Source organism: Phacochoerus africanus, chromosome 3 (genome assembly GCF_016906955.1).
Source record: "Phacochoerus africanus isolate WHEZ1 chromosome 3, ROS_Pafr_v1, whole genome shotgun sequence".
NCBI classification, from domain to species: Eukaryota; Metazoa; Chordata; class Mammalia; order Artiodactyla; family Suidae; genus Phacochoerus; species Phacochoerus africanus.
The window spans coordinates 137884029-138005924 of record NC_062546.1 but is presented as its reverse complement, the minus strand read 5'-3'; the positions used below and the strand labels follow the sequence as shown (position 1 = coordinate 138005924).

General features: G+C 38.1%; 2 protein-coding genes and 1 non-coding gene across 5 annotated transcripts; 1 reads left to right on the top strand and 2 right to left on the bottom strand.

Moving 5' to 3' along the window:
* Positions 1-10389: 10389 nt before the first annotated feature.
* On the top strand, positions 10390-98365 carry TTC21B (tetratricopeptide repeat domain 21B). Of its 3 annotated transcripts, XM_047772786.1 has the most exons (29): positions 10390-10524; positions 14968-15097; positions 15188-15298; positions 18886-19052; positions 21639-21761; positions 27198-27355; positions 30997-31081; positions 32447-32545; positions 34699-34891; positions 35309-35406; positions 35707-35907; positions 39723-39852; positions 43563-43720; positions 45705-45926; positions 48112-48350; positions 49919-49991; positions 50946-51056; positions 51795-51933; positions 64361-64467; positions 67145-67333; positions 71162-71272; positions 72648-72729; positions 78921-79071; positions 79726-79887; positions 82006-82201; positions 88432-88656; positions 92529-92649; positions 96308-96375; positions 97819-98365. In XM_047772786.1, exons 1-29 carry the CDS (start codon positions 10504-10506, stop codon positions 97894-97896), a joined length of 3948 nt encoding a protein of 1315 aa, XP_047628742.1. In that variant the 5' UTR covers positions 10390-10503; the 3' UTR covers positions 97897-98365. The 3 variants fall into 3 exon arrangements, with proteins under 3 accessions (XP_047628742.1, XP_047628743.1, XP_047628744.1); XM_047772787.1 differs by lacking the exon at positions 67145-67333; XM_047772788.1 differs by lacking the exons at positions 10390-10524; positions 14968-15097; positions 15188-15298; positions 27198-27355 and having other exon boundaries at positions 18923-19052.
* Positions 20608-20961, bottom strand: LOC125123250 (60S ribosomal protein L10-like; the record flags this gene model as incomplete). Its single annotated transcript, XM_047772789.1, has 1 exon — positions 20608-20961. A coding segment is annotated over one exon (339 nt), but the record flags the coding sequence as incomplete, so codon positions are not given.
* On the bottom strand, positions 20983-21116 carry LOC125123789 (small nucleolar RNA SNORA70). Its single transcript, XR_007134167.1, has one exon. It is a non-coding gene; the product is annotated as a small nucleolar RNA SNORA70 (small nucleolar RNA).
* Positions 98366-121896: the final 23531 nt, after the last annotated feature.

Sequence of the window (121896 nt, the reverse complement as noted above, 5' to 3'; positions counted from 1 at the left end):
GTGTATGCCCAATATGGAGATTGCTGGATCATATGGTAGTTCTATATTTAGTTTTCTGACATAGCTCCATAATGTTTCCCATAGTAGTTGTACCAATTTACTTTCCCACCAACAGTGTAGGAGGCTTCTCTTTTCTCCACACTCTCTCCAGAATTTGTCATTTGTAGACTTATTAATGATAGCCATTCTGACTGGTGTGAGGTGTACCTCATTGTAGTTCTGATTTGCATTTGTCTAATCATTAGTGATGAGCATTTTTTCATGTGCCATCCATACGTCTTCTTTGGAAAAATATCTATTTAGGTCTTCTGCCCATTTCTCAATTGGTTTGTTTGTGTTATTGCTGCTGAGTAGCATGAGTTGTTTGTATATTTTGAAGATTAAGCCCTTGCTGGTTGCATCATTTGCAATTATTTTCTCCCATTCCATAGGTTGTCTTTTTGTTTTCGTTTTTTATGGTTTCCTTTGCTGTGCAAAAGCTTGTAATTTTGATTAGGTCCCATAGATTTATTTTTATCCAATCACTTGTGATGGAACATGATGGAAGATAATATGAGAAAAGGAATGTATGTATATGTATAACTGGGTCACTTTGCTGTACAGCAGAAATTGACAGAACATTGTAAATCAACTATTATAAAGCATTTTTTAAAATTAGGCTAAAATGAGAGGCATAAATGAGGACTCTTCAGGCAAACCAGGACATAGGATCACCTCGTATATTACATTTGTATGGCACTTAAACTGCCATGATGCAATGGTTTAGAGTATTTTTCTTCTTCTCAACACCCCTCTCCCTCCCCTTCTGCCACAAGAACACACACCAGAAAGGGTATGATTGGCAGAGACTGGCCTAAATTCATCTGTAGACTCTATAATACTTTGTACTGAGAAGGTGTTCACTAGATAGTTAGCAAATGAGAAAATTAATCTTTAGCATTACTCTAAATGTCTATTTTAAAAGAGTTATTTACCCCCAAAGATCTTTTCTCCATTTACTTATACCCTCTATCAGAGGGCAATCATTATACGCAAGACATAGAAAATAAAACATCACAAAAGTTACAAATGAAAATTTGTCTTGGTATGGTATAGTAATACTGGTTATATGTAATAAATATTTAAGTGTAAATATATTATATTTATAAAAGCAAATATACTACCTGTTACCTATAAAGAGATATAAATATGGGTATACATATAGTTACGTATATGCATAAATATTTCCAAGGTATAAGAGTCCAGGAGTTCCCTTCATGGCTCAGTGGTTGACGAATCTGACTAGGAACCATGAGGTTGCGGGTTTGATCCCTGGCCTTGCTCAGTGGGTTGAGGATTCGGCGTTGCCGTAAGCTGTGGTGTAGGTTGCAGACACAGCTCAGATCCTGCGTTGCTGTGGCTCTGGCGTAGGCTGGCAGCTACAGCTCCGATTAGACCCCTAGCCTGGGAACCTCCATATGCCGTGGCAGCAGCCCTAGAAAAGGCACAAAGACAAAAAAAAAAAAAAAAAAGAAGAGTCCATAAATTGATTTTTGACTCTTTAGAACTTAAGGATTATATAACACTCACCTTGTTCTCTTCTATGATGAAACTATTGAGCTGACCATTTAAAATGTATTCCTCTAAAAGGAATTAGAGCTTCTGGACCTTGTTTTCTCTTCAATATCACTTGGCCTGAATCTTTTCTGCATTATTAATGTTCATCATTCATCAAGGATGGTGAAGAAATGTCTTGTTCAGCAGTATTTCTTGCAGTCACAGAAAACACACGTTTCCAGAGGCAGATTGTGCATTTGATCAACCTCAGGCATATGCAGCCATCTGCCCTACCTCAGAAAAAATGGCTATTGAGTTATACTGACTGATAACCTCAAACAGGTACAATTTTAGAGCAAAATATAGTAACTATAATACTGTGATCCTATGAATATGTAAGGAAGTGGATAACAGGATTTATGAAGAATGCTTCAAATATGTAGACATATTTCTTTCAAATGCAGCAGAGGTTGTCCTAACTCTGTAATGATTTGCTAAAATAAAACTCATTAGGCAGTTAATTGCACAAAATGTAGTATGAGAACTTTATAATGCTGCTCCTCTTTCTCCACACCAAGATCTTTGCATTTCCATGGCAATAGTTAAAAATGTAGTTCCACCGCAAATTAAATCAAAATCACCAGACAAGAATCTTAAAATGTCTACTGAGTTGTATTGTTAGAATGAAGTAGGAGAAAGCTATAGTAATGGCCCCGGGGGTGCGGGGGGGGGGGAGGCTTATAATCAGTAAGTACGGGAAACCTTTAGTGGCTGGTAGCCTGGTAAGGTTCAAGGTCTTAAGGAACTCATCACTCATTGATTATATAACTTAATGCTCAAAGTCAGAATGTGAACATCACCAAGTAGCAACCAAAAACTTCCCAGTAATATGGGCTGAATAAAGAGAAAAAACCCAGCTAACCCTTCAGTTTATGTGATTTAGATTTACTAAAAGAAAATGAGTTCTAACATCAGGGACACGATTAGCTTATATAGACCTTTGTAATAATCTAGAGAAAAGCCCCCATTTTTCCTCTGCGAAAAATATCTCTGTGCTGGGACAAAGGATTTGATAAATGGATTTTAGCTGGCACTTTTGTGTGGAACAGTCTGAACAACTGGTGGTCATTTATTGATATAAACTACCAATACCAAGAGAGATCACAGAGGGAAAGATTAACTTATAGGCCAATAACTATTCTACTATTTTAAGGCCATGGAACCCTTTTGTCCCCCCAATGTCATCTTGAGATTCACATGAGGATTTAAAAAGTTATGATAGGGAATAGGACAAGTACCCAAAGGCCTTTGCAAATTCATTGAAGTTTGCTGTTGCTTTTTTGTTAAGCTGTAAAAATAATATATGCCTATTATTTAAGAAAAAAACCTATTAAAATGGATAAATAATAATGTCCCATGGCATGGCCCAGGGAACTATATCCAATCTCCTGGGATAGTCTGTGATGGAAAATAATATTTAAAAAAGAAGGTATATGTGTGTATGACTGAGTCACTTTGCTGTACAGCAGAAATTGTCACAGTATGGTAAATCACCTATAGTTTAATAAAAAGAAAATGACCAATTAAAAGAAAATGACCAATTAAAAGAAAATGTTAAAATAGTACAGAAAGGTATAAAGTATTTATCCCCCTCGCAGAACAGTTTCTTGAATAACTATGTAGGCATTGTTTTATATATATGCAAACTGGTTTTTCCAAGTCAAAAGTATCCACATTTTCCATTTTTATATTAGACAGTTAGATTAAGTATAGGTGCTTAAAGCAGGGTCCATCATAGGATACTTTTTAATTTTTCATCTCCCAACACATCTTCTAGGACAAATAGATCTACAACCATAACATCTGGAAGGGCAGGGACCATGCCTTTCCTACATAGACTAGAACAGTGCCTGCACGGCACTTTATTAAAAGTTGGATAAATGAATAAGCTACCAACTTGACTAGATATTGCAAATTGCACTGAAAATGTCCTTCACAATATCTTGAAATTTAGGACTAAACATATAAAGCCATGTAAGTCAAGTAAACTCCACATTAGTTTTCCAGCCTTTTAATACATTGTGTGGGCATGTATATTTTTTCATTATTTTTAAAGTGTGCTTGTAACTCAATCCCAAAACTCACATATGCAAGAAATTTCTACCTCTTCTTCTTTTAAATCTAATAAAATCCAAAGCCGAGCATCAGTCCTACTGGATTGCCAGGAAATTAATTCTCATTGTATATTATAACCTTTTCTCCTAGGACTCAGCCAGAATCCAAGAGACCTATGTGATGTTCAGAAAATGGGAAGTCCACTGTAGCCTCTGATGACGTCCTTATTGTCCAAACTAAAGTGGATCCTTTAGCAGATGCAAAGTAATCTATATAGGATAGATAAAAAACAAAGTAATCTATATAGGATAGATAAAAAACAAAGTCCTACTGTATAGCACAGGGAACTAGGGAACTGTATTAAATATCCTGTGATAAGCCATAATGGGAAAAAACATGAAAAAGAATACACACACACACACACACACACATATTCATTCTCTGGTGGTGAGTGTAGCTCAGTGTTCATTGAGCCGTTCACATTTCCTGTATGTTTGGAAAATTCTCAAAAATTTGTTGCAAAAAATATCCTGCCACAAATTAAGGCTATTTATAAACTGATGTGTTAGCAGAGAATCTGGAGGTGAGCTCCAGCTATTTTAATTCAGCTGATTCAGACAAGAGTTAAGGCTGATGGGGGAGGGGGAGGAGGGGCAGTGCTCAGAAAAACCAAATGGATGTGAAGAGAAAAACCTGAAGAGTTTGAGGTGAGAAAAAAAATCTCAGCTGCCAGGGGAAGCCTAAACTGCCTCCAGGCAATCCTCTGAGTGGGAGAGTTCTCTTCCCCAGTGAGATGGAGTTGGTGCCTTGGTGCCTTCAGGTGGAGGGAATGCCACGTGCATGCATCAGTGTGAGGTGATACTCTGTTGAGCTTCCGGCCTAATTTCTTACAGATAAAGAAGTCTGGCTGATGGAGTGAGAGGTATTTAGGGCAAGCACTTTGGAACCACGAGCTGGGAAGAGGCAATCCGCAGAGCAGAGGCGTCAGACAACGGCTCTTAACACACTGAAGCTGAAATGGATGCAGGGAGAGACCAAAGGAAAAAGCAGAGAAGGGAAGATGAGTGAGAAGAGTTGCCTTTAAACGGATCTGAAGAAGGTCACGCGACAGCGCGACATCCCCTTAACCGAGACTACTGGGCAGGCACCAAGTCGCTGTTCCCTCCATTATTTTTGCAAACTCAACCCTTGACATTCGCAGGTTTTTCATCTAAGGAGTGTTGTGACTGCTTGGAAACACAGCCGTAACAAAGTTTCCAAGAAGTAGGTACCTAGAAAGCCAAGGCCTCAGTCTTTTCAACCTTAAGATAGAAATTAGAACAGAGCTCTGGTTAGGTCACATCCAGAAATAACAGAATATCTAAAAAGATGTGAAGTGAATTTGATGTTGGGGAAGATTTTTCAGACGTGAACTTGGACCTAAGTGAGTAAAGTCTAAACCAGTGTGCTATTTACCTTAATATCACACCCACCAGAAGGGGCATGATCACTATTTTTTGCCCTTATTCTGTCAACCAGAAAAATATTCTTTAAAGGTGTAAAGACAGATGGCATCTCATTAAGATGTTCAGTATATTGAACTTGTAAACATTTTCATAATTCATTACTTCTATTTCAAAACACCAGACTCTTTTGAAATGTATTTTTCTATTTTCTCTCACCTACTTTTGCATAGATGAAATGTTAAGATGTAGTCAATAACACCAAGACAAAAAAAAAATAACTCCTGGTAAGTCTCTGCTATAGCATTTGAGTAGAAACATTCGATACATCGGATAGTTTGGGTGAGCAAGAAACACATTTTCTGTTATCAGGGGTTCTTAGCCATCACATGTCTGAGCTTCTCAGGTGTTTTTTCTTTCTTTTTTCCTTTTTTTGGTCTTTTTTAGGGCAGCACCCACTGCATATAGAAGTTCCCAAGCTAGGGTCAAATCAGAGCTGTAGTTGAGAACCTCCACTACAGCCACAGCAAGGTGGGATCCGAGCCATGTCTGCAACCTACACTACAGCTGGCAGCAATGCCAGATCTTTAATTCACTGAGCAGAGCCAGGGATGGAACCCAAGTCCTCATGGATACAAGTGGGATTTGTTACCACTGAGCCACAACAGGGACCTCCTCCTCAGGTATTTTTAAAGAAAAACAAAGTATCATTCAATAGTCTAAAAGAAGTTAATTGCAGAAATTGAGTTGAAGGATTCCCTGGACCCCAAGTGAGGTGAATTTCACTTCACTCTTGATATGTTAATCCCTAAAATTGGAGAGACCACTCAATTTAATCTGTTTATTGCACCTACTAAAACAGCTATTGAAGCTGTCACTACTTGTAATTTATTCATTTCCTCTTGTGACTACTTATTCAATGTCTATCTACCTTTACCAGACTTTAAACTCTCAGAGGAAAAGACAAGAATTTTATTCTGTGCCATCGGCACTCATTAAACATTTGGTGAATGAATGAACAAATGATAAAATAATACATTGTTAGAACTCAAATCACTTACTCAACTTTCTCTATAGTATCATTTAACAAAAGAAATATGAAAGATAAGTGACTGACAATTATGATCTTTTCCGGAACTTACTTCAATGAATAAAATTGGAGAATTGTAAAGGAATGTGTTATGACAACCATCTTATGTTTTGCATCAGCAGACATCGTGCTTCATACACAATTCAAAAGTACTGTACATTTGTACTGTGTTATTTGGAAAAGGGAAGAGCCCAGGATAGCATGTGGAAGGCTGGATCCTAATCTCAAAGGGGTACAAGGGCTTGGCCCCATAGTCAAACAGCTCATTAGGTAAGGAGTTTTCCTGTAAATGTGCTATGAACTTTTACAAGGTGCTTTTCAATTGTTGAAATATTTTTGCATAATCTCATTAGTCTATACACTAACAAAGCAAATATTACAATCCTGTTCCCATGACCCACAGCAAGTGTATAAACTAAAGCAGAGAAAAGTTAACTTGCCCAAAGTTGCAAAGTTATTAAAGGATAGAGCTAACTCAAATTCAGCTATTCTGACTTCAGTTAACTTCGAACATGGTGTCAACTCTGAGACTAAGCTATGCGCTAATTTATTTGGTTTTCATACATGTTTACTCCTATATTTTGGTTTCAACTTTATAGTAAAATAGTCTTAAGAAAAAAAGCAAACGCTTTATCTCTTCATGATTCTTAACTGCTCTGAAGGCTAGATTGAGAGTAGAAAACTGTGGGACTTTGGGTAGATTGTTTCATATATTTGGGTTTCATTTACTCCTTTGTAAAATGAAGAGACTGGACAATCATTTCTAAAGTTTTTCCCAGCTCCCAAATTTAATGCTGACATATATTTATGTTTTACTTTTTCATCTATTTTTATCTTTGTCTTCACTAGAACGACCTATTTTTATGAAGTGTTTTCCTTTAACTTCTTGAATTTATGATGAAATAATATAGATACAAGTGAACCAATGTAGGAATTGAGAAGAAAGCCAAACAGAGGCACAGTTGAAGGGCCCCAACAGTCCTATTAGATTTACCACATGCTTGTAGAACCAAGAGTGTGCTCTGTGTTTGGAGTAATGGCGAGAGTTCAAATAATTATAGGTTAAAGCTTTTTAGTGCCTATCATATACCTAATATGGCTGTGTTCATTAAATACTAACTCATTTAATCTTCTTAACAGCTTTCAGAGTTAATGGTCCCACTTTATAGCAGAAGCATGGAGAAGTTAAGTAATTTTTCCAAGTAAACAACTAGGGAATGGTGGTATCTGGATTTCATTGCAGATGGCCTAGGAGCAGGGCCCAAGCTGTCACCTACTTTACTGTATTGTGTAGCTTTAGGGTACTCCCCACTTAGTAGGGGAGATTAAACAAACCAAAAAAAAAAATGCACAACTATAATACAAGTGTTTTAAGTCTTATAAAGTACTATGTGTTTTATAGAAATTAATGGTTATAGAATATCTGTGTCAGGAACTTTTTGTCTGTTGTTAGATGTTTAGTTTCTTTAGTAAATACGGAAAAATAGGCTCAGGAAATTACCTTCCCAAGTCACAAAAATAATAGCATTCCAGGAATCCCACCTCAGGTCTGGGAGACCATATTCTTGCCACTATACCATGCACTCTCACACATCCAGTTATGATTCCTAAACACCTCACAGAGAATGCGATTTGAGATATAACTGTGAAAAAGAGCAGGTTTTTTTTTTGTTTGTTTGTTTTTGTTTGTTTGTTTGTTTTCAGATGAAAAAAGATCTCAGAGCAAAGTAGGGGAGAGCATTCCCAGAGGAAGGAATGAATGGTTGTCCCATTTGCCTAGAATAAAGGCTTTGTGAATGGAGGTGGAGGAGGTAAGGCTTGAAAGATAATGAAGAGTCTTAGATGGCAAATTCAAATGTTGGTCTGTTGGTCGGCAAAAGTGAGCTAGTAGAGATGCTTGAATAAAGGAACCCCTCCGTTTTTGAGGGAAGATAGAGTTTTTCTTGGCCTGAGATCCAAAGAAACCATTTACAGGAGGAACCAAGTTACCAGGAGTGTCAAAGCAAATTTTCCATGAAGGTTTTTTTTTTTTTTGTCTTTTTGCCTTTTCTAGGGCCGCTCTCCGCAGCACATGGAGCTTCCCAGGCTAGGGGTCTAATTGGAGCTGTAGCCGCCGAACTACACCAGAGCCACAGCGACGCCAGATCCGAGCCATGTCTGCGACCTCCAACCACAGCTCACGGCAACGCTGGATCCTTAACCCACTGAGCAAGGATGGAACCCACATCCTCATGGTTCCTAGTCGGATTCCTTAACCACTGCGCCACCACGGGAACTCCTCCACGAAGGTTTAATCCAAACATGCATGGAGTGCCAGACATGGTGTTTTGTGCTAAATAATTTAACTTTAGAACAAATTCAATGAAGGTAATTTTATAACGGGGTAAATAATATGGTCCAAGTGTGCAGCCTTCAAATGGTCTGATAGCCCACATTTAGACTTGAAAGATTTCAGTCGGAAAAGTGGCTTAATCATCTATTCTTTTAATTATGATCCTCAGATATTTTCTTTCAGGTAAACTCTTAAAACCAGAAGTATCAGGTTAAGCTTGTATACTTGGACTGTTGCAGAAACCACAAAAAACTGTGGCAATGGAAGGAGACAAACAGCACTCAGAGATAGGGAAAAGCAAGGTTTATTCAGCACTGGTGCGGGCTCAGAGCTCAGAGGAGTCACCTCCAGAGTCTGAGCACCAGGTCTTTGTTCTCAGTAACTTTTATACACTACAAGGTCTTGATTTTCCCATGTAAGCATCCCGGACCTCCCCCCACCCCCATCCCCAAGCAGACAGTGTTCCTCCCTAAGAAACTGAGCAAGCAAGGTTACAGAAGCAGAACTGATAAGCAATGCTGGGGGTACATGATTAGCAGGGCTGCTGGCTTGGACAGAGGGCACACAGTTGTTACATTATTACAAGAAGGGTGGTATAGTGAGGAGCATAGCTGGAAAGGCTTGCAGCTGCCTTCTTAGCCAAGGGGGGGGGGGGTTGTTCTTTAGTTAAAACTCCATTTCAGGACAAGCACCTTGGTTTGTAGTATTCTGTGTTGCATATCAAGTGTAACATTAATCCACAGGCTTTGAAAATGAGACCAGCAGGCATTACCAGTTGCTTATCACCACAAACATTTAGCTTGACTATGAATGATGGAAACAAACAAAAAACCCAATCTTCATGAAAAAAATACATTCCTCTTTGAGTAGAATGCTCTTCTAAGGGAAAGCGGTGAGAAATATTGCTGAGCATTAAAGTCTGTGTTAGTAGTCATCCTTTCCTTCAAGGTTGTTATTACCTAAACTGCTGCCATGAAAAAAGGTTAATGTTTGTTGATGGCTTAACAAACTTCAAGTCTGATTAAGCGACTACGAATAATATCAACCAAAGTAAGATAATTAGAACTAGGATTGGAATTTGGAATCTATGTAAAAGATTCTACAAAGATCAAACTTTAAATCGTATTTTTAAAATGTCTTTAAGCAGAACTAGGAAATCTCAGTTCATTATACGTTAATTTAATTCACTAAAATAACTGAAGAAATCTAAGCAACTGAAGGTTACCTGATCAATATAAACACAAACTTTTGTAAAGGGATTAATTTCATTCTTAGTTTAAAATTAGCAGTATTTTTAAAAACTGAAAAAATATGTTTACTTAATTTGTTCCTCCCATTATCCGGGGTGGGGGGAAAAAGGACTAATTTAATGTGCATTTAAACAACAAACATGGGATTGCAGCAATGCCTGCAAAGATTGGCCCAAGAAGCTTCTCTCTTTCTGTTAAGAACGCGTGATTTTTCTGCGCCACCTTGTGGCCAAATACAATACTACATGTGAAAGGTAAAGGCTTTTCTCTTGAGAGGGTCAGGCTATCAAACAGCCGCATTGCGGGAACCTGTCTTTACACAAACGTGTAGAAAATGGTGCCTTCCTTTGTAGACTGTCATGGGAAACACTTGTACTTTTTCTATTTCCTTCGTTCTTTAATTCCTTACCCTCGGGCCCGCCCACCCGCGGTCCGCCGAAGGTCATTTCCCTGTTTGACCTCCCCTTCCATCCCCAACATCCGATCCGGCCTCAACCCCTTCCACCTCCTCTGCGCTCCTCTGGGTCCCCGCCCCCGCCGGGACCCCGCAATCCCTGCAGCGAGGGCCCGCCCCCTCGCGCCGGCAGCCATTGGCGGCGCGACCCCGCCCCCCCCGCCTCTCCCTCCGCGTCCGGAGCGGGTTTGGGCCTGGGCGCCGCGGCTCTGAACTCCGGTCTTCTTTGCTGGGTAGTGCCGGGCGCTCGCCCAGGAGTCCTGCGGCCAGGCCTCGGGGAAGCCATGGACTCGCAGGGGCTGCAGGTGAGCGGGCAGGACCTGACCGTGTGTTGCTGTAGGGGTGGCGAGGGGTTGGGGGGCTGGGGGAGCGCGCGGGCCGACTTGGCCAGGCCGTTGTTACCCTGCGGCGTATGCAGCCCAGATTGGCGATCGGAGCCCCGGCCCGGGGCGCAGGCCTGTAACCTGGATCACCTGCTTCCGTCCGCCCCGCCTTGTAATCCTTAGGTCGGGGTCAGTCTTCCCTGCGCGCTTGTTTCCGAATTGTCGTTACTGTGTTTGTCCCAGCCTCCCACCCTGTTCATTGTGTTTGCTTTTACTTTTGTACCCTGTTGGTTCGGAAGAGTTGGTCAACATTTGACTCAAAATCCCCCTCCCGGGTGCGGATTTTCTAGGATTTACAGCAGACTAGTGCCTCCCCTACCCCCCACCCCTGTGAGAAGGTAAAAGGAGCACGGAAACAGTATATGAAGTCAATTAAAGACAGAGGCTTGAAAATAGAGGAGTCTTTACTTTAGGGAGACGGTCTTCTCTATTTGTTTATCAATGATTCATCCATTCAGCAAATATTTAACGACTTTCCACTTAAGAAATGATGATTTGAAAGCAATTAAGGACATGAGATTTAAAAATGAAAGTTACGTTTTAGGATGATCTCCTTTATTTAGTCACTGTTTCCCTTGTTCAGCCCTGATGGAGGGCTCACTGCGTGTCTACTGGAGCTGGAGATCATGACGAACAGAATGGAATAGTCCCTGTCTTCACAGATTTTTTTTTTTAATTTCCCTTTATTTTATTTATTTATTTATTTGTCTTTTTGCTATTTCTTGGGCCGCTCCCACGGCATATGGAGGTTCCCAGGCTAGGGGTCGAATCGGAGCTGTAGCCACTGGCCTACGCCAGAGCCCCAGCAACGTGGGATCCGAGCGGCGTCTGCAACCTACACCACAGCTCACGGCAACGCCGGATCGTTAACCCACTGAGCAAGGGCAGGGACCGAACCCGCAACCTCATGGTTCCTAGTCAGATTCGTTAACCACTGCGCCACGACGGGAACTCCTCTTCACAGATTTTATAGCCTGATGCTGGAGACAACCTTAATTGAATTAATTTAACAAATGTTTACTGATTATTGAATGCCTCCTGTGTGCCTGGCACTATTCTAAGTCCTGAAAGTAATAAACCCTGCCGTAACAAAGCTAAGAAAAACCCTCCCAAATCTTTCTACATTTGAGTAGGAGGAGTCAGTCAGTGAAAAGGTAAATAAAACGTGCACCATATTAGTGGGTGATGAGCAGATGGAGGACAACTTGGCAGTAGTGGAGAGTGCTGGAGTGACTTTTGCTTTTTTGCCTGAAGTTTTACATCATCTTCCTGTGAAGACATCCCTCAACCCCTTAAGGATTTTCATCCCCTCAAATAATATGCTTTGTACTGCCTGCCATACAAATTAAATAACCTTTTTTTTTTTTTTTTTTGCTTTTTAGTGCCGCACTTGAGGCACATGGAAGTTCCCAGGCTAGGGGTACAATTGGAGCTGCTGCAGCTGCCGGCCTACACGACAGCCACAGCAACACTAGATCCTTAACAGATTGAGCAAGGCCAGGGATCGAATCTGCATCCTCGTGGTTACTAGTCCGGTTTGTTACCATTGAGCCACAGTGGGAACTCCCCCAAATGAACTTTTTTAACAAAGACTTTCATGCTATAAGCTATTATTTAGCTCCTCATCACTTAGACTAGAAAATCAAGTCACTATGAGGTCCTTCTTGACCCTCGCTTTCTCGCCAATCTCATCATCCAGTAATCTCTTTTCTACTTAAAACTCTAGGACAGGAAATGGCAAACTTTCTCTGTAAGGGGCCGGTTAGTACATATTCAGGCTTTATGGGCCATAGAGTCTCTGTGGCATCGAATCTGCCATCGTTGCATGAAAGCAGCCATAGACAGTACTAAAGCAATTGAGTGTGGCTGTGTTCCAATAAAACTTAACTTAGACAAGGGAGTTTGAATTTCATGTAACTTCCACATGTTATACTTTTCTTCTTTTGCTTGTTTGGTTTTGTCCTCAACTGCTTGAACATGTACCAACTGTTCTTGACTTGCTGGCCATATCAAAACAGTCTGGCAGGCCAGACATGGCCCACAGGCCATAGTGCACCCATCTCTTCTCTAGTGAACAGGATGACTGAGTCCTCTCTACCCGCACCCCAGCCCCTGTCTCATTGCTCATTTCTTACCTCTGTGTTGTTGCAGTTTCTGAATCATGAAAGAGGAATAGGAAGAGTCTGTATGTGTGGGGAGCAGGAGCAGGAGTTTGCAAAGCGAGTCAGTTCTGAAGTCCTCCCCAAGAATCTTTTCCTTAATTTTACTCTTCCACCCTCCCACACCCCAACTTCGTTCCCTTACATTCCAAAGGCAATTGATAAGTTCTTTCCTGGCATTTACTTTGTTATATTTCAAATGGTCTTTAGATTTCTAGTCTCAGTTGAAAATTTTAAGCTTTTCTGGGACAGCATCCATATCTCACTCCCCTTCATATTCACAGCACCTAGCCCAGTGCCTGGCACTCAGAGGCAGGCAGTGAATGTTTGTTGGACCAAATAGCCTAGCCTGATCCAAGGCAGTGGTAACAGGTGCAGGAGTATGAAGTAGACTAGAGAAACAGAAGGACCTCCTGACTGGTTAGACTTAGGGTGACTGACTATGCAAACAGGTAGAGAGGACTCCTGACTGGTGTCTGGCTTGGGTGGCTGGGCAAATGGAAATAAGAGTTGGAGCTGTGATGAGAGGTCTTGAACAGATATATGGTTTTTATGTCCTCAACATATGGGGTTTGGAGAAACATTCCCCCGCCCAGGAGTTTTGCAGTATAATGTCTTAATTAATCCTCACAATGACCTATGAATGATCTAACAGCATTTTACAAATGAGCAAACTGAGGTGCTGTAAGATGAACCAGAAACTTGAAACCGGGTCTTTTCACCGTAAAAATCCATGTCTTTTTTTGGTAATACCATCCCACTGCCTTTCTGGAGAGTTAGAGGTGCTTAGTGCTACTAAATGCTGGAGAGATGTCAAGTAAGATGATATTAAAAGTGTCCTTAGTTGTGGCAAACTAAGAGGTCACTTGGAGCCTTAGGGAAGGGGCTCTGGTGGAAAGCTACACTTTACTGAGGTGTGGGGATTGGAATTGGTGTCTGGGTCACGAGCTGAAGTGGCTGCGAAGAGACTGGAGAACAGTAACCACAGGAGGGAAGCAGAGTGAAGGTTAACAGAGGACATTTGCCTAAATGTTCTAAAGAAGCCCATGGACTACAGCCCTCCAGAAACAATAGGCTGTAAAAAGGAGCTGTCACGATACTCATTTTAATACTGTCAGCCCATGCTTCATTTGTATTTCTTACTCCCGCTGACCAGAGGTAACTGTGGAATGGCCCCGATTCGTTCATGGAGATGAATCAGTTCTGTCACGGTGATGAGGGAAACAGTTTCCCTGTTTGAGTAGGTTAGCAACTAAGCTTTCGATATGATCCAGAGAAAAAATGGTGTAAAGCCTAGATCCAATTAATCAGAACTTCATGTCTCCTGTTTTCTCCCTCATGTAGAAATAATACAATTTTGAAAAAAGCCTAAAGATAGTGATGTCCATTAAGAAAGATCATTTGGGGAGTTCCCTTGTGGCTCAGGCTCAGTGGAAACAATCTGGCTAGTGTCCATGAGGATGCAGGTTCAATCCCTGGCTTTGCTCATTGGGTTAAGGATCTGGCGTTGACATGAGCTGTGGTATAGATCGCAGATGCGGCTTGGATCTGGTGTGGCTGTGGCTGTCGCATAGGCTAGCAGCTACAGCTCTGATTCGACCCCCTTTCCTGGGAACCTTCATATGCTGCAGATGCAGCCCTAAAAAGACAAAAAAAAAAAAAGATCATTTGTTTTTACTCACAATTATTTGTTAAAGAACCCACAAAACAAGATAATCTTTGACAATAGAATTCTGGGTGTAATTGGTGATACTTTGTGATGCTATAAAAATAGAAGCAAAGTTTTTTTTTTTTTTTTTTTTTTAAGGAAATCTAGTATGGCAATGGAAGCCTCTTGTCTTTTTTATTATTATTATTTTATCCCTGCTTTTTTAAAAAAAAAATTATTCCGGCTTTTCTCCCATTTTCCAAAACTTTGAAGAAATTGTGGGCAAGGAAAGAAATACAGGTAAAAACAGCCTAACATCAGTATTGTTAAGAAATGGTTAAAAAAAAGATTGAAATTATTAGAAAACATTGAGTTATGTCAATAATTTTGTATTCATTGTGTTCTTTAGTATTATTTGCTAGCCTTTAACAATATTTTAAGGAACTTGGAAGAAAAAATATATTATCTGAGCTTTAGATTATTCAAGATCTTGGGTTATATCTGCTCCTTAGAGTATTTCAGAATGTCTTTTAACATTTGGTCTTTATTTCCTTTTAGACTTTGATTAATTACTATTGTCAAGAAAGATATTTCCACCAAGTGTTACTTGTTGCCAGTGAAGGAATTAAGAGATATGGCAATGACCCAGTCTTCAGGTTTTACCATGCCTATGGTACATTAATGGAAGGTATGTGCTAATTATTAAACATGTCTCATAAGTTTTAAATTCTTATTTTGCACCAAGAACAATTTTTCACTTTGTAATTTTGATTTTTAGGTAAAACTCAAGAAGCACTTCGAGAATTTGAGGCTATTAAAAATAAACAAGATGTATCACTCTGTTCTCTAATTGCACTGATAAATGCTCATAAAAGGAGTCCCAATCCAGGTAGAGTTTTTAAGTACAATGCTTAGACAGTTTTTCCAACTTGACTCATTTTAGTTTTTCTCAGTTACCTTAACATTCAGTCTGATCATGCTGTATTATATACTCTCTGTAGATACTGTTTATATCCAGACAAGATTGTAAGTTTATCAAGCACAAGAAGTGTGGGTCTGGAGTTCCTGTCGTGGCACAGTGGAAACAAATCTAATAACCATGAGGTTGTGTGATCAATCCCTGGCCTCTCTCAGTGGGTTAAGGCACCAGCATTGCTGTGAGCTGTGGTGTAGGTGGCAGTTGTGGCTCACATCACGCATTGCTGTGGCTGTGGTATAGGCCGGAAACTGCAATTCCGATTAGACCCTTAGCCTGGAAACCTCCATACGCGAGTGCGGCCCTAAAATGCAAAAAAAAAAAAAAAAAATCTGGGTCTGATATTGCCTTCATATTCCTTATGTCCTATGAGGTTTCATTAGTATGTGGGGATCATTTAAATGAACATAAAGATGAATGTATTTTAGCAGTGGTTAAATAAACAAAAGGACAGTTCAAAAGATGTATATCCATAAATTACCCTGTAACAGCTAACTTTACAACTTAGTGGATACATGCAGTTTCTCTCTTCTACTGTGTCTTAAGCATCTTGAAAGCCCTTACATCCCTGAGAGGGGCTAGCTCTTTAGGAGCTTGGCAGTAAATTTTTATCAGTAGTAGGTCAGAACTATGATTAGATTATAGAAGGAACTTTAAACCAGCAATGAAAACTGTGTGAACAGCCTTAACATATAGTGTATCTTAATGGCTAAGGCAGAAAAACATTAGAATTACAGGTAATAAAAAGGAAATAGCAGGAGTTCCAAGGTAGCTCACTAGGTTAAGGATTCTGTGTTATGATTGCTGTATCTCTGGGTATAGCTATGGTGTGGGTTTGATTCCTGGGCTGAGGACTTCTGCATGCCACAGTAGTGGCCAAAAAAAAAAAAAAAAAAGGAAGGAAGAAAAGAAATAGTTTTATATTCATCCACATATATCAGGAACAGCTAATAGCATAATAAATATTCACTTTGTTTCAAATAATTAGGCAATTACCAAATGCCACAGATTTTTTTTTTAATATTAGAAAACAGTTTTTTTTGCTAAGCAAAGTATCACTTACCTCCTTTACTCACATATTCTTACACAAATCAATAAAAAGTTATTTGAAACAATATGTTTAGCTCGTAAACAAATTCAATGACTAGATGCTTACTTTCCACAAGGGACTAGTTAGAGAATATAGTTAGAGGATACTAAAGAATTGTAAGAAGTGATCTGTGACATCAAGTGTATAATCTAGTTGGGAAAGACAACATAAGACCCACCAAGATTAATTATAATGTTACTATTGAATAAAATGATATGAAATAAAACAAATGAATCCATGATTAATTGAAAGTGGCATGAACTCTTCATAGTAGGCTGAGAAAACTTTGTAGAACTGGGGACTTAATCTTTTCGTAGAGGGCAGCTAGGATTTGAGTACAAAGCCTGCTTGTCGGACAGGAGGAATACATGGAAATGGTTCCAAATTAGACTTCTCCCTGGAGCCCCTTTCTCTATGCTCCAGCAGGAGTATGTTTAGCTAGAATAGAGAGTGTGCATGGGAGAGCTGAATTCAGTATTAAAAAAAAAATTTATACAAAATATTTTCTTCCTCGAATCAAATTTTCCTTTATTGTTTTTCCCAGGAGTACTGGTTCTGTTGGAAAATATGATTTCCGGGATGCTAAAGAGAAAGCAGCAGAAGTATAGTTTAGAGACACCCAAGTACTCACTCTGCTTTCTTCCACAGATGATGTTGAGTGAGCGTGAGCCCAGGAGAGGCCCACATGTGTGTCAGTCTTGCCTAGAAAGGGCCTAGGTTGTTCTTATGCATTCTTCCTGAATGCTGATAGAAGCCCTGATTATAAAAGGGTTGTGATACACTAAGAACTTGAATATCTGGCAAGAGCTGGCTTTGTGCAGATGGTGTCACAGCGAACTGATGCCCCTCTAGGGACTTGATGGAAATCTGGGCAGGAAGGTGCAAGGCCTCCTCCTGCCCTGATAAGTTCTGCTTCTGTATCAGGACTCTTTAATGTAAACTTCTGAAGGTGGTCTAGTGGGTGTGGGTGTGGGGAGCGTGGGGCAGAAGGGATCTCTTGCTAAGCCATCTCTAGCCCTCCAGAATACAGTTTTATTTCCTCAACTCATAAAGTTGCACCTTGGAAATTCCACATTTAAATTTAAATTTGTATTGTTAGGGGTAAAAGGAAGAGTCACATAACTCTTCCTTGGTCACCATTTCCAGAAAGGTGGTCCTTTTGGAAATCTCAGCCCTCAATTTGGGCATTTCTTCTTCCTGTTACCTACCTGATCCGCATTCCCATTCAGATGTCTGATTGACATTCGTGTCCTAAACATGTAGGTAACAAAGCTCTAGAAATAGACTATCTTTTTAAGGGAGCAGTGAAATAGTATTATTAAACTATGTCAGTAGCAGCAATTATATTGCCTTTCACAGGCCTGCAACAGCAGCCTAGCATGTTTAAATATTTTAGAATTGGATTAGGAAGTAGGATAATTTTATTACTAGTCCTGGATTTGCCCCTAATGATTGTCTTGTTTTAGAATCATTGCTAACTTTTTCAAGTCTTATTTTTTTAAAAAAATAAGTGCATCTGTAACCTTTATGTCTTGAGAATGACATCAGCTATAGAACTCTAGTGTGGACACAGTGGTCATTGGCCACATGTGGCTGCGGAGAACCTGAAATGTATCTCTTTGAGGACAGGAATTTGAAATTTTTTTTTTGTCTTTTTTGCTATTTCTTGGGCCACTCCCGCACGGCATATGGAGGTTCCCATGCTAGGGGTCTAATCGGAGCTGTAGCCACCGGCCTACGCCAGAGCCACAGCAACGCAGGATCCAAGCCGCGTCTGCAACCCACACCACAGCTCACAGCAACGCCAGATCGTTAACCCACTGAGCAAGGGCAGGGACTGAACCCGCAACCTCATGGTTCCTAGTCGGATTCGTTAACCACTGCGCTACAACGGGAACTCCAGGAATTTGAAATTTAACTCTAATTAATTTAAGTTTAAAACTGATACTTGATTTGGTTATTAGCAAAATTATGTTTAGAATGAATGTATGATTCTCCTTTTTCCAAAATAAATTTTATGAAATCTATTTTCAAATGTTCTGAAGAAAATTTAGCATCTTAATTGAGATGTGCTTTGTGTGAAATACATACCAGATTTTAAAGATTTAGTAAGAAAAAAAAGGAAAGTATCTTCTTAATAATTTTTACATTAATGATGTATTGAAATGAAAGTTAGGATATATTGTGTTAATTAAATGTATTATTAAAGTCAATTATACTTGTTTCTTTTTACTTCCTATGTGGTTAGTAGGAAATTTAAAATTACATGTGTGGCTTGCATTTTATTTCTCTTAGTGCTGCCCTAGAGAGAAAGACTATGTTCTCTCTGTTCAGTTAATCATCTGACCTATTATAAACTCTTGATTAGAATTTAATTTTCATGTAATTTTTTTTTTTTTTCCTCTCCCAGATAGAGAAGCTATTTTGGAATCAGATGCCAGGTTGAAGGAGCAACGTAAAGGAGCTGGACTGAAAGCCTTGTATCATGCAGGCTTATTTTTGTGGCACATTGGTCATCATGATAAGGCGAGAGAATATATTGATCGAATGATCAAAATGTCAAATGGTAGTAAAGAGGTAGCTGGTTTTCTAATTTTCTTATTTTGTAAAGTTGCGGTTCTCTAAGATTTTTGTGTTAGTGCTATTTATTGGCTTTTGACAAGTTCCCTCCCTCCCTGGTTGCTTCCCTCTCTTCTTCCTTTTCTTCTTCTTTCCCTCCCATTTTGCTTATTGAACTGCTCTAGAGACATGGCACCATTATTTGCACTGTTAATAGAAAGACAAGAAATACATAGATAGGGCCTTCATGAGTGGATCATCTAGCAGTGTTCTAGAGCACACACCTAGTTAATACTGTGAGAAAATTGACAAATGGAATGTGAGTGTGATTAAATGTGCAAGAAAATAATAGTTAACATTTGTTGCCCATTTACTTTGTGTCAGGCACTATTTTAAGTGCTGAAAGAGAGAGCACGTCTGTAAATATTAGCAGAATGAAGAAGAATGTCTTGAAGGAAATTGCACTTGGGCTTAGAACCAGAAAGATGGATATAGTTTCCATAGGCAAAGATTATGGAAAAGAGAAGTTGATATTCCCAAGGTGGGAAATAATAGATGGAAATGAGAAAAACAAGGAGATTTGTTGGTTCTGGGTACAGTGAGAACCTCACATTCACTGATGGGAATACAAGGTACAGAGAAGAAGATGGTGGAACCAAAGCTTGGAGAAGCAGATTAGGACAAATTGAAGGATCTTGATGGCTAGGTACAAATATTTGTTTCTAATTTCATGTGCATTGAGGGTCAGTGAATATTTTTAGATGTCAGTGATATTATTAAAGTGCAAACTCAGAAAATTAATTTAGCAAAGGTTTACAGGATGAACTGACCTAAGGAGAAACCAGAACACAGGCTCCAAGAGGTAGTACTTCCCAGCAGAAGGTTTTAAGGAAATACTGCACAGTGCGTAGAAATTGGAGAATTATCAAATACAAGACTTTCAACTTAGGATAAATAGTAGGGGAAAGATATTGAGGTGACAGATATCAAGCATGTCTCTCTGAGGTTTGAAGCCTGGACAATTCTGAGACCAGTTAACATGAATAGAAAATACCTTGGAATGAGAAGGTAATCTTGGGGGGAGGTAATGCTTTTGGTTTAAGACATGCTACATTTCAAGCTTTGGTGGAACAGTGAGTTGGAGACAGTGGATGAGATTTTGGAAAAAGAAAATATTAGAAGAGGTATTAGGCTAAAAATATAGATTGGGAATCTTAGTTGAAATGATTTAAATAAGGATGATCTAATGAATAGAAGTAGTGTTGCTTAAGTATGCTTACCTGTCTTTTCAGGTGAAATACAGCGAAGTAAATACGATCTTAGTTAAAGATTTAGAAGGTTAATTAACCTATAAATTTTTTGACAAGGAAAGATTTCATAATTTTTAATTTGTCATTAAAAGGAAAATACTCATTGTGTATCCATCTTCTTTCTAATCCTATCAACCTTACAACCCATTGGCTCACTAACATTTCTGAAGGTAAACATTCATAGCTTCTTCATTTCTATTTTTTTTTGTTTTTTTTTGTTTGACAGGAAAGTAGGATTTATTGTTCAGCGTTGAGGAAGGGACGCGCTGCCAAGGCTCTCATGAGTGCAGGGCCCGCCGTTTGTCCAGAGGGCCGCAATTAGGGATGTATTTGACCCCGCAGCCATCGGGGATAAGCCTCTTTTCTGCCACCATGTTTTCAAATTCATCTGCGTTGAACTTAGTGAATCCCCACTTCTTAGAGATGTGGATCTTCTGGCGGCCAGGGAACTTGAACTTGGCCCTGTGCAGGGCCTCAATCACATGCTCCTTGTTCTGCAGCTTGGTGCGGATGGACATGATGACTTGGCCAATGTGGACGTGGGCCACCGTGCCCTGGGGCCTTCCAAAGGCACCACGCATGCCTGTCTGGAGCCTGCATTGGGGACAACATGCCAGTCATGAATGCCCACTGGAAAGGGCTGTCTCCAAGGTCCCTTAGGGCAGCCTATAAGGCAACAGGCTGCATACACTACCGAGGAGGCTGCTGTTTGCAGCCATTGCACACCGGGCCCCCATGGGGAAAAGAGCATGGTTGGCTTAATTGGCTGCAAAGCTTCTTCATTTCTTATTTGCTGAGATCATTTTATCCTTTCATTTGAAATTCAGCGGTCTAGTCAGAGATGAGGGAGATGGTTGCCAAATTTTCTTAATTTTTAATGTGAAGCAAGGCACTTCCGTTTTTCCATCTTAGTTCATTTTGGTCTGTTTCCTCCAAAAGAGGTAGCAAATTGTTATTTATATATTGAATTACATGTTTAACAATTATTAGTAGTGACTTTTTAGCAAAGCCTCAGATTAAAATATTGTTTACTTAATACTGATGGAATATTAGTCAAGCTTCTTAATATTGACTACAGTAGTAATCTTAAAAGCTGAAATTCATAGTAGTTCCTAAGACTAGACCGGCAAATGTTTGAAAGTGATCTTATTGCACAGAGTTTTATTTTTCATAACATTATTTGGTAGAATGACTCATTACAAGTAAAAATGATGCTACGTTTACCTCCTTCATCAACATTTATTTCTTTCATTTCCGAAAAATGGAAGTATGCTTAGAATTATTCATTTTACAGGGACAGATTTTGAGAGGATGGCTTGATATTACAAGAGGAAAAGACTCTTATACTAAAAAAGCACTAAGATATTTTGAAGAGGGATTACAAGATGGAAATAATGTTTTTGCTCTTCTGGGTAAGGTAAGTTGAAGTTAGGTTAATAAAATGATACTTTAAAATTTGTAATGTATCTAAAACCCAGCAAAACTAACCAGCTCAAAAAGATAGTTTTTATGTTACTTTTTCAACTCTCAACTGTAGGAGGGACTTGCATTTGTATAGGACTATGAACAGAAAACTAGGGGAAGTATTCCTTGCCAAGTTCCTGAATCCTGGATCAGTTTTAGTTGCTTTTGTTGTTGATGTTGCTGGAGGTGGTGGTTCCTATATTATTTACTCACCAGACGTCTACATCTATGGTGTGTCCAAATATGTGAGGCATCACTTGACATACTAGGGACACCCTGAGCAGAATAAAATCTCTTGCTTTTATGGAGTTTATGTTCTTTTGGTGGAGACAGACGTCAGTAAACAAAGTCAATTACATAGGATATTAGGAGGTGATAAGTGCAGTGGAAAAATAAATCAAGGAGAGAGGAAAAAATACAGCTAGATAAGAACTTTTAATTTTAAATGATGTGGTCAGAAAAAGTGACATTTAAACACAGACATATAGGAGGTGAAAGTTAAAGCCCTGTGGGCACCTGAGGAGAACATTACAAATAGACAAGATGAGAGTTGAAATACTTGAGGCATGCTCAAGGCTTTGCTAGGAGTCTTGGAGACTAAAGCGGAATGAGGGAAGGGGAGAGGAGGTGAGGGCTAGAGGGAGAGGAGATGAGTGTCTGGGCAGGTGGGAATGGGAATGGGGACGTGGACAAGGAGAGGCCACCTGATTCTGTAAAGACTTTGGCTTTTGCTTTGAACCAGATGGATGGACAGCAGGGGAAACAGAAATGACATGGTCTGACTTATACTGGGTGAGGTGATCAAGTGGCATTGTCATTAGAAGTCATCGGTAGGTGGAAGTTTCTTATTTGGACCCTTTCTTCAGTCCTACTGATGCCTTCTAAATGGCTTAAATTAAAAAAAAAATATTTCAACAAAAGAAATTAAATTCATATTAGAAAAATAGTCTCTTAAATTAGCAATAATTTGGGGAGATAAAAAAAGAAAAAGAAGGTTATTAGTACCTTGGACATTGTGAATTTCTGTGGATAGTGAACTTGTTCAGATATTCACCACCAGTGCAAATAGTACCTGTGCTGGTTGACCTCGGGTTTTACCTAATGGCACTTCTAGAGGTTATGGGCATTTAGTAAGTTTTTAAAAAAGTTTTTCTTGATCATGTCTCCTTCTCTATTCCTTAAAGAAAAGCTAGTTGATAATCTTCTAGGATAGGGCTATTTCAAGTGTTAACATAAGCAGCTTAGGAGGGATTTACCTTTTTCCTTCAATACTCAGGGTTGGTTTAAATTCTTTTTCTGATAAAACCCATTCCATTTATGTATTTATTTCTTACTTTATTCAGTAAGAGGCTTGCATTAGCTGAATTCCAACTAGTAATGATATGGACCAAATATATAGCAAATTTAATTTCCTTTAATATGGTATTATGCTGCATTCATGTTTATGTGAGGTGTTCTAAGGAAGTATTAGATGTGGTCTTTTAGCATGAGTTTAGTATTTTATGTTGCCAGCTATTTAGGCAGATTCCAAAGGCATATGGATTTTTTAAAATTATCTGCAGTAATGTTTCTGCCATTATTGTGAACTGTTGAGAAATTTAAATAATTTATTTTTACATAGTGGCATTTTTGGATGGTTCTCATACTTTAATTATATGGGAGTATCATTTCAAGCTGACCACAAGGATGTACTGCAGTTTACTGTACATCAGTTGAGGCTGGATGCTTATTTTGAATGGAGGTATTCCAGGACTAAATTTATTCCTAAAGGAGATTGAGAAGCAAATTTTTAAAAATCTGACATATGGTTATTGAACATAGTATTAGAAGTCCTAGCCACAGCAATCAGACAAACAAAAGAAATAAAAGGCATCCAAATAGGAAGAGAAGAGGTAAAACTGTCACTATATGCAGAAGACATGATACTATATATGGAAAACCCTAAGGACTCAACCCAAAAACTGCTTGAACTGATCGACAAATTCAGCAGAGTAGCAGGATATAAGATTAACTTTCAGAAATCAGTTGCATTTCTGTATACTAACAATGAAACTTTAGAAAAGGAATACCTTTTAAAATTTCACCCCAAAAAAATCAAATGCCTGGAAATACACCTGACCAAAGAGGTGAGAAATTTATATGCTGAGAACTATAAAACATTAATTAAGGAAATTAAAGAAGAGTAAAGAAATGGAAATATATTCCATGCTCTGAGTTGGAAAAATTAATATTGTAAAAATGGCCATACTACCCAAAGTAATCTACAGATTCAATGCAATCCCTATCAAATTACCCATAACATTTTTCACAGAACTAGAACAAACAGTGCAAAAATTTACATGGAACCTCAAAAGACACCAAATTGCCAAAGCAGTCTTGAGGAAAAAAAAACCAAGCAGGAGGCATAACTCTCCCAGACTTCAGGCAATATTACAAAGCCACAGTAATCAAGACAGTGGTATTGGTACCAAAACAGACATACAGACCAATGGAACAGAAGAGAGAACCCAAAAATAAACCCAGACACCTCCAGTCAGTTAATCTTCGACAAAGGAGAAGAGAATATAAAATAGGAAAAAAGTCTTTTTAGCAAGTAGTGCTGGGAAAACTGGACAGCTGCATGCAAAATAATGAGACTAGAACATACCCTCATACCATGCACAAAAATAAACTCAAAATGGCTTAAAGCCTTAAATGTAAGACAAGACACCGTCAAACTCCTGGAAGAGAACATAGGCAAAACGTTCTCTGACATCAACCTTACAAATGTTTTCTCACGTCAGTCTCCCAAAGCAACAGAAATAAAAGCAAAAATAAACCAAGGGGACCTAATCAAACTGACAGGCTTTTTGCACAGCAAAGGAAACCAAAAAGAAAACAAAAAGACAACTTAAAGAATGGGAGAAAATAGTTTCAAACGATGCAAGTGACAAGGGCTTAGTCTCTAAAATACACAAACAATTTACACAACTCAACAGCAAAAAAGCCAACAACCCAATGGGAAAATGGGCAAAAGACCTGAACTGACATTTCTACAAAGAAGACACACAGGTGGCCGACAAGCACATGAAAAATGCTCAGCATCACTGACTGTTAGAGAAATGCAAATCAAAACTACCATGAGATACCACCTCACAGCAGTCAGAATGGCCATCATTAATAATTCCACAAATAACAAATGCTGGAGGGGGTGTGGAGAAAAGGGAACCCTCCTGCACTGTTGGTGGGAATGTAAGCTGGTACAACCACTATGGAGAACAGTTTGGAGATACCTTAGAAAACTATGCATAGAACTACCATATGACCCAGCAATCCCACTCTTGGGCATCTATCCGGACAAAACTCTACTTAAAAGAGACACATGCACCCGCATGTTCACTGCAGCACCGTTAACAATAGCCAAGACATAGAAACAACCTAAATGTCCATCGACAGAGAATTGGATTAGGAAGATGTGGTATATGTACACAATGGAATACTACTCAGCCATAAAAAGGAATAAAATTATGCCATTTGCAACAACATGGGTTGAACTAGAGACTCTCATACTGAGTGAAGTAAGTCAGAAAAAGACAAATACCATATGATTTCACTTATAACTGGAATCCAATATACAGCACAAATGAACATTTCCACAGAAAAGAAAATCATGGACTTGGAGAATAGACTCATGGTTGCCGAGGGGGAGGGGGAGGGGGAGGAAGTGGGATGGATTGGGAACTTGGGGTTAATAGATGCAGACTACTGCCTTTGGAATGGATAAGCAATGAGATCCTGCTATGTAGCACTGGGAACTGTATCTAGTCACTTATAATGAAGCATGATAATGTGAGAAAAAAGAATCTATACATACATGTGTAACTGGGTCACCATGCTGTACAGTAGAAAATTGACAGAACACTGTAAACCAGCTGTAATGAAAAAAAATTAAAATAATTATATATAAAAAAATAAAAAATAAAATGAATATCTTTGTCAAAAAAATCTGACATATGACAAATATCCCATCATCTGTTCTTAAAGTGCTAACTATATAGTATTATATTTTCTGACTATGAAAGTAGTACATGGATATTATAAAAAATTTTCAGAATGTATGATATTTGAATTAAAAATTAATTTCACCATTGGAGATCACTAAATAGCTAAATAAACAATCATTGTAAATGATATCCCTTCATGTCAATAAATTTACATAATGATTTTTAATGGCCACCTAAAATTTTATTAACTAAATATGGTATAATTTATTCCTATGTGGAATTATTCTAATTTTTCCTATTATAAATAATTCTGACAAATACATGCTTCTTTTTGGTCTTATCAATTATTGCCTTATGAAAATTACTAGAAGTGGGAGTTTCTCTTGTGGCTCAGCGGTAAAGGAACCAATTACTATCCATGAGGTTGTGGATTCAATCCCTGGCCCCACTCAGTGGGTTAAGGATCCAGTGTGTTTCCATGAGCTGTGGTGTAGGTCAGACATGACTTGAATCTGGCATTGCTGTGGCTGTGGCGTAGGCTGGCAGCTGCAGTCCAATTTCGACCTCTAGCCTGGGAGCTTCCATATGCTTTGGGTGCCACCCTAAAAAGACAAAATTAAAAAAAAAAAAATAACGAAGTGAAAATGTGATAGTTTTGAACTTTGTTTTGCTTATTCTTTAAAACTTTATCTTTAACCTGAAAGTAATTTTTTAAAAAAATATACAAAATCTCTTAGTATTAGATGCTACTTGCAAATATCCTGGAAATATTTTATATATTAAAAAGTAGTTTTTCTGTTGTAAGTAGAAAATTCTTTATTTTATGAAGTTTCTAAAAATATTTTAAAATTTTTATGTAATTATATTCTCAGCTACTTAAAAGTGGATTTTAAAACAAGATCACTTAAAATATTTTTATTCTGTGATGTTTTAAAATTTTGTTTTAATAGGAGTTCCCGTCGTGGCTCAGTGGTTAATGAATCCAACTAGGAACCATGAGGTTGTGGGTTCGATCCCTGGCCTTGGTCAGTGGGTTAAGGATCCGGCGTTGCTGTGAACTGTGGTGTAGGTCTCAGACACAGCTTGGATCCCTCGTTGCTGTGGTTCTGGTGAAGGCCAGCGGCTACAGCTCCGATTAGACCCCTAGTCTGGGAACCTCCATATGCTGCGGGTGCAGCCCTAGAAAAGACAAAAAAATAAAATAAAATAAAATGAAATTTTGTTTTGATAAAAACTTGTTTTCCTGATTATAAAAGTGATAACTATTCCTTACAGAAAAGTCAGAAAACAGAAATATAGAAAATGTTAAACACTAGTATTCTGCCTATTCCAGGATAACTGCTGTGAAAACCTTAGCATTTGCGATCACAGTTTTGATGTCACTTTTTTCTCTTTTCTCCCATTAGGCACAATGCCTTGAAATGCGCCAGAATTATTCAGGTGCTCTGGAGACTGTGAACCAGATAATCATGAACTTTCCAAGTTTCCTTCCTGCCTTTATAAAGAAAATGAAACTACAACTAGCCTTGAAAGATTGGGACCAGGTGGTTGAGACAGCACAGAGGTTAGGTCAAAAAGGATGATATAAGTATCATGGGATCTGGTTATAATTTCAAGAAAAAAGAAGGAGTTCCCGTTGTGGCGCAGTGGTTAACGAATCCGACTAGGAACCATGAGGTTGCGGGTTCGGTCCCTGCCCTTGCTCAGTGGGTTAACGATCTGGCGTTGCCGTGAGCTGTGGTGTAGGTTGCAGACAGGGCTCGGATCCCGCGTTGCTGTGGCTCTGGCGTAGGCCGGCAGCTACAGCTCCGATTAGACCCCTAGTCTGGGAACCTCCATATGCCGTGCGGGAGTGGCCCTAGAAATAGCAAAAAGTCAAAAAAATAAAAAAAAGAAAAAAGAAAAAAAATCTATGTGTATTTTTTGGCCACACTCAAAGCATGTGGAAGTTCCTGGGCTAGGGTGGAACCTGAGCCATAGCAGTGACCTGAGCCACAGCCGCTACAACACCAGATTGTTAACCTGCCACAGGATGGTTAACTTTTGAGCCACCAGGAAACCACTGGGGATGTTAGTTCGATCCCTGGCCTTGATTTTTTGCGTCGAGGATCCAGCATTGCCTTAAGCTGAGATATAAGTTGCAGACATGGCCCAGATCTCTGTTGCTGTGGCTGTGGTGTGGCTATAGCTCCAATTGAATCCCTAACCTGGACACCCCTATTTGCCACAAGTGGGCCCTCAAAAGCAAAAAAAAAAGAAAAAAGCAATCAGAAAAACCTGAATATATTGATTTACATAAACATCTGAGTAGCTATTCAAAGATAGACATTTTATTTTATTTTTTATTATTTTTTTAATTTATTTTTCTGCTGTACAGCATGGGGGCCAAGATACACTTACATGTATACATTTTTTTTCCACCCTTTGTTCTGTTACAATATAAGTATCTAGATATAGTTCTCAATGCTACTCAGCAGGATCTCATTGTAAATCCATTCCAAATTGTATCCGATAACCCCAAGCTCCTGATCCCTCCTACTCCCTCCCTCTCCCCCCAGGTGGCCACAAGTCTATTTTCCAGGTCCATGATTTTCTTTTCTGTGGAAATGTTCATTTGTGCTGTATATTGGATTCCAGTTATAAGTGAAATCATATGGTATTTGTCTTTGTCTTTCTGATTTATTTCACTCAGTATGAGTCTCTAGTTCCACCCATGTTGCTATAAATGGTATTATGTCGTTCTTTTTTATGGCTGAGTAGTATTCCATTGTGTACATATACCACATCTTCCTAATCCAATTCTCTGTCGATGGACATTTAGGTTGTTTCTATGTCTTGGCTATTGTTAACGGTGCTGCAGTGAACATGCGGGTGCATGTGTCTCTTTTAAGTAGAGTTTTGTCCGGATAGATGCCCAAGAGTGGGATTGCTGGGTCATATGGTAGTTCTATGCATAGTTTTCTAAGGTATCTCCAAACTGTTCTCCATAGTGGTTGTACCAGCTTACATTCCCACCAACAGTGCAGGAGGGTTCCCTTTTCTCCACACCCCCTCCAGCATTTGTTATTTGTGGAATTATTAATGATGGCCATTCTGACTGCTGTGAGGTGGTATCTCATGGTAGTTTTGATTTGCATTTCTCTAACAGTCAGTGATGCTGAGCATTTTTCATGTGCTTGTCGGCCACCTGTGTGTCTTCTTTGTAGAAATGTCAGTTCAGGTCTTTTGCCCATTTTCCCATTGGGTTGTTGGCTTTTTTGCTGTTGAGTTGTGTAAATTGTTTGTGTATTTTAGAGACTAAGCCCTTGTCACTTGCATCGTTTGAAACTATTTTCTCCCATTCTTTAAGTTGTCTTTTTGTTTTCTTTTTGGTTTCCTTTGCTGTGCAAAAAGCCTGTCAGTTTGATTAGGTCCCCTTGGTTTATTTTTGCTCAAAGATAGACATTTTGTATGCGAACAGACTGATGTAATAAGCAGAACAAGTAAGAAATTACATAGTATGTTAGGAAGTTATAAGTGCAATGGAGAAAAAATAAAGACAGAAATAGGGAGTGGAGGAGGGGCTTTGATTTAATGGGCTGGTCTGGAAAGGCCTCTGAGAAGATGGCTTTTGAACAGAGGGAGCCAGCCATGCAGAGTGCGGTCTCCACCTCAGGTGTACACATTTGACATTTTGATAAACACTCCCAAATTGTTAATTATACTTATTTATATTCTCAACAATAGTCTATTGAATGCCCCTGTCCCTGCCCTCACCAATTCTGGCTATTATCCATGTGGGGTTTTTTTTAAGACAATTTGGTAGAATAAGGATGGTACCTTATTTTTTTCATTTCCTTGATCATGTTGAGATTGAGCATCTTTATGCTAAAAGCTGTTTTATCCCTGTGTACTTACTGGTCCTTTTTTTCTTTTTGACTGGATCTGTTCTTTCCTGTACTTCTGAAGGATTTTGATATCTGTTAAGGGAAGTTTTCCACTTTGGTTTTTTTTTTTTTTTTGATAGTTTTCTTGGCTCTTCTTTTGCAGCTCTCAGAATAACTTATGTTAAAAAAAAACTTATAAGATATTGGGTTGAATTGCATTAAATCTGTAGATTATTTGGGGAGATTTTTTTGACCCTAAATGAGTATTGCCATTAGGGAGCAATGGATGTGCAGCAAAACCCCACAAATCTCGGGGCACCTGATAATTATAATATGCATTCGTTTCTCATTTCAGTGTGGGTCATCTAGGGTCACTGATCTAGACCAGATTGGCTGGGGCTTTTCTTCAAGGTTCAGCTGGGAGGGCATGACACCTCATTGCAGTTTGAACTCTGGTCTGCTCTAAGCGTGTTCTTTACTGGGCTCAGGCCAGAGAGCACTGGCTACCTAGAGGAAGCCCATCTCATAGTCATTGCAGAGATGCAGAGGACAGGCGGAAGTATGCTATTTCTCTAAAGCCAGCGTGGCCCACTACCATTCTTGTTCACATCCCAGGGGCCAAGAAGGATGTCCAAGTCTGTAGTCAGCGGTCCATGAAGTACAAGTTAGCATTTGTAGGGGGAACTGCTCAGTTTCATGGCAGAAAGCATGTATGTACTCAGGGAGAATGAAAAACTGGCTGTAATAATTCAGTATGGCACAGTGCATGATGAGAAACCTAATGTGTTGCCACATTTGTTCAGTTCCTTTTTTGAATACCCTTGAGTAAAGTTTTATATGAATTTCTGTAACTTTTGCATATTTCTTACTAAGTTTGTTTTTTGTTCCTATCAAAAAAAGGATTTTTAAATAATATTTTAAAATTTGTTTTTATTACATTGGAATCTATTTTAATGTTGTGAATTACTTTAATATTTAAATATTCAACCCATCTTTACATTCCTGAATTCTTTTAATAAATCCGTATAGTCAAGGTGAATTATTCCTTTATATTAGCTGTTGGGTATGGTTAACTAGTACTATATTCAGGTTGCTACTGGATTTAATGAGAGTGGTAAAATCTTTTGCTATCTTTCTTAAACATATTAAAAATAAGGTCAAGAGATTCTTTTGGGTTTAAATAATGAGACTGATATTTTTCATAAAGGAAATGTTATTTTACTAATTAATATTACTTATTTAGACAGTGGAATGGTCTAGACCAGAAAACCAGCATTTCAAGCCATCAAATTAAAAAATACATAAGTTTATTTCAGCATTAACTGAATTTTTTTTGCAGGTTATTGCTTCAAGATAATCAGAATGTGGAAGCACTAAGAATGCTGGCCCTTTACCATTTGTGTAGGGAGGGGGATATAGAGAAAGTAAGTTGTGTTATTTATGGTGACTGTATTAAATGTATATTTCATTACATACACATGTGTGTGCATGCAAATTAGAGCCTTGAAGTGCTCTTTTAGAATGTATGTCATGGTAATTTTTAGTTGATTTCTAGAAATATACCTTAACAAAGAGGCGGGCTTCTTAAATCACCTAGTAAAGCAAAAACAGTATATAATTAAAATTCCCCTGGAAAACTTGTAAAATTATTAATTACAGCATATGCAGTTTCTTTGTAAAACTCGTGTGCAGTAATGTACATGATTAATGTAACATGTGATACTGGGTGTGAAAGAGAACATATACAAAATATAATTCATAGTGTTTTTGCAATTTTATATTGAGTTTGCATAAATTAAATGAATTTAGGATGAAATCCAATTGGACCTTATAAGGCATGTGTTTTTCTAGTAATGCACACATTGACTGTATAGTGAATTATGGAATGCCAGAATCCAGTCTGAAATAAATAGTATCATAACAAGTATTAGATATAGACTGGTATTTATCTTGGTTAAATTGGTTAATGTGATGGTACCGAGTAAATACTTAGGAAAATACTGGAAGAATCTTAGAAGGAGTAACTCTTCTTTAAATTTTCCAGGCATTGAAATTATTTATGCTAAGTATTGTAATGGTTTTTCTATTCTAGAGAATATTTTATTTTATTTTTGTCTTTTTAGGACTGCACCTGCGACATATGGAAGTTCCCAGGCTAGGGGTTGAATCGGAGCTGTAGCCACTGGCCTGCGCCACAGCCACAGCAACATGGGATCTGAGCCATGTCTGTGACCTACACCACAACTCATGCCAACGCTAGATCCTTAACCCACTGAACAAGGCTAGGAATCAAACCGGCATCCTCATGGATGTCAGTCAGATTCGTTTCCGCTGATCTACAATGGGAACTCTTATGTTCTAGAGAATATTTTGAATATAAACCAGGCTACACAGGCAGTTTAGGAACTATCTCATATAATATTAATGCTTGTAAATATGTTATCATTCAAATCTCATGTGAATCATGAATTAATTATTGGAGAGGGAACTTGGCAAGTATAGTTAATTGAATACTCTGGGTATCTTTACTCACCTAAAGGTTTCACCATTCAATAACAACTATTAAAGAAACATTTTAAAATGCGATTATTTATTTATAATTATTGCACTTTTTATAAAAGGACTTTTTATACCTCTTGCAACATAAAAGATTTCATTGGAAGAGGGGAAATTTATAAAAGCAAAGATATTTAAAATATTAATCAAAATATTTATTAGTGTACATGTCATGTATTACGTTCTTTTGTTCTTATTTTACTCTAATATTAAACTGGATACTTTTGCTTTAGGCTGCCACCAAGCTGGAAAACTTAGGAAATGCACTGGATGCCATGGAACCACAGAATGCTCAGCTTTTTTATAAGATCACAGTAGCCTTCAGCAGAACTGTAAGAGTGCCAACAGAAGTCTGTTATTTGTAGCTGGAAATATAAAATAAGTCACAAAGGTTGAAGCACCAAAGCATGACCTTGATTGAAAATGTGATATGTCTATAAATATGCGATACATTCTTAAGAAAGGTAGATCAGAGGAGATAGTTTCCAACTATCAGAAGCCTTCATGGACGAAGTGGCACTTGTGGATCCTTTAAGCATAAGGAAGTGCCTTGCAGACAAAGGAAGTGGGAAGTGGTTTATTTTAACCAGAGTGTAGGAGTTATGACTCAGATTGTTCTTTGTGTTTTTGAAGCTATTTATTTTAATGTGGGTAATAGAATATTTTTGATGAGGGAAATGGTTGCTATTTTTTATTTATTTATTTATTTATTTAGGGCTGCACTCGTGGCATATGGAACTTCCCAAGTTAGGGGTTGAATTGGAGCTGTAGCTGCTGGCCTACACCACAGCACAGCAATGCCAGATCCTTAGCCCACTGAGCAGGGCTGGGAATCAAACCATTCTCACGGATACTAGTCAGGCTCATTACTGCTGAGCCATGATGAGAATGCTTCCTTTTTTTTTTTAATAATAGTAAAGAAATGATTTTATTATGCACACTAAATAAAAAGAAGGTACTCAAGACTGGAATAGAGAGGGTGTTCCAGTCATGGCTCAGTGGTTGTGAACCTGACTAGGATCATGAGGACATGGGTTCCATCCCTGGCCTTGCTCAGTGAGTCAAGGATCCGTCATCACCGTTACCGTGAGCCGTGAGCCGTGTAGGTTGCAGATGTTGTTCACATCCCACATTGTTGTGGCATAGGCTGGCAGCTGCAGCTCTGATTTGACTTGTAGCCTGGGAACTTCCATATACTGCAGGTGTGGCCCTAAAAAGACCAAAAAAAAAAAAAAGAATGGAATAAATATAACAGAATCTTAAAATTGTACAAGAAATGAGAGGATTAAAAGTTAGCTAAATTAGAAAAAATAAAAATAAGGAAAAAGCCACACAAAGTAAGTAAAATAAATTTGAAAGAAAATAATCAAGGATATTAATTGTTAAGTGACATGAATAGTCTGAATTTGTTTATTTAAATACAAAGATTGTCAGATCATGTGAAATTTAGAATAACTGCCCCTCTACCCCCCATTATAAAAATTTGAATTAAGGAGGTATTTATCTTTTTTATTTACCTACTTTCAGACATATGGTTTTTATTAGTTGACAACAAATCAGTTTAGTAACAACTCCTAAAAGTTGTTGTGTTCAAGGGTTATTATACATATTCTAACAGCATTATCATTTCTTGAAATATTTTTGAAGGTTTTTTTTTTTTTTTTTTAAGAGGATTCTAAGGCATGCTTCTCACTGGTGATACACTTGTCTTTAGAGGTAAAGAAGATACTTATCCTGGTTTTTGATTCAATAATACACAAACACACACATCTATGTATATTTTATATATATGTTTTATGCTATACATATATATTTACACAAACTCACTAATATATATATAAAAACTTAAAGGAATGATTGTCTTTTCCGAATTGTAAGACAATCATGAGGCAGTTGAAAAAAGCTCTAAAAATATGCTTGTGAAACATCATTAAAAGCAGTATACTTTTTAAGATGGCTGGTTTTTTGTTTTGTTTTGGGTTTTTTTGACTTTTTAGGGTCGTACCCACACATACAGAAGTTCCCAGTCTAGGGATTGAATCAGCGCTCCAGCTACTGGCCACAGCTACAGCCATAGCAATGCCACATCCAAGCCACATCTGTGACCTACACCACAGTGCCCGGCTATGCCTGATCCTTTAACCCTTTGAGCAAGGCCAGGGATCAAACCCACATCCTCCTCATGGATTTCAGTTGGATTTGTTTTCACTGAGCCAGGACAGGAATTCCCAGCTTTTTTTTTTTTTTTTTAAAGCACTACTTAAATTAGGATATTTAAGTTCTAATAGCATATAAACTCTTGCTTGCTGCATTGTCTAGATAGTAAACAGAGCAGTTTTATTTTTCTTTGGTTATAAAATTATTTTGTTCTACATTTTGCTTCTGTGAAGTACAAATAATGTGTATGTATACACACACACATAAAACTAATTCTCCCATCTGAGTAGAAGTCTTTGGTCTAACTTAATTCTTTTTTTCTTTTTAGTGTGGACGTAGTCAACTCATTCTTCAGAAAACTCAAACATTAGTAGAAAGAGCTTTTAATTTAACTCCTCAGGAATCAGAATTTGCTACAGAACTTGGATACCACCTGGTTTTACAAGGAAAAGTTAAAGAGGCATTGAAGTGGTATAATGCTTCCTTAACACTAGGAGAAAACAATGTCTCTGCACTAATCGGTATGACAGCTTTCTATGAGTATTCCTCATACAGATGCAATAATAGTTGCTTTTAATCTCTGCCTTTGAGAAAAGACGTGTTTTGCCATTTTCTAAAATTAACCTTTTCTCCACTGTTTACAACAGAAGAAAATCATGTACCTTGAAAAATAAAACTTTTACTTCTTAAATAATATCTTGAGAGAATAGATTTTTATGAGATAATTCCCATAAATTATGAATTCCTTAGTAACTGATTTTATATGACTACAAAGCTATTCACTTTGTTTTCTTTCACTCTTTTTCTTCTTCCTGTTTTTTTTTTTAATCTAAAACTTCAAGGTATTATGGCCAAAAAAGCCTTATTTAATATTGTTTGTGAAGTGTACATGCCTGAAATGATGTGGACTTTGACTGCTTTTGTTCATTTGGTTTTAGGATGCATTCAGTGTCAGTTGATAGAAGGACAGTTACAGGAGGCAGAGCATCAGCTAGAATTCCTTAGGGAAATTCAGCAGTCTATTGGAAAACCAGCGGTATAGTATTTTATTTTATCAGATGGTAGATCCTAGGTGCTCTTTATAAAATGTGAAATTTTAAATGTCTTAATATTTAGTAATGGTCTTAGAGTACTAAGGTACACTAATTTTATATGTAATTCACTTATTAATTTACCTCCATGTAAAATTAGACTTTATTCTTCCACAAGATTCTAAAAATCCATTCAAGTTAATAAAGTTTGAACAAATATTTCACATAAATAACACTTCATATACATTTGAAGTCATTGCCTTATAACTGAATGGGGTCATTTATGAAAACTACTTACTTTTCAGGAATTAACCTATTTACATGCAATTCTCGCTATGAAGAAAAATAAACGACAAGAAGAAGTTATTAATCTGTTAAATGATGCCCTGGATACTCATTTTTCACATTTAGAAGATTTACCCCTTGGCATACAGTATTTTGAGAAGTTAAATCCCGATTTCTTGCTAGAAATTATTACAGACTATTTGAATTTCTGTCCAATGCAGGTAAGTGATTCTGGGACTTAGTTTCAAGGATGCAGCTACATGATGTTTCATAATATGTGCCAATAAATTGTGTTCCACATATTAGACTATAATCAGCATCTTAAAATGAAAGTGTTTGTATCTGTATTAAGTGAAATAATTTCAATCAAAATATTTGTAGTAATGACTGCTATCTACTAATAAGTATATTGGTTTACAAATACTCATTTGTAATTCATAAAATCTTATAGTCTTGAATTTAAGCTATCATTTAATTCAGTTGCTTATGTTGTATTTGAATCTCCTCCATAACTTCTTCAATTAAGTGCTCACCCCATCGCACTCAAAGATGGAGTTCTTATTATATGACTGATTGTTAGACTATATGTCCTATGTTAAGTCAGTCTGTTTTGGAGTTCCTGTCATGACTCAGTGGTTAATGAATCCGACTAGGAACCATGAGGTTGCGGGTTCGATCCCTGGCCTTGCTCAGTGGGTTAAGGATCCAGCATTGCTGTGAGCTGTGTGTAGGTCGCAGATGCAGCTCAGATCCTGAGTTGCTGTGGCTGTGGCGTAGGCCGGTGGCTATAGCTCCGATTAGCCCCCTAGCCTAGGAACCTCCACATTCTGTGGGAGCGGCCCTAGAAAAGGCAAAAAGACCAAAAAAAAAAAAAAGAAAAGAAAAAGTCTGCTGTGTGCTTAAAAAAAAAAAACTCACCCATTTACTGTTCTTCCTTATCTCTCTGGAATGACCTGGAGCAAGTCCAATACTTAGTCTAGGCAAGGATCATTCCTCATTCATAAAATAGACCTTCAGATTTTGGAAATTAGTTTTGATGTAACTCTAAACAATTCCAGGTTCTCAACCATTCATTTGTTATATGACATAGTTTTAGAACCCTGGTTATGAGCCTGAGGCTATTCTTTATTTTGTCGGTGCCTCATTGAGGTCACTCTTCCAAATATGGATTTGTCCTGCAAGACTTAGATTAATTCTGGATGTTCATCCAGCTTTTTGTGAATCACACTACATCATCGAACCCTGTTGAATGAACTGTTAACTAAAATCCTTAGATATGTTATTCACTCCAACTTTGGACCCAAGTGTAGGATTCCACATTTAACCCTAGGTGGGACATCTCCTCAGAGTTGTTTTCTCCTCAGCTTTATCCCGTGACTCCAGATTACTGTATTCTTTTGGATCCTGATCATCATCTAGTTTATGTGGATTTTTCTTGTCAAATATCTGCCTTATCTAGCACCCAGGTAGAACTGAGAAGGGAACCCTGTATTGGATTACCAGGGAGTTCATTCCGAGTTGATGTAGATCCACTAGTCAACACTCTTTTATTATGGACAGGAAGCAGATGACTTTATTATGCACAACTCACAATTCAACACAGTGATAGCATGATGGGTGCTGTCAAATACTTCACTCCTAAAAGCCTAGTTATTAGCATTCTCCCTGATTTACAGCCCCACTAAAAAGGAAATGAGAATAATGACCTTTCCTCACAGAGCCTATGCTGCCTTTCATTGATTATCATGTCCGTTTCAAGACTTTAATAATCTATTTTTTCCAACTAACCCCTCTGGAATCACACCTGGCGTTGATCTCAGTCTTAGTCTGAGATACTCATGCAGTATTTAAAATTCATCAACAAAGGCTTGTAGGTACCCAGCACACTATTCAAAGCTGGGGAAATAGTGGCATAAAGACAAACTACAACCCTTGCCTTCTTGAAGCATGAATACTAGCAGGAAGAGACATTATCAATCATATACTGTTAGAACATCACAGAAGAAAATAACAGGGCGGAGAGAGGGGATAGTAATTTTAGATAAGGTGGGCTGGCTAGGCCTCATGAGATGGTAACATTTGAAAAAATGTGAAGGTCATGTGGAAATATGGTAGAGAGTGTTTTAGGCAAATGGAGTGTTATGTTGGTGGCCCAGAGGGACACAAGGAGATGAGTGTGGCCAGGACAGAGTGAGGAGGTGGGGAGCATTCACCATGAGGTCACAGCACAGAAGACCTGTTGTAACTTCTCTGGCTTCAGTTCTGAGAACAGTTGGGAGCCTCTGCAGCACTTCCAGCATGATCTAGTTCAACATTTTAGCAGGATTGTGCTGGCACCTGTGCTGAGACTATATTGTACAAGGAGCGAGAAATAATGTCTTAAGTGGTGGTTGGGTCCTTGGTCCACAGACATCTTATTTTTCCACTATGTAACCTTTAATCAGCATGATACAATCTAATTAGCGTTTATAATTCCCCATTTATATTTCAGGGGGAAATATCAGAAAGGCAGACTTGTTTCTCTCTCCAGCTCTGTTCCTACTTCTTTGGCCCTTTTATGTATGGAGTTTTTTAAAAATCAGACAGATGCTGTCTTAGAGATTTGCCATATAGGTCCTAGGTTTTTTCCTATTATTCAGTCTAAAATTACAGTAAAAATGATCGTTGTTTTCCATAAGCAATTCTTAGCAAGTGGTGAAGAACATTATCAGAACCTCACCCTATTGCCTATGCATTCTTTTTTTTCATTTTTAAAAAATTTTATTGAAGTATAGTTGATTTATAATGTTCTGTTAATTTCTACTATACAGCAAAGTGATTGTTATACATATACACATATCCATTCCTTGTCAGATTATTTTTCCATATAGGATATCACAGAATATTGACTAGAGTTCTCTGTGTTATATACTTTATTTTCAGTTACAGTGAAAACATAAATATTTTTAAGAATATGCTCTCTATAAAAGAGGCAAAACTAAATGTGAAACTACTATAGAATAATAAGACAAAGAATGCTGAATTTTACTACATAGGTTATACGTGCTCTAGACATTTCAAGAAGTTGGAGTATTCTAGGCACCAGTGTACTCTGAAAATCCTTCTAAGCACACATTTTTTGGTGCCTCAATGTAGTGAGAAGATGTCACACTTTCTTGTTAGTAACAATGGCTTCTTGTAGGAGTGTTTGTCAGTAAGAGGCTGTACTCCGGTTAGGAGTCTGTATGTGTGGAGTGTAAGGTTGAGGGGATGGGATAAAGGAAAGAATAAGGTAAGTAAGTAAGCCAAAGCCAGGAGAGTGAATATTGGATACTTAAACTGTAATAATCACATTTTTAAGTTGTGAGTGGATAACCACTGGAAAAAGATTGGTAGACAGCCATTAAAAGAGTAGAACGTGCTCTACTACTGCTTTAGTTAGTGTATTTATTTGCTATGAATAAAAAGAGCAAAAAGTTTGAGTGCCTACAGCATGCCAGGTGGAAAAAAGTGGGGAATATGAAGGTTTGAGACTTTTGGTATCATATACATTAGTGTGTTCTACCTTCAGATTGTACTACAATGACAAAACCTGAATTTTCTAAAATCTGACCTTAAAATATTCTAGAAGGTGGTACAAGTTATTGAATTGAATAAATCAGAGGGCAGGTTGAAAGTTGGAACTGCCATTGCCTTGGCTGTCAGTTCCAGCAAGAAACTACCTCTCATTATCTACTCCTTTGAATAGATATAGTTCCTTAGTGAAGCTTTGGAACAGATATGGTCCTTTCACATAATATCAAATGAGTAATTGTATAATAATTTCACAATTATTTTGCTGAGCAAAAGCTATTATTTATATAGTTTGTTCATAAATCCCAGGGAGATAAATTAGTATTAGTCTGGTCATAGTAAAGATAAGGGGCAGTAAATTGAATAAGAAAAATTTTAGAAAAATATGTGGGTTTTGCCTTTCACTTTGTAATTAATATGTGTTTATTTTTAGCTGAATAGTGTTATAAATTTATAAAATTATCTACTGATTTGCTTTATTTAGCCTGCAAGTCCTGGGAAGCCTCTTTCTCCATTTCTCAGACGTTGTACCTCAGTCCTGGAGACTATAGTAAGAACTGTACCAGGTCTTCTGCAAGCTGTCTTCCTAATAGCAAAAGTGAAATATCTGTCAGGTAAGATATACATTAAAAGCTTAAAATTACCTTTATATATTCTGATGTTGATAAGAACAGATATGAACAAACTAAACACGCCACATATATAGAGGAGTCACATATAATCCACATTCTCCATGTGCACAGAGAAGTAATTTTTATCCAAAATAAAACACATGACTTTCTTTACTATTTAATTCTTAAAATTACTGTAAACTCTTGTGGGTCAAGTGAATTTCTGGGAAAATACAGTTCTACCGCTTAAAAGTCCATCATGTGGTAGTAGGGCCTGACAAGAAGAGTATATAGTCTTTAATCTTTCCTTTGAAGCGATCATAATCCATAATTGTTGACTCATTGGCATAACCAAATGTGATATTTGCCAGGTTTCAGGCCCTTAAGAAATTTATTGATTAATTCCTATTTAGTTTCTTGCTGTGCAGAGCTTAAAAAAAAGATCTTAGTTATAACCTTAGCTTTTTAGGACACACACAAACATATATGACTATCATGTGGTATTTATGCATGTACTTTTGCTGGCTGAATGCTATGCAGAGTAAATTATTTTGTAATGTCCTAGAGGGCGGAAGCCAGCTTAAAGATATTCATTCTTGCGTACAGTTACTTCTTATACATAATGGAAAGAATTGAGTGACTTTACCAGTTTTTTGGTTCTTGGTTTTAACTGTTAAAAAAAAAAGATCTCAAAAGCTTGTTTCACTTCAAAAGTAAATACTGTAGTTGTAAGAAGTGACTCTGTAATACCTTCTTTTGATTGAGTTCTATTGAGCCACACGAGATTTCTACATTCTGCCCACTTGGAATGGGTGTCACCTACTAGGTCTAGGTGGTCAAACTGGGACTTGGAGTCCTGTGACTACTTTATTAAACACTATTTATTTTCAATTTTGATATAAATCAGTCTCAGTATAGTAATACTTAATTGCCCAAGTCTCTAGGAATGAAAGTCTTGTATATAACCCCATTTAAAAAAATAGAAGCCTGAAATAATGTGAAACAGTGTTGGCACCTGTCTAAATAGCAGTATTCTTGCTAAATTGCCAACTGCAGTGACTTTTGGCACCAACTACCTGGAGTGGACCAAACTTCACAGGTTAGGGGCACAGTGCTGCATCTGTCTGCCCTCACATTAGCCAGCAGCCACAAGGTGAGGGATTGCCAGGGCCACCTGCACTTGTGGCTACAAATTTAGGGTTCCTATTCAGGAAAGTACTGTATTTAGGATTAGAGTGTTATGATAGCAAAGGATATTAATCTGGACCAGCAAAAGGAGGAGATGCGGAGGGTGAGCTCTGGGAGGGTCCCAAATGTGAAGCTTCCATTGTCCTCTCCCTGTGGAGTCAGGACATAATCAACTTTCCAACACTGACGCCTGACTACAGCTGTAGGACATTAGCAACCAGGGAAGCTCACCCAAGATTCAGTATCCAGAGTTTATTAGGGTTTTATTACATAAGCATGGATTGAATCTTTGCCATGTGATCGAACTCAATCTCTAGATCCCATCGTGCAAGTCAAGCTGGTATATGTGTGGCTCAAAGCCCCACTCCTCTAATCACAGGATTGCTTCCTGGCATAGCCCAGACCCCATCCTGAGTCACGTCAGCAGCATAAACTGTCAGGGCCCACTGTGAGTAACAAAGACATTGCTGTTGCTTGGGAAATTCTGAGCTCTAGAAACTGTCTCCCTGGAACCTGGGATACAGGCCAAATTCTTTTTTTTTTTTTTTTTTTTGCAGTCAGATTCTTTATTGCACAAGATCCTGACAAAGGCACAGCTGCAGGACAGAAATTTCTTTCATTTTTTTTTTTGTCTTTTTTTTTGCTATTTCTTGGGCCGCTCCTGCGGCATATGGAGGTTCCCAGGCTAGGGGTCTAATCAGAGCTGTAGCTGCCGGCCTACGCCAGAGCCACAGCAACGCAGGATCCGAGCCGTGTCTGCAACCTACACCACAGCTCACGGCAAGGCCGGATCGTTAACCCACTGAGCAAGGGCAGGGACTGAACCCGCAACCTCATGGTTCCTAGTCGGATTCGTTAACCAATGCGCCACCATGGGAACTCCTCTTTCATTTTTAAACCCAAGAGAAGTTGGGCTGTTCTTAGATAAGAATGTGATGTGATCTTTGTTTATATGGGCCTGTTTTTCACACCGATGATAACCCATTTCTCCATTTTTAAATACTTAGTGACCTTCTGAAGTTAACCAGACATACTCTTCCCCATGACCTTTAAAAGGAACAAAAAAGATTACCATCTCAATTATTCATACTGTCTTCACTTTTTCTTCAGTCTCTTATTTGCAACCTAAATTCTTTTCTATGTACTTGCCCGTTAGTAATAACCTCTTTTTTTCAAATTATCTCCTTAATCCTCTTCCTTCCTAAAAGAACATGGGGTAGTAATTTGTATGCAAATTTATTATGTTTAACTTTCCCATTTCCTTTTTTGTCTGCACAGTTCTGAGTGTTGGATTGCAGTACAATGAACTGAAAATGAACAATGAAAAAGCATGTTTATTATGCTTGATGGCTAATTGACAAATTTTGACACTGTAGTTAATAAGTTACTGTGCTGCATTAGACAAATTTTTGTTCATTAATCCTCTCTAAGAAAAGTGTTTTCTGTTTAAACGGATTTCTGTTAAAAGAAGGTTGAGCCTGTGGGAACTGAAGGCCTGACTGTAAGCTTTATTTTACCTGTTGAGGTGTCAGGTAATGTTATGGAGAGTAACTGAGCAAATGATAATTTAGCATCTTCCCCCCCAGCCCCATTCTCCTAGCAGAGTTACATAGGGAACTGGCCTAGCTATACCTGCTTAAGGCCAGTTTATGAGATGGCTAAATGCAAATCAGTGTGGGTTACAGCATGAGAAACTTCTAGCATCTGGAGTCTATGCTGCTATTTCTCTGAAGAGCCTTCTCCTACATTATCTGTAAGCCCAAGGTAGATTCTAATATTCTGTTCTCTTTAATCTTAATCATTTCCTCCTATTTTAAGACTCACACATGTACTTAAAAACCTATAATAGAATACAGTCTGCAAAAATACTGAGTTGCTAATGATTTACACCTGAAACTAACATAAGATTGTAAATCAACTATACTTCAATTAAAAAAAAAAAAGACAACTCCCAGGTATATAGTGGGTGTGTTTCCAAAACATTTGATATTTCAATTAGTATTTAAAGGCATTTTAAATCTGTAACCCACGTTTCTAAACCTCTGGAATATATCCTTATATCTTTTTTGTTATTTTATGTATGGTAGTAAAATTTGTGGCCAAGAATGATTACTAGACTAAATATTCTTTGTTGATATTGCACTATAACATTCTAGCTATTTAAGTTTCTGTGTTTTACATAACTTATTTTAATGAAATTGTAAATTAAAATTTTTTTTTTGCCCAGGAAAATAAAGGTACATTTATAGGGCTCTTAGTAACTGCGGTGATTGGATTCTGATCATTTCACATGGTTTTCTTGATTTGCTCCTTGTGGCCAAGGAGTGGCCTGACTTTAGGGGTATTCTTTCATGCAAACTAAAAAGCAGCTGACCAGTGCAGATAGAGGTTAAACTGTGACCTTATGAATTGAGTTCTTTAAGTTCAAACACCAGAACTATCCATAAACTAAATACTTTTTCTCCTTCTTCTCTCGAATTTCTGTCTCTTAGTTGAATTAAAACAGTGCTTCGTTTCCTCATTAGGTGATATTGAAGCGGCTTATAATAACCTGCAGCATTGCCTAGAGCGCAGTCCTTCTTATGCAGATGCTCACCTCCTGATGGCTCAGGTTTATTTGTCTCAGGAAAAATTCAAATTGTGTTCTCAGGCTCTTGAACTTTGTCTGAGCTATGATTTTAAGGTAAGTGTTCCAGGCTCAAGTAGTTAAAAGATATATCACCCTCCTTGAACCTTTAGCAAATGTTTACATATTCAATTATTTTGCATTTTAGTCTGTAATATTTTGCAAATAAATAAATTTTTTAATGGAAAATATTTTGAACTCATGAGCAGTAGGAGAAAAAATAGAGGCAACTGTGGTAAAGAACGATAGAGACTTGGTAACAAAAGACCCGGAATTAGTGTCTGGTCTTTTCACTAATATCTCTCTGAACCTCAGTTTTCTTTTCTATAAAGCCAATATAATAATACCCTACAATTATAGTGAACATTAAATGCAATAATGAAGTATGTAAAGATAACTGTATCCTTAGAGCATTATGCCAAATATTTTTATGTTTAAGGATTTTATTTTATTGCTTGTTTCTATATTGGACCTTGGTTTTTAATAACTTTTTAAGGTACATCATCAAAGAATGCCTGGTCACTTTGAAAGCTGGTATTTGGTTTGAGGTTAGAAACATGACATTTCTATCCATGATATTCACTGTGAACATGCAATATCCCTGAGTCTTATGGAAAATCCCAGGTTTGGGTGCTTCCTCAGCAACCCGGGGTCATAGAGGAGCTCCTCAGACTTTCGCTTTGGTTGGCAGTGTCTTAGACCCTGTGATGTGAGAACCCTTTAGTGCACTGGGGAATTCAGGTTCCACGCATGGTTTGCAGAAGATAATGCCTGCTTCTTAGGATGATAGTTCTCATGATTGGTGGTGCACTGTGACCCCGGTGCCAGTGCCCCACCCTGTGAATCAAAATCTTTGGGAGAAGAACACAAGGTCCAAAGGTAAATGCAATGCCTCTCTGGGGCTCAGGTCCCAGGCTTAGAAGGACTGTAGCCATTAGATGGCTGCCATATCACCTTATTCTGGACCATCTTCTTTTGTCTTCTCTTTGACTCCTTTCTCATTAATTCTATCATTCTTTTTTCTTTTTCTTTTTAAGGCCAGCTGCAGCATATGGAAGTTCCCAGGCTAAGGAAGAATTGGAGCTGCAGCTGCCAGCCTACACCACAGTTATAGCAATGCCAGATCCGAGCCACATCTGTGACCCACACTGCAGCTCGCAGCAGTGCAGGATCCTTAACTCATCAAGCAAGGCCAGGGATTGAGCCCACATCCTCGTGGATACTAATCAGGTTCTTAACCCACTGAGTTACAACAAAAACTCCCCATTTTGTCGTTCTGTTTTTCTGTATATGCTGTCGATAGCTAAAATAAACAGAGACTTCATTAATATGTATTTTGGAGTAGTATCAAAGGATGAAATCAAGGTTTAATTAAGATGTTGAAAGCTTTAATCTTCAAAATTGAAAAGAAAGGAGTTCCCATTGTGGCCCAGCAGGTTAAGAACCCAACTAGTGTCCGTAAGGATACAAGTTCAGTCCCTGGTCTTGTTCAGTGAATTAAAGATCTGGTGTTGCCATGAGCTATGGTATAAGTTGCAGATGCAGCTTGCATTCCACAATGCTGTGGCTGTGACATGGGCCAGCAGCTGCAGCTCCAATTCGACCCTAGCTTGGGAACTTCCTTATGCCGCAGGTGCAGCCCTAAAAAGGAAAAAAGAGAAGAAACTGTGTTTGTAGAAATCTGATAACTTTATATTAGTACTAGAAACTTCAGATAAATTCATTTCCTGAAAATTAAAATAATTACTGAGAATACATTTGCTAGCCTTATAAACTTTTTTGTACCATTTCTCTTCTTTCATGGTCAAAGCACTAATCAGTGTGTCAACTACGGGGACACTAGGTAGTGGCAGGTTACCTGAATTCTGGTTTAATTCTGATTTAAGTGATCAGAATGTAAGAGGACAACATAGACCTCAATGCATACAATCAGTGTAGACTGTCCTCAAAGATGCTATTATTTTAATGTTTGATGTATGGTAAATTATGTATTTATTGTTGTTAGCATTTCAAGAATGTATTTGTGAATTTTTTTTTTCAGGTGAGAGAATATCCTTTATATCACTTGATAAAAGCTCAGTCACAAAAGAAAATGGGAGAAATAATAGAAGCAATTAAAACTCTGCGTATGGCAATGAATTTACCAGGGATGAGAACTGGTGCTTCCTCAAAATCAAAATGCACAAAAACTGAAGTTGATGCAAGCCATCGTTTATCAATCTTTCTTGAGTTGGTAGAGGTTCACCGCTTAAATGGAGAACAGGTACATTAAGTTTAATTCAATGGCTCAGTTATGAACTTTGGTATTTAAGTATATGTAGTATTAGGAAAAGAAAAAGCTAAAGTTATTCCCATGGCCACATGATAAAGTTTAGAAAATTTATTTCTCATCACTTGGCACCCCTAATGTTAGATGTAGTTTGCACCTGGATGACTTTATGTGTCAGTGTACTTACATTGGCTACCATGAAATGTAATAATAAATATATCTGTAATGTTATAATAAGATGTACCATGCTATGTATTTATGTATTAATATAATGCGTATAAGGAGTTCCCACCATGGCACAGCAGAAATGAATCCAACTAGGAACCATGAGGTTGCGGGTTCAATCCATGGCCTTGCCCAGTGGGTTAAGGATCCGGCATTGCTGTGACCTGTGGTGTAGGTTGCAGACAGGGCTTGGATCTGGCGTTGCTGTTGCTCTGGCGTAGGCCGGTGGCTACAGCTCTGATTAGACCCCTATAGCCTGGGAACCTCCATATGCCGCAGGTGCAGCCCTAGAAAAGACAAAAAGACAAAAAAATATATATCTGTATATAATGCGTATAATAATATAATGTATAATTACCTTGCCTATCATGAAAGGTAGTAATAGGACATGAAAGGTAAACTCATAGAACAAATATAAAATCAAATACTTAAAATACAGTTTTTCCCACTGTGGCACAGTGGGTTAAGAATCTGACTGCAGTGGCTCAGGTTGCTGCATAGGCGTGGGTTCAGTCCTTGCAATGGTGCAGTGGGTTAAAGGATTTGACACTGTTGCGGCTACAGCTTGGATTGCTCCCTGGTTGGGAAACTTTCATGTGCCATTAGTGTGGCCATTAAAAAAAAAAATTAATAAAATAAAAGAATAAACATAGAGGAGTTCCCATTGTGGCTCAGTGGGTTAAGAATCCAACATAGTGCCTGTGAGGCTATGGGTTAGATCCTTGGCCTGGCTCACTGGGTTAAGGATTTGGCATTGCTGCAGGCTGCAGCATAGGTCACAGGTGTGGCTCAGATCTGGTGCTGCCATAGGTCACAGCTGCAGATCCGATTTGACCCCTAGCCCAGGAACTGCCATATGCCACAGAAAAAAAATAAAATAAAAAATAAAGATAAATCATTAAAATAAAATAATTTAAAAAAGAATAATACAGATAGAAAACAAGCATGTAATTCTGAGAGAAGGAACCTTGTAGAAGGAATTTAACATCATTTATATCTGTTTTTTAGGTTACAGGAGTTGCTAACCAGTTATTTTCATATTTTACATTTTACTGGGAATTAAGGCTATGTCTGTGATGGAGGATAATGTGAGGAAAAGAATACATATGTATTTGTATTTCTGGGTCACTTTACAGCAGAAATTGACAGAACATTGTAAATTAACTATAATAGAAAAAATGAAAATATAAAAAATAAATAAGGCTATGTCTAGATACTTGCCAAATCTCAAAGAATTTCTATTTCACTGATAAGTTGATTCAGTTCTACCATAGATAGTTGATTCTAAGATGCATTTTTTTCACATTTTAACATTTCTTAAATCAGAATGTCTCAGAATCTCTAAAGTTGAGATGAATGAAAACAAACATTTTAGATTGGTTGAGGTACAGATTTGGAAATCAGGAAATATATTCACCTGAGGTAATCACAGGAACTAATCTGCTATGTAATGAAGAGCTGTGGAGCACAGAAAGTGACTGTGGACTGGATCCCACCAATGATGCACTAATGAACATGGCTACGAGTCAGGCTGCCTGAGTTAGAATTCTGGTTCTATCATTTGCTAACCTCTTAGCTCTCTGTGTCTCATTTTCCTTACTACAAGGCTAGGGTTAATAATAGTAACCTTAGGGGGTTTTGTGAAAGTTAAATGGGTTAATACAGCACTGGGTGCAAAGTAAATGTTTATTAAATTACAGTAGCAGCAACACTTGTGTAGTGAATGCTGTTGTGGTAGTTTTGAGAAGACTTTTCAGCTAACAAATATTTACAATGTCATCTGAATTTAGTCTCTGTATTTAGTTTTAAGTATTTGTATTTTTAATAAAAATATCAATATTTCATGAATGTCATAACTGGGCTATATCATGTGTTCATTCTCTACTAGTAGAAAATCTTCATTTCTAATGTAACTTGTTGAATTTTGGATGTTATTTTAATTTTGTCTTTACAGCATGAGGCGGCCAAAGTTTTACAGGATGCCATCCATGAATTTTCTGGGACATCTGAAGAGCTGCGTGTTACTATTGCTAACGCAGACCTAGCTTTAGCTCAAGGAGATGTGGAGCGGGCTTTAAGCATGCTTCGGAATGTCACTGTGGAACAGCCTTATTTCATAGAGGCTAAAGAAAAAATGGCAGATATCTATCTGAAGCACAGAAAAGAGAAAATGTTATATATCACTTGTTATAGGTGAGTGGTTCTTTCAACTCATTGTGTTTTGATATATTTCTCTCCTAAAATTAATCCCCAAGTTTTTCTTTTAACTGCATTTCAGATACTGTACAGATCCTTCCCTTAATGTGTTCCTGCCTCATTCTACTACCACCAACCACAATCACTCTAACCAAGTCTCGTTCTCCCTAAAACAGAAATCCGAGTAATTATGATTATCTCAGCCCGTGGCTGACTCTTGCTGCTCAACTCCTCCCTCATCAGATGTTATTTTTGGACCTGAATCTTCCTGTTTGGGAATCTTCCTGTTTGTGTGTATTCTAATAGCTTAAAAGCATTATGTAATGTAAGAGTTCAGGGGCTCAACAGTCATATTTAATGTTCAACATTGTAGTTATAACAGAAGAAAATTACAGCTTAGTACACACTGCACTAAGGTGTGCGTTACAGAAATGACAGGAGTTTTAAAAGTGTCGTACACTGAGGCCCTTAGGAGTTACTGGGATATACAACAGACCTACACAAATGTGTACAGATATACACATATACACAGATATGTCTGCGTTCACACATCATACACAGACATGCTCATATCCTGGCAGGCACAGGTTGCTCTCACTTGTCTCCTCAAAGCAAAAGATAAAGATACAAGCACACACTCCATGTGAGTGAAAATTTTTTCATTCTTGAAAACATAGTAAAATATTATGAATTAAGTCGTATTTGTTCATCTGTATTTTGTAAATATCAAAGCCCAGAAAGCTGCTGAGATTCTTTGTAGGTGTGAAGTGATTCAAAGAAACTGAGCAGCACCTCCAGTAATAGATGGATGGACTGGAGTTCCTCGATAATATTTTCTGTGATGTTTCTAAGAGGTCAGCACTATTGTCTGTGATGATATAAAAAAGTTTTTAAATGGGGTTGATGTGTTTGGATACACTATAGTAGTTTTAAGCATAGGCTTTTGTTTCAAGTAGATGTCACAAATTAGCTATAGTAAACTCTTAGCATCATCTATAAAATTGTAATAATTTTCTCATAGAGTTTTTGGACCAATTAAATGAGATATTATATATTAAAGACAGCATCATATTATTATTTCAGCAACTTCGGTATTTTGACTTTTAATAGTCTATGTTTTGCAGTTAAAATGTAATCAGCAAATATTGAAGTGGAAGATTTTATATTTTTTAAGGTACCTCATTGCATTATATGACTTAGCCATGAATATTGGGGTTCAAGATGCATAGGAGGACAATAAGTGTTTATCACTTCAGAATTAAAGAGAGCAAAACATATATATATTTCTGGATGATGAATGTTTATGTTTACTGTGTACCTGTATATACTCTTACTGGCACTTCAGAAAATGGAGAGATATAATAAAAAAAAATGGTTGACCTAGCATAAACAATCTGGGTGTGGGTGGGTTTTTTTTTTTTTTTTTTTTAATGTGACACTATTGGATATGAAGAAGGTACTCTGGAGACTGTTAGTTAATTGAAATAAAGTTTATCTTTTATTTAATTGGTGTAGAAGAAGAAATTTATATTCAGTGTACTAAGTAGAGTTGGTCTGATTTCCAGAGAAATTGCTGAAAGGATGCCCAGCCCTCGTTCTTTTCTTCTCCTTGGTGATGCATACATGAATATTCAAGAGGTAAAGTTTCTGATTCTACTGCGCTTAGATTTAAAAACTGAAAAAAAAAGACTCTTCTTTATGATTTGTATAACATTCTATTGAAAGGAATTTGTTTTTTTTTTTCTTCCAATATATTTATCGAGATATACGTGACATACAGCACTCTATAAGTTTTAAGGTGTACAGCATAATGATTTACGTAATCATGAAATGATTAGCATAGTACGTTTAGTGACTATCCACCATCCTACATGGCTACGAAATTAAAGAACTAGAAAAACATATTTTTATTTGTGATGAGAACTCTCAGGATTTACTCTTTCAACAGCTTTCTCATATGTACAGCAGGGTTATTTGTATTGGTCATGCTGTACTTACATCCCTAAAACTTATTTTATAACCGGAAGTTTGTCCCTTTTAACCACCATCATCCAATTCCTCTCCCCTTGTTTTAATAATGTTTACTTAATATTTGAATATCCAGTCATCACATTAAAAAGGAGACAACCATTTCAATTAAAAAGTTACAGTTGTTTTAAATTGAGATCCAAGTATTCAGCACTATCATTTAAAGTAGAGATGATACCAGAAGTAAGGTCAGAGTCATTAAAAGGATGAAGGGAGCTACTGGCTAAGATGGTGTTCTCTTCAAAGGGAAGCAATCCTCTGACCCTCTGGTTCCAGCTTTTATAGTGACCGCCACATGAAAAGTCAAGAAGCTGTCTCATAGTTCTCATGTGACTATGTATGAAGACGTGGGTATAGGTGACATGGGTGGGATTATACTAACAAGTTATACTTGCACTAGTGAGTCACCTCTTTGAAATAGTTAAGGCTTCTAGACTTAATATGTGTCCTTTTAGTCTTGTTAAGTATTCCAAATGTAGAGTTCAATTGTAGAAATGTTCCCATTGAATGCGAGCCAGCTAATCTGTTATTTTATTGTTTATTTTTTCTATCTGCCAACATTAGCCCGAAGAAGCCATAGTAGCTTATGAGCAAGCATTAAACCAGAACCCAAAGGATGGGACCTTGGCAAGCAAAATTGGGAAAGCGCTTGTCAAAACTCACAACTATTCAAAGGTAAATACTTTAAATTTTGAAATATGTTGGATCAAATTTGCAAACACTGTTCTACCCGCAACCTCATCATTCCTGGTCAGATTCATTAACCACTGAGCCATGACGGGAACTCCCCATTTGTATCTTAATGGTTGTAAACTCCAGATTTGTCTCTACAAACTGAAATTTGAATTAAAGACTTTCTCAGTGTTTCAGATTCTTCTTTGCTGCATTTTGCAAAGACTGAACCCTAAAGTTCAGGTTTCATTTTACACCAAAATTCTGCCACCAAAGAAATGATAAACTTACTATTGTTTACATCTCTTTCATGATATGACAGAGCATGGTAGATGTACTTTCTCTTGAACCAGATTTGTAAGCCATATGCTTTGAGGGTTTTTTTTTTAAATTGTTTTCTAGTAAGGATAATGGATTTTCCTTTAGTTCTTATAATCCTTGTCCTGTTCCTTGTAACTATAGAACAAAAATACAACAGCTAGCAAAGTATTTACATTCAATAAAGTTCACTAACTTCTGGAATAAAACTCGTAAAGATTTTTGACCAAATACTTTTCTTTAACTACTTGTCACAAGAAATACTAGCCCTTGCATGACATTTGATTCTATAAGAAAAATGGCTTCCTAACCTAGAGTGCAAGTATGTGCATAAGCTGCTTTAAGTCATAATGTATAGCAGTATCTCTGCTTGAATGCCACTCTCATTGCCTCTTTTCCCTAACTGAAATGGATTTTGTTTAGGCAATCACTTATTATGAAGCTGCTCTGAAGAGTGGACAGCAGAATTATCTTTGCTATGACCTGGCTGAGCTCTTACTAAAATTGAAATTGTATGACAAAGCAGAAAAAGTTCTTCAGCATGCTCTAGCTCATGAACCTGGTATGAAAATTTTTCTGATTTGAAAAAATATACTTGAGACATCTTTTTTATTTTTATATTATAGTAATATGAATTTGTATCCTCAGTATGTGAGGTTGGTTGTTACATTTATCAGAATGTCACTTTACTAAAATAAGATACTTAAAAATCTAAAAACAGATTTATGAAATAGTTAATTAATTGGGTTAAGAAAAGTACTTTCCTAAGTGACATAAAGGATATTTCCTTTACCTGTTTAAATACCAGATGTATTTGCAATTTAAACGTCTTTAATGTTTTTAGAGGTTTTTTTTTTTTTTAAATCAGCACAATTAAAGAATATAATGTGCAAGTCTTCAGTTTCTCCTGTGAATTTTACTTGCCCTGTTATTAAACCTCCCTAGAAGTAACCATTTCTTTATTTTAGTATATATTTCTTATATATTTATGTATATATCTAAATGTTATCTGCATATTATTTTTTAATCTTTTTCCATTATGGTTTATTACAGGATGTTGAATATAGTTCTCTCTACTATACAGTAGGATCTTGTTGTTTATCCCCTCTGTGTATAATAGCTTACATCTGCTAACCCCAACCTCCTCCCCCTTGGCAACCACAAGTCTGTTTTGGTCTCACAGAGAGGTTCATTTGTGTCATATTCTAGATTCCACATGTAAGTGATATCATATGGTATTATGTCTTTCTCTTTCTTACTTCACTTAGTATGATAATCTCTAGTTGTATCTATGTTGCTGTGAATGCCATTATTTCACTTTTTTATGGCTGAGTAGTATTTCATTGCTTATCTGTACATTTTCTTTTTTTTTTTTTTATTTTCCCACTGTACAGCAAGGGAGTCAGGTTATCCTTACATGTATACATTACAATTATATTTTTCCCCCAGCCTTTCTTCTGTTGCAACATGAGTATCTAGACAAAGTTCTCAATGCTATTCAGCAGGATCTCCTTGTAAATCTATTCTAAGTTGTGTCTGATAAGCCCAAGCTCCCGATCCCTCCCACTCCCTCCCCCTCCCATCAGGCAGCCACAAGTCTCTTCTCCAAGTCCATGATTTTCTTTTCTGAGGAGATGTTCATTTGTGCTGGATATTAGATTCCAGTTATAAGTGATATCATAAGGTATTTGTCTTTGTCTTTCTGATTTATTTCACTCAGGATGAGATTCTCTAGTTCCATCCATGTTGCTGCAAATGGCAGTCTTTTTTATGGCTGAGTAGTATTCCATTGTGTATATATACCACATCTTCCTAATCCACTCATCTGTTGATGGACATTTGGCTTGTTTCCATGTCCTGGCTATTGTGAATAGTGCTGCAATGAACATGCGGGTGCACGTGTCTCTTTTAAGTAGAGTTTTGTCCGGATTAGATGCCCAAGAGTGGGATTGCGGGGTCATATGGAAGTTCTATGTATAGATTTCTAAGGTATCTCCAAACTGTTCTCCATAGTGGCTGTACCAGTTTACATTCCCACCAACCGTGCACGAGGGTTCCCTTTTCTCCACACCCCCCTCCAGCAATTGTTCTTTGTGGATTTATGAATGATGGCCATTCTGACTGCTGTGAGGTGGTATCTCGTGGTAGTTTTGATTTGCATTTCTCTTATAATCAGCGATGTTGAGCATTTTTTCATGTGTTTGCTGGCCATCTGTATATCGTCTTTGGAGAACAGTCTATTCAGGTCTTTTGCCCATTTTTCCATTGATTGATTGGCTTTTTTGCTGTTGGGTTGTATAAGTTGTTTATATATTCTAGAGATTAAGCCCTTGTCAGTTGCATCATTTGAAATTATTTTATCCCATTCTATAAGTTGTCTTTTTGTTTTCTTTTGGGTTTCCTTTGCTGTGCAAAAGCTTTTCATTTTGATGAGGTCCCATGGGTTTATTTTTGCTCTAACTTCTATTGCTTTGGGAGACTGACCTGAGAAAATATTCATGACGTTGATGTCGGAGAGTGTTTTGCCTATGTTTTCTTCTAGGAGTTTGATGGTGTCCTGTCGTATACTTAAGTCTTTCAGCCATTTTGAGTTTATTTTTGTGCATGGTGTGAGGGTGTGTTCTAGTTTCATTGCTTTGCATGCAGCTGTCCAGGTTTCCCAGCAATGCTTGCTGAATAGACTTTCTTTTTCCCATTTGATGTTCTTGCCTCCCTTGTCAAAGATTAATTGACCATAGGTGTCAGGGTTTATTTCCGGGTTCTCTATTCTGTTCCATTGGTCTGTCTGTCTGTTTTGATACCAGTCCCACACTGTTTTGATGACTGTGGCTTTGCAGTATTTCTTGAAGTCTGGGAGAGTTATGCCTCCTGCTTGGTTTTTGTTTCTCAGGATTGCTTTGGCGATTCTGGGTCTTTCGTTGTTCCATATAAATGTTTGGATTGTTTGTTCTAGTTCTGTGAAAAATGTCATGGGTAATTTGATAGGGATTGCATTGAATCTGTAGATTGCTTTGGGTAGTATGGCCATTTTGACAATATTGATTTTCCCAATCCAGGAACGTGGAATATCTTTCCATTTCTTTACATCTTCTTTGATTTCTTTGATGAAAGTTTTATAGTTCTCGGCATATAGGTCCTTTACCTCCTTGGTCAGGTGTATTCCGAGGTATTTGATTTTGTGAGGTGCAATTTTAAAAGGTATTATATTTTTGTATTCCATTTCTAATATTTCATTGCTGGCATACAGAAATGCAACTGACTTCTGAATGTTAATCTTATATCCTGCTACTTTGCTGAATTTATGAATCAGTTCAAGTAGTTTTGGGGTTGAGTCCTTCGGGTTTTCTATGTATAGTATCATGTCATCTGCATACAGTGACAGTTTGATCTCTTCTCTTCCTATATGGATGCCTTTTATTTCTTTGGTTTGTCTAATTGCTGTGGCTAGGACTTCCAAAACTATGTTGAAGAGCAGTGGTGAGAGTGGGCATCCCTGTCTTGTTCCAGATTGGAGTGAGAAGGCTTTCAGTTTTTCCCCATTGAGTATTAGATTTGCTGTGGGTTTCTCATAAATGGCTTTGATTATATTCAGGAATGTTCTCTCTATACCCAGTTTGGCGAGGGTCTTGATCATGAATGGATGTTGTCCTTTGTCAAATGCTTTTTCTGCGTCTATTGAGATGATCATATGATTTTTGACTTTTTTTTTGTTAATGTGGTGTATGATGCTGATTGATTTGCATATGTTGAACCATCCTTGTGAACCTGGGATGAACCCAACCTGGTCATGGTGTATAATTTTTTTGGCATGTTGTTGGATTCGGTTGGCTAAGATTTTGTTGAGAATTTTTGCATCTATATTCATCAATGATATTGGGCGATAGTTTTCTTTTTTGGTGGTATCTCTGTCTGGTTTTGGAATGAGGGTGGTGGTGGCATCATAGAATGTCTTTGGGAGTATTCCTTCTTCTTCAACCTTTTGAAAGAGTTTAAGGAGGATGGGCACCAATTCCTCTTTATATGTTTGATAAAATTCACCTGTGAAGCCATCTGGTCCTGGACTTTTATTTGTAGGGAGTGATTTTATGACCTCTTCAATTTCATTTCTAGTGATCGGTCTGTTCAGTTGGTCTGTTTCTACTTGATTCAGTTTTGGCAGGCTGTAAGATTCTAGAAAATTGTCCATTTCTTCCAGATTGTCAAACTTGTTGCCGTATAGTTGTTCATAGTCTTCTCTTATGGTTTTTTGTATTTCTGCTGTATCCGTTGTGATTTCTCCTTTTTCATTTATAATTTTGGTTATTTGGGTTCTCTCTCTCCTCTTTTTAGTGAGTCTGGCCAGGGGTTTGTCAATTTTGTTGGCCTTTTCAAAGAACCAGCTCTTGGTTTTATTAATTTTCTCTATTGTTTTTTGAGTCTCTATTTTATTGATTTCTTCTTTTATCTTTATAATTTCCTTCCTTCTGCTGACTTTAGGCCTTTTTTGTTCTTCTTTTTCTAATTCATTTAGGTGGAGGGTTAAGTTGTCCATTTGGGATCTTTCTTCTTTTTTGAGAAAGGCCTGTATTGCTATAAATTTCCCTCTGAGCACTGCTTTCGCAGCATCCCATAGATTTTGAGAGGTTGTGTCTTCATTATCATTTGTTTCAAGGTAGTTTTTAATTTCCTTCTTGATTTCCTCATTGACCCATCGGTTTTTTAGTAGCATGTTGTTTAGTCTCCATGCAGTAGGTTTTTTCTCTTTCCTTTTCCCATGGTTGGTTTCTAATTTCATGGCATTGTGGTCAGAGAAGATACTTGAGATAATTTCTATGCTCCTAAATTTATTGAGATTAGCTTTGTGTCCCAATATGTGGTCGATTCTTGAGAATGTTCCATGAGCTTTTGAGAAGAATGTGTATTCTGCTTTTTTTGGATGTAGTGTCCTGAAGATATCAATGAAGTCTAACTTTTCTATTGTTTCCTTTAGGATCTCTGTTGCTTGATTGGTTTTCTGTCTAGAGGATCTGTCCATTGATGTGAGGGGGGTATTAAGGTCTCCTACTATGATTGTATTCTCATCAATATCTCCCTTTATGTCTGTTCATATTTGTTGTATGTATCTGGGTGCTCCTGTATTTGGGGCATATATGTTGACGATAGTAACATCCTCTCCTTGGATGGATCCCTTAATCATTAAGGAGTGTCCTTCTTTGTCTTTCTTTATGTCTTTTGTTTTAAAGTCTATTTTGTCTGATATGAGTGTTGCGACTCCTGCTTTTCTGTCATGTCTATTGGCGTGAAATATTTTTCCCCACCCTTTCACTTTCAATCTATATGTATCTTTTGTCCTAAGGTGAGTTTCTTGTAGGCAGGATATTGAAGGTTTTTGCCTTTTTATCCACTCAGCCACTCTGTGTCTTTTGATTGGGGCATTCAGTCCATTGACATTTAAGGTGATAATTGATAGATGATTATTTATTGCCATTTGAACCTCGTGTTCCAGTTGATTCTATGGTTCTCCATTCTTCCTTTTTTTTTTTTTTTTTGTTTGGATGGTCTCCTGTTATTATCTGCTTGAGTGTATTTTTTTTTTTTAATTTTTGCAAATGCAGTATTTGGTTTTGGCTTGTGGTTGCCCTGTTTTTTAAGTATGCTAACCCCTTCCCATAATTGTGTGTTTTAGCCTGATGGTCCTGTAAGTTCAAACACTTCATTACTATATTAAAATTAAGATGAGAAACATACAAACCAACAAACAAAAAGGGTTATTTATTTCCTAACATCCCTTGCCCACATTTTATGGTTTTGATGACTCTTTTTTATTTTTTTCTTTTTAATTTTATTTTGTTTGAAGCATGTTCATGATTAAATCTGTATGCTGGCTTATTTGAGTGACTGCTCGCTGATTGCGGTTTCCTCAGTCCTAGTTCTTCCTCTTCTTCTTCTTTTTTTTTTTTCCTTTTCTTTTTTCTTCCCTTTCCTTCCTTTCTTTTTGGTTTAGAGAAGCCCTTTCAATATTTCCTTTAACCTGGGTTTTGTGTTGCTGTATTCTTTAAGTTTTTGTTTGTTGGAAAAAATTTTTATTTCCCCTTCTATTTTAAATGATATTCTTGCTGGATAGAGTATTCTAGGTTGCATATTTTTTTCCTTTGAGCACTTTATTTATTTTTTTTATTGATTTTTTTTTTTTTTAGTATTTTTTAATCTCTATTTCCTCTCTGATCTTTTTGTTGTTGTTGTTGTTGTTGTTGTTGTTGCTATTTCTTGGGCCGCTCCTGCGGCATATGGAGGTTCCCAGGCTAGGGGTTGAATCGGAGCTGCAGCCACCGGCGTACGCCAGAGCCACAGCAACGTGGGATCCGAGCCGCGTCTGCAACCTACACCACAGCTCACGGCAACACCGGATCGTTAACCCACTGAGCAAGGGCAGGGACCGAACCCGCAACCTCATGGTTCCTAGTCAGATTTGTTAACTACTGCGCCACAATGGGAACTCCTCCTTTGAGCACTTTAAATATCTCTTGCCATTCCCTCCTGGCCTGTAGTGTTTCTGTAGAGAAGTCAGCTGATATTCTTCTGGGGGTTGCCTTGTAGGTAACATTCTGTTTTTCTCTTGCTGCCTTTAGGATCCTCTCTTTATCACTAACTTTTGCCATTTTTATTATGATGTGTCTTGGTGTGGGTCTATTTGGGTTCAGTTTGTTTGGGGCCCTCTGTGCTTCTTGTATCTTGAACCCAGTATCCTTTAGATTTGGGAAGTTTCCAGCGATAATTTCTTCAAATATATTTTCCATCCCCTTATCTTTTTCTACTCCTTCTGGAATTCCTATTATGCGTAGATGGGTCCGCTTTATATTATCCCATAGGTCTCTTATATTGCTTTCCAGTTTTTTGATTCGGTTTTCTGTCTGTTGACCGGATTGAGTGATTTCCATTCTTCTATCTTCCATATCACTGATTCGTTCTTCTGCATTATTCATTCTGGTTTTTACTGCCCTTAGTTCCGTTTGCATCTCTGCAAATGAATGTTCTAGTTTTTCTTGGCTCCTCCTTATATTTTCTAGTTCCTTTCTGAGGATATCTGCATTACTGTTCATATCTTCTCTTAATTCCTTCAGTATTTTCACTAGTTCTCTTTTGAACTCCAGGTCTGTCAGACTGCAGAGATCTGTTTCCTTGTTGACTGTTTTAGGTGAGTTCTCCTGTTGGTTTGACTGGGGGTGGTTTCTCAGCTTCTTCATCTTGCTTGTTGTTTTCTTTCTCCTGAGGGAGTTGTACTCTCCGTTATCGGGCAGTGTTTGCCTTGTCACTGCCGTGGAATATTTCCTGAGGGCTGGCATTGTTGGTCAATCTTTTTTGAGGCAGTGTGGCTTTTCTGGAGTGTTGATGGGGCTAACAGTGTTTCTTTGAAGCAAAGGAGGACTTCCTGAGGGCAGACAGGACTGGGTGGTCCACACCACGATGGTAGCAGATTTCCCTTGGTCATGCAGAGCTTGCTCTGATGTTTTTAGGCTGTGGGGTTCTTGCAGGGGGTTGGTGGTGTTGGGCAGCTGTTCCTCAGGAGTGCAGCATCCCCTGGGGGCTGGAGCAGCTATCTGCGTCACTGAGAACCTAAGAGGCTCTTCCCTAGGGCAACCCAACTCAGGAGGACGTCCTGCGAATGTAGGCGGATCTTTTCACAGTCTGGCCAAGCTTGTTGCAGCTTTTCTGGGCTGCAGGGGCTCCTCCAGGGGGCTGGTGGTGCTGAGAAGCTATTCCGCGGGGGTGGGGCACCCCATAGGGGCTTGGGCAGGTAGCAGGGCCTTTGGAAACCCAAGAGGCTCCTCCGCAGGGCAGCCTGACTCAGAAAAACTGTCCAAGAATTAGGCAGATCTATTCACGGCCTGGCTAGGCTTGTTCTAGCTTTTCTGGGCTGCAGGCCTTTTCTCGGGGGCTGGTGGTGTTTGGTGCTGCTCTGGGGAAGTGTAGCCCCTCCAAAGGGCAAGCAGGCCTGTGCAGGGACAGCCCCTGTGGTGGTAGGCTTCAGGCAATTGTTGAGGCCAGCCCTCCTGGATGGCAGGCAGCCCCAGGTTCGGCGAGAGCGTAGGGGGTGGTGGGTGTACCACATTTTCTTTATCCATTCCCCTGTCAGTGGACATTTAGGTTGTTTCCATGTCTTGGCTATTCTAAATAGTGCTGCTGTGAACATAGGGATGCATATATCTTTTTGAATTATAGTTTTATCTGGATATATTCCTAGGAGTGAGATTGCTGGATCATGTGGTAGTTCTATTTTTAGTTTTCTGAGGAACTTCCATACTGTTTTCCATAGTGATTGCACCACTTGCATTCCCACCAACAGTGTAGGAGGGTTCCTCTTTCCCACACCCTCTCCAGAATTTGTTATTTGGAGACTTATATAATGATGGCCATGCTGACCAGTGTGAGGTGGCACCTCACTGTCACTTTGATTTGCATTTCTCTATTAGTGATGTTCAGTATCTTTTCATGTGCCTGTTGGCCATTTGTATATCTTCTTTGGAAAAGTATTTATTTAGGTCTTCTGCTCACTTTTCAATTGTGTTGTCTTTTTGTTGTTGAGTTGTATGAGTTGTTTGTATACCTTGGAGATTATGCCTTGTCAGTTGCATTGTTGGCAGCTATTTTCTCCCATTCCTTAGGCTGTCTTTTTTTTTTCTTTTTTTTATGGTTTCCTTTGTTTTACAAAAGCTGTAAGTTTGATTAGATCCTATTTGTTTATTTTTATTTTTATTTCGGTTGCTTTGGGAGACTGATATAAGAAAACATTGGTACAGTTTATATCAGAGAATGTTTTGCCTATGTTTTCTTCGAGGAGTTTTATGGTGTCATGGTTTATGTTTAAGTCTTTAAGCCAGTTTGAGTTTATTTTTGTGTATGGTGTGAGAATGTGTACCAACTTCATTGATCTACATGGAGCTGTTCAGCTTTCCCAACACCACTCACTGAAGAGACCTCTTTCTCCCATTGTATATTCTTGCCTCCTTTGTTGAAGATTGTAAGTGTATGAGTTTATTTCTGGGCTCTCTATTCTATTCCATTGATCCATGTCTTTTTTTAAACCAATGCCATGCTGTTTTGATTACTGTAGCTTTGCAGTATTGTTTCAAGACTGGGAGGACCATGCGTCCTGCTTTGTTCTTTTTTTTCAGGATTGCTTTGGCAATTCTGGGTCTTTTGTGGTTCATATACATTTTAGGATTATTGGTTTTAGTTCTGTGAAAAATGTCATGGGTAATTTGATAGGGATTGCATTAAATCTTTAGATTGCTTTGGGTAGTATGGCCATTTTGACAATATTCTTCTGATCCAAGAGCATGGGATGTCTTTCCATTTATTTAAATCATCTTGGGTTTCTTTGATTAATGTTTTATTCTTCTCAATATATAAGTCTTTCATCTCCTTGGCCAGGTTTATTACTTAAGAATTTTATTTTTGGAGGTATAATTTTAAACTTTTTTTTTTTTTTTTACTCTCCCTCTCTGCTGTTTCGTTGTTAGTATGAAGAATTGCACCTGATGATTAACATTAACAATATGTTGATCTTGTATTCTGTTAACTTGCTGAATTCATTTATCAGTTCTAGTAGTTTTTGTATGGAGTCCTTAGGTTTTCTATATATAGTATCATATCATCTGAATATAGCAACAGTTTTACCTCTTTCCTTCCAGTTTGGATACCTTTTCTTTTTCTTGTCAGATTGCTGTGGCTAGGACTTCCAAGCATATTGTTTTTAAATGTATCATTCTTACAGTCTTTTTCACATAGACTATGTTGCAGATATGGTTTGAGGTCAATACATACATGTCATTCTATTGAACAGACTCACAACATTTTATAACTTCATAAGTTATCTAACTTTTTCCCAATTTGTTTTCCATTCTTTTGCTATTATAAACCATGTTAAAATGAGTATCTTTGTATCTCATTCTTTGGTGTATACTTGCTTATATTTTGTAAAAGCACAATAAGTTACAGGTATGTGCACTTAAAATTTAATTGTATACTTTCAAATTGCCTTCTTATAAATTCATACAAATTTACTTGTTATGTACTTCTTAATAAAATCTAGTGCTTGCTCATTGCAAAACTTTAAAGATTATAGAAGTAAATGAAAGCTGTGTCCCTCTCCCACTTTGCAAAGAAATCCACATCCTGATCCATCACTCTGCCCGTCTTTGTGTGTGTCTCTCACACACAATTAACATAATACTTTTTTCAACCAAGTTCCTATTTTAAAAGATAAATCAATTTAGTAATTATTAAATTACAATTAGATATGGTTTACCTTTTCTAAATATTTTATATTGATATAATAAACTCTTTTTTAAATTTTATGTTGGAGGAGTTCCCGTTGTGGTGCAGTGGAAACGAATCCAACTAGGAACCATGAAGTTACGGGTTCGATCCCTAGCCTCGCTCAGTGGGTTAAGGATCTGGTGTTGCCGTGAGCTGTGGTGTAGGTTGCAGACACGGCTAGGATCTGGTGTTGCTGTGGCTCTGGTGTAGGCCACAGCAACAGCTCAGATTCGACCCCTAGCCTGGGAACCTCCGTATGCCATGGGTGTGGCCCTAAAAAAGTAAATAAATAAATTTTATGTTGGAATATAGTTGTTTTACAATGTTGCATTATTTCAGGTGTGCAGCAAAGTGATTCAGTTACAAGTATATCCATTCTTTTTCAGATTCTTTGACCCTGTAGGTTATTATAGAATATTGTGTAGAATTCCCTTTGCTATATATTAGATCCTCATTGATTATCTATTTTCTATATAGCAGTGTATATATGTTAGTCCCAAACTCTCCTCTTTACCTTTTCCATCAAAAAGGGGTCATATTATACTTAGAGGTCTGCAGTATGCACTTTTTCACTTAAAATAACTTCTCTCCATGTTGACAAATGTAGCACTTTTTAATTTTTTCAGCATAGGCTGTGTATTTTACTGTATGTCGATATCAATTTATTTGAAGAATCCCCTATTGATACACATTTATACAGAAGAAAAGTTGGAAACCTTACAGAGATAGAATCTTTGTTTGTGTACCACTGTGTACTGCTTAGAGTTGAATCTTGCTCCATTGTTCTTAAGGGTAAAAATGTCCCAACATTGTATAGTATTAATTATAGAGAAAAAGCCTTTTAATTTGCATTTCTTTGATGATTGATAAAGTTAGGTTTTATTTTATATCTATAGATCTTATTTTCACTAGGAACTTTTCATTCCTACTCATTGTCTTTAATGAAAAATAGGTAAAGGATTAATCTATTATTAATTATTCAGTGTTAATGTTCACGTTAGTTTCTGAGGCAAATACAATTATCTCCATTTTTAAATTAGCAATCTAATACTCAATTTTCTTGACATTTCCAGGTTCTCCTAGCTGATAAATTGTAGCACCCATGTTCTAATAAACATCTTTAACTTGTCTGAAACTGCATTCCTGATCTGCCTCCCACATCTGTCTCAGTGCAGCCTTCTTTATCTCAGTAATGTCATCTTTCTTTTCAGTTGCGAAGATCCAAAATACTCACCCTTGTCTTTGCTCGTAGGAAATCCTCTTGATTCTACCTTCCGGAGGTGTTCAGAATCCTCCTCTGTCTCTCATTATTTCCAGTGCTGTCACCCTGTCCAAGCTGCATCATCTCTTAGGTGGATTACAGCAGTTGCCTCCACTGGTCTCCCTGTTTCCATCCACAACCCCACACCCTGACACAGCCTTTCCCAACCCAGCAGCAGAATTGGACCGTTTAAACAACAAAGTCCAATCATGCCTGCCCAAGCTCACCCTTGCCTCCCATTTCAGAGTTAACCAAAGTCTTATAAGGACTTAAATGGCCCTTCCCACCTCTTTGCCGATTTCCTCTGACCTCTCCACCCTCCTCTCACCATTGTCATAACCTCACTGGTGTTCCTTGTACCATCCTAGAGCTTTTCTTACTTGTAAAATAGCAGTAACAAAACCTACCTCTCAGGTTGAGGTTTTAAAGAAATAATGTATGTAAACCACTTCAAACAGAGTATGGAACAGACCATGCACTCCATAAAAAGTGGAAGAAACATCTTTTTGTTAATTATCTAGGGTTCTTTTATTACTCTTAGATTACAAAGTAATAATACCAAATATTTAAATAGCACTGTGCACAAGACTTTATTTTAACTGCTTTGCATATGTTAACTTATTTAATAATTTGCTAACTTTTAAGTTTTACCACCATGCTGAGTGAGATAGGTACAATTATTTTCCCTATTTTACAGATGAAAGGGAGGCACAGAATGGATAAGTACACTGTTCAACTAGTACCTTGTTAGCTAGTAAATGATAAAGTTTAAATTTAAAACCAGACAAGTCAGTGTTCTTATTAACTGTAACTGTATTGCTTATTAATGTCTATTATTTATTTTATTTTTTAATGTCTATTATTTAAAAAATAACATTTACCTTCTTAACTGCATGTATCAACTACCCTGTCTTGTTTTTTGATTCAGTATACAACATACAAAAATTCTTATACACCTAAGAATGAAAATTGAAATTCTTATCCGTGTTGTTATATTGTGATCTCCATATGTCTAAGAAAAGCCTCTAGTTTTTATCTAGTTCTTTCATTTTTCTTCTAGCCAGTTTTTATGCTAAATCTTTTTTTTTTCCAATTGGCCATTTTTCAGTTAATTTACTGGACATTTTAAAACTTTATTCACAGTTTTTCAAAATCAAAGTTTAAAAACCTGTAGAGAAATGTAAACATTTTAATTTTTATAATGATTTTTATTTTTTCCATTATAGCTGGTTTACAGTGTTCTGTCAGTTTTCTACTGTACAGTGAGGTGACCCAGTGACACATGCATGTATACATTCTTTTTTAGATCCTGCTATATAGCACTGGGAACTATAACTAGTCACTTATGATGGAGCATGATAATGTGAGATAAACATTTATTTTAAATGAGGTTTTTTTTTTTTTCTTAATACTTTTTATTTTTTCATAGTAAATGAACTTTCAGCTCTCATGGAGGATGGACGTTCTCAAGTTCTTCTAGCAAAAGTTTATAGTAAAGTGAACAGACCTGGTGATGCAGTCACTTCGTTACAACAGGTAAACAAACAGCTTTGTTTGGGAGGGTTAAAAGTTGGAAATGGCCACCAGCTGTCACAGGAAATAAGTCAGATAGAAATAATACTTGAATGTCAATGGATCGTACTGTTTAAATATATTATTGCTAATTATTATAAAAATTATGGAAGGTTGATATTCTTAATCCTATTTTATAGCTAAGGAAGCTTGGTTTAATGACTTGTATAAAGTCATAGGACTAGTGTCATAGGATTTGAATTTACTTTTTTTCTTCCACTTTTTTGTCCACTTTAATTTCTCTTAATATTTTTTGGTTTTTAATGTAGAAGTTTTACATATCCTTAGATGCATTTAAGTAGCTGATGTGTTTTGATGATTTTTCAGTTTTCGGTTTGCTGCAATTTTATCTAATGCACTCTCTGCATCTATCAAGACGGTTTTAAATTTTCTCCAATTTTTTGTCAATATAGTGTATTGATTTTTCAAATGATAAACCACTCATATTCCTAAATAAATGTCACTTTGTTACAATTTTTTTTAAAAAGATATTTCTAGAATTTAAAGATATTTCCTAATATTTTGCCCAGGATTTGTGCGTATATATTCATGAGAAGGATTGTTTCTAACACATGCTATTTCTTTAATGTTTAGAAAAATTCACTATTAACACCCTATGGAGTTCCTATCATGGCTCAGAAGTTAGCGAACCTGACTAGCATCCATGAGGATGCGGTTCCATCCCTGGCCTTGCTCAGTGGGCTAAGGATCCGGCGTTGCCATGAGCTGTGGTGTAGGCTGGCAGCTACAACTCCGACTAGACCCCTAGCCTGGGAACCTCCATATGCTGCGGGTGTGGCCCTAAAAAGACAAAAGAAAAAAAGACATGTACTGATGAAGATCAGTATTAATATCTTATCCTTAATTATTGTTAGTGTTTTACCCCTATTTTCTGTATCACATAAGAGAATTACACCTAACCTGAGGTTAGCTACCATTAGCCACAAGGAAAGTGTAATTTTTGTAATTTAGACTTTCAAAACATTTTAGAAGTGAATTTGGCTTATTTCACTCCATTATGAATATCATTAAATTCCACCTACCTTGGCTGCATGAGCCCCTGTGTTACATATGCAGACATGTGGAATAACACTAACAAAAAGAACAAACAATATACTATGGCTAGACAATGCCAACAAACCAAAATCAAATTCACATTGCATTTATATGTGATAGCACAAGGATTATTCATCTTTCATAAAATTTGAAGAACCATAGCATTCTGATCTCTAAAAAGATACATCTTTTTAAGGTACAATTAAAACAATTGAATTTCAATATTACAATACAATTCAAATATAATTTGAATAGAAACTTATAAATGCTATCAAAGTTTTTGATATTTTAAATTTAAATAAACAAATGTATACATACTTCTATACTTGAACATGCATTAATATAACCAAAATAAAAATTTTATGAAACACTATTAACCTTTACCACATGCTATATACATTTCATATTTTCTAATCTTTTATTTCCAAAAGAATGCTTATCATGATGCCCTAGGTTAAAATTATGACCTGTGCTTTGAAAAATAATCAGCTTTAGACCATCTTCATCAAATACCAGTTGTTAACCAACATTTCGACAGGAGTCCCCAGAAGGGCTCCCCGTGTATAGCATAATGTGTGGCAGATGGTGGGCATTTACTGTTCATTAAATGAATGCATGAATGCATGAGTAAATGATTTAGCTCAAAGGTAAATTTTATTGTGAAGACCTAACACATAAGAGTTCTCTCTCACTCGTTAAAGGAAGGTTTCAGTCTTTCAGAAACCAGATTCATGGGTGGAAAGGCTGATAGTCTTCATTTTAGCAAACTACTCTGCCTTCTTACCCTGAGGAAGAAGGTATCTGCTTCCCTTAGGGGTGTATATGCTTTGTGAAGGACCAGATGTACACACCATCAGTGGACTAGCCATTTCCCTATTGTTAGACATTTGGATTGCTTCCAGTTATTTTGTTTTTGTATTGTTGGGATTTTTTTGTTTGTTTTTATAGCCAATAACAGTTTTTTTTTTCCTTGATAATAAATAACATGTTTCCTTTTTTCCTAAGTGATGTCCTTAGTACCTTCTCAAGAATGGAACAGCTAAATTTGATAGCCTGGTTAGTTTTATGGCATTAGCATGTTTTACTAGGGTGTTCCCCACAAAGACTAGACTGATTTATATGCCATTGGCAATATATGGATGCACTTAATACCTGAAACCTGGCAATATTTAATTCAATAACTTTTAGATACTATTTTATTAATTTAATTAACAGTTGAAATTTTCATTTATTTAATTAGAGCTTCTAGATAAATTTCTAGATGCTAGAATATAAATATAAATATTTGTTTCATGGTTGCATTTCCCCCTTAGTGAGCTTCCTGTACGTCCCTATAACAGTGGGAAAAGACCTTGTACTTTTATAGTACTTGAGTTGCAAAGATAAGTGCATTCTGGCTCATTTGCAAACAAGTACATTTTTAAGACTTCAATTAAGACGTTTTCTTTGGATCGAGCTTTGTTAGATTGAGGGCCAGTAATGCTTAAATAACTGTGTAAAATTATGCTACTTGTGAGTTATTAAGAACTGCTTAATTTCTTTTCTGTTTTTTTTAAAATTCCTTTTTATCCTTTTATTTTTCGAGGCTCGAGAATTACAAGCTCGGGTACTAAAACGTGTTCAGATGGAACAGCCAGACGCAGTTCCTGCACAGAAACATTTAGCAGCTGAAATTTGTGCAGAGATTGCAAAACATTCTGTTGCTCAGCGAGACTATGAAAAAGCAATTAAGTTTTATAGAGAGGCTCTTGTTCATTGTGAAACAGATAATAAGGTCAGTACCTTTATAAATTTTAAATAACTTGTATTCCAGATGTCATCTAATTTCCCCAAATATAAACTTCTTACCAGCTTATTTGTAAAGATCTGAAAAGAAATGCAAGATAAAATAGTTTTTAGAAATTCTTCAAAATACATCATGCCTTAAATTAATAATGCCAGAGTCTAAAAATTATTATGGGTTTGTCACATATGTCCTTTATTATGTCAAGATAGGTTTCCTCTGTGCCCACTTTCATAAATGGTGTTGTTAGCATAAATGGGTGTTGAATTTCATCAAAAGCTTTTTCTGCATTTTTTGAGATAATCATGTGGTTTTTATCCTTCAGTTTGTTAATGTGGCATATCACACTGACTGATGTGCAGATATTGAAAAATCCTTGCATCCTTGGGATAAATGCCACTTGGTCATGGTGTATGATCCTTTTAATGTACTGTTGGATTTGGTTTGCTGGCATTTTGTTGAGGACTTTTATATCTATGTTCAACAGTGGTACGGATCTGTAATTTTCTTTTTTTATGTTATCTTTGACTGGTTTTGGTGTCAGGGTGCTGGTGGCCTCATAGAATGAGTTTGGGAGTGTTCCTTCTTCTGCAATTTTTAGAAATAGTTTCAGAAGGATAGCACTTCAAATAATAAGCTTTTAGTTACATTGATCTTTTCTGTTTTTTTTCTTCACCTTTATTTCATTTATTTCTACTTTGACCTTTATGATTTCTTTCCTTCTACTTACTTTGCGTTTTGTTTGTTCTTCTTTCTCTGGTTGCTTTAGTTGTAAGGTTATATTGTTTATTTGAGATTTTTCTTGTTTCCTCAGCTAAGCTTGTATTGCTATAAACTTCCGTATTAGATCTGCTTTTTCTGTGTCCCATAGGTTTTGGATTGTCATGGTTTCATTGTCATTTGTCCCTAGGTATTTTTTGATTTCCCTTTGATTTCTTTAATGATTAATTGGTTGTTTAGTGACATATTTTTAGCCTCCACATGTTTGTATTTTTTTCTTGTAGTTGACTTCTAGTCTCATAGCACTGTGGTCGGAAGAGAAGCTTGATATGATTTCAGTTTTCTTAAATTTACTAAGGCTTGCTTTGTGGCCCAGCATGTGATCTGTCCTGGAGAAGTTCCCTGTGAGCTTGAGAATTTGAGAAAAAAGTGTATTCTATGGCTTTCTGATGAAATGTTCCATAATATCAATCGGTCTAATTTGTGACATACTATGCATCTAAAAAAGCGTCTGGTCTAATATGTCATTTAAGGCCTGTGTTTTTTCTTTTTTTTTTTTTTTTTGCTTTTTAGGGCTGCACCCGTGACATATGGAGGCTCCCAGGCTAGGGGTCTAATCAGAGCTGTAGCTGCTGGCCTACACCACAGCCATAGCAACTCAGGATCCAAGCCACATCTGCAGTCTACACCACAGCTCACGGCAATGCCAGATCCTTAACCCACTGAGCAAGGCCAGGGTTTGAACCCACAACTTCATGGTTACTAGTTGGATTCATTTCTACTGTGCCATGACAGGCCTGTGTTTTCTAGTTGATTTTCTGTCTGGATGATCTGTCATCCCTTGATGTTATGTGGTGTTAAAGTCCCCCACTATTATTGTGTTACTATAACAGACATTTCTCCAAAAAAGACATACAAGATGACCAACAGGTCTATAAAAAGATGCTCAGCATTGCTAATTATTAGAGAAATGCAGATCAGAACTATAATAAGGTATCAACTCACACCAGTCAAAATGGCCATCATCAAGAAAATCAACAAATAGTAGATGCTGGAGAGGGTGTGGAGAAGAGGGAAGCCTCCTACACTGTTGGTGGGAATGTAAGCTGGTCCAGCCACTATGGAGAACAATATGGAGGTTCCGTAAAAAACTACAAACAGAACTACCACATGATCAAGCAGTCCCATTCCTGGGCATCTATCTGGAGAAAACCATAACTTGAAAAGGTACATGCACCCCATTCATTGCAGCACTGTTTACAATAGGCAAATCGTGGGAGCAACCTAAATGTCCATCAACAAATGAGTGGCTAAAGAAGGTATGGTATATACATACAGTGGAATATTAGCCATAAAATAGAATAAAATAATGCCATTGGTAGCATCATGGATGGACCTAGAAATTATCTAGTGAAGTTAGAGAAAGACAAATATCATATATCACTTATATGTGAAATCTAAAAAATGATACAAATGAACTTATTTACAAAACAGAAACAGGCTCACAGACTTCGAAAACAGACTTACAGTTATCAAAGGAGAACAGCGGGGGGAATAAATTAGGAGTTTGGGATTAACATTTAGTAGTTTGGGATATAAATGTACTATATGTAAAATAGATAACAAGAACCTACTATAGAGCATAGGAAAGTATACTCAGTATTCTGTAATCACCTATAAGGGAAAAGAATCTGAAAAAGAATGGTTATTTGGATATGTATAATTGAATCACTCTGCTGTATACCTGAAACTAACACAACATTGTAAATAAACTATACTCCAATATAAAATAAAAATTAAAGTAAAATGAAATTATGGAACAAGTGATATAAAGTAAATCTGCAAGCTTTTTTTTTAATATTCATCTGTGTTTTAATAATCACTTTAAAACAATTTCACAGTCTCAGGTAACTGAATGTAGATGAGTCAATTCAGGTTATTAAACAGCTTTTGTACACTTCTAAATTTCAATTGCTATTTGGTGTTAGATGTATAAAAATCACTAGATTAAACCTCTTAGGTGACACAGCATGAAAATAAATGTAAAAATAATATCAGTGTAGAAAATTTACATACATGGCCAGTTATGTAAACTGTTACACTCAGATCTTGATAGATGATTTTTTTAAAATAGTCTAATAAATGGCAAAATACTTAAATAAGTGATATAGAATAAAAGATACCCATATTTTAGAGTTTAAAGTTTAAGATTGAACTTTTTGAAATTAATACAGCTCTTTCAGATGTAAGGCAAAGATAACCTTTATTAAGACATAACTGAACAGTACCGTGTTCAGTGGTGGCTAAAGGGGTTGGAATCATAGTAGTAAATCTGGAGCACACCTTAGAGACAATTTGATTCAAGGTGTTTTTTTTTTTTTTTTTTAGCAAATGGTAAGACAGATTTAGAGAGGTAGAGGGACTTGGTCATCAAGGGCTAGAATTTTTTTTTTGGTATATGGAAGTTCCTGGGACAGGGATTGAAGCTGCATCTGTGGCAACACTGCATCCTTTAACCCACTTCACCGGGCCAGGGATGGAACCCATACCTCTGTAGTGACCTGAGCTGCTGCAGTCAGATTCTTTTTTCTTTTTTGGGGGGGAGCCACACCCACAGCATATGGAGGTTCCCAGGCTAGGGGTCCAATTGGAGCTGTAGTCGCTGGCCTATGCCACAGCAATGCCAGATCCAAGCTGCATCTGAGACCCACACCACAGCTCACGGCAACGCCGGACCCTTAACACATTGAGCAAGGCCAGGGATCAAACCTGCATCCTCATGGATGCTAGTCACTTGTTTCCACTGTGCCACAGCAGGAACTCCTTGGACTAGCAACTTACCTCCAGATTTAAGACCAGTGTTCTTTTTACAATGCTTTTTTGTCTCTCTCTACTTTTCAAATAAGTTACGGCCTGTTCCCTGACACTCTAGGATAAGAGAAACTACAGGTGAGCAAACCTATAGTTTTCTTGCCTGTCATGCTTGGCATTTTCAGTGTATTCACTTTTGGTCAAATATAGTTTAATCCATGCCTAGACATTTTCCTAATTCACTTTTTATTCCAAACAGTTTCTGACTGAGCTTGCCCTTCTCTATAGATAATGCTGGAGCTGGCGAGATTATACCTAGCACAGGACGACCCTGAAGCCTGTCTGCGGCACTGTGCCCTGCTCCTCCAGAGTGACCGGGACAATGAAGCCGCCACCATGGTTAGTCCAGGAGACCTCAGTGCTGCTAAGGCGGTTGGGTTTTATATATATTCCATATGGATGTTTCAAATTTTACCTGATAAAACTAATAGTAGATGAGAGGCCTGGCTTATGTTGGCTTTTGGAAGAAATAATAATTTTTTTTTTTTTTTTAAAGCCAGTAAGGGAATTTATTGTTTCTCATAGCTGGGAATCACAGGAGGTGGATCCATTTTCAAAAATAATTGGACATAGGTTTCCACATTTTTTAAAATTATTAGTACCTTTTACCAGTAAAGACCAAGACTTCTAAGAATGGAGAATCTAGGTCAGTTCTTTACTTGCCCTTGTGGGCCTAGTTAATTTGTCTTTATAACTAAGAGGATTCTTGGTCAGGAAGAGTTCATGTGGTTAAGCTATAATTTGCTAAAAACTAACTTTTAAGTATTTACTCAAATATGCCTTTAACAGTTTCAGTGGGACTTTTAGACTTAGAAAAAAATCTTGATGTATCATTCTAAGATGGTGTGTTTTAGAGTTGTTTTCTTTCTCACTTTTACTTGGGTTGAGGTTTTAACTTTTCAGACAGCTACGTAGGTGACAGTTTGTAAGGTTCATTTAGTAATTTTTACAAATGAGTCACTATAACTGAAAAGAAATATAAGAAGTCTCCCTTTTAAAATACATAATAAGAAAATCTCAGTATGTCTTGGTCATTTTTTTTTAACTGTTTTTCTTTTTATTTATTTTATTTATTTATTTACTTTTTTGTCTTTTTGCTATTTCTTTGGGCCGCTCCCGAGGCATATGGAGGTTCCCAGGCTAGGGGTCGAATCAGAGCTGTAGCCACCAGCCTACACCTGAGCCACAGCAACTCGGGATCCGAGCCGCGTCTGCAACCTACACCACAGCTCACGGCAACGCCAGATCATCAACCCACTGAGCAAGGACAGGGACCGAACCCGCAACCTCATGGTTCCTAGCCGGATTCGTTAACCACTGTACCACGATGGGAACTCCCTTGGTCATTTTAAATTCCTTTGAAATACTTAAGATTTAATAGTGTTTGGGGTTGGGTTTGCTGTTTTGTTTTTTTTTTTAATCTTGTTATTTTTGCCAAGTTCAGTGAGGCGTCTTCTTCAAATTTCTGTTTTAAAATAATTACTTGAAACATACTTTCTGCTAAAAATACAGTTTTGTGAAGAGAGTGATCTGTTTCATATCCTAGATTATCTTCTGTTACACTGATCTCAGTGCTAATCTGCTTAAGGTGTAGTTGAATTTTAAATGGCTCATATTTTTCATATGTGTTTTTCATAGTGATAAACCCTGTTAGGAAGAATATGCTTTGTAAAACACATGGCAATATTTTTAGAACCGACTTTTACCTTTATAGATGGTGGCAGATATCATGTTCAGAAAACAGGACTATGAACAAGCCGTGTTTCATTTACAGCAGCTTTTAGAACGAAAACCAGGTAAATATCCACTGATTATATTTTCTAATGTAATCAACTCCCTTTCTCCTCTGGCTATTATGCTCCTTGGAAAAAACCCAACCTTCGTTGAATCCAGCAGTCTGCCTATTTCACAGCTGCCCTTGAGCAGGTGAAATGGTTATAAGAGGCAACATCATTGACTGGTCTCACTTTAAATTATTACTGCCGACTCCAAGTGGACCCTCAGGTGCTGCCTGGTAATCCTAGTGTATTTCTCTAATGAACTCACTCACTCCATCTACCTTCTACACTTTCTCCTCGTTCCTCAAACCTCTGACACTCTCCCCCTTTCTTGTCCTCAGCTAGAAACCTTGCCTCCCACATCACTAAGAAACCATGAGCATGTGGAAGAGAAAGTCTCCATCTTCCTATCTCCAGGTCTGCCCAGTCCCCAGCCACTGTCTTCCCCACATCTGCCACTCCACCTGTGCGCCCTGAATGCCTCCTCTCCCCTCCTGTTCTGTGTCCTAACACCATCATTTTCTTCCTAGTCAGCACACAGATATGCTGTGACATCTCCCTGCTTTAAAGACAACGGTCAGTAAAAACCAGCTCTTAATTCTCCAGTTACTCTCCCCTTCTAAATATCACTCCATTCCTCCATTTCCTTTATAGCAAATTTCCTCTAAGGAATTTCTGTCTGTGCTGTCTTCCCTGCCTCCCTGACTCCTGCACCCCTGGGAGGCCGCTTCTGCAGGGTGGCCAGTGACCTTCATGCTGCCAGATCTAGGCCTAATTCTCAGTTCTCTGCTTACCTGGCCTGCCATTGTACTTAGCACAGCTTAACCCCCTTCTTCAGGGAAGACTTCCTTCACTTGTCTTCTGGGATACTGGACTTAGCTGGTTTTCCATATTCCAGCTGACTGCTGTATTTCACTCTCCTTTGTTAGATCCATCTTCTCTTCATCACCTTTAGATGTGAGGATGTTGTATTTGTATACCTCAGTTCTAAAACCTTTTCTCCTTTTTTTATACCTTCACCCCCTAGGTGACTTCATCCAGGCTTTCTGTCCTATGTCCAGTCCTGACTCCACTGCCTATTTGCAAGAGGTGCTCCAGTTTAACCTGTCCAAAATAGAACAGTGGATCATTTTCTTCCCTCCAAGTCTTTTTTTTCCTCCTGTCAGTAAATGGCATTACCATTTATCCATTTTCTCAGGTTCCAAACCTTCTGGCTACCATTGTCTCATCTTTTTCTCATATACCACATCCAATCTGTCAGCACATCCCTGTTAGCTCTACCTTCCATTAGTCCTGTCACTTTCATCTCCTCTACTGCTGCCACCATGGTGTCAGCAGCCTCATTTCTCACATAATATTGCAGTATTCTCATAACTCATCTACTTCTACTCACTGTCTCCAAAGAATTTAGAAATGCTTTCAGCTGAAAGTAACAGAGACCCTCCTATCCCAGATTCTAGTGGCCTACATAATTATGGCTTTTATTTTTCTCTTTTATAAAAGAAATTTAAAAGTAGGTTGTGCCAGGAAAGGCCCAGAGGCTCTGCAGTATCATCAGGAGTTCTTCTACTTTCATTAGATACTGTGTCCAAGATGACTACTTCAGCTCTCGGCGTTAATGTTCCTGTATGGGGAAGGTGGGGGTGGAGGTGGGCCAAAGGGCATTGAGGAGGAAGGAACACTCCCATACTCATTCTTTGAGGCCCCCTCATCCTGATACCAAAACCATCGAAGATACCATAAAAAAAGATTACAGACTAATATCACTGATGAACATAGACATATTGTCCAACAAAATACTAGCAAACCAAATCTAACAATTCATTAAAAAGGATCATATGCCATGATCCAGTAGGATTTATCCCAGGGATGCAAGGAGTTTTCAATATCCGCAAATCAGCCGGTGTGATATACCACATTAACAAATTAAAGAATAAAAACCGGAGTTCTCGTCTGGCGCAGTGGTTAACGAATCCGACTAGGAACCATGAGGTTGCGGGTTCAGTCCCTGGCCTTGCTCAGTGGGTTGAGGGATCTGGCGTTGCCGTGAGCTGTGGTGTGGGTTGCAGACCGCGCTCGATCCCGCGTTGCTGTGGCTGTGGTGTAGGCCGGCGGCTACAGCTCCGATTAGACCCCTAGCCTGGGAACCTCCATATGCCACGGGAGCGGCCCTAGAAAAGGCAAAAAAAATAAAATAAAGAATAAAAACCATGTGATCCTCTCAATAGATGCAGAAAAAGCTTTTGATAAAATTCAAATCCATTTATGATAAAAACTCTCCAGAAAGTGGGCACAGAGGGAACCTACCCTAACATAATAAAAGCCGTATATCACAGACCTACAGCTAACATCATACTCAATGATGAAGAGCTGAAAGCATTTCCTCTAAGATGAGGAAAAAGGCAAGAATGCCCACTTTTGCCACTTTCATTCAACATAGTTTTGGAAGTCCTAGCTAGGGCAGTCAGAAGAAAATAAATAAAGGGAAACCAAATTGGAAAGAAGTAGTAAAACTGTCACCATTTGTAGATGACATACTGTACGTAGAAAATCCTAAAGATGCTACTAGAAAACTGTTGACTTCATCAATGAATTCGGTAAAGCTACAGGATACAAAATTAATACACAGACAACTCTTGCACTTCCATACACTAACAATGAAAGGTCAGAAAGAGAAATTAAGGAAACAATCCCATTTACCATTACATCAAAAAGAATAAAGTACCTAGGAATAAACCTACCTAAGGAGGCAAAAGACTGGTACTATAAAACTATAAGACAGTGATGAAAGAAATCAAAAATGACAGAGATGGTTAAACCAAAAGACAAGTTAATGTAATTTAATCTATCAGTGGTAATTATAACATCATAATTACTAATAATGGATACATTTCAGTAATATTGTAAGGTGATAATTATTCAAGAAACTGGCCTCCAAGATTGAATTTAGACAATATCAGCAATATCTTATATCATATACATCAACAATATCATGTAAAAAAATGGGGAGTTCCCATCATGGCTCAGTGGTTAACAAACCTGACTAGCCTCGCTCAGTGGGTTAAGGATCCAGCATTGCCATGAACTGTGATGTAGGTCGCAGACGTGGCTTGGATCCCTCTTTGCTGTCATAAGCCGGCAACTATAGCTCCATTTGGACCCCTAGCCCGGAACCACCATATGTGGGCGTAGCCCTAAAAAGACAAAAGACAAAAAATAAAAATAAAAAAATAAAAAATTGGGAACCAGAAATTTCAACCTTACTTCCTTCCTAATCCAGTATAGCTTTTAGATTCTGTGCCTTTTTTATAGGACAGACTAGTTCCTTAACAAAATATTTGAAGTTATAGATATTACTGTTAACATTTGTAGGTTTTCTCTTTTTTTTTTTTTTTGCTTTTTTAGGGCCGCACTTGTGGCATATGTAAGTACCATAGGCTAGGGGTCAATCAGAGCTACAGCTGCCAGGCTACACCACAGCCACAGCAATGTGGGATCCATGCTGTGTCTGTGGCCTACACCATAGTTCATGGCAGTGCCCCATCCCCAACTCACTGAAATCCAAGGCCAGGGATCAAACCCGCATCCTCATGGATACTTGATAGATTCATTTCCAATGTGCCACGACGGGAACTCCAACACTTGTACCTTTTAAAGTTCTTTTGTACTTTTTTTTGGTTTCCATGGCACTCTGAAGGTCAATATCATAATCCTGTTTTAAGAACGCAGGTGATCCTAGTCTCAGAGAATTTGGGCAGTTTTCTTGGATTTGTATAGCTAAAAGGACAAGGCCAGTATTTGAATTCTCTTTCTGAAACCAGATTCATATCATGCTCTTCTTTTCAGTGATGCCAAAAGGCAGAGAGAACAAAATTTCAAAACCCAAAATCCTAGGTCAAGAAAGGCAATGATGATATCATCAACCTGGATTATTTTGGCATCATGTAATAGAATAGCTGCAAAGCCTACAGAGGTTTTTTTTTGTGTGTGTGTGATATTTTCATTTTGCTAAAACATACATAAAATTTGTCACTTTAGCCTTTCTTAAGTGTATATAGTTCAATGGAATTAAGTGCATTCACATTGTTGTATAATCATCACCATGATCCAGCTCAATAACTTTTTCATCATTCCAAACTGAAAATTCAGTACAATAACTCCCTATTTCCTGCTTCCCCCCAGCAGTCTCTGGCAACCACCATCTACTTTCTGCCTCTATGAATTTGCTTCCTTTAAATGCCTTAGATAAGTGGAATCACACAGTACTTGTCCTTTTGTGTCTGGCTTATTGCACTTTATATAATATCTTCAAGGGTTATCCATGTTGTAGCATGTCAGAATTTCCTTCCTTTTAAAGTTGAATGAAATTCCATTATATGTATATACCATATTTTACTTATCTATTTGTCCAATGATGGACATTTGGGTTGTTTCCACCTTTTGGCTACTGTGAACAATGCTGCTGTGAACACCAGTGTGCAAATACTTGATTGAGTCCCTGCTTTGATTTCTTGGGAATATATACCCAGAAATGCAAATGCTGGATTATATGTTGTCTTCTCTTTTATTAGAAAATAGAACCAAAGATAAGTTGCTTTTAGAAGCTTTTGTTTGTGTGTATGTTTTAATTCAAAACATATCAAAGTGATCAGAACAGCTTAAACAAGGACTTTTACAAATTCCCTTCTATGAACCTAGTGCTGAAACTTGTGACCCCAAATACCTAAAACATACAACTAGAGAAGAATAAAATGTGAGCAGTAAATGTAATAGATTGCTATAAATACCACTAAAGGAGTTCCCGTCGTGGCACAGAGGAAATGAATCCGACTAGGAACCATGAGGTGAGGTTGCAGGTTCAATCCCTGGCCTCGCTCAGTGAGTTAAGGATCCGGCATTGCTGTGAGCTCTGGTGTAGGTTGCAGATGCGGCTCAGATCTGGCATTGCTATGACTGTGGTGTAGGCCAGCAGCTACAGCTCCAATTAGACCCCTAGCCTGGGACCCTCCATATGCCGCGGTTGCGGCCCTAAAAAAAAAAAAACAAAAACGAAAACACTAAAATGATTTTGAAGGTCATTTAATGTCAATTGGGAAATGTTAACTGTATAATGTTGAATCAAAATTAGAATCCCATGGAGTTCCCATCGTGGTGCAGTGGTTAACGAATCCAACTAGGAACCATGAGGTTATGGGTTTGATCCCTAGCCTTGCTCAGTGGGTTAAGGATCCGGCATTGCCGCGAGCTGTGGTGTAGGTCGCAGGTGTGGCTCGGATCCCACATTGCTGTGGCTCTGGAATAGGCCAGCGGCTATAGCTCCGATTAGACCCCTAGCCTGGGAACCTCCATATGCCTCGGGAAGTGGCCCTTGAAAAGGCAAAACAAACAAAGAAACAAAACAAAATCAGAATCCCAAGTGTTACTCCAACTTTGTATATATGTAAGCAACACATTTCTTTGTTAAATACTTACAGATTGATTTTTTTCACTATAATGTATGAAAGGAGATGTACCAAAATGTGGTAATCTCTAGTTGGTAGGAATAAGAGTGATTTTTCTTCCTCCTTTATATTTTTCTGTATTTTTCCCAAATTTTCAAAAGTGTCCATGCATTATTTTTACAATCTTAAAAAGTGTATATTAAAATGATTCTCAAAATGTAGTATCTTAGTGATGAGAAAGAACTGAATAGAACTGGGAGAAGAAGCCTTTCTAGGAGCCTGCCAAGAAATTATACCTGAGACCAAATAACAAAATTAATTATTTTTCCTCGAAAGAAGATAAAATAGGATTAACATATTGGGACTTAGATGTTAAGGTTATAGTATGGTAGCTGGTACCTATTGTGTTAGGTACATATACACATTAAGGCAAATCTGGAGTAAAGTTCCTAATTGCCTACCCTAAATATTATCATCAAGATGTACTGTTCTTACCCTCTTCCCAGCTGACATAGGAAAGGAGTTCTCAGAGATAGATTTGCCACATGCATCAGATTGATCCTCTTAAATTTTACATTTAAGAGTTTGAATTATGCAGAGGCTGATTCTAGACGGCTCTTTAGCTACCTGTAACACTAAGGCGCTCCTTCACTTCTATTTAAATTGTACTTCATCTGAAGCAAACTATACCTTAATGAAGAAGCATTATAACTATCAAAACAAATGCTATAAAATATTGTCTATAACTGAAATGTTCTTTGTTCCTAGATAATTATAAGACATTATCTCGTTTAATTGACCTCCTGAGAAGATGTGGAAAACTTGAGGATGTTCCAAGATTTTTCTCAATGGCTGAGAAACATAACTCCAGAGCAAAACTGGAGCCAGGGTATCAGTATTGTAAAGGACTATATCTCTGGTATATTTATTGGCAAAATTTTTTTCTCATTGTTGACTAAAGTAGAATACACTTTTCTTTGAATTAAAAAATGTCTACATTTTAGGAGTTCCCGTCGTGGCACAGTGGTTAACGAATCTGACTAGGAACCATGAGGTTGCAGGTTCGATCCCTGGCCTTGCTCAGTGGGTTAAAGGATCCGGCGTTGCCGTGAGCTGTGGTGTAGGTTGCAGACTCGGCTAGGATCCTACATTGCTGTGGCTCTGGCTAGTCTGGTGGCTACAGCTCCGATTGGACCCCTAGCCTGGGAACCTCCACATGCCCTGGGAGCGGCCCTAGATAAAGCAAAACAAAACAAAACAAAACAAAAACCTCCACATGCCCTGGGAGCGGCCCTAGATAAAGCAAAACAAAACAAAACAAAACAAAACAAAAACCTCCACATGCCCTGGGAGCGGCCCTAGATAAAAGCAAAACCAAAAAATAAATAAATGAATAAATAAATAATGTCTACATTTTAAAATATGGTAGTAGTTTTATTTACTAAATAATAAACAAAAAGTTTGCAGTCAGTGATTGAAATAAGTCATTTTTTTTTTAATACCTAACAAGGTATAGTGGAGAATATTTACTAAATAAGCCTTTTTTTTTTTTTTTCTTTAAACACCTAACAAGGTATACTGGAGAACCAAATGATGCCCTTCGACATTTTAATAAAGCTCGGAAAGACTGTGACTGGGGTCAAAACGCCCTTTATAATATGATAGAAATCTGTTTAAATCCAGATAATGAAACTGTTGGAGGTGAAGTATTTGAAAATCTGGATAGAGACCTGGGGTGAGTAGTATTTGACAAGTCACGCTTTTGTTTTGAAATACTTGTTAGGGATAATAAACAAGAAGGATATCTTGTAAAAGAGAACTAAATTCCAGGATAGCACAAATGACAGTTCAGTGAATAAATCCTAGCTAGAATAACTGTCCTCTGAAACAAGCATGAAATGCTTTAGAAGGTTTCCTTAATCAGAATAGACACATTATTGAAGACATTCCCCTAGTTACTCTGTAGAAAATTGCATGAATTGTAGAGCACGATTACTTTGGCAGAAATTGTCCACATAGTAACTCCTTAACAAATAAATGGTAGCTATCTGCCAAACCCTGTGCTATAGCACAGGGTTTGGCTTTATATGTACTGCCTTCTTTATTCTCTATAACAGTACCGTGAAATAAGCTCAGAGTTAACTTGTCTAATGTGAAGGAGTTAGAAAATGATGGAGGCAAGATGTAGACTTTAGTCCTGCCTGACCTCAAAGCTCCTGCCATTGGCCACCTTGGTGCACCACTCCTACATGGTTACATATCTGTCAGCCTGTGTTTGTTGCTTGTCCTTTGCTCAGAATTGGGGAAGGCAGGCTAGGGGTGTATAGGGATGTAAAGGGAATAGAAGAGGTAATTCCTGCCTCAAGAGCATGCAGTTTACCTTTTAGGCCAGACAACATCTGAAACTGTTCAGTCTCCCACAAAACAGAAATGGGTTAAATCAATATTTAAGTGGTTCAGGAATTCATAGAAATCATAGCAGTGCAAAGCAGTCAAAGGGAGATGCCTAGAGGAGTGGGAGAAGTTGGAATCCGTCACTGAAATCTCTCAGCAATCAGGTTCTAAGGCTTGGATTATAAAGACCATTAAAAGATTTAGAGCAGGGAAGAGGCATGTTTATTTTTTGTTTTAGAAAGGTTAAGGTTACATACTTGTATGCAATTATAGGCTGTCCCCATGGAAATCTTCTGCAAGTAGTTAAAAAAACCAAACTCAGACTATAAAACTCAGAAGAGAAGGGTCACAGCTGGATGCACAGATTTGGGAGACAGGTACTCAGAGTGGGTAACTGGAACCCCATGAATGGCCTCGTTTTGAGTAGAACGTGGTAGCAGAAGTCTGAGAACTAAAGTTTGGGCTTGCTAACATTTAAGGGAACTGGAGGAGGAAGGGGGTCAGGAAAGGCCAGTCACTTTAGTGGAAAGAGAATGAAAACTGGGTAACATTACAGAAGCAAAAGGAGGGGAGCTTGTAAGAAGGTTACCAACAGTGTAAACTGTTTTAGAGACGATAAAAACCTGAGAAGGTCAATCGTTTTAGTGATAGGCTTTGAGAATTTAATTCTATTTCATTAATTGATTTATTTATACATTATATCCACGTGTGGGTATGTGTATAAGAACACTGCCATTCCACATTCAATTTGTTATTGCACTTGAAATTTATAACCTTTTGACAAATACAGAATTTCTTTTCTGAGAGTCTGATAGGCAACTGGGTAGGAAAAAATTAAGTGTATTTTATATGTCCAGCAAACTTAAATTCAAGTCCCAGGTTCAACATTTATTATCTCTGTGACCTTTGACAAATTACCTGTTGGAGCCTCAGTTTTCACATATATAAAATAGATTCAACATGACCAAATGAAATAATAAAATAATACAGTGCTTGGCACATACTAAGTGCTTTAACAAGGTTAGTTACTTTCTGCTCCTTTTTAAAAATTAATTTTTAAAAATTGAAGTATAGTTGATTTACAATATTTTATAGTCTCCCTTCTTGCATTTTCTGTGTAGATACACTGCATGATAGTTGTATGAGTCTACTTATCCTAAATTCCTGTTTAGTATTAGCTAAAATGAACACACCACATGTGGATATTATCCAATTTTTTTTTCAATCTAAAGTGATAAATGTTTAATGGTGTTTTGTGGAAACTATATTAGTTTTGTTTTTAAAACCATAACTGTGCTCTACTCTGTATTATGTGTGACATTCTCCAAAAGGATTATTTTTAAATTGGTGAGAAAAATAGACATCAGTGTACCTCATTCTAAGCTCAGTGAATTTTACTTCATGAGTAATAGACCTAAGAGAGTTTTTATAACGTTAAGAGAGTTTTTATTGCATACAGTAATTCATCTGAGAAGCAAGAATCTGTGCAGTTAGCAGTGAGAACAGCAGAAAAGCTCCTCAAAGAACTAAAACCTCAGACTGTTGATGGTCACGTACAGCTTCGCATAATGGAAAACTATTGCTTAATGGCCACCAAACAGAAATCTAACGTTGAGCAGGCATTAAATACCTTCACCGAAATAGCAACATCCGAGGTTAGTAAATTTTCTTTTTCAACCTCACGTTACATTTCCTTGGTAGTATAGAAATACGTATTTTGATTCATTGTTTATTTTCTGAAGATTGACTTCATTATTTACTGTTTTCAAAAGTTAGATGTATATTTTGGTGTAATTTTATATCATGTACTTTTGTTTTCAGAGGAGGCATTGTTAATGTTATTATTTCTCTCTCTATTAGAACAGTGAATTCTAGAGAAAGGAAATCCTGCAAGAGGGCTTTCATTAATTCTCAAGGGAGTGGCTTTATCCTCTGTGTTAGGTGCAGCCTAGGTTAACTTACTAAGTGAAGATAAACACGTGGTTACCTTGATCTCACTTTTTCACTTACATGAACTTAAATTTTTCCAGCTCTAGGGCTAAGGGAGATCAGTACCAACAACTTATAAATCAGTCATGCAAATAATTATGTTGTTATTTAGCAACACAGAAATCAACCCCAAAATAATACTATTAATAAGTATTAAATGTTAATATTATTTAATAATAAATCATTTATTATTATTAGATCAAAGGCTTTCTCCTCTTTTCATCCCATTCAAATGCATCCCTCCTCTTTTATATTCTGTCTTTTATTTTTTTGGGAGGGGCTGCACCCACAGCATATGGAGGTTCCCAGGCTAGGGGTCGAGTCGGAACAGTAGTCGCTGGCTTATGCCACAGGCATTACAACTCCAGATCCAAGCCATGTCTGCAGCCAATGCCACAGCTCACAGGCAGTGCCAGATCCTTAACCCACTGAGCGAGGCCAGGGATGGAACATGTGTCCTCATGGATACTAGTCAGATTCATTTCCACTGAGCCACGATGGGAACTCCCTCCCTTTTTACCTTCTGGGTGTTTTTTTTCTTCTCTCACACAGTGCTGTATTTCTCTAATTATTTGTTATTAAGGAAGGAATTCCAGGTACCTACCCCATCAACGGTTGGTAATAGCTAGTTCTAAGCATATACTTGGGATTTCATGCTCTTCTACTCACCAGTGTTGTAGACCATGGAAGACTCATAATTTGGGGCCTCTCAGAGGATACACAGAAGTGATTCAGAGGTTATAGTGATAATAAAGTACCAAAAAAACCCTATAGTCACCCTTTTCCTCTGGCTCCCAGGACCCTGGAGGGCTTTGGAAAATCTTCAGCTCCTATTGGTGTTTGGTTGTAAGTGTCCGTCGTGGCACTTGATGACCACTGTAAGCCACCTTGGGGACAAAACAACCAGGTAGCAGCCACAGAGATTCATCCTTGAGCAGAGCCCTTCTACTGACATTGACATAGTGTTCTCAGGGGTTGTGCTCAGTTGAATTGGCTGTGTGGCAGCAGATGGATAACAGCAGCTGCCTGAACCCGAAATAGGACTGCCCTATAAGTCTAAGAACATCCCTAAGAACATGATGAAGCACCATTTCAAGTAAGGTGTCAGAGCTACTGAATGTTGTGAAGGAACATTCCATCATGTGAGGGGGGGTTAAACTGGGAGGCTTGAAACACAAAGGCAGTAATGCGACATCACAGCTATTTCCTAGAAAGAAACAGTGCCAGTTTTTTGGGTTTTTTGGTTTGTTTGGTGAGACTGCATGATTTTTTATCATTCTTAGATATGTGATTAGTAATATACTATTCTCAAATCTGTTTACTGACCACACTGTCCAAAGACTGATGGATAAACTGAAGTTTCCTAAATGAATTTTACCTTGGAGTTCCCGTTGTGGCGCAGTGGTTAATGAATCTGACTGGGAACCACGAGGTTGCGGGTTTGATCCCTGGCCTCGCTCAGTGGGTTAAGGATCTGGCTTTGCCGTGAGCTGTGGTGTAGGTCACAGACACAGCTCAGATCCCACATTGCTGTGGCCCTGGCAAAGGCCGGCGGCTACAGCTTTGATTAGACCCCTAGCCTAGGAACCTCCGTATGCCACAAGAGCGGCCCTAGAAAAGACAAAAAGCCAAAAATAAAATAAAATAAAATAAATTTTATCTTGCATTTTTTGCCTTTTAACTAATAGGCTGCATATATTAAGTGCAATGAATATTCATTCATTAAGCAGCTAGGGTGTGCTAAGCACAGGCGGAATCACAAAGATAAACCACATACAGCCCCTTTCTTCAAGTTTTTCATCATTTAGGGAAGGCGAGACAATCATACTGACTGTAGTACAAAGCAAAATCTGTTACATTCTATTCTAAAGTTGCAAATAAAAGCGCTGTTGGGATGGGATCAAGATGGGGGAGGAGTAGGACGTGGAGCTCACCTTCTCCCACAAATAACATCAGAAATACATCCACATGTAGAACGATTCTCACAGAACATCTCCTAAACGCTGGCAGACCTCACATTTCCAAAAGGGCAAGAAAATCTCTACATAACTGGGTAGACCAAAGGGAGAAAAAAGAGGAGAGAAAGGAATCAGGACAGGACCAGCACCCCTAGGAGGGAGCTGTGAATGAAGAAAGATTTCTGCACTCTGGGAGGCCCCCTGACTGGCTGGAAGATCAGCCATGAAAGAGGGGGAGCTTCAAAGCCTCAGAGAAGAGCAGCACAGCTGCCGGTCAGAGAAAGAGAGAGCCAAAAGAGAGCCACACAGACCCAGCCTGAGACACTCCTCCACTGGGGTGGGTGAGGTCTATATACTGAGGCTGAGAGCTCAGACTTGGGGAGAGGACTGGGGCCGGCTGTGTGGAAACAGCCTGAGGGGGTTAGGGCGTGGTAGGCCAGAGCCTAGGAGTGCTGGGGAAGGCCAGGGCTGCTAGAGAGGCAAGGAGTGAGAGAGAAGAGGAGCAGGACTGCCATAGGAACATCTTTGTCTGAATAAGGGCTCCCAGGTGGCAGGGCACTGCTTGCACAGGCTACAGAAGTGGGCTCAAGCCACTGCTGCCACCTTGGACACCAGAGGTAGGCACGACCTGCCACTGCCTAGGGTCCCATGACTGGGTGCCTCCTGCCACCCCACCCCTTTGGGGATTGCCCCTGCCACTGAGGTCCTGAAACTGGGCCCTGCCCATCACCTCTATCTGCTTGGAAATAAGCAGCCCACCATCACTTGCCCCACCTCCTTGGGATGGGCCATGTACCTGCACACCCCCTATTAAGGGGATTGTGGCCTACACACACTGAGAAGAGAGGAAAAGCATCCAAATCAAAAACAGCCCTCATGCCAAAAAAAATATTAAATCACACACAAGCTACCCCAGGATGCTAATGATATAGCAGTGCAAATCAAAACTACAATGAGGTACCACTTCATATCAGTCAGAATGGCCATCATTAACAAGTCTGCAAATAACAAGTGCTGGAGAGGGTGTGGAGAAAAGGGTACCCTCCACTCTTGGTAGAAAATGTAAATTTGTACAACCACTATGGAAAACAGTATGGAGTTTCCTCAGAAAACTAAATATAGAACTACCGTATAGCCCAGTAATCCCACTCTGGGCATATATCCAGACAAAACTATAATTCAGAAAGATCTGGCACCCCTATGTTCATTGCAGCACTATTCACAATAGCTAAGATTTGGAAACAACCTAAATGTCCACCAACAGATGAATTAAAGAGATGTGGTATATATACACAATGGAATATTACTCAGCCATAAAAAAGAATGAAATGTCATCTGAAGCATCATGGATACACTAGAGATTCTCATACTAAGTGAAGTAAGTCAGAAAGAGAAAGACAAATACCATATGATATCACTTTCATGTGGAATCCAAAACATGCACAAATGAACCTACCTATAAAACAGAAACAGACTCACAGACATAAGAGAACAGACTTGTTGCCAGCAGGGAGTGAGAGGGATGGTCTGGGAATTTGGGCTTAGTAGATGCAACTATTACATTTAGAATGGATAAGCAGTGAGGTCCTACTGTATAGCAAAGGGAACTATATATCCAGTCTCCTAGGATAGACCATGATGGAAAAGAATATTAAAAACAAACAAACAAACATATGTGCATATAACTGAGTCATTTTGCTGTACAGCAGAAATTGGCACATTGTAAACCAACTAATTTTTTTTTAATTTAAAAAATAAAAGTGCTGTAGGAGACAGTGATAAGAGAGCTGGGAGACCCTTTCTGTGGAGAAGAAATGATTTAAGAAGAACCGGAATAGGAATTCCCATCATGGCTCAGCGGTAACAAGCCTGACTAGTATCTGTGAGGACGAAGGTTCAATCCCTGGCCTTGCTCAGTGGGTTAAGGATCAAGTGTTTCCAAGCTGTAGGGTAGGCCACAGACACGTCTCAGATCCCAAGTTGCTGTGGCTGTGGTGTAGTTTCCTCAGAAAACTAAATATATGATTGGACCCGTAGCCTGGAACTTCCATGTGCCATGGGTGTGGCCCTAAAAAGACAAAAAAAAAAAAAAAAGAACTACTGTAATAAATTGCTTTTTCACAAGCAGAGACAGGGAAGTGCCTTGTAAGTTAAGGTAGAAATGTGAACAAAGGCAGGGAGGCTTTAAAGCCTAGAGTATATTCACAGCATTATGCGATGTTCAGATTGAAAAAGGCATGGGAGAAAACAGTGGAAAATGCATTAAACCCAAACTAAAGTCTTTCCACTTGCTTTCTTCCTGACACCTTGAACTTTTTTTTATGATAGAGCTGTACTGTCTTGTGTAAAGTTGTTGCAGTTTAGAGTGACTGAGAGAGAGAAGCTGGCTGAACTTCTTAGGTTATCTGCACCAGAAAAGGCATTCTGGGTCTAACGTAGGGGTTAGAATGCAGGTTTGCAGTTTTAGAAACCATTCTTTAGTTCACTCAGGAGTGATCAAGCTGTGAGGAATTGATTCATTCTAATCTAACTCAAGGTATGCTGTTTTAAAATCGGAGAGCTTATTTTAAGTATATAGTGTGGGATATTTTTAGTATGTGGATAAGTCTGGACATTTTTCTAGGAACCTTCTCTTCTTGGGCTGTTCTAGGATCTGACTGACAAATACATGGCAAGTCTCTTTTCTTTCCTCTCTAGCCCACCTGGGATCGGGGTATGGTTCAATAATTGATAATATCCCATACATTTTCAAAATATACTACCTCATTAGTTGGATTTGGCATTCAAATAAAAACCTTTCTGCCATTCCTTAATTAGAACAGATTACATATTGAAAGTTTATTGATAAACATAAAACTAAACCCAGGGAAGTTTTATATTCCTACAAGCTATGTTCATTAGGCTTTAATGAACTGCCCTTCTCTATTGCAGGGTTGTTTGTGATTTCCAACCGTGATCACTGTTGGACATTGTACCACTCTACTCTCATTTTGTTCTTTAATATTAGTTACCGAAACTTGCTATCCTACACCACACCTTTATTGTAGCCATGATATTATCATTTCTAAATCCCTGTTTCTCATCTTTTATATTTTATATGAAAGCCTTTCTAGTTATAAAAGCATCACAAAAATCCCTCCACTGAAATCTGAGGAGCACTCTAGCTTTGTCAGATACATATACATTATTGCTTAGGTGTTAGTTTTCTAGATAAATCACTAATAATCTCCATTTTATACCAATTCTTATTAACTTGTTGATTTCACAGTGACATTTTCTGATTCTGTCTAAAAAAACATCGTGTTCTTTAATTACTATCAAGGAGCTGCAGATTCCAAATCTAAAAGCATATTTTTAGGCATGAGTTTATTTCACCTAATTTCCAAGTGATTAATTAATTGCATGCATTATTTACAAACATTTCATTGGTCAAACTTTATTGGGAGAAGAGGGTTTTGAATAAAATGAAGAGGGAGAGGGAAAAGAGCAATAGAAGTCAATATAGATAAGGAATATCATTTGTAGGTAAATCACTCTATTATTCCTGTATTATAGGTCAAAGAACTAAGGAGCCCAGAATGCCATATCTGAAACACAAATATTCACTGAAATAGCTTTAGTTTTTCTGTATCTGTACAAAACTAAAACAGCCGGTCATCCCCTTAAAGATCAAATTGTCGTAATTGTCTGGAATTGTGAGGTTATGGTACCTGCATTCTCACTGAATTACCTTGACCACATGGTTCATTCGGGTAGCCCTAGGTTACTTGGTATGTTAAATAATGACCACATCACAGTGTTTAAGTGAATCCAGAAATAGAATCCACAGGCTAGTCCCTTCGTTATGTAGCACTTGCTACTCTCCATGTGTTTTTCTTCTAAACATAGGACATTTATGTTTGTGTATCTGGGGGCCTAACTTTTTTGTTTTCTTACAGAAAGATCATATTCCAGCACTTTTGGGAATGGCAACAGCTTATATGATCTTGAAACAAACCCCAAGAGCCCGCAATCAGCTGAAGCGGATTGCAAAAATGAACTGGAATCCTATTGATGCTGAGGACTTTGAGAGGAGTTGGCTGCTGCTTGCTGATATTTATATTCAGTCAGCAAAGTACGACATGGCAGAAGAACTGTTAAAACGGTGCCTGCGTCACAATAGGGTAGGTAACTGAAGAGTCAAAAATAACTGCTATCCTTTGTTGTATAAGCTTTCTGTGATAGGTATTTAGAGTATTGGTCCATTTCTAGGGATTTCTGCATATTTCTGGAAAATTAAATGCTTATTCTTACCACAATCAGGAAATAAACATTAATAACAAAAAAGAAGCCATTTGCCCTTGAAAATAAAGAAAAATGGAGATTTATGCAGTTTCAAGTTTCAGCTGTGGTACGCCCTGCTTACAGAAAGTGTTTTTGGAATGTCAAGCATATGCCTGTGATTATCATCTCATCCTAGAGCTAATGAAAATTGCAGAAGAACATTAATTGCGGACGTCTGTCCCTCCAATTAAGAAATATGCTTGATGAATGTACTGCAGCTGCATGTTATTTTCCCATTATTAGAATCCACTCTGCATAATGTATTTTGTGGGGAAAAGTCTTTTTAGCATTTAATTTGATTTGTTTAATAAAAAGTCCTTATCGTTAGGTATAAGATTGGAAAATCTTAAAGTCCTTAAAGATTGTTTTATCCCTTTGGGCATATTGTATTTAAAAAATGGATTACTTGTTTTTCAAAGAGGAGACACACTCATCTAATACTATTAAGTTAGTTTCTTAGGAATTTTAAAAACCTAAAACATCAAGCCATTTATCAACTTATAGTTCATACATATAATTTAAGTTACATTGGCCTTAAAAAACAGAATGTGCATTAATAGATATTTAAAAATCTAAACTGCTAAGTAGCTGACTCTTACATGTCTAATCTTGGATTAAGCAAGATTGCATGTGAATGAAGATTTCCATGCAAATAGAATTTCGATTTGCCAGAACACAGACAGCAGTGCATTGCATGGTTGAACATGACGGCTGCTTTAGAGGTGTCAGCCCTGCTACTTAGGCCTGTCAGTATTGAAAGCAGGAGATTCAGGAAGTAGAGCCTAGAAACTTTGAATTATGCAATTAAAGGATGGAAATCATCCAGATCTGGGGCAGGAAATGTGCAAGATGACGCTAGGCCATCTTGTCACACCAGATGGCAAGGAAGCTATCAGAGATTATTGGAGTCAAGTCAGGGACTCAGGAGCCAACTTGAGGACACTCCCACTAGTTCACATTGAGGCACTAGATGTCAGAATCAACTGCGGTGTATTGCAACACACCAATATGTTTTAAGTCCATGAGTTTACACAGATCCAAAAAAGAACAAAGCCCTAATTGGTCACCACTGATATACAACTATTTCTAAAGCTGACAAATAAAAGGGAAAGAAATAAGCATTTATCCCGCCTTTTCTTTATGAATCATACTGCTGGGTAATGAAATAGTAGAAAGGATGTTTCTCATTATAGATGTTTTCCAGCTAATAAACAGAATCTCAGTATTTTCCAACCCTGATGACTTAATGAATGGGTATAACATCACAGCATTACGGGCCTCTTGCTGGAAGAACACTCTATCTATGGTGATGGGGCCAGACTGGGGTGACACAAGTGAAACATGCATTTCAGGTCCAATTTTTTTTTTTTTTTTTTTGGCTTTTTAGGGCTGAACCAGCGACACATGGAGGTTCCCAGGCTAGGGGTTCAATTGGAGCTGTAGCCGCCGGCCTACGTCACAGCAACACAGGATCCTTAACCCACTGAGCGAGGCCAGGGATGGAACCCACATCCTCATGGATACTAGTCGGGTTCGTTATCTGCTGAACCATGACGATAACTCTTCAGGTCCAAAATTTAAAGGGGCATTTAAAATCTCAGTCATTTTCTTAGTTAACTGATGCTGCTGTAACAAAATGCCACAGACTGGGTGGCTTATAAACAACATAAGTTTGTTTCTCACAGTTCTAGATGCTAGAAGTCCAAGATCAGGAGGCCAGCATGGTTGGGTTCTGGTGAGGGCCCTCTTCCCAGTTGCAAACTATTGAGTTTTCTTTGTGTCCGCACATGGCAGCAAAGGAGGGCAGGAGAGCCCTCTGAGGTCCCTTTTATATGGGCACTAATCCCCTTCAGAAGGGCTCTGCCCTCATGACCTTAATCACCTCCCCAGAGCCTCACCACCAAACACTACCACATTGGAAGTTAGGATTTCAACATAAATTTGGGGGGGACACAAACATTCAGTCCATTGTAGAGATCAAGATGAATGAGATTTAATGCACTTTTTTTAAAAAAAAATCAAAAAATTAAAATGTGAAACAGGTAGGATTTTTCAGTGCTATGCCAAGCTCTGTTGAAGCCTGAAGCAAAAGGGAAAATGTACACCTTTATTCATGTTTGTGTGTATTTTTTATGGTTAGTGGTTTTCATGAAAATAGTAGTAAAATATTTTCTTGCATTAAAGTCAGGAAAGTAAAATTGAAGAGAAAATATTCAAACATGAAGTAATGTTGTGAGTTTTTATGCACCTACTTTTCTCTTTTTCAATTTTTTAAAGTTAACATTCCAGAAAAAAAAAAATAGCAATTAAAAAATACCCAAAACATGTACACAGCGTTGTGCATTTTTACTTTTTCCTAAGGAGCAGATGGCTCAGTAGAACACTGATATATGAAGTGAATAGTTTCACTTCTTTCCTCCAAATCAAAACCAGATCCAAACCTCTACATCTAAAATAATTTCCAGGAAATATCAATGACATAGGAATATATTACATAACTGCCACAAAGATGCACTCAACTAAATCTGGGCTATGGGAAGCTAGGATAAACATTCTTGTTTCTGCTACATTTAATTGCCAGGAAAAAGATGAAGGGGCAACTTTTAGATCAAAAGGAAGTTTATAGAGACATCTCAACCAGTCAGGGTGTGTGGGCCTTATTTGGATCCTGATCCTGACAAACAAACAAAAAATTACATTAAGACCATTTGAAATTTGAATAGTGACTGGGTATTTGGTGATTTCAAGGACTTGTTATTTTTTAGGTGTGATATGTCCTTTTTTTTTTTTCTTTGTTTTGCTACGCCACAGCCACAGCAATGTCGGATCCAAGCTGCAGCTGCATCTGCAAGCTACACCACAGCTCATGGCAATGCTGGATCCTTAACCCAAAGACTGAGGCCAAGGATTGAACCCTCGTCTTTATGGATACTAGTTGGGTTCATTACTCCTGAGCCACAATAGGAACTCCATTATGTCCTTATTTTTAAAGAGGCATACTAAAATATCAATGGATGAAATAATATTAGTATCTGAGGATTTTTTTATCTGGTAATACATAAGGACAAATGTATGTGGTACAGGTGAAACAGTGTTAATCATTAGTTAATTGTTGAATATAAAGGTTCATGGGGTGCATTATATTGTTCTATATCTGTATATATTGAAATTATTATTATTATTATTTTGTCTTTTTGCCTTTTTTATGGTCGCTTCCACGGCATATGGAAGTTCCCAGGCTAGGGGTCTAATTGGCGCTGTAGCCGCTGGTCTTCGCCAGAGCCACAGCAACGTGGGATCCCGAGCTGCGTCTGCGACCTACACCACAGCTCATGGCAACGCCAGATCCTTAACCCACTGAGCAGGCCAGGGATCGAACCACAAGCTCATGGTTCCTAGTCGGATTCGTTAACCACTGTGCCACAATGGGAACTCCAGGAAGATTGAAATTATTTAAAATAAAAAATGTACATGTATATGTATATGTATAAAACGTGTTCTTCCCTCTCACTCCAGAATCCTGGTTTTGTAGGTTTGGGGTGGGGGCTTGGCATCAGAATCTTTTTTTTACATCCCACGGATGACTTGATTGCATAGCCAAGGTTGAAAACCAGTTTTATGTGTCATTTAAATGAGCTAATATGGTTGACCTGTATAGTCATCAGCACTCCATAAAATCTAAGTTATTGATACAGCTTCCGTTTCTCTTAAGTCTTGCTGCAAAGCTTATGAATATATGGGATACATTATGGAAAAAGAACAAGCATATGCAGATGCTGCCTTAAACTACGAGATGGCATGGAAACATGGCAATCAGGCAAATCCAGCAGTAGGTAAGTTTAAAATTTCAACACTAGGTTTTTACAGAAAACATGGGTTTTATATATAAATCTTCATTTCAATGCATTTGATTTTCTTTTTAAGAACAAAATATACATTAAAGCCCCACATTGTCAGCCCTTCTGAAAATAAGTTTTATATTCATAAAAGATTATGAGCCACTGATAGTTATTAGGTATAGTTTCCTGAGATTCAAACTCAACCTTAGTCACCTTAGAAGGACATCTAATCTAATTCTGCTCCTTTCTCTCCCTTCACCATCTACTGTTTCCAAAATGATAATACTGTGGGGGAAAGTGTTCCATTGTGAAGGAAGTTAGAAAAACATTGCATTAACTCAAGTTCTGCCAGAGACTCCTGTCTCCCCACACTGTGAGGGAGCTCATCCCCATGCTGAATCAGGCTTCGTGGACACCCCCTTGTCTGTTCTCCAGAGCAACCCAGAGAGTCCTTTCCCCCTTGCACATAATGGCCCACCATGTCTCTCCCAAGTTTCCTCCCGCACCATCCCAGGTGCTTGTCCATTCTTCCTGAGACTTCCTTTCACATCTTTCACCCTCCTTGTTGCTGTCCCTTGGAAATAATGGTTTACCAAAATGTGCTTTGAAATACTGGGTGAGATATTAATAGTTATTTCTTTAAAAAAAAAAAAATAAGAGACTTGCACGTGAGATTAGATTCCATGGCCAAATACATTTGAAAAAGGATGTTTATTTGTCCATGTCCCTCCTGACCTGTCGTACCAAAAGTGAAAAAGTTCTTGGAGTCCCCTGGTGGTCTAAGGATCTGGCATTGTCACTGCCATGGCTTGGGTCACTGAGGTGGTCCGCACCTTCAATTCCTTGGCTCAGGAACTTCCGTATACCACAGGTGCACCCCCCCGCCCCAAAAAGCTCTGAAGTATGATTTAAGAATGAATTGTATGCATAATGAAGCTCTTTTTTTTTTTTTAAGGTGTTTAGAGGTTGTTAATCTAACCTAAGACACGGCAGCCGTGTCACAGCAATGACTCAAATTGAACCCTCAGCCAGATAGGTCATCTTTACACTAACTGCTATCAGTTCAGGACTTTCCTTACCTTGTATTTTCCTGAGGCCTGTTATTTGGCTAAACTTGTGTAGAGCACAGGAAGCTAACATTTATTGATAGTACTTTTCCTTCTCAGATATAGTGCTTCTTACTGAATAAAATGTCTGTAAAATGAAAATTCTTTCAAATCCTTAAAGCGTGTAGTTTTGATGCTTTATTCCTCAGAAGGAATGCAGTTAGAAGTTCAGTTAGTTAAATGTTATGTTCCTTTGGAAGACCAGCATATAAAGAGATTCCAGCTCACTAGTTCTTTCATTGTGTCATCTTTGTATTTTATCGATGATTTTTATCAGTTCCTCTGACTTCTCTTTGGTAGGCATTTCTCTGAGGCTCTCAATTAGTTCTTACAGTTTCTCCCTTAAGATTATCATTGCATTCAATACCCCCAACATGCCTGGCCAAGTTAATGATGCATTTATTTTACTTTTTCATTTGTTGGAAAATCCTTAAAATCATGGTCATGTTCATTCCATAGGATTCAGGCTCGAACACCTTCACTGTGAAAGGCACCAAGAACTGAGATCCACTGAGAAAAGAATACATAATGCTTCTCCTTCACACCTTTTCCCAGACTATCTGACAGTCAGGAGACTGTTCACATTGCTCATGGTCTTGCTTGCTTGCTCTCACAAGCTCATTTCTCTCTCTCTCCCATTTTTTTTCCTGATTATAAGCCTGACAAGTAATAATGCATCTGCCACACACATGTTCTTTGCCATTTCTAGCCCTTTATTTCCTCTCTAAAATTTTGTGACCAAAATCACATTTCTTTTGATATGAAAAGTTTGTGCTTCTAATTGTGTTTACACAGAAAAAAAAAAAAGCTGATATTTGTGTGGTGCTCTAATATTTTTAAAAGCATTGCACAACAAGTATTTCATTTGATCTTTAAAATTAAACTAAGAGAGAAAAAGAGTTATCAACCCTGGTTTTTTTTGGAAGCGGAAACTTGAAATTGACAGCTCGAGTGACTTGCCTAAGGTCTCAAAGCTAGTCAGGAAGTCAGAAACCAAAGTTGAAGCCCCGGTTTTTTTGGCTCTAGTCTCCATGTGTGACGTGACATCTTAGGTTGTTTTCCTTTTTAAATGCCAGAAACTATTTATTGGTCTATTTTATAATTCCTTTCTAATGATATCAGGCTTTACATCTCTGACATTTATTGTTTTCATCTTGGACAGTTCTAAATGTGTGTGTGTGTGTGTGTGTGTTGAATATTATGAATTTTAGTTAATTCCTATTCCTTATTTTTTTGCTACTGTATGATTACATTAGCCAGTAATTCTTTTCAAACATGATCTTGAATTTCTAAAAATTTGCTTTGGTACTTTGATTAAAGCCCAAGAACAGCATTCAGATTTCCCTTTTTCATATTTCTAAATAGTTATTAGTTACCTATTTTATATTGGGTATTTATTAATTACATGTTATTTTACATTATTGCGTATCTTTTTTATTTTTATTTATTTATTTTTTTGGCACATCTGCTGCATGTAGAAGTTCCCGGGCCAGGGATCAAACCTGTGCCACAGCTGCAGCAATGCCACATAACCCACTGTGCCACAAGGGAACTTCCAGTATTTTAAATTTTTTAATTGAATTATAGTTGATTAACAATGTTGTTCATATCTTTTTTACTGAGTCCACTTTTTTTTGTTTTCTCTTTGGTTTGCTTACTAGTGTAGCATTCTTACAGGAGAACAAGAGTCATTTAAGAATGTCTTAAAACTTTCTTCTAAATTGTCACTATTTGAAATGTGACAGCTCAGTGTTAGTACTTGTGCTGTTACTCATCACTGATGCAGAAGATCTGACAATTAAGCCACTGTCTCTGAGCCACTCTCCTACTTGCCCTGCCCTCTGCTCATGTACTCCAGGTCCACTTGGTTCCTCTGCACCCTCTACCCCTGGCCTGTACATGTATGGTTCCCTCTGCCTGACAGTGTTCTTGCTTCCCATCCCCTTGGCCTACTTTCTGCCTCATCCTTCAGGTGTCAACCTTACCTGACACCCACCACCTCCCCAACCAGGTTTCTTACGATAGCACTCTAGGCTTGTAGCTGTCTTCGGTAGCATTTATCTCCGTTTTGAAATTATTCATGTACTCATGTAATTACTTAAATAATGTACTTTCTTTCCTAATAGAAAGTAAACCTTATGGCTATAGGAAGCAGTTTGCCTGACATGTTAAGTGCTAAGTAAATCTGTATTGTACAAATGAATAGCTGTTATTTACTTCCCTATGATGTGTTCTTACTATAATCTGAAACAAATGGGACTTTTCTAGTAAGTTACAAAATCACATTTGTGGGAGGGCCATCTTCTAGCCCAGTAGTACATTCGCTGTGCTCCTTCGTTCCAACTCTTTTCTTTCTATCTGTTCTCCTTTACTGTCACTCCACCTGCTATTATATTATCATTTCTCTCTGTCTTAGTACAGTCACCACCTCAGCTGACAGTTTTCTAATACTAGAGTAAGCAAACAAAGGAGGAGGCCCAAAAAGGTAATTCAACAGTGTGCTTTACAAACAGTACTGTATCAGTATTGGTTTTCTGTCTTCACAGGATACAAACTGGCATTTAATTACTTAAAAGCAAAAAGATATGTGGATGCGATCGACGTATGTCACCAGGTAACACCTGAATTTAGATTTCTTAAAGTTTTCCAGATGCACATTTTCCTACTTCTAGTTAATCTCAACAGGTACATGAACAGAGGTAAAGAATATGGAAAAGAATGTGGTTAAATGACTCATCAAATACATCGGGGAGAAATAATCAGTTTTCAAAGTTTAGGAAACAAAGTTTTCTTAAACAAGTTCTTCATTAGGGTTCAAACAAAATATTTATGACAATTTAAAGAAAGAGCCTAAGTCAAAAAACATTTTAGAATTACTATAGAGTCTCAAAGTCACTGTTCTAAATAATAGTTCTTATGAAGGTTTCCTTAAGTCTGATTATTAGGGGATTAAGATTTATTAATTAAAGATAAGAGGTGTTTTTGTCATTTAGAAGTCATTCAGTTATACTCCTAAAATTGACTCCTGACTAAATGATCCCTTACTAAAATGACAAATATTTAAGTTGCAATTTTAGAATCTGCAATTTCTTTATATATGTATTGTCCCATTGATATTTTATATAAGGCATTTTACTAAACACTGCTAGGAGCTCCAAGAAAACTCCTTAGGAAAGAATTACGTAATGTGCCTTATCCCAGATACCTGTGTCCGTATCATCATAGTCAATACTTGGCCTCAGTGATTGCTGTTTTATCACTGAGTCTCTGTGTAAGGAAGCATTTCAGATTAAAGTTAAGGTTGTACATTAATGTAAGGTTATACATTAAAATTATTTGTAGAATTTTGACTTTTTAAAAATGAATATTTCCCTTTCCCACACTCAGCAGACCTGGAAATTTCTGTGTTTCACAATCATTTCACATAAATATAATGTGTGCTCCTGGGTTAAAATAACTCTAAGGGCTTATTAAATATCATGCATAAATAGCTAAATTTTTTAAAGTATCTTGAATCATTGATACATAATTTTTTTCTATAACCAATCTATTAAGGAAATAATTATATCTGTAAATGAATCATATTGTCACATCTCAGATGTCACCTTTAAAAACTGTTGTTATATTGGGAGTTCCCTTTGTGGCTCATCAGTTAATGATCCCCGACTAAGATCCATGAGGATGCTGGTTCGATCCCTGGCCTTGCTCAGTGGGTTAAGGATCTGGCATTTCCGTGAGCTGTTAGGTAGATCACAGACTCAGCTAGGATCCCATGTGGCTGTGGCTGTGGCGTAGGCCAGCAACTACAGCTCCAATTCAACCCCTACCCTTGGAACTTCCATATGCCGCAGGGGTGGCTCTAAAAAGCAAAAACAAAACAAAACAAGACAAAAAAAACCTGTTCTTATATTTGTAATATTAATATAATGAAAGAAATCTCAACTGTAATGCTGTTTCTAGTACATTTTGTGGCTCCCTGGGTCTTGATAATGAATTAGTTCTTAAAAGCTGTCATTTTATTTTGGGGTTTTTTTTGTGTGTGTGTATGTTTTTGCAGGTTCTCAAAGCACATCCAACTTACCCCAAAATCAGAAAGGATATACTTGATAAGGCCCGTGCATGTTTAAGACCTTGAAGATTATTTTAACGTAGTTTGTTGTTTAAGCGAGAAAAGAAAAGAACCAGCGTCTTTCCAGTTCTTTGAGCTACTACTTTATAATCGAAGCATGCTTGCTTTCTCCAGCAGAGGCTGCTATTGTATATAAAGAGAAGTGCTGTGTTAAATGTGTGTCTTCAGATGGAGAAGGTAAATGAGAGCTGGTTTATTTGATTGACTCTTGATTAAGTGTAGAACTGGTTATCTCTGTAGTAAAGGTTATAACCCATTTCTATAAAGAATATTTTGTTAAAAGTCTAGGTAATTAAGTATCCTGTATCTTTTCTAAGGAATATTAGTTGTTTCAGGAAATGTATTTAAAACACTATTGTTCTCCGTTAAAAATTTTCTTAACATTCTCTGCTATTTTAAAGACTTGAGTAAACTTCCTGGTAATTATTTATGAAAAAGAAAATATATTTTTAATAAAGATTTTATAAATTTATGATTTGTATTCTTCTTGAAACTCAAAATACACAGCAAAGTTTGCAAAATCAGGGTAAGCCCCCTATGCAGTCTGCAGTGCTAATAAGTATTATTACAGAAAATGTGACTTTCATAGAAAAATATAGTGTGTGTGTTTCCATCTTTTTTTTTTTTTAGGGCCGTACGCATGGCTTATGGAGGTTCCCAGGCTAGGGGTCAAATTGGAGCACTGTAACCACTGGCCTACACCACAGCCGCAGCAATGCCAGATCTGAGCCATGTCTGCAACCTACACCACAGCTCACGGCAACGCCGGATCCCTAACCCACAGAGTGGGACCAGGGATCAAACCTGCGTCCTCATGGATGCCAGTCAGATTCGTTAACTGCTGAGCCATGATGGGAACTCGCCTCCCTTTTCTTTGTTGAACTGATTCCTCCTGCTCTCAATGCCAATGTGATCTTAAGAAATAATCAGTACCTGAAATTAGCTTAAATAGGTAAACCTTTAAAGCAAGATTTAACCTTAGCCCAAAGACTGGGTCTTTTGGTGTAACTTCAGACATTGTAACATCTGATGGTAACAATAAAGTACCAAAAAACCCTACAGACCCACTGTTCCTTATGTCCTTCCCCACCCCTAGGTGAGCATTCCTACCCTTTTACACTGAACTAAACCTGATCTACATAAACTCAGTTCTTACCATTATTTTAAACATGTTGTCTACATCTTTTTCAGTTGCCTTTAAAAATACAATAAACAGTCTTCAATTTTAATTGCATCTTCAATAAACAGTTTTTTAAAGTCATTTGCTTTTCCTTAAGAACTTCATGTTTATTTCTTTTGAGTTACAGTCTCTTGTTTCTGATCACTTCTCCAGTTTTCCAAAGTCCTTTTAAAATTCTGATTATGTTATAAAATTCTAATCATTCTTTTATTTATGAAATTTCAAGAAAATGCTAAATAGAGCAGTGTGTGTGTGTGTCTGTGTGTGTCTTTTTAGGGCTGCACCCATGGCATACGGAGGTTTCCAGGCTAGGGGTCAAATTGGAGTTGTAGCCGCCAGCCTACACCACAGCTACAGCAACACAGGGTCATCGGAGCTGCATCTGCGACCTATACAGCTCACGGCAACAGTGGATCCTTAACACACTGAGCAAGGCCAGGGATTGAACCTGCATCCTCATGGATGCTAATCAGATTCGTTTCCACTGAGCCGCAATGGGAACTCCTAAATAGAGTGTTTATGAAGCATTTCATGTCTGTTAATACATTTTCACAAGTCTTACTACATTTTATCCTCACAACACTATAACATAGATATTATCCCTGCTTTACAGTTCTGGCACCATGACAATCTCTCTGTAATTCAGGGGGTGGGAGAGGAGGGGGGTGTCTTTTTCAACCTGAACTGACATTATTAAGGACAGCATATAACAGAATACCCTCAGCAGTTTCAGTGAGCCTGCATCATGGAATGCTCGATTCATGGAAATTAGAGAAAGTAGAACATCTGTTCTCCCAGCAAGATATTTCCAAATCAGTTTTCCTATCTGTAAAGTGAGGAGTTTGTTTTTGTTTCGTAAGCAGCCACTTATTCTACCATTTGTTAAATTCTATTCTAGGAACTTTCCTTGATAGATGTCTTTTAGCTTTCACTCAACTCTCCAGAGAAATAATATTCTTTCAGATGGCAAGATGAGGTTCAAACTAAATGATTTGTCCAAGGTCACAGAAAATTTGTCAGAGCCTGGATTCCATACCAGCCTTTCCTATATGAAGATGCATTCTACAATTAGACTGTAAGAAAAATTTTCTTACCTGCCTCTGGCTAGCAGATGAAACTGAGTGTTCTATCACAGAGATGGCTAGGTCATGAGGAAAAAGATGGAGTGAGTGGAATGAACACATCTTACAAATGTGGAAACTACTAAAAAGAAGTGTAAGTGTAAGAGGAGCAGTGTAGTACAGCAGTTGAGAGCAAGGATTAGAAGTCAGACCAACCCAGCTTTAAAGATTGGCCTTACTACTTACTAGATCTGAAATCTTTCTCGAGTTTCAAAGGTTCTCTGAGCCTCGGTTTTCTCATCCATAAAGAAGCATAATAGGAGTTCCCGTCGTGGCGTAGTGGTTAACGAATCCGACTAGGAACCATGAGGTTGCGGGTTCGGTCCCTGCCCTTGCTCAGTGGGTTGACGATCCGGCATTGCCGTGAGCTGTGGTGTAGGTCGCAGACACGGCTCGAATCCAGCGTTGCTGTGGCTCTGGCATAGGCCGGCTAGGTTCCCCTAGCCTGGGAACCTCCATGTGCCGCAGGAGCAGCCCACGAAATAGCAAAAAAAAAAAAAAAAAAAAGCATAATAACCTTCCTCAGGTTGTTGTAAGAATTAAATAAGAGAATGTACATAAAACCTATTAATGAATCTGACTCATTTAGGCTCTTAATAGACAATAACTTTACTTATTTATTATAAGCTGAACGAGGTCAAGTAATTGCAGCTGAGAAGAACCTTCACAGAAGAAAAGAGACAAAGCAGGCGAAGGTGAGATAGAGAGGACCAGTCAGTTCCCCTAGAAGCATGGCCATACAGGAGTTAGGATTCTGATTCATGCCTGCCTCTCTCCCTCTCCCTCCCTCTATCTCTCTCTCTCCCCTCTCTTCCTCCCAGCAAACATTAATTTGCACTCTCTACAAGCATGTATCTCATTTTATCCATCTCTAACAGACTGCTGCCCTTCCGTCCTCTAGTGGAATTCTCTCCCTATGCTCCTCTCCCTTATCCCCAATTCCTGTGTCCAAGCCTCCCTCTCTAGGCTTTTTCATTCAGGTATCAGTTTATCGTCACCTCCTCAGAGACCACGCCCACATCCAGGGTGTGCTCTCAAGTAGCTATGTCAGTCTGTATCATATCACCCTTAACTAAACTCTATTTAGCACATACTAATCTCTGATGTTTTTCACATGCCCAAGATCGCACATCCAGGAAAGCTGGAACTCAAACTGAACAGCAGCTTGAAAGAATTAGTGCCCATGGCATTTTAAACAAGAATTTGGGGCCTAAGGATGGAAAGGGGAAGGACACAACACGAATGAATTTTCTGTGAATCTGGGATTTGAATACCACCACCGTAATAGAAAGGAAGCAGTTATAATTTCCATGCATTTTGACCTTAGAGCAGCTAGCATGATGAACTGGGTTCTGAAAGGAAATAGCTTTCTTTCCCAGAAGTCAAGAACCTAGAGCAATTCTGGAGGATTTTATGCATGGACAGCTGAGGAAGTCAGGTTAAACTTTACACTAGGGTAGATAATGAGTCACTACGGAAACCAAAAACCAGTTAAGACTGACAGGAATTCTCCTAGTTTTGGCCTGGAGATAAGTGAATAGCCTAACAGGATCATCTGCTTTTACGTTTCTTTCATTTTGTTTTGTTTTTTGGCCATAGCCACAACATGTTCTGGGGCCAAAGATGCTTCTTGTTTTGGGGGGGTTTTGGGTTTGTTTGGTTTTGTTTGTTTGTTTGTTTGTTTTTTGTCTTTTTGCCTTTTCTAAGGCCACACCCTTGGTGTATGGAGGTTCCCAGGCTGGGGTCTAATCAGAGCTATAGCCGCCGGCCTACGCCAGAGCCACAGCAATGCAGGATCCGAGCCATATCTGCAACCTACACCACAGCTCACAGGCAACGCCGGGTCCTTAACCCATGAGCAAGGCCAGGGTTAGAACCTGCAACTTCATGGTTCCTAGTCGGATTCACTAACCACTGAGCCACAACGGGAACTCCTGCTTCTTGTTTTTAATGAAAGATTGACAACAGTGCAAGAAAACCACCACATTCATACTCTCTTGGTGGAACTGAATCTATAGCCTTTCTGAAGGGTCTTTGGCAGTATGGATTAAGTTTCTGTCCTTTGACTAAGTAATCCCACTTAGAGAAATTTATCATAGGAGACATTCAGAAATTTTCTGTTTTTCGGTTTAAAAAACTATAAAAGAAAAAAGTCTGGATGTTTTGGTTATTTATTACCAAAACATTCAGCATAAATGAAGTGGTTAAATATGTTAGTTTGCCCAATAATGGAGTACTATGTCGTCATCAAAAACTATTTTCAGGAGTTCCTGTTGTGGTGCAGTGGAAACAACTCAGACCAGGAACCACGAGGTTTCCAGTTTGATTCCTGGCCTCAGTCAGTGAGTTAAGGATCTGGCGTTGCCGTGAGCTGTGGTGTAGGTTGCAGATGCGGCTCAGATCCTGCGTTGCTGTGGCATAGGCTGGCAGCTGTAGCTCTGAATGACCCCTATCCTGGGAACCTCCATGTGCCTTTCAATTGCCCTAAAAAGCAAAATAAATAAATAAATAAAATTTTTTTAAAAAATTTGCAATTCTCAAAATTAAAAAAAAAATGTTTTCAAAGATTTTTTTTGTCATTTACTTTTTTTTTTTTAGGGCCACACCCTCCACATATGAACGTTCCCAGGCTAGAGGTCGAATTGCAGCTACAGCAGCCAGCCTATACCACAGCCACAGCCACAGCAGTGCTAGATCTGAGCTGTGTGTGTGACCTATACCACAGCTCAACACTGTTTACTTAACCCACTGGCCCAGGCCAGGAAAGGAACCCACAACCTCATGGATACTAGCTGTGTTTGTTACTGCTGAGCCATAATAGGAGCTCTGCTATTTACTTTTGAAAACTTTTTTCAGAGATATTTTAACTGCTAAGATTCTCACAAAATAATAAATGAAAATGCAGGAAATATAACTTCATATAACCTTAATTTGCAAAATAATATAAACAGATGTATATATTGATACACAACTAAATGAAACTCAGTTTTTAACAGTAGTTATATTTTGAGTGATGAATAGAGAATTTTTATTTCTTTGCCATTTTTCAAGTTAACTACAATGAACATTTACACTAAAAATAAGGGTGTTTTTCCTCTTTCTTAATAAGAGAATGGCTTTCTCAAACTTGCTTTTTACTGACTGTTTAAAGCTTTTTTGCTGAGCAAAGATGAGTAGGAAAAAAAAACTATACAAACGCTGACATTCTTTCAGCTCTTAACACCTACCCTTTACTGCTAGTGGTTTGTACAAAATGTACAATCTGGTTTATTTCAATTGTCAGAGAAAAACATTCAAGAAGTAGAAGATAGAAAAGGAGTCTGCCAGGAAATGGAAATAGGAGCGTGATGACAGCAGCAGTAATAGGAGAGCACAAGAGTTACTAAGGGAGCTATAAGTACCTCTTGTCAAAATGAGGGAAGAGCACAGTCCTGCAACTACAGGAAAAGAAAATGGGAACAAAACCAGTTCTCTGCACTTCCCATGATTCTAGTAACAGATTTTAATGAGAACCTACCAAATGTAATTAATCAGAAGCAGAGGAAATAAATGAAATCATACAGGGCCACAACATGCGGTTGTGTAGTGTGAGTCCTGGACAGAGTGACCCAGCCAGGGGGAGCAGAGGAGCGGAAGGCGGCACTCTGTGTCTCACACCCACAACGGCAACCCTTTGGGTAAGGAACCCTTATTAGTTTGAAGAAAGTGAGGACCTAGAGAAAGGAGAAAAATGTTTGGCTATCATAAGGCTGAGAGAGAGGGAGCAATAGAGTGAAGGCTACAGAGGGATCTGAGAGGGGTTTTGTCCGGCTTTTGTTTTTCAAGACAGGAGCTACTTGAGCATCTTGGAATATTTATGTGGAAAAACCACTAGAGATTGAAGGTATAAAAGAAGAGGAGAAAGCCTGAGTAGGAAAAGAATGAGGTCCATGGGGTGGTTTAGCAGAATTAGAGTTCAGAGGGATGTGTGATTTTTGGTAAAGGGAGTAAAGAAACAAAATAACTGCAGAAAGAGGAATTGCGTATAAAGTTGGCCTCAGGAGACTTTATGCTAATTGGCTTCAATAGTTTTACATTAATTAAAACGGACTTTGGCCTAAAGACAGTACCACTCCTTCATATCCATGGTATTTGGGGGCCTCTATTTTCCTTGGGCCCCAAAGTATTTTTCACCTACTTTCAGGTTCCTGGCTGTGGTTGCTGGAAGTCTGCCTGCCAGATTAGAGGGGGGTTACTGTAACATCATAAATCATAGTTATGAGCAAAAAAGTGTTACCCAGCTTTTAATACTCTTCTTAAGAGCCAGATGTTTTCAAGGGAAATGCTTGACTCTACAATTTGCCTTACAGTGCGCATAAATGAATCTGGCACAATGCCCATAAAAGCAATTTGATCCCATAAATGAGGAAAGCTGAGTAATGAGCAAGTTCTAAATGTCTTCCTTCCGAGTGGTATAACGTTAGAATCTATGGCAGTCTTTAAACCAGGCTGTTTTCAAATAGTGTATATGTTATTTTTATCTTTCTTCAAACAAATTCTTTTGGAATGTAAAGGAAACTCTGCTTTTTTTTTTTTTTTTTAAAAAAAGGGTATTTTAAGAAGGTAATTGCTATTTCAGTTTCCACCAAAAGCAGGCTAGTTTTATTTTTAATGGGTAAATGATGTAAGAACCTTTGAAAAAAACAAAAACAAGAATTTGAAACACCAAGAACAGGGCTGTGAAGTATTCAATTATATCCTCCCTTATAATGGGTAATAGTTCCTGTTTCACAGGTAGGGAATAAACTTTTTGGAAAACACACCAAGCTTAAGAACACTGGAGAAAAAATGTGCTAAAATGCTAAGCAGTTACATACATACTCTCTTCAAATAATTTAAGTTAAATACTTGAAGTTGCTCTAGTCATTGAATGAAAACTCCCTGACATATAGTTTCTTGAAAAGTTTCTGGTCAATTTTTCATATTAACAAGTCACAAATTGCTAGAGGATGGGGGCGCTGGTATGGGGATTGGGGAAAGCCCAGGATATTGAGAACATCCAAGAGCAAAATTAAAATGATGGAACACAGACAATACACAAAGGCCAAGGGAAGAAATGGGACCCATGCAGTGTGTCTGGATCCTGATGTCACTTCTCTGTGCTAATCAGAGAATACTACTGTCTCTTGTAAAGTGGAGTATCTTTGTATGTGTGTGTGAGGTTACTAATGTTTTCACAGATTTCTTAAAATGTAAATATTCATTACTTTAGTTCTAATATATATTGTTTTCTCCCTCAAAAAGAAATTTTTCTGTTGGTTTTTTGTTTAGACTTTTCATTTGGAAATCATTTCAGATTTTAAGAAGCCTTATGAATAAGGACAAAGAGCACCCACATACCATTTTCCAAAATAAGTACTAAAACATTGCTAATATTTTACCTTATATGCTTTATCATTTGTGTCTTCTCTGTATATATGCAAATGTCTATATATACCTTTATACACACCTATAGGTAAAATGTTTTTTCCTGAATATTCTGAAAGTTGCATACATCATACACGCCTCTATACTCCTAAGTACTTCATTGCATATTTCTTGAGAATAGAGACATTCTCCAATATAATCACGGTACAGTTAAAACATTAGTAAATTCTGCATAGATACAATACTTTTAATCTGCCACTCTTTACTACCAGCTGATCCAAAATATCCTTTATAACATGTTCTCTGTGGGACATCAAGGCCTCTCCAAGGAGATAAAACTCAAAAAGCCTCTGGGCCGAGGTAAGAATTACCAGACCCTTATTATCCCACCAGTCTCATTGTAATTTTTGCAATGTTCTTAAGGACCTCCCCGCCCCAGCAACTTGGCCTATTCCTTCTTGCCCCCTACGAGGAAAGTTTTGTGGCTCATTCCTTACTTAGCCCTTACAGAGGCAATATACAACCCTAACCAACCAGCAACTATATCAGAAGGCTCCATCCTTCCCCGAATTTTTCTACTATATAATTATTTTTTCCCTTGCAACTAATAACCAATGAGTGAGGAGACACTTTTCGATCATACAAATACTGTGCTCCTTCAAAAATTTCCCCTGGATTAGTGTAATTCTTGCTTGATTTAATCTTTGCCATGATAATTACAAATGATATTCTAAAGTCTGCACTTTCTCCACATGTACCACCCAGTCAGCTCCTAGCATTTTACTATAAATAAGAGCCTTTATTTACTGTTGTTCACTTTTTACCTATTTAACTCATCTATTATTTAATATTGTATGTGTTCATGAATTCCTTTATCCCCCAGTGGTTTGTAATTCATAAATGCTTTTACTTATTTTGATGCTCAAATGGTTTCAGATTTGGCCAGCAAGGAGCCACTTCAAGTTGTCTCATTTGGTGTCCTTGTGACTACTCCCATTTTTTTTTTAAAGCACTTTCCTACCTTCCTACATAATAAACTATCCCAGGTTCAATGTCTAATTATAGTACCCAGCCCTAAAGTCAGCCATTTCTCTGAGGACCCCTAGTTACCTTTAATTGGGCAATGATATTAGAGATCTTAGTGCTAAGTGGTGCTCACTGCCTCTAGGATGAATTGCTTCTAAACCCTTTCAGCAAATAGAAAACATATGCATGTATGTATGTGTGTGCACACATACATGCAGACACAGGTATAAATACACAGAGTGAAACAGGTGTTAGAAATCACAAGAATATACCAACTCCTCCAAATCCAATTGATCACCATAGGGTTCTTTCTTGTGTTCCCCTAGTTTTCATTTATATGTTCCTTTTTCCATGGTAAGACCCTGAGTCCCAACAACTTCAACATATTTATTCATGTCTTCAATCCTATACCATGTCTAAAATAGTTTCAAAATTGCTTCACCCAAACACTCATAACAAAAAACAAACCTACCAAAAACAACTCTGGATTTGTCCCCCACTTTTCTTAGGACTATCAATTCTGATAGATTTTAAGGTTGATAAATTTAATGACATATCTAAAAACATTACCATAAGCATTTCCCAATAGTATGAGGCTTTTTTTTTTTTTTTTTTGCTTTTTTGGGGCCGCATCACAGCATATGGAGGTTCCCAAGCCAGGAGTTGAATTGGAGCTACAGCTTCGGGATCCAAGCCATGTCTGAGACCTACACCACAGCTCACAGCAACAGTGGATCCTTAACCCACTGAGCGAGGCCAGGGATCAAACCCGCAACCTCATTGTTCCTAGTCAGATTCATAGCCACTGCACCACGATGGGAACTTCAGTATGAGGCATTTTAAAAATCAAACTAAATAATTTATTGCTGACAGGAGGATATACCCTGCTCCATAGACAAGTTTTGCAGTTTCCTTCCAAATATTCTTCTACTTGCAAAATAAATACTATCCCTTCCCACACTACCCAGTGTCATATTAATGATGTAGTGGCAGGAAGAAGAGGAGGAGACTGGAGTGTGAGCAAAATATCATGTGATGATTGAGATTTGAGACATTTTTAAAAAATATGTAGTAGATATATATTACCATAAATGGATTTTTTTGTTTGCCTTTAGATATTTTCAGATCTTTTGCTGTGATAGTTTACATGGCAGTTATAAACATTTCTAAAAATATAGTTAGGAAAATTTCCTTCTTAGATTATTCAGAATACTAGTTTCTGGTTTATAGCACCTAACACCATTTTTTCCTCAACCTGCTTTTTCAAACTGCTGCCTTTTTTCATTGAGTGAATCCCAGACTTTACTTGAAAAAGTCAGATTTATTTTCCTTATTCTGTATTTTTGTATTTACATTTTATATCTATTTTCTTGAGTCCTACAGCCTCACAAAATGGTTTTGAATAGCAGAGCTGCAGAGATGATGGGGAGGTCAGCTATGTTAATTTCAAAGTGCCCCAGTCTTCGGTGTGAGGTTGCTTAGCAACCCATCTCTCAGGCCTCCTTTGTGGATGCGAGAAGAGGAAGCAATTCTCCTATGCACTCTCAAGCCGAGATGGTTTTATAAAGTGAAAACCTTTCGCAAAGGGTCCAACACAAACCCCTGTCTCTCCTTTTCTGCCCACTTTGTGCACTTCACACATGATGAGAGAAATATCCACCCTTTGATGCCTTAGATCTGATGATACAGATATAAAATGGAGCTATACATGCTACAGTCCAACAGTGGAAGTGACCTGTATCCCTGTGTTAAATTGAAGCACATTAATTAAATCGCCCCTCTTCCCTTTCTCTCTTACATGAAAGCACACTCTCCCCTCAAGTCCTAAAAGCCAGTTATATTAAATGAAACTGCAACTGCCTGCTGAGCATCAGTTACCATAGCGATGTGAGGCAGGAGTGCTTTTCTCCTTAGGCACAGGATGGCGGACGTGTGTTCGACCAGGGACTCAAGCAGCACGCTGACTAGAAATCAGGCATCTGGGAAGAATCCGTCTATTCCCTTTTCTACACACTAACATGAAGAAAATGACGAACCCCACTGCTTCCCTCAAAGCTATTAGCTTTTTAGATGTGAACTTCAGTGGGTGGCAGAAGTGCCCTACCTTAAGGCATATAGGAGAAGGAAGAACAATGACACATGCCAGTAAAGCCCACGTGAACAGCTGAGCCACAGAGAGACAAGTGCTGTGGAAGGCATGCTGCCCTTTCAGGCATTCTGAAAATACACAGCGCAAGTAACAGCTAGAAATCCATGTGTTTCCACAGTGTAGAAACACTGACGTATAATTTTATGAACATTTATGATCCCTTAACCTTATTTTCTAGGCAGCTGATGCTGTTCAGAAGAACATTATGATTCAGATCAGTGCTCTTTTGTGGAGAGTCTTTAAGATTGATAGTTAAATCGGGTATAATTTAAATGTTTTGTGCCACCCTCACTCGTCTTCAGTTAAGGCTGAGGAGGGAGAGACAATACAGCATAGTGGGCTTTGGATTCAGACAATCCGGCTTAACATCCTCTGCCACTTATCAGCAGTGTGAATTGCAGAAAGTTCCTTATACTCTCTAAGTTCCGATTCCCTAACACATTTAAAATGGGAGTAAAAAAGAAGATGGTTGACATAGAAATAAGAAATAGGAAATAACTGTGAAATAAGAAAATCTATGTAAAGCGCCTGGCCTTAATAAGGATCCAAACACTGATAGCTGCTGTTAGGAACTTGCCTTATCAACCACCCACTGCCTATCAAACACCTGGGCCATGCCCAGCATTGTGCTTGATGCATGAGAGATACTGAGGTCCCATCAAAAGGAGGGCAGCTAAGTTTGGGGGTGTCTACCACTGGTTATCCACCTCTTGGACACTTCAGTTTGGTACATCATTCCCACCAATACTCCTCCATCCACACTGACACGCCTCATGGGGCTGCCTCCAGGGCCCGTTCACAAGGCAGTATCTCACTGCTATTTTACAGCTGAATCCTGCCTTTCTGCCCAAACCATGCTACCAGCACCCTCAGTCCCCTTATTCCTCAGACTGAAGATTGCTTTCCACAAGTTAAAATAATGTGTGAACACCAAAGAATGCACTTCCAAAAGATCTGCCAAACTGTTGTCGACAAGGAGACAACATGGAAAGTATACAAACTCCCAAAGTGCCCGTCCTGGGCTCTCTTGTCTGGCTACAGTGCACTTTCTGGTGATCTACCAGCAAATCATTGAAATAATTCCTGGAAAGCATAACCTCTCAAAAACTCAGATCATTTAGTCAAACATCTTTATTTTGGAGATATAAGGAACAGAGCTCAGGGAGATTGATTAATATATCCAATTCATATGCACACACACATACACATATATACACGCACACACGACACTATATACAAAGACATGCACACACAAATACTCATGTAAATATATGCACATATATAGAGAGAATAAGTTATGTAGATTTTTTCATGTTTTTCCAAGTCGATTCCAAGCTTCTCATTATTAACAGTGATTACAACTGGCAAGTAACAGAAACCACCATGAGATGGTCTGAGTTATGTGTAAAGTTCCAAGGATCATGAATTCTTACTGACGTCAGCACTGAAGCCAAGAGACAGGAAGCAACTGGAGCCAAGACTGGAGTATGGGCAGAACTGTACCTGTCTGTTGCTTTCTGTATGTCTGTATTCATCTACACACTCATTTACTCATTCAACAAACACTCACTGAGGACTGAGTCTGTGCCTGGCATTGAACCCTCACCGAACAGACATGTTCTCTGTCTCACAGACTTTCCACTGCTCTTGTGTCACAGGCATAGCCATTGGCCTGGATCCCATCCCACTCTGGTGAGGAGAGAGGCCACCATGTGAAACAGGTCACCCGTGTTTATCCCTGTGGATCAGAATGTTGCCGAGAAGACAACCCCAAAGGCTCCTCTACAAGCATATCATCTGATCCTTTTGTTCTTCTCCCTCCCCAGTACTTAATCTAGCATTAAAAAAAAAGAGGTTACTCAGGCACTAGCATGGGTAACTACACAAAAAAAACACAAATTTCAGCTAAAAAATGTAGAAAATAACTTTTGGCACAGAGACTGTCCTACGATAAACCATAATAGAAAAGAATATTTTAAAAGAGTAAAAATAACTCAACTATCATTAATAAAATAATTTTCAATGTGGTGAGTTATCTGTTCAAAACCATAATTCTTGGTTACCAAAAGGGACAGTTTGTGAGGAGTGGGAGGGATGGACTCGGAGGTTGGGACTGGCACGTGCACAGTGAGATGTATAGAATGATTGGCCAATGGGGACCTGCCATATAGCACAGAGAACTCTACCCACTATTCTGTGATGATCCATGTGGGAAAAGAATCTGAAAGACAATGGATATGTGTATATGTATGACTGAATCACTTTGTTGTACAGCAGAAATAATCACAACCTTGTAAATTGACTATACTTCAATAAAACTTAAAATAAAAGAATAAAACTTTAATAAAACTTAAAAAAATCATAGCTCTTTTACCTGTTCTTCCTACCAGATGTCTAAAAAGCCAAACCAGGACATATCTAGGGACATACTATTTCAGTGTTAATCAGGAGATTAGTGGAGGCTGTTTTGCCAGGAATTCCAACAACTTGATAGCTGCCTGGGCTAGTACATTTCCAAATCAGGGAGAAAGCTGCTGTAAAGACCCACGCTTCTCCATATTGACTAGTAAGCTATTTCACAGTATGTTGATATAGAATAGGACCTTTGACTTTTATATTCCTTCCTCTGTGCAAGATGCCTCTTACATTTACACATTATATTAGTATCATGCAAAAGAAATCCAATAACCATTACCCAGTTCATGTGAAAGACAGGGAGATGCTGGGAGGGGAATAAATCAGACTGGATCCATTTAGCTCTGAAGGATTCCTTGTTAAGCCATCCCATTAAGTGTCCAGGACATGCCCCCCACCTAACACATTTTTCTTGAGCTCACATATGTCCTGGGGCATTGTTAGGTGAAAGTTTGAAACCAAGCAAAATTTAAGGAAATGAATAAGCGTCATTTCTTCAGGGAGAATCCAAACATGATGTTAGCTGCTGGAGTGAAATCTTCAGGAGCAGAAGGCATGTACAGTTAACTGAGCTCCCAGGGGCAGGAGATGCTGATTTGGATAAAAGCTAAGGCTTCCTGGCGATGTCTCTGGTCCTATGAGTAGAACCATAACTTGCTGGCACACACGTGGGCACAAATATTATTGAAAATTTGCTCCAGGTCCCATCTGCCTGGCTATAACCACCTTCCTTTGCCCTTTCCCCTCACCCTCTACTCACTTGCACATGGTGCTTTCCTCTCCCTTATTGTCTTCCCCATCATAGAACTCCTTCCTTGCCTTGAGTGAAGCCTTGCTCTTTTCTCTTTCTGTTCAAGATATTTTTTTTCTTTTTTTCTTTTTTCTTTTTTTTTTGTCTTTTTAGGGCCACACACACGGCATATGGAAGTTCCCAGGCTAGGTGTCTAATCGACGCTGTAGCTGCTGACCTATGCCACAGCCACAGCAACACAAGATCCGAGATGAGTCTGCAACCTACACCACCGCTCATGGCAACACCAGATCCTTAACCCACTGAGCGAGGCCAGGGATGGAACCTGCATCCTCATGGTTCCTAGTCGGATTCATTTCTGCTGTGCCACGAGGGGAGCTCCCTGTTCAAGATATTTTCTTGATGCCCTAAATTCTCTCTTTTTTGCTTTTTAGGGCTGAACCTGCAGCATATGGAAGTTCCCAGGCTAGGGGCTGAATCAGAGTTGCAGCTGCTGAGCTACAGCACAGCCACAGCAATGCAGAATCGGAGGTGCATCTGCAACCTATATCACAGCTCTCAGCAATGCTAGATCCTTAACCCACTGAGTGAGGCCAGGGATTGAACCTGCATCCTCATGGATACTAGTTGGGCTCATAACCCATGGAGCCAAAACAGAAATTCCCCCTAAATTCTCTTATTCTGGCTTCTAGCCAAAATATTTTATCCTCTTTCATATAACTAATCTAAAAAAGAAAATCTTTTCAATATTCAAATCTTTTATAGTAAACATTGATGGCACATCAGACCCAAAATCTAATCAACAAGAACAACAAAAAAAGTCTATTTTTGCTCAAATACAGGAGGAACTTAAACTTTTAACTCAAGTGAAGTAAGGAAAGAAGAAATTCAAAAAATATTACTAAAGAAGTTCCTGCTGCAGCACAAGGAGATCAGTGGCATCTCTGCTGTGCTGGGATGAAGGTTTGATCCCCAGCCCAGCACAGTGGGTTAAGGATCCAGCATGGCCACAGATGCAGCTTAGGTTGCAACTGCAGTTTAGATCTGACCCCTGACCTAGCAACTCCATGGGGTGGCCAAAAAAGAAGAAGAAAAAAAAAAGACATTACTAAAAAACCAGAAAAGAAAAAAATGTTCTTTGAAGCATTCCTATGTCATGCTGGCCTTCTTACATCAATCATTCCTCTCATTCTTTCACGTAGAGAGATGGGTGCTGCCTGTACTGGACTTCCATCTGTCATCAGAGGAACAGGACCATCTGGAGTCAGAAAAATCATCAATCCTTCCACAAATCCACGTTATTTTTTTTAATGTAAAAAAATAAAATAAAACTGAAAAGATGTTGTTAAATTCTTCTGGTGGCTCTGATTTCTGTTAGGGATCCATGACAACTCAGAATGAAGTGAGTGTTGCTCTGATGTCAGGGCAAAAACACTACCTTAGGAGCCCATATCAGTTTCCTATTGTTGTAGTAACAAATCACCACAAACTGAGTGGCTTGAAACAAGACAAATTTATTTCCTTATACTTCTGGAGGTCAGAACTCCAAAAAAGGTCTTATGGGGCTCAAATCAAGGTGGCAGTAGAGCTGTGCTCCTTCTGGAGGCTTAGGGGAGAATTTGCTCCTTGACGTGTCTAGCTTCTAGCGGCTGCCTGCGTTCTTTGGCCCATGGTCGCATGGCTGACCTCTATTTCTACCATCACATCTCCTCTAACTTTCCTGTCTCACTCTAAGGACCCTTGTGATTATACTGGGCCCATCTGGAAAGGCAGTATAATCTCCACATCTTGAGATCCTTAACTTGCTCACATCTGCAGAGTCCCTTCTGCCATATAAGTTAACACGGTCATAGGTTCTGGGGATTAGGATTTTGATATCTTGGCAGGGGTTAGGGAATTTTTCTGACAGCTGCATGGTCTGACATAATTAGAGGCTTACTTCTTGGAAATCAGAAAGCCTGATTAGGCATTTCAGTCAGGAGAATGCATGGGGATTGACTCTGCATTAGACTAACCTCTCTGAGCTTCAACTGTTGCCTCTTTTTTATGGGATGTTTTAGAAGAAACACTCAGAGAGAGAATAATAATAATTAGGAATTTCATCAGGAGCATGCATGGGGATTGTTGGTGTCTGAATCTGACCTTTGACTCTGGTCCCAAGTCCTGGCCCTGGATTCGAGGGTGTTATAATGAGAAGCACTCTGTGTTGGACTAACCTGGGTTCTCATCTCCATCTCTTAGGATCTCTGAGAACCCGAGCATATCCCTCAGCTTCTCTGAGTTTCAATTGTCGTCTCTCTTCTATGGGATGTTTTAGAAGAAACAGACTCTGGGAGAGAGACTTGACTGCAGGAGTGCTCTTAGGAATAACACTGGAAAGGGAGTGAAGGAAGCAGGACTGGACTACAATGAACTCACAGCAGGCTTCCACTGATCTCACAGGGACTCTTGCTGGGTGACCCTTCAGCCTGGTCTTCCTGGAGAAATAAGCTAGGCATTGGTACCACCTGCCATGGCTTGGACTAGGGTGAGGTGAGAGGCACTCATTTCAAAGACAAAATTTAGTGGTGCCAAAAAACTCAGTAACCAAGATAAATAATGTTTCTTTGGAGTTTCCTAGTGGCCTAGTGGTTAAGAATCTGGTGTTGTCACTGCTGTAGCATGGGTTTGATCCCTGGCCTGGACATTACGCATGCCACAGGCACAGCCCAAATATATATATATATATATATATATATATAGCACTATTTTAAAAAATTTAAATTGATGTAAAAATCCACCCTGAACACTGAACATTTTGAATGAAGACAGAATCAGTATGAATGCTGTGCAGTCATATGGTGCCTAGGACAAAAGAAGGCATCAGTCATTACTGATATTGTCTTTATTTAAAATGTTCATATTTTGAGCATCATGGATTCTTTGCATTTTTTGATTTTTAAAAATAGCACATTAAAATATTTATCTTCTTCTCTGAGTTTTCTGACACTCCATTAGATCTAGCACCCAGGCCTATGCCTCACTTGCTTTACCCTATGTTGTGTGCAGGCTGCCCCTCCCCTCTCCTCCTGGAGGGAAGATGACCTTAGGCCAAGGATCATTCCTAGAGAGGGACTTAGCTGTTTGCCATCCGCAGCCACACTCCTGGTATCTGGTAAAAGGAATGCCCTAATCTTGAGAAGGAAGATAAGACCTAGCACAGCATCCACTGGCATGATGATGCCTACCTCTAGAAAGATTGCTTTGTCATAGAGTTTTCCCCTCATTGAAATAGAGTCATGCAGCACTTAAAGACTTGCATAGCTACCAAAGGTATTTGCTTCAAGTGCTAGTTAATGCAGTCACAGCCAGACCTTTGTCTAACTTCTTCCTTCCATCTTCCTGACAGCCAACATCTGAGTGCCAGGTACAGATTATTTACTTGGACCTGAGGCTGACATTAATATTACTGTCAAGATACAGCTTTGATCTATGGTTTATTAGCTTTGGTTAGAATTACTGAGTAAATACACCAAAGTGAAACTTCTCTATCCCTGGGCCTGACTGGACCCTTACCCCCAGACAGCCTTCTTATGCTGGTCATCACAACCAATGGTGAATAGACATAACTCTTTCATTGTTACAAGAAAAAGAAATACATATAGAGATAGATACAGATATCAAAGTGCAAGTCCTACCAAATGTGAGTGGGTGGTTGAATGTCCTTGGTGAATTTCCCTATAACATACCTTGTTCCAGAAATTTGTTAGCCTGACATGAAGTAAAAATACAAACTCTTTGTCTTTATTCAAGAATTAGTGGGTTGTGTCAGAATCCTCTGAAGGTGTTAATGTCTGAAGTCCCTTATCAGCTTCCTCCATGGAGAGGGGTTCTAGCACTTAACATGGTCTCCTACAAAAGATTTCATGATTACTTAATGAGTCACTGTCACTGATGGGAGAATAACATTTACACCTGGTATAGTGAAACATAAAAGGACAAGAAACACAGTTACAAACTGTTGACACAGTGCACATGAAACAAAACAGTGGCAAAACACTACACAATTAACCAACATGCGTGTTGACTTTTTTTTTGGGGGGGGGAGGCATATGAAAAATATAACTATAGCTTTTTCATGAGCCATATTTCATTAACAGCTATTGAATGGTATTTAGAGAGTGCATCACTGGTAGAAACAACCTTTTTTCAGGCATACTGAGATTTTAAATTTTTATATATTAGCTAAAGGGAAAAGATGATACTTTACTATATTTTAATAACCCCTGGCCACATTGGGAAGTGAACATTGTTGACACTTTATGCTTCTTGACTTCATGTTAGTTCTCTAGGTTTTTTTTCTCCTCCTCCTCCTCCTTCTTTAAATAATTTCACATCCTTTCTAAAGCAAACCTCACATTGATTGTGAAGAAAGAAGCAATAGAATTTCTGGACACTATATGCACTCTTCTGATAATGGACCTCTGCAATGAATCAGTTTTTCTAATTCTGCAGATCATTTAGCAATGTGTACATCCTAAAATGGGTCCTGTAAATGCTCTTTCATCTGCGAGCTTATTATATTTCCTCGAGACATTTTTCTTTGTGGTTTTAACTAACATCTTCTGGGATAGGGTGGTGATACTTTATATTTACTTAAAAAAAAATTCTCCCTGATTACCTATTAAATTCAACAGTCATTTCTTTTTCCTCGTGATAATAATTTCTTTTATGATCTGGAAGTACTTTGAGTTCTTTTTTTTAAGCCGTGTTTTGCTATAATCCTAGTTGATTATACAGTAGCTTCATTGTTGATCAGTGTGTAAGTCTTTGAGGTTTCAACTGTATTATCCAAATCATGATGAGCTTAGTCATGGCCACTGATAAAAACTCCAGCTTTTCAGCTGGTCTTTGGAACATTATTACCTACTGCCTTTATCACAATGTTATCAGACAGTGGTGCATCTACATGATCTGGTGGAGGTTACACTTCAGAATCACAGACTTGGGATGTCAAAGATTTATTTCCCTCTCTTTCATTAGAGAGAAAATAAAATACAAAACGAACTAAATGACAAGTCTGAATGGCAGTTTCTTTTTGTATTTCCCCCTCTGTAACCTTCTAATTTTTTTTTTTTATTTTTTTATTTTTTGGTTTTTAGGGCCACACTTATGAGATATGGACATTCCCAGGCTAGGGGTCAAATTAGAGCTACAGCTGGCCTACATCATAGCAACACAGGGTCCAAGCCAAGTCTGTATCCTACACCATAGCTCATGGCAACACTGGATCCTCGACCCAATAAGGAAGGCCAGGGATCAAATCTGCATCCTCACGGATACTACTAGGGTTCGTTTCTGCTGTGCCACAACAGGAACTCCATAACCTTTTAATTTAAATCAAGATAATGTTTAACTAAACGCCCATTCACATTTCATACTTTTAAAAGCAACTCCTGGGGAGTTCCCATCGTGGCGCAGTGGTTAACGAATCCGACTAGGAACCATGACGTTGCAGGTGTGGTCCCTGCCCTTGCTCAGTGGGTTAACGATCCGGCGTTGCGGTGAGCTGTGGTGTAGGTTGCAGACGCGGCTCGGATCCCACGTTGCTGTGGCTCTGGCGTAGGCCGGTGGCTACAGCTCCGATTCGACCCCTAGCCTGGGAACCTCCATATGCCGCGGGAGTGGCCCAAAGAAGTAACAAAAAGACAAAAAATAAAAATAAAAAAATAAAAAAATAAATAAAAGCAACTCCTATACAACAAAGGGGAGAAAATATCAGTATTTTCAGAAGCCTAGGAACAACTTTGAGATCTAGAGTATAAAAGTTTCAGACAAGTTGATCTTATAAGCATTAAATTGAGATAAATTACAAAATAAGTTATGACAACATGGTTTAATTGTTGACATTAAGGTGGAAAACTATAAGAACAATGTTTTGAACTTAATGGACTATATATATTTACTTATTGTCATATTATGATTTAATAGTGGTTTTCCTCTGGACATGCAAATCAAGTTTTAAAAATTATATTAAAGTTATATTAAAATTGTAATTTTCATTATAGTCCTTCTAATTTATGTACATATGTATATCAGATATACATTTATTTCTTCATATACCATTATTGAAAAATTTCTATAGTACCACAGAATGCATCAAGTATGGTTCATTTAATTTCTGCCACAAATGGTAAACTGATTTGATTAAATCTGATAGTTTTCTTCATTGAAAACTATCACCTATCACTTTTGGTGATCATGTCTGAATGTAGCTCAGAAATATGCCTAAATGCTTTGTCACTTTCAAAGGAATGGGCTTCTTTGGGGGGAGACTCTCTATTTCATGTAAATTTGTGATATAATACTTGTGGTTTGAGAGCATAATGAAGATGTCAGATTTACACAAAAATATCATTCAGTATGACATCAGGGTTGACTGTACATTATTATTTAATGACATTATAGAATAAAGGTAGGAATTAGAAGATAATCTTCAAGCATTTTTCATTCCTTTCAGCAAAATAACCTGTGAAGGCTTGAAAAAGGATAGACACTGCATTGCAAAATAAACCCAAGGAGAAAACATGGCAAGATGCATACAGATCAAACTGACAAAAATTAAATACAAAGAAAATATATTAAAAGAAATAAGAGAAAAGCAACAAATAAAATACAAGGGAACCCCCATAAGGATATCAGTTGAGGAGTTCCTGTGGTGGCTCAGAGATAACAAACCCTACTAGTATTCATGAGGATGCAGGCTAGATCCCTGATCTTGCTCAGTGGGTTTAAGGATCTGGCATTGTGATGAGCTGTGCTGAGGTTGTAGACTTGGCTCAGATCCTGCATTGCTGTGGCTGTAGTGTAGAATGGTAGCTGCAACTCTGATTTGACCCCTAGCCTGGGAACTTCCATATGCCATGGGTATGGCCCTAAAAAAGCCAAAAAAGAAAAAAGAAAAAGAAAAATGATATCAGCTGATTTTTTTCACAGAAACTCTGAAAATCAGAAGGGAGTGGCAAAATATATTTAGGGTGATGAAGGGGAAGAACTTTCAACCAGGACTATTCTACCCAGCAAGGCTCTCATTCAGATATGATAGAGTAATCATAAGCATTTTACAGAGAAGCAAAAGCTGAAAGATTTCAGAACCACCAAACCGGTTTTACAACAATTGCTAAAGCAGTTTCTCTAGGTTGAAAAGAAAAGGCCACAACTAGAAACAGGAAAATTATGAGAAAGCTCAGCAGAAAAGGCAAACATACAGTAAAGGTAGGAAATCATCCACACACAAATATGGTATCAAAACCAGCAACTGTGAGAAGAGACTACAAATGCAGGATAATTAAAATGCATTTGAAATTAAGAGACAAGCAACTTAAAACAATTTTGCATATATGCAGAATGCTGTATCAAAACCTTGTGGGAACCACAAACCAAAAAAGTACAATAGACACACACATACTTAAAAAAAAAAAAGCAATATAAATACAACATTAAAGACAGTCATCACATTACAAGAGAATAAAAAAGGAAGGGAAGAAAAAAGTCCAACATCAACAAATCCAAAACAATTAAGAAAATGGCAGTAAGTACATGTATATCAATAATTAGCCTGAATGTTGAAAGTAAATGAATTAAATGCTCTAACCAAAAGATGTCAACTGGCTGAATGGAAACAAAAAGAAGACTTGTATATTTGCTGTCTACAAGAGACCCACTTCAGATCTAGGGACACATATAGACTGAAAGTAAGGAGATGAAAGAAGACATTCCATGTAAATGGAAATCAAAAGAGAGCTGGAGAAGCAATACTCATATCAAACAAAATAGACTTTAAAATAAAGAATGTTACAAGAAGAGTTCTTGTCATGGCTCAGTGATTACCGAATCTGACTAGCATCCATGAGGATGCAGGTTCAATCCCTGCCCTTGCTTAGTAGGTTAGGGATCCAGCATTGCCGTGAGCTGTGGTGTAGGTCGCAGATGTGGCTTGGATCCTGCGTTGCTGTGGCTGTGCTGTAGGCCAGCAGCTATAGCTCTGATTCGACCTCTGGCCTGGAACTTCCATATGCTGTGAGTGTGGCCCTAAAAAGCAAAAAAAAAAAATTACAAGAGGAAAAGAAGGATAGTACTTAATGATCAAGGGATTAACACTAGAAGATATAATAATTGTATAATTGTTAATATATATATGCATCCAACATAGGAGCCCATATTACCATATTATATAAGGCAACTGCTAACAGCCATGATAGGAGAAATTGACATTAACACAATAATAGTGGAGGACTTTAACATCCTACTTACAGCAATGGAATGAATATGCAAACAGAAAATCAGTAAGGAAAGACAGGCCTTAAATGACTCATTAGACCAGATAGAATTAATTGATATTTATAGAACATTCCATCTGAAAGCAGCAGAATACATATTCTTCATAAAAGCACACAGAACTTTCTTTGGGATAGATCACATCTTAGGCCACAAATTAAGTCTTGGTTAATTTAAGAAGACCAAAATCTTATCAAGTATTTTTTTCAGACCACAATACCATGAGACTAGAAATCAACCACAAGAAAAAAATAGCAAAAAACACAAACAATATGTTAATTTAAAAAAGGATCACTGAAGAAATAAAGGAGGAAATAAAAAAAAATACCTAGAGGCAAATGACAATGAAAACACAACAATTCAAAACCTATGGGACACAGCAAAAACTATTCTGAGAGGGAAGTTCATAGCAATACAATCTCACCTCAGGAAATAAGAAAAATCCTAGATAAATACCCTGACCTTACTCCTAAAGCAACTAGAGAAAGAAGAACAAGGAAAATCTTAAAATATTACAAGGAAAGAAATCATAAGAATCAGGGAAGAAGTGAGCTAGAGATGAAGAAAACAGTAGAAAAGGTGGATGAAATTTTAAAAGGTGGGTCTTTTAAAGATTAACAAAATTGATAAAACTTTAGCCAGATTAATCAAGAAAAAAAGGGAAAGGGCTCAAGTCAATAAAATTAGACATGAAAAAGGAGAAATTAAAACCAACAGTACAGAATTACAGAGACTCACAAGAGACTACTATAAGCAACTATATGCCAATAAAATGGACAACCTAGAAGAAATGGACAAATTATTAAGAAAGTACAACTGGTTCTGCTGTCATGGCTCAGCAGAAACGAATCTGACTATGAGGATGCAGGTTCAATGCCTGGCCTTGCTCAGTGGGTTAAGAATCTGGTGTTTCTCTGAGCTGTGGTGTAGGTCACAATGCAGCTCAGATGCTGCATTGCTATGGCTGTGGCATAGGCTGGCAGCTATGGATCTGATTTGACCCCTAGCCTGGGAACCTCCATATGCCACAGGTGCAGCCCTAAAAAAAAAAAAGAAAGGTACAGCCTTCCAAGACTGAACCAGGAAGAAGTAGAAAATCACAAGTACTGAAATTGAAAATGCAATTTAAAATTTTCCCAAAAACAGAGCCAGGGCCCAATGCCTTCACAGGCAAATTCTATCACACATTTATAGAAGAGTTAATACCTATTCTTTGGAGACTCTTTCAAAAAAATTGCAGAGGAAGGAACACCCCTAAACTCATTCTGTGAGGCCACCACAACCACCCTGATACCAAAACCAGACAAAGACACCACCAAAAAAGAAAACTACAGGCCAATATCATTGTTGAATATAGATGTAAAAATCCTCAACAAAATATTAGTGAACTGAATGCAATACATTAAAAGGCTCATACACCATGATCAAGTGGGACTTATCCCAGGGATGCAAGGATTCTTCAATATCCTCAAATCAATCAGTGTGATACACATCAGCAATTGAATAAAAGCTATATTATTATCTTAGTAGATGCAGAAAAAGCTTTTGATAAAATTCAACACCCATTTATGATTAAAAAAAAAAAACCTCTCCAGAAAGTGGGCATAAAGGGAAACTACCTCAACATAATAAAGGCCATCTA

What these genes read in the sequence shown, in the direction of transcription:
- TTC21B (XM_047772786.1), top strand. Translation starts at nt 10,504, where the DNA reads ATGGACTCGCAGGGGCTGCAG. An exon ending in AGTCTATTGGAAAACCAGCG is followed by an intron (nt 35,407 to 35,706) that starts GTATAGTATTTT and finishes CTTACTTTTCAG; the next exon opens with GAATTAACCTATTTACATGC. An exon ending in TGCTCTAGCTCATGAACCTG is followed by an intron (nt 51,934 to 64,360) that starts GTATGAAAATTT and finishes ATTTTTTCATAG; the next exon opens with TAAATGAACTTTCAGCTCTC.